We start from the raw sequence: 144,179 nt of genomic DNA, 5'->3' as shown, positions 1-144,179 counted from the left end.
TGTAAATAAATCATTTTTAAAAATTTGCCTCTATTTTTAAATTATTTTCGCATTACTTGCATAGAAATATATTCATAAAGTTATTATGACCTCTAATTTTTCACTTGTATGAATAAATATTAAAGTTTTGGTTATTTTTAATAAAATTATTTTTTTATTTATTCTGTTAATTTAATTTATTATAGAACATCATTAACTTATATACTCAATTATATCCTCACTTTTTTCTTCGTCTAGAAGATAATATTTATTTTTTATAAGAAATTGTTACATGAATTATGAAAATAAAAAACACCATGATTTTAAAGAAGTTAAAAAGAAGACAAAAGTTGATAATCTAAGGGTAAAATAGGCATTTAAAAAAGTCAATTAGGATAAAAGGGGTAGAATGTCCATTATTCAAAGTTGAGGGGGAAGTTTGATTTTTAAAGTATAGTTGGGGGTGTATGATTTTCACCCTTTATATATATATGTGTGTGTGTGTGTCAGTTCTGCTCTGTTTTTCCAAGTATTTAGAAGATTCAACATGATTGAGTCTTATGTTGATTGCCAACCTATTACAAGTTTGGGGCTTTGCATCTTTATAAGTGTTTAGAACCGACTATGTTTAGCAAGGTTCATATTATTGATCTAAAACAGCCAAAAGTTAAATAATATTTTAATAAGAGCACTGAAAAAATAAATATTACTATGATAATATTTTGAATGAATTAATGAATTGGCTTGAATCGTGCTAGATACTACTCTAAAAAACTATTTTACCAATGTGAAATATTTCCAGAATTGCACGAGCTTACCTCTAATTATAGAGGATACAAGAATAATAAAAAGAAGAAGAAGTTAAATTACAGCCCCTGCTCAATTAATATGAAAAAAGAAGTAAGGGAAATTGAGCAATTAATATTTATGAAGAAAAATTAAAAAAGAGAAAGAGGACGTGTGTTGATTATCTCAAGGCAAAGGAGAGCCTCTGTTATAGGCAAAATGAATGGCTTAATCATAATCATGAATAAGTGTCTATCTTTATTGTTTACCCCGGATTCGAATAATCAATTAAATTTATAAGTGAGTATAGGATATGTGCTTTGTTCTTGATGTGTGCTAGACAAAGAAAACAAAATATTTGAAGGTTCCTTGGTAGAACGGCTAATGACGACAGTTGGCTAGCGATGCAAAGGTTTGTGAACAATGTATGATGCTTGATGGATGGAATACAATAATAACAATAACGGGTGACCTTGGCCGAATTAAATGATGAAAGAGTTTGTATATAAGAATTCTTCTACTACAAATGTTCTTGGAAAATAAGAAGAGTCAACCCCCTCCAAGGAGGGGGGTGTGCTCTATTTATAGGGGCACTCCCATGGTTCTCTTACAATATGAGGCAATAAAATAATAATAACAAGGACTGCTCTGAAGGATTTGGTGGGATTAGACTGACGGCGCCGTCTGACACACGCATGGTAGGTAGTTGACCGTGATTTGACGTTACTGGCATGTAGCTTGTCTGCAACGGCCATACGGACAAACGGCCACTCGGGTCACCGCCCGATCGGACCAACGGCTATGAAAGCCCGGGTCCTCGGGCTTGGCCGCTCCAACAATGCAAAAGGCAGATCCGTCGGTCTCTTTGCTTAGCTCCGGCCCAAGCATTGCCCCGGTCAGGGACGAATAGTATCCGGCACGTCCCTACTCCTTACTCCGGTTCCTCGCTCCACCGGTTTGCCTCATATCCGGTTTTTACCGTATACAGATAGCCCCACACTTCCCGGATCTCCGATCTATCGGAGTAACGGGGAGTGGATAACTTTTGAAAACCGGCGGGTCTGTCAGCTCGTCGTTACCTTCTCATTTTGGCGGGAATGGCTGCATAACGCCTCCCCTTTTATCGGCCACGTGTCACACCCCTGGTGGTCTGCTCCTGCCACCCGTCCTTTGTACGTCGTTTCAGGTCGCTTTGCATTAATGACGGGGCACGTGGCGCCGTCTGATTGGTCACCCTCGGTAACTGTTCCTCTCTCATGCCTATATAAGGCCTTCTACCCCTTCACTTTACCATTTTCACGTTTTGCATCCTCCTCAACCCCAATCCAATTCTGCGTTTTTCCTACTTGCTCCACACACAACCAACTTCATATTTGGTCTTCCTATTGATTTGTTGCTTCATATTGTGTGCACAAGAGTCAACCTTGTCACCACTGCTGTCGAGTATCCTTTGTTTGAGCGTTGCTGTTTCGACTTTGCCTTTTATCGAACCATCAGTTCCTTCGTTCTTCTCAAATTTCTCTCTTCGGCCTTCTTTCTTTCATATTTTCAAGATGTCCGAATCAACTTCCCATGATGCCCCACTGGTATCGTCCCCGGGAGCTGAGCCTGCATCCCCGGTTAAATTCGAGCCCACGGCATCGGATATCATGCCGGCCAAATTTAATTTCAACAAAGACCTTGAGGCCGAAAAGCCTTCCTCCGTTTCAGACAGGGGATTCGATGTGAGGAGGTATCCCTCGTCCATCACCGATGAGAGGCTCGACATAGTCCGGGCCGATTGCGGGTGGGACACTCGTCCCGTTCGGGTCCTCTCCCCCGGACCTGATGAATCCGTTACCGACTATCGTGAAGGGTTCTTGTACGTTTACACATACCCCTTTACTCTCAAACTCGACCCTCCGGTGGATCCGTTCATTCTCGATATGTGCCGCACCTACGGCGTTACGCTGGCCCAGATCGGCCCAAATGTTTGGAGGGTCGTGGCGTGTCTCCGGTCATTGGCCAACAACGCCGAGAAGGAGTTCACACTAGCCCATCTGATACGCCTATACTCCCCGAGGCTATTCCGGGGTGGTGTAATGAAACTGGCCAAACGGAGCCGGAATCCGTTCTTTGCGAAAATTGACGAAGACAGAGACCGGGGATGGTTGGAGAGATTCGTCCGGGTGAAAACCGAGGACATAATTCCGGCTGAGCATATGCCTTTCCCGGAGAAGTGGAATAACAAGCGTAAGTCCCAAGCCTCAAATAATTGCTTTGTCAAACTTTGATTCTTCCTTCTCACCGTTTCTTCTTTACTTTTGCCAGCCAATGGGTACGTTCCTCCAGTCATCCAGAATCTGAACGATTGGGTCACCGTGCTCCTCGCCCAGCATCCCTACGAGGACCGGACATGGGCTCACCTGTCCCGTGGCCGATGGGTCGCCCAAAACCACAGTAACCTTATATTTTTATTCTGCTTCATTCCCCTTTACTTTTTTCATCCTTTGATCTTTGCTAACATCTTGTCTTTTTAGGTCTGCCTAAGGGCTTGGTAGATACCGGATCGGAGTCGGGGACCGCCCCTCCGGCAACGGCGCCCGAATTCGACACAGCGGGTTCTTCTTGTGTCCTCTCCGAAGCTGCAAAAAGAAAGCGGCCCTCCGAAAAGATGCAGACGCCGAAAAGGAAGAAAGCAAGGAGTGTTGCTCGCCCTTCGAGGGAAGAGACAGAACCCGACATCATTGTTCGGAGAGTCGGCTCCGTTCCCACCGTGGCTTCAATATCGGAGGGGGCGGTATCCGTTCCGCCCCTTCCTTTCACCGGCGAGGGTCTCTTGATTCCTGCTCCACGCTCAGGTGCGGAAGAAATACTTTCACCAGCTCCTCTTCGGTCGATTGACTTTGTCGACATTTCAGGTGAAACTTCTTCGGAAGACGCTCCCCTGCAAAGAAAGAGGCCCGAGGAAGCGGCTGGAGTTGAAGCCGATAAAGGGGTCGCCTCGGTACCGGAGAGCGATGCCCCCACGGGCTCTCGCCCGTCCCCCCAGTACGAGCCTGCTACAATTGCGGAGCCCTCGGCCTTTGCCAAAAATATTGAAGCTGCTCCAAGTTCACCTACCTCGGTTCTGCGGGTGGATGACTTTGACGATATGTTCTCGAGTACCCCCTTGATACCGGAGAAGCAGCGGGCTTTGGTCATCTGCCTATTCCTCGGGTCACAAGGCCGGCTAGCCGGGTCCCCGATTCAGGGGCCAGGGACAGCTTGGTGAATATCTTCCCGGCTCCGAGCGTGGAACCAAGGAGAACTAGATCGGCCGTAGTCACCGTACCCGAGGACTGCAGCTTTCTGTCGCGCCCGGTGGGCGTAGCGAGCTATCTGCGACCCCTTATCTCTGAATCGGACAAGCGCAAAATGACCGGGCTCACCTGGCAGTGCCTCATTAACGAGGGTATGCATGCAAGCAACCGGGTAAGCCTTTCTGTCATCCTTGTTCAATTTATTCGTGGACTTTATCCTTACTTCGCCTAATCCTTCTAACTTGTTTTACCTGTAGAGTGTGGTGCTGGTTAATGAAGCTTTCATCCGTGCCCAACATGAGATAGATGATCTTCGAGGGCACTTGGACGCCCAAGGCCGAGAAACGGAGAAATATCGGCATCTCCTTCAGGAGAAGGAGGAAGAGTTGAATCGGGCGGCCGTGTTGGCCAACCTTCGTCCCGAGCTCGATGCGGCTAAGGACGAAAACCGTCGTTTGAAGAGTGAGCTGGCCGCTATGACCGACTATAACCGGAGCTTCGAGGCTGAAAAGATCGGCCTTAGCTGGGATAAAGCCCAGTTTTCTTCCAGGCTAGATGAATTGGAGACCACGATTTCTCGACTCCGGGGGGAGCTGGACTCGGTGAATGCTGATGCAACAACCCTGACCGAGAGAAACCGACGGCTCGAGTCCGAGGCCGCTTTGTCCGACGAGCGCAGGAGGGTGTTCGAAGAGAAAGCCGAGGAGCGATCTCGGATGTGCCAAGGCCTAAGAACCGAGCTCGAGGAAGCGGTTATCGCCAATGATGCCCTTAAGGACGAGCTGGATGCTGCCACTGGTAGGATAAGTGTCCTTGAAGGGGACCAGACTGATCTGGAAGCGAAACTGGCCAAGGCTGAGGCCGACTTGGAAGAAATATGGAGAAGCGTTGAGGCGGCCGAGGTTCACACTGCTATCGTTGCCGAGTATGAGAAGTGGAAGTTGTCACGACCCAACCCCGTGGGCCGCGACCAGTGCCCGAGCTGGGCACCTATACGTACCCGATACCCCAAATTAGCATATTAACAGAATAATAATATAATAATAATATTAGTGGTCGCTACAGAATTTAGCAGAAAAGCAGACTTGTCACACATAGGCCGATAAGGCCATCACAGAACAGAATATCCCAAACATATATACAGAACCCACACAGATGTATCCACAGACCTCTACAGAACATATCATAATCATAAGACGGGACAGGGCCCCGTCATACCCTGAACAAAGTACATATCCAGATAGCAGTGACAGACTGTACCAAAAGATGGGCTCTGTAGAAGAGAGCGCCCCAAATAGCAGAAATAGGATCCTAAACGTGTGGATCAGCGAACCTGTCGTCAGTACCTGCGCGGCATGAAAACGCAGCCCCCGAAGAAAGGGGGTCAGTACGAAATATGTACTGAATATGTAAAGCGGAATCACAGAAGTCAAATCATAATGGTTACAGAAAATGAGTACAGAATCCAGAGTGTCAAATGCATATTTCCAAAATAGACAGAATGCGTACAGAAACATATGTCATATCATATCATATCCGGTCCCTGACACGGGACTCGGCAGACAGAATGTGGCCACCCTCCCGACGCTGGTGCCACTATACAGAGGAATCAGAAAAAGGGGTGTGGCCCCGTATCATATAATGTCATATCAAAATGGCCATACAGATCAGATCAGAATAGGCGGACATGGCACATCATACTCCACAGACCCATGTACGCGTATACCTGCCCCCTCACATCGGGACGCGGCGAACAATGCAGAGAATTACGCTTGACAACATATCCTGGCCCGGGCTCAGTGTGGGAAACATTGGGACATCCACGAATGGAGTAGTGAGAGACTAATGCAATTTAAAAATGTAATAAATGTTTTCAAAGACTCGATGAAGCGTATCAAAGACAAAAAATCCAATGGGGTCGGACGGAATCATAATAAATGTATTTCGGATATCATAATAAATTACAGAAGCATAACTTTCCCGAAGTCATTCCGAGTGTCAAAATAATTTATAATATTTAACAGAATATTTAAAATAATATTCGTTAAGCGATTAGTAGGGTAATTAAAACATTTCTTTCAAAAATCGCTTAAAAAGGAAGCTTTAACACATTAGGGGCAAAACCGTAAATAGCGGGCCCACCTTGGGACAAACAAGGCGGCGGGCTCAAATTGTGCCCTCTAAGCATATAGTATCACCTAAAAAGGTTATACAAACATTCTATGACTTTCTGAATAATTTAGAGCAAAATTGCATAATTTCAGAAAAAGCGTATCAAAATGGTTCAATTCTACTGAAGGAAAAACTGAAATTTTGTCTTGCGGATTCCGAGGGCCAAGAGGTCCTTCGAGGCCCGGATCCGACCCTAACACACTAGGGGCATGCCAAGGGAAGAATTGGGGTTGCTTTACATACCTTTCGCGCTCCTTAAGCCTTTCCAAACTCACTTCCCGTTTCGTCGAAAAACTGCAATTGGTCAAGTTTACCAATTGTGAATTATTAATGCCATTATTTCAACTTTAAGCATATTTGGCTACCGAAATTTCGGCAGCACTTCCCCTATACATATGACACCCCGAGAATTCAACTCGGCTATAAATCATCAACAACAACCCAAATGACAACAACAATATCAACAATGAACATTAAAAACACAAATATCCTTCAACTAGTCATTTTTCTCACAAGTTGACATAATCTTCAATTCAACCCAACTTTCAACTAAGATCAATAATTTCATATTCAACAACCATCATGATCATCACCATATAGTTCTAGAAACATTTCATATCGTTTTCCTTAAGATATACACTCGATATACATGATATACAATCTTCCGCCAAAATCATAACTTATGCAAAACATCAAATCTTTGGCATACAACTTCATAACAAGTTTCCAACTTCCAAATTCATCAATGGTCATCACAACTAACAACCAAACAACTTCATTTCCTTAATGTCGGAAAAACCATACTAAAACGACATAAGTTTCTACATTCCAATTCAATACAAACATATATCATTCTAACTTCATTTACATATCAAGCATTACAACAACACTCCAATACTCTAAACAAACTTAATCCATTTCATTCCCAAGTCAAATATACCACACGGCCATATGCTATTTTTCTCCATTCAATCAAATTTATTCCACTTTCATTCTCAACATAAATTCCATCACATTCACAACTAGAATACAACATGAATTCTATACATTTTTGGCTATACAATATACAAATACACATGGCTACACATATATACCACACACCCACTTTGCAAACTTCCATTTCTCCATACAATCAACACATTTCTATATACTACAACCCAAACAAAACTCCATAACACAAGAATAAAGGATAAATTCTTACCTTTTCCTCTAGTCTTCTTTACTTGAATTTGTGATCACTTTGGTGAACCAAGGCCTCCTTTCTCCAAACCAACTACACCAAGTTGAAGAGGGGACTCAACTTAGTAAGGAAACCACAAAATACAAATTTTTAACACAAGATTTTTGGTGGTGAATTTTCCACACCAAACCCGAAATGCCTTCTTTTTTTTGCTCTTGTTTTGCTCTTCTTTCTCTTCTAAGTCTCTTGAACCTTCTAAGGGATAGTGATCCCTTTATAATTAATTAGCACATGGAAATATTCATTAAAGCCATGGGTTGGGCCTCACTTGGCCGGCCACCCCTTAAACATTGGGCCTAAATTTTTATTTTATTTTTTTGGGCCAACTCGGTTGGTCCCGAGTTGGGCCTAGCCCACTGACCTTTCGACCTTAAAACGTTCATAACTCCTTGTACCGACGTCACCTGGGAACCCACGACCTATGGATTGAAAGCTAATTCAATTATCTACAACTTCTATTTCAAGGTATTTTCGAAATTCCAAACTTACAATACAGTTTTTGCCCCCCAAAGTCAGGTCACCCGAAAAAGTTTTCTTAAAAATATTCGTTTGGAGGGTTTCCACTTTGATTTGGTCCAAAGGTACTTCATGAGTTGTGTTTAACTTTACATATGTGATTCATATGACTTTTCAGATGTTCCAAAAAAAAATCTCAGTATGTGGGCCCCACCCCAGCAGATGCTCCGAGGTTCAAAAATACGGGATATAACAGAAGTCTCGGCGAATCACCCTTGAGCAAGCCGAACATGGTCTCTCGGATCTTCCGGCCCTGTTACTCGAGGCCAAGAGGATGGAGGAAGAGGACAATCGTGCCCTCGGGTCCAAGTCAGATGACTCCGAGCGAACTGTGTCCGAGCACTCATCCACCTCCAGTCACGCCGGATAGTATGGGGCTTATGCCTTGCTTTTCGTTTTTGTTTTTTTGCCCTCGAAGTTGCCCTTATAGGACTTCGTTTTTCTTTTGATTTAAGGGACATCCATTGTATAAATGAAAAGTGCATCTTTCTTGCTTCTTCGTTTGAATGTTTGCTTACTGCTTTTGCTATAGCTGTTGATCCGTTCTAGGACCGGTCGACTCATAGTTGTTAATTCATTGTGCCCGCCGGTTTTATCCGATATTTTATGGCCGGTGGCTTATCAAATTTTGGCTTGGATCATGATGATCTCGTTGCCTTTGTCGAATTTCGACCAAGGTACCCGGCGTAGGGTATGCGAATGGGGCAGGGTCGAGATACGACGGTTATCGATTGGGCATAGTATATTTAACAGAGAGCTGTTTTCCCAACTTGTGTTTGCAAAATGTTTGTACACATGAGAATTTTAACTCTTTCTGGTTTAGCCGTAGCAAATGTAAAATGGGACACGATTCATTATGATTGTTTGGTCCTTACATCGGGGACTATGGCCGGTGGCCGGGCCCTAGTTTTGCCGTAGCAAATGTTGAATGGGACACGATTCGTTATGATCATTTGGTCCTTACATCGGGGACTATGGCCGGTGGCCGGGCCCTAGTTTTGCCGTAGCAAATGTTGAGCTTCTTCGTTTGTTTTAATCGGTGTCATCTTTGGTGTAGCATAGTACTCCCCTAGCACTGATCCGATCTTCAAGGTCAGGTGAGTGTTATTATGTCCCCCATCGGAGGGTGCGACACCGGTTATTCGGGTACTTGCCCTTCATATTCGTCAAGTAACACGTTGTACTCGTTGCCTCGTTAAAAACCTTGTCGGAAAACCCATTTTGGGACAAAACCGGACTAAGGAAAAGAGTGCAACACGTGTTTTCAGATCTGGGTTCTAATTTTGTCCCACTCTTGTCTTCCTGCAAAAAAGAGAAAAGTTAATAAGAGAATTCGGGGGGATCATACCTCAGCAGTAGTATCTCTTTAGGTGGGCCACGTTCCAGTTATTACGCAGACGTTGCCCGTCCATGGACTCCAATTGATACGACCCTTTGCCCGTTATACCGGTTATCTTGTACGAGCCTTTCCAGTTCGGACCCAGCTTTCCCTTGTTGGGGTTCTTGGTGTGCAAGGTAATTTTTCGAAGTATTAAATCCCCCACTTGGAAATGCCGGAAGTTGGCTCTTCGGTTGTAATATCTTTCCATCCTCTGTTTTTGGGCCGCTATGCGGACCGACGCTCCTTCGCGTAGCTCATCCGCGAGGTCGAGCTTCACGGCCATAGCCTCCCCGTTTGATTCTTCGGTGGCATATCTGAAACGGAGGGTCGGTTCGCCAACCTCCACGGGGATGAGGGCTTCGGCTCCGTAAACCAATGAGAATGGGGTTTCCCCCGTGCTCGATTTGGATGTGGTTCTGTAAGCCCAGAGCACCTACGGGAGTATTTTGTTCGTTGATTCTGCCTGCCCGTTTGCACACGGGTGATACGGGGTTGACACGATTTTCTTGATCTTCAACCCCTCGAGGAAACTGTTGACCTTGCCACCCACGAACTGGGGGCCATTATCACAGGTTATCTCAGAGGGGATGCCGAAGCGGCAGACGATGTGGTCCCATATGAAGTCGATGACTTCCTTTTCTTTTATCTTTTCGAAGGCCTGCGCTTCAACCCACTTAGAAAAATACTCAGTCATAAACAAAATGAAACGGGCCTTACCTGATGCCCGAGGTAACGGACCAACAATGTCCATTCCCCATTTCATGAAAGGCCAAGGTGAGATGACCGAATGCAGCAACTCCCCGGGCTGGTGAATCATCGGAGCATGCTTCTGACACCCGTCACATTTTTGGACAAAACTTTTCGTGTCCTCGTCCATCCGGTTTGCCTCATATCCGGTTTTTACCGTATACATATATGTCCAAAACTTGCTTCGTAAATGGACATTCATCCATTTATTTTCATGATTAATTGACAACATTGCATACATGACACATGGACTAATAATTTGCCAATCAACACTTTGAAATACTACCGCATATGAATCCTTTGTCTCGGTTCTGTCCTATTTTTTCAGAGTATTTTGAGGATTCAGCGTGATTTAAGAATTTTGTTGGCTGTTAATCTATCACAAGTTTGTAACTTTGCATTTTTATCTTGGTATGGAACCGACAATATTTAACAAAACTTATATGATTGGTCTAAAACAACCTAAAGATACTCGTGACATGATGTGATATCGTCCTTTTAGACAAAACCTACACTTTATCAACTTTTATTACTTTTCAAATACCAATATCGTATTTTGTTCACACAGCCAACACATATATTATAAATCTCCAATTAAACATCTACTAACTTCCAATCTAATATGTTGGTGTAGAAGCAATAAATGAAAGGAAGAAAACAATATTATTGAAAGACTAAAAACATGCAAGTAACCACGACTAGCGCAATTTCCACATGGAAAACCGACCCTACTGGACCTGGATACCATCTTTTTCAGTGGTAGATAGAATACTAAGATTATTCTCGTACATTACATAGTCAATTAGCATAACTTATGGTCTTTGTTGAGTCACATGTTGTTTTCATGCATATTTCACCATTCGTTTTCAAATCTAGGATATTATTGACCTCTACAGGGTAAGATATCTCTCTCTCCCCCTCTCTCTCTCTCTCTCTCTCTCTCTCTCTCTCTCTCTATATATATATATATATATATATATATATATATATATATATCATTTTCACCTCCAACTTTACTTTAAAAATCAAGCTCCTTCCTCAACTTTGAACAATAGACATTCTCCCCCCTTTTATCAAGGGTGAAATACACTTAATAAAACATAAAAGAGTAAACATCAATAAAATAAAAATCAAACTCCCTCCTCAACTTCATACTCGTCCCGCCAAACCATTGACTCTGATACTAGTTGTTGGGCTAAACGGCCCAAAGATACTCTTAACATGATGTGATATTGTCCACTTTGGGCCAAGGCCGCACGGTTTTCCTCAAAAGGCCTCACATCATTAAGAGTATTTAACTCCTTATAAATAACTCATTTTCTTTTTTAACTATTAATGTCGTATTTTGTTCGCACACTCAATAATTTCCTCATCAATGAGAGATGCCATGTGACGGATCTAGTGCCCTGCTTTATATTATTATATAGATATATATAGATTTCTCCTAACCGACATTCTACTAATATATACTCATACCACTATAAATATATGTATAGAACAAGTTTTCTTGATCATAAAGCCAGTGATTAGTTAAACGAATATTTTTTGAACGTTTACTCTATATGGATTATTATTATACCACTCTTCTAGCTCTCTTGCTAGCCTGGACTTTGATCCAAGGCTTCACTTTATTACTAGCATTATTACCAACAAATAGAAGCAGAAAGCTTCCTCCAGGACCCTTCCCATTACCCATAATTGGAAACCTCCACTTGCTAGGCAATCAGCCGCATGAATCATTTGCCAGGCTCGCAAATTTTCATGGCCCAATTATGCGTCTGAAGTTGGGCCAAATAACAACTGTGGTCATTTCTTCTTCAGACATAGCCAGACAAGTGTTCCAAAAGCAAGACTTAGTCTTCTCTAGTAGATCAATTCCTGATATGGTTCAAACGGACAATTTTCACATGTTCTCCGTTTCTTGGCTTCCCTCTGTTTCCCCTCAATGGAGAAATCTCCGAAAAGTCTTGAATGCTTACATCTTCTCCGTTAACAAGCTTGATGCCAGCCAGCACCTTAGGTACGTTACGTTAATGTTACCGTGTGTGACCACATCATCTAAAAGTTTAAATCGTTAAAGAATTCAGGCTCTATTTATTTAATTATGTTTTTCAGTACGCCCTCTCATGTGCGTGCTTAAAATTGTTTCATGGGCTATAAGCACGCAAAAAGATATTTTTGATAAGGAATGGCGGTGAGTCGACCCATAACCTCTGCATGCTCTAATATCAAGTTAATTATGTGATTACCTCATCAAAAATCTTAAACGGTTAGCGAATACACACTTTTATTTACTGAACCATGTTTTCAATAAGGTACAAGAAGATCCAAGAACTTGTTGTTTATTGTCAAAGGAGTAGCCAAATTGGCGAGGCGGTAGATATTGGTGGAGCAATTTTCAGGACCTTGTTGAATTTACTTTCTAACACCCTTTTTTCAAAAGACTTGGCGGATCCGAATGTAAATTCTGGTAAAGAATTTAAGGATCTGGTGGAGGAAATAATGATGGACTTGGGCAAACCAAACTTGGTGGATTACTTCCCACTGCTAAAAATTGTAGATCCTCAAGGGCTGAGGCGATATAATTCTCGTTTCGGAAAGCTACTAAATATATTTAATGGAATGATAAGCGAGAGGCTGGAGCTAAGGAAGTTACAAAATGATCAAAAGACTGATGTTTTAGATGCCTTAATCACAGCCACTGAACAGAGGCCCAAAGAGATTGATCTCAAGCATATAGCAACAATTTGTTTGGTGAGTCATCTTAAATTCTCCTAGCATATATTTAACATATTGTACTTTTGAAATTATGAGTGCAACATTTAAAATTTGGTCGAAATTTAGTAATATATATAACATTAATAAATATAACTTGCATTTTCACCTCAAAGTTCTCGGTGTATCTCAGGACCTATTTGTTGCCGGGACTGATACAAGTTCGAACATAGTGGAATGGGCTATGGCTGAGATTCTTAAAGCTCCAAAAATTATGAAGATAGCCCAAGCTGAGCTCGCAGAAGTCATCGGAGAAGGCAAGGCAATAGACGAAGCTGACGTTGCCCGGCTCCCTTACTTGCAGTGCATTATTAAAGAAGCTTTCAGGCTGCACCCTCCAGCTCCTTTTTTAGTTCCTCGAAAAGTAGAGCAAGATGTTGAGGTGTGTGGCTACACTGTCCCTAAGGGTTCAAAAGTGCTTACTAATGTATGGGCAATTGGCCGAGATCCAACTCTTTGGGAAGACCCTTTGATATTTAATCCTGATAGGTTTAAGGATTCAAAATTGGATGTGCGAGGTCGAGATTTTGAGTTAATTCCATTTGGTGCTGGTCGAAGAATTTGCCCTGGTTTGCCATTGGCAATAAGGATGGTTCCAGTAATGCTTGGCACACTGTTGAATACATTTAAATGGAAAATTGAGGGTGACATTGCACCAAAAGACTTGGACATGCAGGAGAAATTTGGCCTCACTTTGGCCAAACTTCGCCCTCTGCGAGCCATCCCGCTTCACCTTCCAACTCCCAAGGATGGCTTTCTAGAAAAGGCAATGGATTAATATTGTAACTAATATTTCATTTCCAAAAAATGAAAAATAAATGAAGCATTAATTAGTATAAGCATAAATTATGTACTCAATAATTTGCTGTGAAGGAAAGTTTCTTCCTAAGAAAGAGATAGGGAAGATTTATTGGAAAAGTAAGCATACAAGATGTCTAACATCCATGTACTACTTGCATTTGGAATGCTAACTCATATTCGAATTTGATTTACATTTTTCCAAGCTAAATATTTACTACTGGCTGGTAACTCGAAATGTTACCACTATATTGTAAAACTAAATCGTTGTAAAACCAAATTGTATTTTATTTTTATTTAATAGAGAAGTTAACAACATTAGAAGAAAGATTTTGACTGATAATTTCATTTGGTGCTGGTCGAAGAATTTGTCCTGCTTTCTCCACTGGCAATAAGGATGGTCCCAGTAATGCTTGGATAATTGTTGAAAACAACATGGAAAATTGAGGGCCACATTGCACCAATGAATTTGGACATATGCATGCAGGAGAAATTTGGCCAAACTTCGTCCTCTTCAAAGGATGGATTACTAGAAAAGGCCATGCATGAATACTAACCCCTAATATTTCCTTTCCAAACAAAGTGTGTGGATGCATCTGCTGTTTTCTTATATCACTAAACAATGAAAAGGCTATGCATGAATACTAACCATTAATATTTCCTTTCCAAACAAAGTGTGTGGATGCATCTACTGTTTTTTTTATAGGGAAAAGGGTCAAATATACCCCTCTACTTTAGTTTATTGATTAACTTTGCTCTTCGTTAGTCAAAGTAGTCAACCCTCCGTTAGCTAGCTAAAGTATACACATATACCCATTAGTTAGACCGACCATACCCCCCACCCTAAAAAAATAAATTATTCTCTGTCGAAACTAATTTCATCTTCACGTTGAATGTTTTTTCAGTTGCGGATAATTTATCAGTTTTAATCATCGTTTCATTTTTGTAGAATCAATATATATATATATATATATATAGCTTTTATTGATTTACAAGTGTGTGTGTATTCTAATGTTTTAGCATAAATTTGCGATGTCTTATAATAGGAGATTAATTAATCTAGTATCTTTGCAGTTTTACAAGTTAATTTCTATTTTTTTTGTGTGTGTGTGTATATTAGGGTGTGGGGAAGTTATTTTTTGGATCGGGTCGGGTCTAATTTTAGTTAAATGGGTAATTTTGGCTGATTTGAAGATTTCCATCCATTCAAGGGTATATGTATATACTTCGGCTAACGGAGGGTATATTTGACTACTTTAGCTAACGGAAGGCAAAATTAGCCAATAAACTAAAGTAGAGGAGTATATTTAACCCTTTTCCCTTTTTTATATCACTAAACAATGAAATAATCTTTGACTGGATGATCTAATGTGAAAATAGGAAGTTACTTGCTAGACTTGCAACCTTTTGATGGAGGATGTTGAATTGACAATGGAAGTCTTGAAAACGTATTCAGAAACTGAAATTTGATATCATTCACTTGCCGTAGGTTCACTCTTGTGTTTATTACTGTACCACCTACCGAGCAATTTTTTTCAAGCCCTGACGTCACCTCCTTATCCTTTTTACTAGCGAGCATGTTTTAGTCATGACTACAAGAATTTGAGGGTAACACATCTGTGATCATGTCAGTTGAACAGGAGTGATGAGTTGAAAAGTCCCGCATCGAATGAGAAAAAGGAGTGCGGTCTATGCCTGGCAACCGGTTTGGCCTTACCGGTTTTAACCGGTAACCGGACCGGTTAAACCGGAACCGGAACCGGTAGAACCGGTTAACCGGTTCCGGTTAACCGTTTAATGGTTTACCGGTCCGGTTTCAATATTTTGGAAACCGGAACCGGTTAAACCGGTAAAACCGGAACCGGATCGGTTAAACCGGTTTAACCGGTAAAAAATTAAAAAAAAAAAAAAAACTAAAGTATATAAGTAAGTATATATAGTATATAGTACATATATATAAGTATATATAGTATATAATTATATATAGTATATAAATATATATAGTATATATATTAAGTATATATAGTATATATAGTAGATATGTATATATATAGTATATAGTACATATATATAGTATATATATTAAGTTATACATATATTTAGTATATATATTAAGTTATACATATATATAGTATATATAATAAGTTATACATATATATATATAAGTATATATAGTATGTAGTACATATATATAAGTATGTATAGTATATAGTACATATATATAGTATATATATTAAGTTATACATATATATAGTATATATAATAAGTTATACATATATATATATATATAAGTATATATAGTATATAGTACATATATATAAGTATGTATAGTATATAGTACATATATATATATAGTATATAGTACATATATATACATATATATAGTATATATATTAAGTTATACATATATTTAGTATATAGTACATATATATTAAGTATATATAGTAGATATGTATATATAAGTATATATAGTATATATTATATAGTATACATATTAAGTTATACATATATATAAGTATACGTAAGTTATACATATATATGTATACGAAAAGCACTATTCTGTATTGCTGACTTACTGTTAGGCTGTTAGTCAGTAAATATTTAAACTTTAATTATAAAGTTGTATAACATATGAAAATATAGCTACAATATACAAATAAATACTATAATATATATATATAATACAAAAAACAAAAAAAAAATAGATTTTAACCACTCCAAACCGGACCGGTTCTGGTTTGAGGTTTAAAACCGGTAAACCGGAACCGGTTAGGCGGTTCCGGTTTTGGAACCGGAACCGGCCGGTTTCCTAACCGGTTCCATAACCGGTTCCGGTTGGAACCGGTTGCCACCTTTAGTGCGGTCCCATTGTATATTTTGGACAATCCTCTTTTATGTGTTGATTTTTGGGATGAGTTAGGCTCCCAATGTTGATTTTTGGGGATGAGTTAGGCTCCGAATAAGTACCTTCTATATCTCATTTACGGATGTTGAGCACTTATATTAAATTGTGTTTGGAAGGTACACAATTTATTAAAATCGGGGCTCGTCTAACAGTTTATTAAAATCGTTGACCCTCATAATTCTTTAACAAATGAATGATACTAGTTTTTCATCCATAGAAATAAGAAGATTGAATATAACTCAAATAACAAGTTGTACTATTGCATATTTACTATTTGAAAACATCATGAGGGTAAATATCACTTAATATTTCTTTTAAAAATACATAGTTAAATTGTACATTTTCACTTGTCACGGATCTTTTGTCCCATATATCAAAATTATCATATTTAATTATTTTGTTATTTGAAAGTAATTTTTATTCATGTTTTAATTATAATACTTATAAAGTTTATTAACTATTTGCTTATAGGGAGATAAAATGAATAGTATGATAATAATATTGTTTTAAGAAATTATGTTTTTTTCATTATTTGAAAGTTAAGATGTTAGAGTTGATACGCATTTCATAATAGCTTTTATTTCATTGTATTATTTATACTTATAAAATTATGTTATATATAATTACAAGTAGTATGAATTGTTTTGATCAACTTTTGTGAGGATTATATACATACAGTTTTCTTTTGTTTTTATTGTAATTTTACCTATTTAAAATATTTATTGTACTTATATTATTTATGAAATACTAAAAGTGCCTCAGGGCTTACGTCTCACCTTACACTCCGAGCGCCTTTTAAAACACTAGTTAGGTACAAGGTCTATTTTTTTAACAGAATGTCATGTGATCTTTTGAAGTGAATAGAAATACAAATTCATTTAATCATATTGTCCGACCAGGATGATTGAAGTACACACACTGATGGGCAAATAAATGCTTTCCACACGTAATCTTTGCTTCACTGGTCCGGTAGGTTGCCCTGTATGGCTATGTAGCACTATGTATAGCAAAGATATGCATTTGAAATGAATCACAAAATCTGGCCTCGGATTCGGTCCATACACCGAAGCAGTTACATGTATCATTCATGTACGGTTTGTCACTTAACCATGAATAAGTGATATGATTTGACTTGATTTGGTGATGTTTAGCATAGCCAAGTGAATGAAGCTTTGGTGTACCAGTCCACCTATACACAATTCTAAGTTAATTCACTTGAACCACTAGAAATAGATGAACTAGCAAGCTTATGAGCGGGTCATCAACAAATCAAAAAGGAATTGCAGCCTAGAAGCTATGTCTGATCACTTATATTTAACTTAAAAATAAATAAATCAGAAAGGTGTTTATCCCGAATTCGGATAATCAATTAAATTTGTGGGTGAGGTATAGGATATGTGGTTGTGTCTTGAATCTATTTGATGGGGAAAAGAAATATATGAATATACTATGAGAAAGCAACTAATAATCGATGATCTGCTATAGACTTGTATGTTTACTAATAAATGAGTGTTACTTGATTGAAGAAATGAAAGAGATAAACACAACAGATGTGGCCGAAATCAGATATTTAAGAGAGAGATCTTATATAATTTTTGCTATTACAAGAGTTCTTGATATGAGGAAGCCAACCCTCTAAAAGGAGGACAATACCCCTTATTTACAGTATTGCCCCATGGGCTCCATACAACAAGTGTTCCAAAAAATAATGATAAAACTCTGACGTGGAGTAGGTTGGATTAGGTTGATCGTACGGTCTGACACCCGTACGATTGGCAGTTGGATATGGCAGCACGTTACTGACGCGTGACGACCGCGTAACGGATCATACGGACTACCGGCTGTTGTACCCCATTTTAACCGGATTAAAGTAGAAGTACAACATATTGGAAATTCCTATTTTTTGTTTATTTTAAAGAGTCGCCACCTAATTATTTATGGTGAATTAGGACACCTAAAGTTTATTAAAGTTATTTTAAAGTTAACTCTGTTTAAAAAGTCTGCGAAACTTAAGATTCTAGGTAAGGGTTCAATTAATCTAAAGGGAAGGTGTTAGGCACCCTTTAAGACCCATTAACAATGGTTAACCGACCGGATTAAAATTTGATTAGGCTAAGTGTAAATGTAATGTTTAAATGTTTAAGAAAATATCTTATAAGTATTCCTAAAGTTATTTAAAGTAAAAAAAAACTTGTAGAAAATAATAGTTGCATAAAGAATTTAGTTAAAATAAACTAAAAGAAAAAGGACATGTGATGTTTATATGTATTTGAAGAAAAGTGAATTATGCCGACTCACAAATTAAAAGAGTTACTGCAAGATTAATGTTAAATAAATTTTAAAGGTTTCATATAAAGACTAATAGTTTAATATATATATATATATGTAAGGATTGTTTTAACAAACATACATTTGAAGCGTTAAAAAAGAGCTAAAGTGAAAGAGTTATCCGTTAAATTAGTTTGCCTTTTTATTTCTCAAATGAGTTAGCATTAGTGTTAAATATGTAATGTTTTAAATTTCTAAGATAGTAAGAGCGAATCTTGATTCTTTTAACTCAAATAAATATGAATTTGCGCTATTGAAGATCAATTATTCTAAAAGTAAATATTATGGATACCATAAATGATTCTAATAATATAAAAAGAAGAAGATGAAGCTCTGTGGAATTGGTTATTATTAGCTTTCCTTAAATTACTACCCATTATTAAATTAAACTCCACTAATTTGCTAAAGTTTATCTAGATTAATAAACAAAAGTGTTAGTCACACAACACAAATTAAATGCACAAAGATAAAAATAGAAGAGTGAAGAAGTTAAATGGGCTCCAGCCCATTTTTATGACTGCTGTAACTAAGCTACTGTTGGGTTATGGCCCAGTCATTTTGGACTGCTGTGGCTGTGTGTTTGTTGTTGACATTGATTGGGCTTTGGCCCAAATTTTATTTCCTTGTTTGGCTATAGGTTGGCTGACTTGAAAGAGAAATTGCGTTGGGTTTTAGCCCGACACCGAATGCGGGAGATGACGAGTCCTTTGACTCGTATGCGAGATCATCATGCATAAAAAGGAAAAGAAAAGGATTAGTATACAATCAACGAATAAGACTAAACACACAAAATATACACTCAAAACATTAGTAGATTGTGTATATATCGTGTATATTTCGGCATAACTTATATGTTCATAAAGATATATATGCAAGATTATATTGGAAGCTCTAAGGATTTTATGACAGTTCCGAAGGTAAGAAAGGCAACAAACAATACCTAACAGAGAAACAATTCTATGTCAACCTCATCTAGTTTTAGAAAGCAGCAAATATCCTCAAGAAAGTGGTAATGATCTGCTCTAAACTTCCAGCAACAAAAGAAATAATCGATTTAAAGGTAGAAATAATTGGTTCACAGCCTAACATAGTAGCTTAACTTCAGCAACAATGCAGCCGTCATTCCTCTCAAGAAAACACACCAGCTAACCTCTCAAAATGCACCAGTTAATGATTTAATGCATTCTGCCCACTGTTAGAAAATGAAGGAACTTTCAAATGTAATGTTCCATAGATTGTATTATCTCGAAACCCAACTGTAGGAATTCAAACCCAACTGACCAGTCCTAAGCATAAATGACATGCTTGATATCTACTAATCAAACAGAAGCCAAACACATACATAGATTCATGCCAAACTAATTCGACGAGACAAGAATGATGAAATATGACTTCATACTTAAAATTCAACCTAAAACATCAATGAAACATGCAACATATGCTAAAACAAGGACATACAGTAATGACAAACATAGGAAATGTGCTAATATCTAAACCAATCTAACAGTAACAGTAGGCACAAATTTTGAGGGAAATAGTAACAACGAGACATCAAAAACATGATTCCTTTTATATGTTTATACTCCAAATAGTTTTAACAGATTATCAACAATACCAGCAGATTAGTTAAGTCCTCTTTATTGAAGTTCGAAAGTATAAGGCAGGAACAGGGCAGATCTGAGGACAGTGTAATGCAAGCAATGCAGGATCACCCTTTTGGTTCATGATAAACATTTCATTCACCACTATAAAGAAGGCATAAATGGACATAGCTGATCTTCTGTTTATTATCAAAACACATTAGATACATAAAATCGACAGTAGGCCTTAAGGACATTTTCAAACATTAAACATGAAGTGCAAAGTGGACATGGTTCCCATGTGGCGAACTAATACAGATTTCCTATCACTTTCAGTTTCATAAATCCAGTAACCATATACTCAGATTAAGACACAGGTACTTTGATTCAAATAAACAAATATTAGAGCAGAGTCATTATCAAATCCTACAAGGATATGAAAACATACAGACCAATCGGAATGGCTTGAACAAGTCAGTGATAGATTCAGGGGTACAGGAGGACATTACATAATTATACAGACCAACACTAACAAACCCATTGACATTTGCAAGGCTAGACAGGCCCTTATATTCATACTAAGCTTAAGTGAGTTGAGATAAGGAGGATGCTGATATGAAACTGGCTTATAACTTCATCAAAAATACACAAACAAGTTTAAAATCTACATAACCATTCATCCAACTGCACCTAAAGCTAAAAAACTACAGAACTCAACAAGACAAGATTAAGCTAAATTCAACTAACACATAAACCTATAAATGTTATCAACTAATAAACCGAAAGTAAACTGATTAACAGAAACATACATAATACTATTCAACTATTGAACAGAATTTAAACCGAATTAAGACCCGAATGTATAAACATTATTCATTATTAAACCGAAATTAGATTAACTAAAACTTGAACATACATAATACTACTAGGCTGCTAATAAACAGATGACGGAGAGAGATTTACCGACCTTTTGTGGGTGCAGTGAACGGGGCGTTGACGTCTCGAATCTACTCTCGTTATGAACCGATTCGAAACTTGAATAAAAAATTAAAGTAACTCTGCCTAATTAAAATTCTTGTCGAGCTACGACGAAAGTTAATCGTCTTGGCGAGAATTTAATCTTCCATCACAATTCTCATCTTTCGACAAAAAAAAGTGTTTTCCTGATTTTTAAAGTTCAAAAGACCAGAAAAGGCAGCTCAAGACTGTTATGAGAGAAAATCTTCCTCCCCTTTGGGATTTTCGTCTGTTTTGATATGTTTTTGTTCGGTATTACTCCCAAAATCCGATCCCTTCTAAAATGATTTTCCCCCCTTGAAATGTCTCAAGACCCGTCCCATTTATAGGGTTTCGATTCGATTTTTAAGGAAAGAGAGAGAGAGGAGCGTATGAGAGAGGGAGTGGGGGACAGAGCGTGGGGGGCAAGGTGAGTGGAGGTGGCAGAGCACGTGGGGAGCAGGGGTAAGTGGGAGAGAATGAGGAAGGTGGAGGTGCAGAGGAACGTGAGGGAGAGGAAGGAGAGGTGAGTGGCGGCTGAAGTGGAAAAAGAAAGGGAAAGAGAAAGGGATTAGGGTAGAAGAGAATAAAGGGGTGGGTTGGACCGGGTCGGGTAATGGGCTGGTCCGTTTGTTGATCCGAAAATGTGGCCCTTTCTTCCTTCAATTAATTTATTTGGGCTTTTAACTTAATAACCAGTACAAAATATATTATGTGAAGACAAATATTAATTAATATGTAGAAAATAAGGATTTAACAAAATGTTGTCTTGTAATTAATTTTAACGAGTCCACCCGAAAATGAAACGATGACGAATCATTAAAAATTTGTGATAAAGTAATGCTCATAATGTTGAAAATAAAAGCAGTGCAAATAATAGTAGTGAAAATAAAATATTTAGCTTGTCAGTAAATTTAGACGCCCGATTGAATAAAATTAAATAAATGAGGGACAAAATTGGGTGTCAACACCGGCCACGATCAAAACGGACCAACGACCACGATGGAACGGACCAACGACCAACATCGAACCGGCCCTGGGAAAACCGGACCAACCGTTCCCACGATACGGAAAGTAAGTCTTCGTACATGTGCTTGTTTCACTCTTCCCTCGGTCACCGGTCTCACCGGCTCAGCAGATACCCGATTTTTACCGTATACAGATAGTCCCCACACTTTCCGGACCGTAGATTTATCGGTGTAACGGGAAGTGGATGAATCAAGAAATCGGCGACTCCGTTTGTCCGTTGCTATCTTCTCATTTTGGCGGGAACAGTTGCGTCACGTCCCCCTTTCATCGGCCACGTGTCTGATCCCAGATGGTCAACTCTGACAACCGCCGTAACGCACGTCGCTTCAGGTCATTCCTCATTAATTATGGGACACGTGGCTCTCCCCGGTTGTCTAGCATCGGTAACCGTTCCGCTCCCATGCCTATATAAGGCTCTTCATCTCCTCATTTGATCACTTTTATCTCTTCTAATTTACTTCTTCTCTGCTTTGAGCCCTTCACTTGCTAACTTTCAATTCACACTTAGTTCTTGTTGATTTGCTGCTCATAGTGCGTAGAAAAGGGAACGACTCTGCCAACTTCTCTGCTTCATACATTTTTGTTGAATAGGCATGCTTCTTCCTTTCGTTTTCTGCCATTTTTGAATTTTCAATCTGTTCTCTTACCACCCCCTTTTAACTTCTCTTTCGAATTTTGCCTAATCTCTCTTCGTAATCTCCAAATGTCTGAAACCACTTCCCATGATATTCTCTCGGTTTCATCTCAAGGAACCGAACCTGCATCCCCAACTAAAGCAAAGAGCACCTTCGAGCCCACTGCCTCGGACATTATACCGGCCAAACCTAACTTCAACAAAGATTTTGAGGTCGAAAAACCTTCTTCGGTATCCGATAGGGGGTTTGATGTGAGGCAATATCCCTCATCCATTACTGAGGAAAAACTCGGCTTAGTCCGGGCTGATTGCGGGTGGGACACCCGTCCGGTTCAAGTTTTTTCCCCCGGGCAGAGTGAATCAGTCACTGACCACCGGGAAGGTTTTTTATATGTGTATACCTACCCTTTCACTCTCAAGCTCGACCCTCCTATCGATCCGGTCATCTTGGACATGTGCTGGACCTATGACGTGGCCTTGGCACAGATCGGTCCGATTGTTTGGAGGGTCGTGGCATGCCTCCGGTTGTTGGCCAACAATGCCGGGAAGGAGCTCACGCTGGCCCACTTAATACGCTCATATTCCCTGAGGTTGTTCCGGGGTGGCGTAATAAAACTCGCAAAGCGTAGCCAGAATCCATTTTTCTCGAAAATGGACGAAGATAGAGACAGGGGCTGGTTGGAGCGATATGTAAGGGTGAAGACCGTGGACATCATTCCGGATAATTACATGCCTTTTCCGGAAACGTGGAACAACAAGCGTAAGCCTGAACCCTAAGTAATTTCTTTTGTATGTTTTGTCAAACTTCGGTCCCATTTTCTCACCGTTTTTTTTATTTATATTAGCCAACGGATGGATTCCTCCGGTCATCCGGAATCTGAACGAATGGGTTACTGCACTCCTTAGCCAGTATGTTCACGACGACCGAACGTGGGGCCACCTGTCACGCGGTCGATGGGTCGCCCAGAACCACGGTAATACTTTGCTTCTACCCATGTTCACTGCATCTTCTACTACCCGTATTCATTGCGTCTTTGATTTTCAGGTTTTCCCAAGGGCTCGGTGGATCCCAGACTGGAGACGGCAGCCTAACCCACAACGTCGGCACCCGAGTTCGATTCAGCAGGTGCATCTCGTATCCTTACTGCTGCTGCTGCCAAAAGAAAAAGGCCCTCGGACAAAGGGCAGAAAGCAAAGAAAAGGGCGAGGAGCGTCGTTAGGACTTTACGGGACGAAGCAGAGCCCGAGCTCCTTGTCCGGAGTATCAGTGCGGCCCCTGCCGTGGCTCCTGTTCCGGAGGAGGATATCACCGCTTCACCACTTCCTTCAGCCGGTGAAGGACCTTTGGTCCCGGCGTTACCCACAGGTGCGGAAGAAGTTCTTTACCCGACTCCTCTAAGGTCGATTGATTTCGTCGACATTTCAGGTGAAGCTTCTGCCAAAGAAACCCCTCTGCAAAGGGCAAGTAGATCTGGGGGGCGGCTGCTGCCGAAGCTGATCAAAGAGCCGAGCCGGCCCCCGAGAGCGAAGCTCCACCGGTCACTGGCCCGTTTCCCGACTATGAGATTTCTGCAACTACGGAGCCCCCTGTCTCTGCTGAAGCTGCCGAGGACGCTCCAAGTTCTCCAACTTCGGCTCCGAGGCCGGACGAGCTTGAGGACATGTTCTCGAGCACTCCTCCTGCAACCGGCGAAGCCGCGGGTTTCGGGCATCTCTAGATCCCTCGGGCCACGAGGACGACCAGCCGGACCTCCGAATCCGGTGCCAGGGACAGCTTGGTGCGTATCTTTTCGGCACCAAGTGTGGAGCCGAGGAGGACAAGATCGGCTATGGTCACCGTCCCCGAGGATTGCAGCTTTCTTTCTCGCCCGGTGGGCGGGGCAAGCTATCTGAGGCCCCTTGTCTCGGATTCGGACAAGCGAAATATGAACGGGGTCTCTTGGCAGTGCCTCATTAATGAGGGTATGCACGCGAGAAATCAGGTAAGTTTTATCAACTGTCCCTGCATGCTTTTCTTGAGAATTCTTGTCTCGTTTTATGAAAAGTGTCTGACTTGCTTCTTTTTTGCAGAGTGTGGTGCTGGTTAACAAAGCCTTTGTCCGTGCCCAGCAAGAGGTAGACGATCTCAAGGGCCAACTGGATGCCCAGGGCTGGAAAACGGAGAAATATCTGCACGTTCTTCGGGAGAAGAAGGAGGAGTTGAACCGAGCAGTCGCTCTTTCCAACCTCCGACCCAAGCTTGACGCAGCAAAGGCCGAAAATCGTCAGTTAAAGAGTGAGCTGGCCGCGATGGCCGAATACAATCGGAGTCTCGAAGCTGACAAGATCGGCCTTAGCCGAGACAGCGTCCAAATTTCCTCGAGTCTTGGTGAGCTCGAAACTGTCACACCCTAATCTCCCTAGGGTGTGATGGGCACCCGACCCCACATCCGGAGCCGAGTGAACCCACAGACTCTTAATACAGACATAATCTGTTCGGACTCTGAAACCAAATAAAAGTAAAATATGTATTGAGCTTTCAAAATCTTTCCTTTATCGATGTTTTCGAATTAGACAAAATCTATAATTATATAGAGTTTAACACATAATACAGAATGACATATCGGCTGATGGAGCCGCTTACAAAGCTGACATACTATACCCACGACTCTGTCTGCAAAGTCTCTAGCACTGATCAGAAACCATAACACATATACTCTGACTCGGCAGCACTCCAGGAGCAAATGGAGCATGCCAACTCTGTTGGAACCTCTTCTATAGTAACTTCACATCATCTGGGTGTACCTGCGCGGCATGAAACGCAGCCCCCGAAGAAAGGGGGTCAGTACAGAATATGTACTGAGTATGTAAAGCATGAAGTACAGAAAACAGAACCATAGCCGAAACAATTAGTACAAGAGCGAGTACATTATCCAGATTACCAAAGCGCTTATTTTCCAATCACAAATCGTATATGCAGATTTCATATGTCAGAAAGAGTGCAGACCCAGAACATCAGAATGTTTGTATCCCAAACACAAATCATATGTGTCGAAGTCATATATCAGAAGGAGTACGGATCCAGAATATCAGAATGTTTATTTTCCAGACACAGATCATGTATGCCGATATAATATGTTAGAAAAGTACAGAAGGTACAGAATGCCAGAATGCTTACTTTCCAAACACAGACCATGCATGTCAGAGTTATATATCGTATATATGCATATAACAGATCCCGGCCCTTTCGTGAGGGACGCGGTGAATAGAATCATATAATAGATCCCGGCCCTCTAGTAAGGGGCGCGGTAAACAGAATCATATAACAGATATGCATGCAACAGATCCCGGCCCTTTAGTGAGGGACGCGGTGGACAGAATCATCATATGCCAGAATCACATATCAGATATACATGTAACAGATCCCGGCCCTCTATTGCGGGACGCGGTGACAGAATCATCAAATGCCATCCTGACCGCCGCCCCATATCATCATAACATACATATAACAGAACCCGGCCCGCAAGGGAGTGGGACGCGGTGAACAATGCAGAGGAAGATGCACGATAACATAACAGAACCTGGCCCGGGCGCAGTGAATAACATACTGAGGCTTGCACGAACAGAGCAGTGAGAAACCATATGCACACATATCCAGACTCGATAGATACGAATACTCACCGACGACTGACGGCTCAGAAACAAGTTTTGGGTCAATCCGATTTAGTATGAGAAAGTTACAAGCGTTTGAACTACAGAACCTTCTACAAGTGTTTCAGAAGCCGTTTTTGGAAAACCGAAGCAATAATCATATTAGGTACCTCTCGAATATCGTTATGGATCAAAGCAAATATAGCTTTTGGACTCATATGTACATATCAAAATATGTCAAAGACGCAACGGAATAATCGAACGTGCTATCATTTGAAGATCAAACTTTAGTCACATTAATTATCTTTCGAATGTCATTCGGAAACATATCAAACATCATAAGCACATCAAAGAGCCGTAGGGATCATAGTCATATATCAAACCGGTCCGAGACCATATACCCAAGTTAGGGACATTGATACTTACTGAATTCTTTTAGGAACGGAGACTCTTTGAACGCTTTAGAAGCTTTCTTTGGAGAAACAAAACAATAGTCATATCAGGAGCTTTTTGAATCTCATTATAGATCAAATCAGATAGGTCTTTTGGAACCATACATACGTACCAAAACATAGCGGACTGTTTTCAAAAGTCGAGCACACTAATTCTTACAGAACTCTTTTAAGGACATACCAAAAGTGCATACGAAGCATAAACAAGCTCAGAATCACAGAACAGAGTAACCACAATGTGCATATCGACGTCATACCTTACTTGGCTCTAGGACATGCCAAAGAAATAAAGGGTAAGCCTTACATACCTGTGCCACGCCTTATTAGCTACGCTTATTTATCCAAACTTGTTAGTCTACATTCAAGAAAGTTGACATAATCATTAGATTCATCGGCATATACTAGTCTTATTCTTTCAAATGAATTCATTTATATTCTGCCGAAATTTCGGCAGCATTTCCCCTGTAAATACACCATCCCCGAGAATCTAACTCGGTTAATTTCACAACAACAAATCCGAGAATGGAACTCGGCCACATTATCAACAATAATACCAACAATTATATTCAATCCAACTGCATACGATCAAGCCAATATGGTTGCTCACATATTCAAGTATTAATCCAAAACCATTCGAACAATACTCACAAATACTTCAAGCAACTCACACAATATTTTAAACGGCCTAGCCAACTTACAACATAGTCCGAAATCTTCCAACTTCAACAAGGACAACAACACATTTTCCTTATTCTAGATTCATAAACTATATCAAAATTCACATGTTACAATACCGTTCATACAATTATAAGAATTCATGCTAGTGTCGCATTAACCTCTTCAACAATCCTACAACGATTACAACTTCATTTCAAGCCATCAAACTTTCATTCTCATCGTAGAATCCACATCAACAACAACTAGAATATCAAATGAAATCAATTCACCATAACTTACCAAAACAACCCCTTATTTGGCCACAACAACAACATACATATTTTCATGAATTTTCATCTATTTCTATACATTACAACAACAATCTAAATACTAAGTAAAATTAATCCATTCTTTCTACACCACACCATTTCCATTCGGCCAACACATATACACACATATTTCATGAATTTAATCCTTTTCTACACACTTCAACATACATAAATCATCCATAACATATAAAAGGAAATTAATTCTTACCTTTTTCCTTCAACTTCTTCACTTGACCATGGTTATGAACTTGCAAGAATAGATGTTTTTCTTGCTCCAATAGGTACTCCACTTTGCTAGGGACCTTCCAATTAGTAGGAAAATAATTTTTGAACAAATTTTTCTCAAGGTTCTTGTTGGGGTGCACATGGCCGAATGGCCTTCAACTTGGGGCTTCTCCAAGTTTCTTGATTTTTCTTAAGGAAAGAAGATGAGAAATATGTCTTATTTATCCTTCTTTTTCCATCATTTATCCTTATTTATTTTTAAGTCCCTCAAATAAAAGTTATGGACACATGGGTCTTCTCCCCTTTTCTAGAATTTTCTTAAAATAACAAATACATCCACTTGTCTTGTTGCATAAACTTTGGTCCCTTAAGTAAGAACATGGACACATGGCTATGGGTGGGGCCCACTTTTTATGCCACATGGCCAAAGTGACATTTCAAGAATTTTCTTGAACACTTTGTGAAATTTCCATTTTACCCCTAGCCTTTCCACAATATTACCATAAACTCTTTTGTGAATTTTCATTTTTACCCTTAACCTTTCTCAATATTTCCATCCCAATAATACTCATAATAACTTGTATTTTAGAATAACTTTGGAAAATGGTCTTGCCCTTAACTTCTCGCAATTATCTCGAATTATCCGAACGTACAAAATGCAGGATATAACAAAAACCACCTTCTCCCATCTCCGGGGGAGCTGGATTCGGTGATGTCTGATGCTGCGAGCTTGGCCGAGAGGAATCGGCTGCTCGAATCTGAGAGTGCCCGATACAAAGAGCGTGCGAGGAGAAGGCGGAAAAGAGGTCCCAGATATGTGACGATCTGAAAATCGAGCTTAAGGAGACGGTCGGTGTTAATGACGCCCTCAAGGCCGAACTCGAGTCGGCCATCCATATGCAAGATGTCCTCGGAGAGGCTCGGGATGTTCTTGCGGCAAAGTTAGCTCAGGCCGAGGCCGATTTGGAGGAAGCTTTGAAGAGCGTGGAGGCAGCCGAGGCTCGTGCCGCTATCGCTGTTGAGTACGAAAAATGGAAGTCTCGGAGGATCTCCCTTGAGCAAGCCGAGCGTGGCTTTACGGATCTTCCAGCCCTTATTCTCGAAGCTAAAGGAGTCGAGGAAGAGGCTAAGGGTGCCCTCGGGGATGACTCCGACGACTCTGAGCGGACAATGTCCGAACACTCCGGCTCCAGCCATTCCGGATAGACTAAGGCCTGTACTTAGCCTTTTTATTTTTTGCCTATGTAATGATCTCCGATGTAAAATCCTTCGTACAAATAGAACATGTATTTCCTTTGATTCTTTTCTTCGAATGAATGTGTGTTATAGTTTCTGCCCGAATTATCGGTTTCGTTTTTAAGGAGTCATTATTTTTTACTGTGCCTACATATCGGCTTTTCTCCATCTCCGGTATATGTCGTCCGGGAATTTTATGGAGTTTTTGCCCATGGGTCTTACCTTATGCTTTTGTGAATTTGGATGTCTCCGAATCACGACGGGCGTTGTTAGGGTCGGTATTTTCGGCTACTTTTAGGGCCGGTATATTTCGGACACCTGAGTCTCAGCCTTAGCTGGATTTTGATGTAAAAAGTCCCCGTTTGTGGGGTTAACAATTTTGGCTCGATTCGCTATGACCTTGTTGCCTTTGTCGAATTTCGACCGTAGGGCTCGGTATCGGGTATATGAATGAAATAGTGCCGAAATACGACAGTAATCATCGAGGTAAAGTGCTTTACCAGTAAGACATCTCGAGATAATGTTATCCAAGCTTTCGATAACTCTTGCATTGCAAGTATTTATATACATAAGAACGAACTTGACCCTTTTCCTCCTGCCTTTGCCGTAGCAAATACTAAATGGACACGATTCATTCTGATCGTTTGGTCCTTACATCGGAACCTAATGCAGAAGGTCCGGTTCTTTGTTTTGTCGTAGCAAATATTGCGTGGACACGATTCATTTTGATCGTTTGGTCCTTACATCGGAACCTAATGTTTTAGGTCCGGTTTTGTTTGAGTGCTTCTCCGATTTCAGCTAACCGGGGTAAACTTCGGAGTGGGTATTATAGTCCCCTAGCGCTTATCGGAGCTGCGAGATCGGGTGAGTGCTATTAGGTCCCCACTCGCAGGGTGCGACCCCGAGCATCCGGACTTGTCCTTTATCTTCGTCGAGTAACACGTCGTACTCGTTGCCTCATTAAAAACCTTGTTGGAAAATCCATTTCGGGACAAAACCGTACTAAGGAAAAGAGTGCAACACGTGTTTTCAGATTTAGATTCTTTTCTTTGCCTGGTGCTCGACTTCCTGCAAAAAAAAGAGGTCAAAATAGAAAAACATGGAGAGTTCATACCTTAGTAGTAGTATCTTTTCAGATGAGCTACGTTACAGTTATTGCGCAACCGTTGCCCGTCCATGGACTCCAACTGGTATGATCTTTTGCCCGTTACCTCGGTTATCTTGTACGACCCTTCCAGTTCGGACCCAGTTTTCCTTCGTTGGGATTCTTGGTGTTCAAGGTAACTTTTCGAAGCACCAAGTCCCCGACTTGGAATTGACAAAAATTGGCTCTCCGATTGTAGTACCTTTTCACTCTCTGTTTCTGGGCTGCAATACGGACCAACGCGTTTTCGCGAAGTTCATCCGTAAGGTCGAGTTTTACGGCCATGGCCTCCTCGTTTGACTCCTCGGTCGTATATCTGAACCGGAGGGTCGGTTCACTAACTTCCACGGGAATAAGGACTTCCGCCCCATAGACCAACGAGAAAGGAGTTTCCCTCGTGCTTGATTTCGATGTCGATCTGTTAGCCCACAACACCTACGGTAATATCTCCCTCCAGTGATGCTTTAATGCTTCAAGTCTTTTCCTCAGATTTTGAATTATTGTCTTGTTCGTGGATTCCGCCTGTCCGTTTGCACACGGGTGATATGGAGTTGATACAATGTTCTTGATCTTCAACCCTTTGAGGAAATTATTGACTTTGCCACCCACGAACTGAGGCCCGTTATCACAAGTTATCTCAGCAGGGATGCCGAAGCGACAGATGATGTGGTCCCATATGAAGTCAATGACTTCCTTCTCTCTGATTTTTTTGAAGGCCTGCGCTTCAACCCACTTAGAGAAATAATCAGTCGTAAACAGAATAAAACGGGCTTTACCTAGCGCCCATGGTAACGGACCAACAATGTCCATTCCCCACTTTATGAAAGGCCAACGTGAAACCACCGAATGCAGCAACTCCCCGGGCTCGTGAATCATCGGAGCATGTCTCTGACACCTGTCACATTTCCGGATAAAAAATTTTGAATCTTCGTTCATCCGATTCCAATAATAACCGGCCCTGATGATCTTTCGGACCAGAGCTTCAGCACCGGAGTGGTTTCCACAGGTTCCTTCGTGCACCTCTCTCATCACATACTCTGTATCTCCGGGACCCAAACACTTAGCCAGGGGACAGAAGAAAGATCATCGATACAATTGGCCGTCTACCAAGCAGAAACGCGCAACTTTTGGGTCATTCGGAAGCTTCCCATCACGCAAGTAGTCGATGTACTTATTGCGCCAATCCCAAGTGAAACCCATTGTGTTTATTTCGGCATGTCCGTTTTCAATCGCCGTGTTCAACAAGTGCACCGTAGTCCCGGGGTTGATTTCTTCCCCTTCGACCGAGGATCCCAAATTTGCCAATGCATTGGCTTCGCTGTTCTGCTCCCTCGGTATGTGCTGCATGGTCCAATCTTTAAATTGATGTAGTATCACTTTGATTTTTTAAAGATACCTCTGCATCCGTTCGTCCTTGACCTCGAAGACGTCGTTTACCTGGTTTACGACCAAGAGCGAATCGCACTTTGCCTCGATTATCTCGGCCCCAATACTACGGGCTAATTCCAAACCTACAATCATAGCCTCATACTCGACTTCATTGTTAGTCAATTTAACAGTTCTAATAAACTGTCGAACGACGTCCCCGGTCGGGGTTCTAAGGACGATTCCTAATCCGGAAACTTTGAGGTTCGAGGCCCCGTCTGTATGTAACGACCAAATACCCGAGGCTTTCCCCGAGGTCAGCAGAAGTTATTTCTCGACCTCGGGGACCATAGCCGAGGTGAAATCTGCCACGAAATTGGCCAAAATCTGGGACTTGATGGCCGTTTGAGGTTTGTACTCGATCATATCCGTTAATTTCGACGGCCCACTTAGTTAGTCTACCCGATAATTCCGGCTTATGCATGATGTTTTTCAGGGGGTAAGTAGTTACTACACATATTGGATGGCATTGAAAATAGGGCTTGAGCTTTCTAGAAGCACTTACCAATGCCAATGCCAATTTTTCCAAGTGGGGATAACGGGTCTCCGCATCCCCCAAAGTTTTACTTACATAATAGATAGGGAATTGCGTACCTAATTCTTCTCGGACCAAAACGCCACTTACCGCTACCTCGGAGACAGCAAGGTAGAGAAAACGCGGCTCGTCCGCCTTCGGTGTGTGAAACAGCGGGGGGCTAGACAAGTATCTCTTCAATTCTTGTAAAGCTCTTTGGTAATCCGGTGTCCAAACGAAGTCGTTCTTCTTCCTTAGTAAGGAGAAGAAACGATGACTCTTGTCCGAGGACCTCGATATGAAGCGACCCAACGCCGCTATCCTTCCGGTGAGCCTCTACACTCCTTTGACGTTATTCACCACCTCAATATCCTCGATGGCCTTGATCTTGTACGGGTTGATTTCGATCCCTCGGTTTGACACCATGAAACCCAAAAATTTGCCGGACCTTACCCCGAAGGCACATTTTTCCAGGTTGAGCTTCATGTTATACTTGCGGAGCACGTCGAAGGTTTCCAACAAATGTTTTAAATGGTCCTCTGTTTCCAGGGACTTGACTACCATGTCGTCAATATAAAATTCTATTGTTTTCCCTATTTATTCTTTGAACATCTCATTAACTAGGGGTTGGTAAGTTGCACCGGCATTTTGTAATCCAAAAGGCATGACATTATAATAGTAAGTTCCATATCGGGTAATGAAGGATGTTTTCTCTTGATCCTCCGGGTGCATTCGAATTTGGTTATACCCGGAGTAGGCATCGAGAAAACTTAACATCTCATGCCCGGCCGTCGCATCGATTATTCTATCGATGCGAGGTAACGGAAATGAATCCTTCGGGCATGCCTTATTTAAATCCTTGTAATCAACACACATTAGGAATTTATTACTTTTCTTGGGCACTACTACCACGTTAGCTAGCCAGTCCGGGTACTTCACTTCCCAGATAGAACCTATTATTAAAAGCTTTGTTACCTCGTCTTTTACGAAGGCGTGTTTCGCTTCCGCCATGGGCCTTCTCTTCCGCTTCACCGGGGGAAACTTCCCGTCTAAGCTGTGCTTGTGAGTTGCTACTTCCGGTGGTATACCTGTCATATCTATATGGGACCATGCGAAGCAATCTGTATTAGCTCGAAGAAATTCAATTAACTTGCTCCTGAGCTCCGGGGTTAACCCCGTGCCCAGGTATACCTTTCTGTCCGGTAGATATTCGAACAAGATGATCTACTCCAGCTCATTTACTGTCGACTTGGTTGCATCCGAGTCATCCCGCATGACGAATGATCTGGGTACGTCGAAACCATCATCTTCATACTCCGGGTCTAATCCCGAGTGCTTTGATTGCTATTTGGTGTTTAGTCCCTCGGTCGGATCTTCTTCCCTGTGATCCGATTTTTGGGCTTCGGTGTCGCCTCCTCGACCGCGAACATCTTCCTTGCAGCGGGTTGTTCACCTCGGATTGGTTTTATTCCCTCTGGGGTCGGAAATTTCAGCAGCTAGTGTAATGTTGAGGGCACGACCCTCATGCTATGTATCCAGGGTCTACCCAGCAATGCATTGTACTTCATGTCCCCTTCGATTACATAGAACACCGTCTGCTGGATAGTGCCGTCGATGTTCACCGGCAACGAGATCTCCCCCTTTGTGGTTTTGCTCGCCATGTTGAACCCGCTGAGTACTCGGGCTACCGGTAGGATCTGATCGAGCAGCCCTAGCTGTTCGACCACTCTTCACCGGATGATATTGGCCGAGCTACCTGGGTCAATCAAAATGCGTTTAACCTGAGTTTTAAAGATAAGTACAGAAATTACCAGTGCATCATTGTGCGGTTGAATGATGCCTTCGGCATCCTCATTGCTGAAAGAGATAGAACCCTCGGATAAATAATCCCGGCCGCATTTTTCATGAACAACAGAAACCTTGGCCCGTTTCATCACCGGCCCTCGAGGGGTATCGGTACCCCCAACTATCATGTTGATTATATGCTGGGGTTCTACTGGCTCGACCATTTTATGAGTTTCCCTTTCCTTGTAGTAACTTTTGGCTCGTTCACTCAGCAATTCTCGGAGATGACCATTCTTCAGTAACCGGGCTACCTTCTCTCTTAGCTGGCGACAATCCTCGGTTCGGTGACCATGGGTTCCGTGGTATTCACACACCATGCTCGGGTCCCATTGGCCCGGATCCGACCTCAGAGGTCTTGGCCATCTTACATCCGGGACACGGCCGATAGCCGAGACAAGGACCGAGGTACTGACGTTTAAGTTGTACTCTGATATCTTTGGAAAATCCTTGTTACCGGCAGAGCTTCCGGCATCGCTCCTGAATAAGAGACCCCGGCTGTTCGACGGACGCTCAACCCGTTTATTACCCCGACCGGAGAAATGGCTTGGGCTACCTCTTGATTTCTCCGACCTGAAGTGTTAGAACCCGTATTTTTGTACAGTGGAATTATCCGGATTTATTTATGATAAGCTAAGGACAAAAAAAAAATTCGGGATACAAAGTCGGGATTCTTAACCTTCGATTTTATTTTGAGATATAAGTTGTGCATGAATTTATTGGTATGGGACAATTAGGAAAAATTTGGGACCAAAAGGTGATAAATTGGAAGTGGAAAATCATCCACAAATTCCATGTGGGCCGAGCATAGTGGATTGTGGTGCCCACACAATTTGTGTCATCTTTTGAGTGGAACAACTCTTTAATGTGGGCCAAGGGACAATTGTGCAATTCATTAAGTGATAAAAAGATGACCACAATTCATTTACTTCATTCTCCACTTGAACAAAAAAAAAAAAAAAAAAAAAGAAGCTCCCTCAATTGAAGCTCACGGACAAGAAGGCCAAAAATCATCCCCTCTTTTTAGCTCCTCTAAAATTATTCCATTGATGTAAACCCACTATATTGAGGTCCCTAAGTAGCGTGGAAGCATCGTTGGAGCGATCAACCCATTAGTTTCATCTTTTGGAAACCCTAGGCTATTGGAAAGTTGAAGAAGGAAGGTAAGCATTCATTATGTTTTTGTGTTATGAAGGTTATATTCATGTTGTAGTATCTTATAGTGGTTGGAAATCATGAAATATAGTATGATTGGAAGTGGGTTGTGTGATGGGTGTGCTAGCCGTGTAAATGGGTATTGTGATTGGGTTGTTGAATAAATTCCTTGTAGCATGTTAAATTGTTGTAGTGTGTAGGATGACTAAGAATCATCAATATATGTATATGTGTAGTGATAGATGAATATGGGTCATGCTATATGCCAAAGAACACACTAATGTCGCTTAGCGTTTTAATGGTTGTTGTGATGACTTCTAGTTTAGAAATGAAAGTTTAATGTCCCAAAGTGATATGGTGAATTGTTGCGGGCTGTTTTGAGGCTGGTCGTGCATTTGACATGAATTGTACATTTTATGAAAATGACATCGTTATATTGTGGATTGTGACGCAAAAAAAAAATGGAAAAAAATTGCGGGTTGTTGGAATTATTATGTGAATTGTTTAGAATGTTCTTGAATGTTGTTAGTATGGGTTTGGGTTAATAATCAAATGTACGAACGATATTGTGGCTTTAAAGTAAGCCATGGAATTGAATAATTGGGAAGTTGTCGAATGGCGTAAAAGAGAGCTACCATTATTATTTTGCTTTTCGGATTGGTTGTCAATGTTACTAGGTTGGTTATTGTGGTTGTTGTTGTTGATTTTGAGCGAGTTAAATTCTCGGGGTAGCCTATTTACAGGGGAAATGCTGCCCGAATTTCTGTAGAATTAAGGGCGAAATTGGAATTTAATGCCCAAAAAGTCTTTAGCTAATGTTTGGCATTTTATGGCTTGTTTGTAGACCTTGGGCAGCCCGAATCATAGGTTGGTTTTATCTTGAGTTGGATCATATTGGAGAGCGTTTGAGGTATGTAAAGCAACCTTCCTTCTTTTGGCATGCCTTAGTTTCACATAGGCTAGATTAGAGCTTTAAGGGAATTCCAAATTTGAGATCCGAGCATGTTATGATCCATATATATTCTTTGGCACTCTTAGGTATGTTTTTATGAAATATGAACCATGATGTATTTGAAGTAATCGCTTTCCGAAATTCGCATAGAAAATGTTCACTTTAAGGAATTTTGTAATCTCTGAATGCCATATTTTTCGCATAGAGGCTCGGATCGCTCCAATAATTTTTATAGGAGTTTGCTTGAGGTATAATGGGTATGTTTTTCATAGGCGGGCTCAGTTCGGGTCTATACTCGTCCGTGGGTCCCGCGACGCCCTTTATGTAAATTCGACAACTTTGAATCAAAAAGTGATAATTATTATTCCGATTTCGAATATGACTATTCTACTTATCCTTCGGATTTATAATAATGATTTTATGCATATGATTCCTCACTACTCCGCTCGTGCCTACTATGATATTGTTCGCCGGTTCTCGGGCCGGTTCTGTTGTCGTGCGCTTTTTGATACTTTCCGGTGTTATGCTATGTTTATGGTTCACCGTGCTCCTCGCTCGAGGGCCGGGTTCCACTTATGTTTGGTGTTATGCTGTGTTTGGCGTTATGCTGTGTTGTGATGTGTGACGGGGATTCGGAGATTTGAAACTTTCTGGTGTTATGCTGTGTTGTGGCGCCATCGACAGGCGGGCGACCACATTTTCCAGTGCCCTATGCATAATTTATACCTTGGAAATAAACATTTTGATATGTATTATTTTCTATATATCTGATTCGATTATTATTCAGATTTATTTCTGTACCTTCTGCTTTGCATACTCAGTACATATTTCGTACTGACCCCCTTCTCCGGGGGCTGCGTTTCATGCCCGCAGGTACAGACGCACAACCTGGTGATCCACCTGTTTAGGACACCCTTTCTGCTATTCGGAGTGCTCCTCTCTTTCCGGGGCTTATACTTTTGGTATATATATTTATTAGTGCATTTGTATATATTCGTTCATGGGTACGGCGGGGCCCTGTCCCGTCATATGATTCTGTCGGTCTGTTTAGAGGTCTGTGGACATGTTTGTGGGTTAGGGTCTTTCTGTATGGATGTATGTACACGTCGTTTGGGCGATCCCATACGCCGAGGCGGCCGGTCCGCATATGTTGTTTGGGCGATCCTATACGCCGAGGCGGCCGGTCCTCATATGTTTATATATTGCTTGGTTAGCCCTGTGTGGCTTTTGTTGGTATTTTCTGCGTGCAGGGTATATTGGATAGTCCGTAAAACAAAGGAAACTCTGCCGAAATTTTTCTGGAAATTACCTAAATCTGAAATAAAGCCTTGTCGGCTTCCGCCATATACTAGAATGCGTTGATAGAATTTGAGATAATATTTAATAGATGGGTTCGGGTGCCCAGATCGGGCACTAGTCACGGCCTACGGGGTTGGGTCGTGACAGAAGTGGTATCAGAGCGGTTTGTCCTCGGAATGTCTACAGACCGTGTCTAGCAGAGTTTTGTTTATCGGTGTGTTGTGCACCACATCTATAAACAGGAAGCTACAGGACATTTAGGATGTTTCCTTTCTTTGAATCTTAGATCGTGCGATAGAGCTGTGCTATTAGGATTATTCTGTTCTGATCTGTTGTTGTTTTTCTTTCAGTGATGCCTCCGAAAAAGGCGACGGCCGCCCAGAAGAAAAAGGGTGTAGTAGGAGAGACCAGCCGGGCTCAGAAGGGTACTCGGACCCTTGCTCAGATGATGCGTGATATTACGTCCCGGCCAGCCGACTCTGCTACGTCTTCATCGTCAGAGGAGTCTGGAGCAGCTTCACCATTAGCTCCAGGGGCTTCAGCTCCCGCGCCTCCAGCTCCTCAGCCAGGGGCGGAGGACAGGACACTGAGAGAGGCTGTGCAGTTATTGACCACTCTGGTAGCGGGACAGGCTCGCAGACGCGGGCGGAGAGATGATGATGATGACGATAGGCGTGACAGCCTGAGGGTTCGAGAGTTTCTATTATGTGGCCCTCCAGAGTTTTACGGGTCTAAGCCCGACGAGGACCCCCATGACTTTATTCGGGGGATGCGGCGCTCACTAGATTTGGTCAGGGCTTCAGAGACTGAGTCTGTTGAGTTGGCTTCGCATAGACTACGGGATGTCGCTGCTCACTGGTATGAGTCCTGGGAGCTATCTAGGGGTGAGGGTGCTTCCCCAGCTACTTGGGATGAGTTCGTGGATGCTTTTACCCGCCACGTTTTGCCCCCAATGTTACGGCGGGCGCGGGTTGACCGATTTTTACATCTGCAGCAGAAGGGTCGGAGTGTTCGTGAGTATAATATGGAGTTTGATTCTCTGGCCCGGTACGCACCTGCCATAGTAGCAGATATGGCCGATCGGATGCACAGATACGTGATGGGGTTAGACCGCTACTTGATTGATGGTTGTATGGCGGTGGCATTGCAGACAGACATGGATATTGCCCGACTACAGGCTTATGCTCTGGGTATGGAGGACCGACATAGAGCTGATTATTCCAGCAGAGATCGGGACAGGAGGCCGCCCAAGAGGGCCAGATCCGCAGGCTATTCTGGAGATTTCCGAGGCAGACAGCCTCAGCAGCAGCAGCAGAGCAGATATCCTTCTCAGTCATCACGGGGTACACCCCCACAGGTTACCGGCAGGAGATCTGAGGGTGCCGGATATTCAGGGGCAGGCCCGAGCTCCAGGGCTTCAGGTTCACAGTTGGACAAACGTTCCAGCAGTCAGATGAGGCCACCCAGACCCTTGTGTTCCTACTGTGGGAGACAGCACCCGGGAGAGTGTTTCCGAGCTACGGGTGCATGCTTTGTTTGCGGCCGTCAGGGCCATCAGATGAGAGACTGTCCAGCTAGAGGTGGTACAGGCAGTTCAGCTCAGTCTACCGGGTCAGCCGGTGGTTCATCTTTAGCCTCGGTGGCGATGCGCCCTGCGGGGCGAGGTACTCCAGCACCAGCAGGCCGCGGCAGGGGTTGTGGCGGAGCTTCGGGTTCTAGCGGTCCTTCGAACCGCATTTATGCCTTAGCCAGCAGACAGGACCAGGAGGCTTCGCCTAATGTCGTCACAGGTATATTACTGGTTTTCTCTCGTGATGTGTATGCATTGATTGATTCTGGTTCTACATTATCATTTATATCTCCACTCGTTGCTGATAAAATTGGGATAGAATCCGAACCGATAGAGCCTTTTGAGGTAACTACACCAGTAGGGGATTCTGTTATAGCCAGTCAGATTTATAGAGATTGTTCCGTGATTATCTGTGGCCGCTGCACTAAGGCGAATTTGGTAGAGTTAGATATGATCGAGTTTAACGTGATTATGGGTATGGATTGGCTAGCTTCTTGCTATGCTAATGTTGATTGTCAAAGGAAGATAGTCCGATTCCAATTCCCAGGAGAGCCAGTTGTAGAGTGGGTAGGCAATATAGTATCGCCGAGGGGTAAGTTTATTTCATACCTCAAGGCTGAGAAAATGATCAGAAAGGGGTATATTTATCATCTGGTCCGTGTTCATGATTTAGAGGCAGAGGCACCGACTCTTCAGTCAGTCCCAGTGGTTAATGAATTTGTAGATGTATTCCCAGATGAGCTTCCAGGTCTTCCTCCCGAACGGGAGATAGAGTTTGCTATTGATCTGTTGCCAGACACTCAGCCTATCTCTATTCCTCCGTACAGAATGGCACCTGCAGAATTGAAAGAATTGAAAAAACAGCTGAGAGATTTATTGGAGAAGGGTTTCATTCGGCCTAGTGCGTCACCCTGGGGAGCTCCGGTATTATTTGTGAGGAAGAAAGACGGCTCGCTGCGGATGTGCATTGATTATCGGTAGTTGAATAAGGTAACCATCAAGAATAAATATCCCCTCCCCAGGATTGATGATTTGTTTGATCAGTTGCAGGGTGCCAGGTACTTCTCGAAGATAGACCTACGATCGGGTTACCATCAGGTACGGGTACGAGAGGCTGATATTCCCAAGACAGCATTCAGGACCCGATATGGGCACTATGAGTTCAGAGTTATGTCTTTTGGGCTGACAAAGCCCCAGCAGTATTTATGGACCTGATGAATCGGGTATTCAGACCGTTCTTGGATATGTTTGTGATCGTATTTATCGATGATATTCTGGTTTATTCTCGGTCAGAGGCAGAGCATGCGGACCATTTGAGGACGGTACTTGGCACACTTCGGCACCAGGAATTATATGCTAAATTTTCTCAGTGTGAATTCTGGTTATCTTCAGTGGCATTTCTGGGACATATTATTGGGGCTGATGCGTCCGGGTGGATACCCAGAAGATCGAGGCCGTAAAGAATTGGCCTAGACATACGACGCCGACAGAGGTGCGTAGCTTTCTGGGATTGGCTGGTTATTATCGGAGATTCGTGGAGAAGTTTGCTTCCATTTCAGCGCCTTTGACAAGGCTGACTCAGAAGCGAGCTAAGTTTCAGTGGTCAGATGCTTGCGAGCGTAGCTTCCAGTTGCTGAAAGAGAAGTTGACTACGGCTCCAGTCCTGACTCTTCCAGAGGGTCCAGATGGGTATGTGATTTATTGTGATGCCTCTGGTATTAGTTTGGGATGTATGTTGATGCAGCACGGTAGGGTGATAGCTTATGCTTCCCGGCAGCTCAGAAAACATGAAAAGAATTATCCTACTCACGATTTGGAGCTGGCCGCGGTCATTCATGCTTTGAAGATGTGGAGACATTATTTATATGGGGTTCACGTTGACATTTATACAGATCATAAGAACCTTCAGTACATCTTTAGGCAAAAGGAGCTGAACTTGCGGCAGCGGAGGTAGTTAGAGTTGCTGAAAGATTATGATGTTGACATTCTCTACCATCCTGGGAAAGCTAATGTTGTGGCGGATGCACTCAGCCGCAAGTCTATGGGCAGCCTAGCAGACGTGCCATCAGAGAGTAAAGAAATGGTTCGCGATATTCATCAGTTGGCTAGTCTTGGAGTTCGCTTGGCTGATTCTGGAGATCTTGGAGTTTCTGTTCGAGGTATTGCTGAGTCCTCTATTACAGAAGATATTAAGCGACATCAGTATGAGGATCCTATTCTGGCACAGTACAGAGACACAGCTCTGGCACAGGAGAAGACTCCGTTTGAGATTTCACCTGATGGAGTGTTATTTCACAGAGGCAGATTGTGTGTACCTGACGTTGCAGGGTTGCGGCGACAGGTTAGGGGCGAGGCACATTACGCCCGATATTCTATTCACCTAGGGTCGACGAAGATGTACCATGATATCAGATGCCTATATTGGTGGGACGGTATGAAAAGAGATATAGCAGAGTTCGTTGCTCAGTGTCCAAATTGCCAGCAGGTTAAGATTGAGCACCAGAAGCCCGGTGGGCTATTGCAGGAGATGGAGATACCGACGTGGAAGTGGGAGATCATTAATATGGACTTTATTACAGGTCTACCTCGCACTCCACGGAGGTATGATTCTATTTGGGTTATTGTTGATCGGCTGACGAAATCAGCCCATTTTCTTTCGGTTCGGACCACCTATTCAGTTGAGGATTATGCCACGCTCTATGTTAGGGAGATTGTACGACTTCATGGAGTTACTGTGTCTGTTATTTCCGATAGAGGTGCCCAGTTTACAGCTAAGTTTTGGAGATCGTTTCGGGAGGGATTGGGGACCCAGGTGAGCCTGAGTACAGCCTTCCATCCCCAGTCCGACGGACAGGCCGAGCGCACTATTCAGACATTGGAAGATATGTTGCGTGCCTGTGTTATTGATTTCAGGGGTATCTGGGATGACCATTTACCGCTTGTTGAGTTTGCGTATAATAACAGCTACCACTCCAGTATTCAGATGGCACCATATGAGGCTTTGTATGGCAGGAAGTGTAGATCACCGATCGGTTGGTTTGATGTCGGGGAGACTGAGTTGATTGGCCCAGATGTGGTCCAGCAGGCCGTGAATAAGGTGAAACTTATTCGAGAAAGATTGTTGGCAGCCCAGAGCCGACAGAAATCTTATGCCGAAAGCGACGTCGACCGTTAGAGTTTCAGATTGGCGATTGGGTGTTCCTGAAAGTGTCACCGATGAAAGGTGTTATGCGATTTGGCAAGAAAGGAAAGTTCAGTCCGAGATATATTGGGCCCTATCTGATTATTCGCAAAATAGGCAAGGTGGCCTACGAATTGGATTTGCCAGCTGACTTGGGAGCGGTACACCCGGTATTTCATGTTTCTATGCTTCGTAAGTGTATTGGTGACCCTTCCAGAGTCTTTCCTGTAGATGATATTCAGGTCACCGAGGAGCTATCTTATGAGGAGCAGCCTATAGCCATATTGGATCGCCAGGTAAAAAGGTTGCGGAACAAAGATATGGCTTCTGTTAAAGTGCTGTGGCGGAACAATAACCGAGAGGAAATGACCTAGGAAGCTGAGGAGCATATGAAGAAGAAGTATCCTCATTTATTTTCAGAGCCTACAGGTAATCCAATTCTCTATTTGACTATGTTGTTTGATAAATGAATCGTTGATCAATGATTGTATTGTTGTCATAGTTAGTAAGGAAACTCCCCCAAATTGTTGTATGACCGGTAAGGTTAATCTGACATTCGAGGACGAATGTTCTAAAGGGGGGGAGGATGTTAGAACCCGTATTTTTGTACAGTGGAATAATCCGGATTTATTTATGATAAGCTAAGGACAAAAAAAAAATTTCAGGATACAAAGTCGGGATTCTTAACCTTCGATTTTATTTTGAGATATAAGTTGTGCATGAATTTATTAGTATGGGACAATTAGGAAAAATTTGGGACCAAAAGGTGATAAATTGGAAGTGGAAAATCATCCACAAATTCCATGTGGGCCGAGCATAGTGGATTGTGGTGCCCACACAATTTGTGTCATCTTTTGAGTGGAACAACTCTTTAATGTGGGCCAAGGGACAATTGTGCAATTCATTAAGTGATAAAAAGATGACCACAATTTATTTACTTCATTCTCCACTTGAACAAAAAAAAAAAAAAAGAGAAAGAAGCTCCCTCCATTGAAGCGCACGAACAAGAAGGCCAAAAACCATCCCCTCTTTTTAGCTCCTCTAAAATTATTCCATTGATGTAAACCCACTATATTGAGGTCCCTAAGTAGCGTGGAAGCATCGTTGGAGCGATCAACCAATTATTTTCATCTTTTGGAAACCCTAGGCTATTGGAAAGTTGAAGAAGGAAGGTAAGCATTCATTATGTTTTTGTGTTATGAAGGTTATATTCATGTTGTAGTATCTTATAGTGGTTGGAAATCATGAAATATAGTATGATTGGAAGTGGGTTGTGTGATGGGTGTGCTAGCCGTGTAAATGGGTATTGTGATTGGGTTGTTGAATAAATTCCTTATAGCATGTTAAATTGTTGTAGTGTGTAGGATGGCTAAGAATCATCAATATATGTATATGTGTAGTGATAGATGAATATGGGTCATGCTATATGCCAAAGAACACACTAATGTCGCTTAGCGTTTTAATGGTTGTTGTGATGACTTCTAATTTAGAAATGAAAGTTTAATGTCCCAAAGTGATATGGTGAATTGTTGCGGGCTGTTTTGAGGCTGGTCGTGCATTTGACATGAATTGTACATTTTATGAAAATGACATCGTTATATTGTGGATTGTGACGCAAAAAAAAATGGAAAAAAAATTGTGGGTTGTTGGAATTATTATGTGAATTGTTTAGAATGTTCTTGAATGTTGTTAGTATGGGTTTGGGTTAATAATCAAATGTACGAACGATATTGTGGCTTTAAAGTAAGCCATGGAATTGAATAATTGGGAAGTTGTCGAATGGCGTAAAAGAGAGCTACCATTATTATTTTGCTTTTCGGATTGGTTGTCAATGTTACTAGGTTGGTTATTGTGGTTGTTGTTGTTGATTTTGAGCGAGTTAAATTCTCGGGGTAGCCTATTTACAGGGGAAATGTTGCCCGAATTTCTGTAGAATTAAGGGCGAAATTGGAATTTAATGCCCAAAAAGTCTTTAGCTAATGTTTGGCATTTTATGGCTTGTTTGTAGACCTTGGGCAGCCCGAATCATAGGTTGGTTTTATCTTGAGTTGGATTATATTGGAGAGCGTTTGAGGTATGTAAAGCAACCTTCCTTCTTTTGGCATGCCTTAGTTTCACATAGGCTAGATTAGAGCTTTAAGGGAATTCCAAATTTGAGATCCGAGCATGTTATGATTCATATATATTCTTTGGCACTCTTAGGTATGTTTTTATGAAATATGAACCATGATGTATTTGAAGTAATCGCTTTCCGAAATTCGCATAGAAAATGTTCACTTTAAGGAATTTTGTAATCTCTGAATGCCATATTTTTCGCATAGAGGCTCGGATCGCTCCAATAATTTTTATAGGAGTTTGCTTGAGGTATAATGGGTATGTTTTTCATAGGCGGGCTCAGTTCGGGTCTATACTCGTCCGTGGGTCCCGCGACGCCCTTTATGTAAATTCGACAACTTTGAATCAAAAAGTGATAATTATTATTCCGATTTCGAATATGACTATTCTACTTATCCTTCGGATTTATAATAATGATTTTATGCATATGATTCCTCACTACTCCGCTCGTGCCTACTATGATATCGTTCGCCGGTTCCCGGGCCGGTTCTGTTGTCGTGCACTTTTTGATACATTCCGGTGTTATGCTGTGTTTATGGTTCACCGTGCTCCTCGCTCGAGGGCCGGGTTCCACTTATGTTTGGCGTTATGCTGTGTTTGGCGTTATGCTGTGTTGTGATGTGTGACGGGGATTCGGAGATTTGAAACTTTCTGGTGTTATGCTGTATTGTGGCGCCATCGACAGGCGGGCGACCACATTTTCCAGTGTCCTATGCATAATTTATACCTTGGAAATAAACATTTTGATATGTATTATTTTCTATATATCTGATTCGATTATTATTCAGATTTATTTCTGTACCTTCTGCTTTGCATACTCAGTACATATTTCGTACTGACCCCCTTCTCCGGGGGCTGCGTTTCATGCCCGCAGATACAGACGCACAGCCTGGTGATCCACCTGTTTAGGACACCCTTTCTGCTATTCGGAGTGCTCCTCTCTTTCCGGGGCTTATACTTTTGGTATATATATTTATTAGTGCATTTGTATATATTCGTTCATGGGTACGGCGGGGCCCTGTCCCGTCATATGATTCTGTCGGTCTGTTTAGAGGTCTGTGGACATGTTTGTGGGTTAGGGTCTTTCTGTATGGATGTATGTACATGTCGTTTGGGCGATCCCATACGCCGAGGCGGCCGGTCCGCATATGTTGTATGGGCGATCCTATACGCCGAGGCGGCCGGTCCGCATATGTTTATATATTGCTTGGTTAGCCCTGTGTGGCTTTTTTTGGTATTTTCTGCGTGCAGGGTATATTGGATAGTCCGTAAAACAAAGGAAACTATGCCGAAAGTTTTCTGAAAATTACCTAAATCTGAAATAAAGCCTTGTCGGCTTCCGCCATATACTAGAATGAGTTGATAGAATTTGAGATAATATTTGATAGATGGGTTCGGGTGCCCAGATCGGGCACTAGTCACGGCCTACGGGGTTGGGTCGTGACATGAAACTTGGCTTCTCCGAATGGGAGTATGGCCGATACCTTTCCCTCGACGATTCGGCCTTCGTTTCGTAACCCTTCCTTGGTCTCTCAAAACTTTTATTCACATTTATTGGCCCCGGGGGAAGCTCGAATTGATCATCCTCCACCCGAATCTTCGACTCGTATCGGTTATGGACATAAGCCCATGTCACAGCCTGGTACTCCAACAAGCTTTCCCTTAATTTGAACGAAGCTGTTGAGCTCTGAACATTGAGCCCCATTGTGAAAGCTTGTACAGCCCATTCTTCTGGAACCGGGGGGGAGGGGGTTGTCACGACCCAACCCCGTAGGCCGTGACAAGTGCCCGATCTGGGCACCCGAACCCATCTATCAAATATTATCTCAAATTCTATCAACTCATTCTAGTATATGGCGGAAGCCGACAAGGCTTTATTTCAAATTTAGGTAATTTCCAGAAAAATTTCGGCAGAGTTTCCTTTGTTTTACGGACTATCCAATATACCCTGCACGCAGAAAATACCAACAAAAGCCACACAGGGCTAACCAAGCAATATATAAACATATGCGGACCGGCCGCCTCGGCGTATGGGATCGCCCAAACGACATGTGCATACATCCATACAGAAAGACCCTAACCTACAAACATGTCCACAGACCTCTAAACAGAACGACAGAATCATATGACGGGACAGGGCCCCGCCGTACCCATGAACGAATATATACAAATGCACTAATAAATATATATACCAAAAGTATAAGCTCTGGAAAGAGAGGAGCACTCCGAATAGCAGAAAGGGTGTCCTAAACAGGTGGATCACCAGGCTATGCGTCTGTACCTGCGGGCATGAAACGCAGCCCCCGGAGAAGGGGGTCAGTACGAAATATGTACTGAGTATGCAAAGCAGAAGGTACAGAAATAAATCTGAATAATAATCGAATCAGATATATAGAAAATAATACATATCAAAATTTTTATTTCCAAAGTATAAATTATGCATAGGGCACTGGAAAATGTGGTCGCCCGCCTGTCGATGGCGCCACAACACAGCATAACACCAGAAAGTTTCAAATCTCCGAATCCCCGTCACACATCACAACACAGCATAACGCCAAACACAGCATAACGCCAAACATAAGTGGAACCCGGCCCTCGAGCGAGGAGCACGGTGAACCATAAACACAGCATAACACCGGAATGTATCAAAAAGCGCACGACAACAGAACCGGCCCGGGAACCGGCGAACGATATCATAGTAGGCACGAGCGGAGTAGTGAGGAATCATATGCATAAAATCATTATTTTAAATCCGAAGGATAAGTACAATAGTCATATTCGAAATCGGAATAATAATTATCACTTTTTGATTCAAAGTTGTCGAATTTACATAAAGGGCGTCGCGGGACCCACGGACGAGTATAGACCCGAACTGAGCCCGCCTATGAAAAATATACCCATTATACATCAAGCAAACTCCTATAAAAATTATTGGAGCGATCCGAGCCTCTATGCGAAAAATATGGCATTCAGAGATTACAAAATTCCTTAAAGTGAACATTTTCTATGCGAATTTCGGAAAGCGATTACTTCAAATACATCATGGTTCATATTTCATAAAAACATACATAAGAGTGCCAAAGAATATATATATATGGATCATAACATGTTCGGATCTCGAATTTGGAATTCCCTTAAAGCTCTAATCTAGCCTATGTGAAACTAAGGCATGCCAAAAGAAGGAAGGTTGCTTTACATACCTCGTACGCACTTCCAAAATAGCCAATCTAAAGTAAATTTCCAATCTACGCCTCGGGCTCCCCAAGGTCTACAAATACGCCAACGAATACTAAACATTAGTTAAGGGCACTTGAGCCATTCTTTCCAACTAATCATTAAATTCTACAGAAAATTCGGCAGCACTTCCCCTATAAATAGGCCATCCCGAGAATTTATCTCGCTCAAAATCAACAACAACAACCACAATAACCAACCTAGAAACATCAATAATCAATTCGAAAGGCAAAACAACATTAATAGCTCTCTTTTACATCTTTCAACAACTTTCCAAATATTCGTTTCAACGGCTTACTTTCAAGCCACAATATCGTTCGTACATTCGATTATTAACCCAAATCCATACTAACAACTTTCAAGAACATTCTAAACAATTCACATAATTTTTTCCAACAAGCCAAGAATTTTTCTCTATGTTGCCCGAAAACAGTCCCCTTAGCCGAGCAACCCCTTTTTTTTTTTTCACTTTCCTCATTTTCAAGTCATGTTTTGTATCACAATCCACAATAGAACGATATGATTTTCATAAAATATACAACTTACGTCAAGCGCACAACTAACCTCAAAACAGCCCACAAATTCTCAACATCAATCTTGAGTTATTAATTGCTCATTTCCAACTAAAATTCATAACAACGACAACTAAAACGTTAAGCGATACTAATGCGATCTTCGACATATTATACGACCCACATTCGTCCACACTACACATACATATATATTAATGGTTCTCATATATAAGGATTGCATTCAATGCACAAAGTTCTCCAAATCAGTCCGCACATTTACCATATCAATTTCGGGGTATTTAACTCTCATTTCCAACACAAAAGTCATCACAACAACCATTTCGACGCTAAGCGATATTAATTCATTCTTTGCTACAAATTGGAGGCCATATACACGGCTACATACCCACCTATATACATACATCGATAGTTCTCATTCATTTCTTCACCCTACAACAATCAACATACTAAATAGAGTTAATTCTTCACTTAGTCACAACACCCATTTACACAACTTCACATACCATGCACGACCCAACTTCCAACATACTACATTTCATGATTTTTCATCCATATTGACATACTATAATATGCATACAACATTTATAACTCAAAAACAAGATTAGATCTCACCTTTCTTCTTCAATCCACCAATAGGCTAGGGTTTGCAAATCTCTTAAATGAAAGACTTGATCACTCCAACAATGCTTCCAAGTTACTTAGGGACCTCTAATTAGTTGATTTGTACCCAAGAAATATTTTTAGAGGGGCTTGATTTGGATTTGGTTTTCCATGGTCTTGGCCGTGAGCCATGGTTTTGGTTCCTCAACTTCTTGCTTTATTTTCTAAGTGTGGGAATGTGAAATGAGAGAAAGATGACTAAGTGGTCATCTTTTAAGTCCCCTTAAAATATCTCTTATTGTCTTTGGGCCCACACATGTGTTGGACCAATTAAAATTGGCCACAACAATGTGTGGGGACCACTTCAATCCACACATCTTCTTTTTTTTTTTTTTTTTTATGCAAGAGTTTTAATTTCCAAATTTATGAATTATGGTCCCAATTTTTCCTAAGTGTTCAAGCTAACAATTTCATACACAACTTATGTCTCAAAATAAAATCAAAGGTCAAAAGTCCCGACTTCAAATCCCGGAATAGTCTTGGCCTTAATTTATCATAGTTAATCCGGGTTGTCCCAATGTATAAAAATACGGGACGTAACAGGGGTTCCATCCGTTCCCTTTGGAATCGGTTGACGAATTCACGCAGTAACTCGTCGTCTCTTTGGGTTATACGAAAAATGTCGGCCTTACGAGCCTGCACCTTTTTGACACCGGCGCGAGCTTTGATGAAGGCATCGGTGAGCATTTCGAAAGAGGTGATCGAATGCTCGGGTAGATGGTCGTACCATGTCAATGCTCCTTTTGACAAAGTTTCCCCGAACTATTTCAGCAATACCGATTCAATTTCGTCCTCCTCCATATCATTGCCTTTTATGGCACATGTGTATGAGGTCACGTGTTCGTGTGGGTCCGTTGTGCCGTTATATTTCTGGATATCCGGCATTTTAAACCTCTTCGGGATTAATTTCGGGGCTGCACTCGGAGGAAAAGGCCTTTGGATGTACCTCTTCGAATCCAGCCCCTTCATTAAAGGCGGAGCCCCCGGGATCTTATCCACCCGAGAGTTGTATGTTTCGACCCTCTTTTCGGTCGAGTCTACCCGCTTTGCCAAAGTTTCGAGCATTTTTAGAACCTCGGTGGAGGAGCCAGCTCCGGATCCATTGCTCTCAATAACCCGTGCCTCATCCCTTCTGGGTTCAGCAACACCGCTCGTCTTCTCCGGGGTCGTTGTATCCCCTCGGGTTTGCAACTGGGCAATTGCGATCCCTTGTTCGGCAATCGCTGCTCTCTGTTCCTGCAACATTTCAAAGATTAAACGTAAGTCAATATTGTCATTAAGTGTATTCGGTTCTTTCCGGCCCTGTGCCCGGGACAAAGTAACAGAATTGTGGGTATTTAGAGGATCAGTGGCCGGTAAGGTGGCATTCTCCTGGTCCACGGTGTTTTGACGGTTGAGGCCCTCCCTCGAATTAACGGGGTTAGGGTCAGCAGGGTTTGGCAATCCTCGTGGCCCGCTGCCTTTATTTTCGGTACGATCTCGTTGTTGTTGACGTGACCAGATTGCCCACTGTCAGCCATTTAGTCTGTTTTTTCAGAGACGAACAGAAGGTGTTTTTTATTTTGATGGGTAAGGTAGAGATCAAGATAAAAGACCACTATTATCCTAGCCCCACTGTAGGCGTCAAACTATTTACCCCGAATTCGGATAATCAATTAAATTTGTGGGTGAGGTATAGGATATGTGGTTGTGTCTTGAATCTATTTGATGGGGAAAAGAAATATATGAATATACTATGAGGAAGCAACTGATAATCGATGATCTGCTATAGACTTGTAAGTTTACTAATAAATGAGTGTTACTTGATTGAAGAAATGAAAGAGATAAACACAACAGATGTGGCCGAAATCAGATATTTAAGAGAGAGATCTTATATAATTTTTGCTATTACAAGAGTTCTTGATATGAGGAAGCCAACCCTCTAAAAGGAGGACAATGCCCCTTATTTATAGTATTGCCCCATGGGCTCCATAAAACAAGTGTTCCAAAAAATAATGATAAAACTCTGACGTGGAGTAGGTTGGATTAGGTTGATCGTACGGTCTGACACCCGTACGATTGGCAGTTGGATATGGCAACACGTTACTGACGCGTGGCGACCGCGTAACAGATCATACGGACTACCGGCCACGATCAAAACGGACCAACGGCCACGATGGAACGGACCAACGGCCAACATCGAACCGGCCCTGGGAAAACCAGACCAACCGTTCCCCCGATACAGAAAGTAAGTCTTCGTACATGTGCTTGTTTCACTCTTCCCTCGGTCACCGGTCTCACCGGCTCAGCAGATACCCGGTTTTTACCGTATACAAAAGGCTTTCCAGTAAAGTGGCTTTCTATCTAACTGCTACAGAACATTTCACAATCAGAGCATTTTTCAGTCGCAAGCACCACAAATGCATGTCACACTCTTATCAAAAAGGAGCCCCTCCTAAGAGTGTCTCGCATGGTAAAAGAGGAAATGCATTCCGTGACAAATGGAAGATCAGAATCAGATAACCTCATAGGATGCCAAATTTGTCTCCAAACAAGTAAGGCCCAAAGCTATTTGATACTAGCAATAAAACGGGTAAAATAACTAAAATAGTTGCAGAATCCACCTATCTCGGGCTGTCGGTCATTGAGAGGCCTCTAGAACTAGCCCAGAGAGGTCAGATTCATTTCAAGAATTTAGGTTAAAAACTAATGACTTTCGACAGGTCCACTGCGAGAAGCTCTAAATGACCATAATGAACTTCATTATACTGGACTCAAAAGGCAATTTATGGATTAGAAGTTCAGGAGTGTAACTCGGAACATACCAGCGAGGCTCTTCCATATTAGTTAATAACATGCATGAAAGATCCACAACATCAGACAATAACCAAACACAAACAATGGACGAAAGGTAGAGGAGGCCATGTCCATTTTACACTTCGACCACAGGGCATTTATAATAGGAAAAACAAACAATTAATAAAATAAAAAAATTAAGACAACAAGAAACACTAGGAAAGAAGAGAAAGTATTTCACTGCATTAACGAAATGTGATTGAAGTTTGATCATGTGATGATTTATTTACTCCATAGCTGATCTGAGAGCAAGTACATATAGCGAAATGGCAGGTAACACGAGAAAGGAGCACAATTGTAGTTTTGACAAGTATGGTTTGTACATATGGTTTTCATTTCACTCTGCTGTGATAGTCGTCGGCCAGAAGCCTCCCCGTTTACAGCTAGTATTCACATTTTCAGACATCAGATGACAACAATTTTACCTCACCAACTAAGAATAAAGAGAATTGCTTCCCTTTAGAGCACTGCAAGTCAGCTGAGCATGGTTGGATGCCCTGTCTGGAGCATTTTCTTGAGCAATTCCATCCCAAAAGCAGAATCTGATGAACTAAAATAAGGGAATACATAACTTACTTGGATCAATACCATCTTTGAAATTCTTTAAAAAGAAAGCTTTGTGTTTATGTATCTGCTTCAATTGAACTTGATTTTTCCACTAGTTTATCACCAGCACACGAATTGCATCTAGCATCCAAAAGTACTTTTGACTTCCCATTAGTAGCTTAAATCAGTGTCTTGATAAGATGTCACATTTTCATTATATTTTTAACCAAGGCGTTCTTCTAATTTATATTTTTCACCAACATTAACGTGGACTGAGGACAATAAGACTTCTTGATTATAATTGATGACATTAGCAGGAGATAATAACATACACTACAGTTTCATCAACCAGATAAGTTGATTCTGTAATTGTGGCAAACACGAAGTTAAGAATTGTTTCAATATGCATATAAACATGAGGTAACACCATATCATACTATTCACAGAATTAAGTTAACCCAGAGTTCTAGGTGCCTTGTTTGGAACCTTATAGTCATTGAACGCTAATTCCAAAATGTTTGGTAAAGTAATTTGTGATCAAACTTTAGATTCAGTTAAAAATACCAAAAGGAAGAAGTCTCTAAAATATATGGGTCCCCACAAAAATAAAAATAATGTGGCAAGAGGAAATAAGTCAACAAAAAGTATTAAGTAGAAGGAAGAAAACTGAACCCTGGATGTGTTTGTTTCGCACAAGGCATCATATCAGGTATTACAGCTATGACCTAAAGCCTGAATGTTTTATATCGTATCAGAATTTATCTTTATATACACTAAAGGTTCTAGAGAATACAATTGTTAACAAAGTGTAGCACGGTTGCAGGCCTTCAGATGCATAGGTGGATGAACAAAATTGAGCACAGTTGCATATCTTAAGATGTACAGACGAGAACATATGCAAAACATAATATCCTCAACTGTAGAAGGTAAATCTTGAATGCCTAAAAATGGTCATGCCATTTACTTTAATGAGCCTCATCTAAGAAGTGACATGATATATATTCAAGGTCAAACTAGGAGAAGAGGAACATAGAGATTACACAGAATGAAAGAGAAAGATAATATCAACCAAGCTGATATCTCCACTTATTTTCCTCGCTATGGGGGGCAAGGGGGAACTGATATTGAACATATAAAGCCTAATAGCTTGCACTGTTTAACTTAGCAAACCATTTTCACTGACAAGAATAATTAAAACAAATTTTTAACATGTTGATAACTTAGACAAAGGAGGGAAATTGCCTTGAAATAGTGATCTCAAAGGGAAATGAGGCGCCCTCAAGATTTAGTATCGAGGGAATATGGTCCTTTTTCTCATTTCCAAATTTGATTATCTGAAACGGAACTTCACGAAGAGATAATTCCAGTCCCGAGCGCCGAACATCCCTCTCCTCAGATGCATTCTCTGTGATAATTGATAGACAAAAAAGGCATACCTCTTCAAAGATGTAAAAACTGGAGCATTTGTGAAACTAGAAAGCAAAGAAAGACAGACAAGTTAGTACCTCCGGGGTTAACAACTTTGGAGTGATGAGACTTGCCAGAATCTGCTTTTGGATCTTGAGCGACATTCAAATTTACGTACCAGTGTTCCCAGTAGTGACGTTCAACTTTGTTTGTGAACCATGAGGCTTGTTTTGTTTTTGACTTCATAGAAGGACAAGCAGATCTGCATCATTTTAACGTTCCATTTGGAAGTTCCGTTAGCAACTACTAATTCCAAAAACAGAGATCATTTCCCAAGTTGAAGGTATAACAGAGATCATTTCCTAAGTAATACACAGACTCTTTTGGAAGTAAATTGCAAGAAATAAAAGACTCCAAGATATCATGAGAAGATCTCAGGAGGAATATGCACATTTAAAGAAAAACAGAAGTACAGAAAACAGAAGTAGTAAGAGAAGTTAAAAAATCTGCGAAGAATATTAAGCAAATATACTAAATGGCCAAACAGACAAGTTCAGATCACGAACCTGGTGTTTCCGGTTGGGGTGCTTCTTCACCTTATCAATGAATTGGTTAATCTTCTCATCAATTTTCCTCTCAACTTCAACATCACCGCACTGCACCTGTTTAATTTAACATGAAAAAAGGAAGAAGCTAAAATTCACGTCTGTAACTATTGGCAACATCTTGGAATAGACTCACCAGAAAAAGCAAACCCCGTCCCACCAAGTTAAAGAAATGGAGGCTCAAAATCTGAAAAAATCACTTATCACACTGATCTCACCTCAGATTGACATCATTTAAGAACGCCACTCAAGTTCTGAATATACAACAACTCCTTATCTTAGTTTAATTGACATTGTCCATATTTTCCTGTAGTTAGTTTAACTTCACTTTAAGTTTGTATCATCTTTGATCTTATCCAGTCTTTGTTAACTTCTGCTTTCTTTAGAATCTTATTTACATTTGGTTTCAATTAATTATAGTCGGCACACAGTTATAAATCTTATATTTGCAAATAAGATTCTAATGAATAAGTGAACTAACAAAACTGGATCAACATTTCTTAGTTCTGTTGATTCTTGTCTATATCAGATTTTACGAGAATAGAGTAGTATTCAATATGACATTTTTTCAGCATCAAAAGATTAACTTAGAAAACAGCAGTAGTTCAATGATTTTCTTTGGTACTCCGTTCAAATGAAATATTTTAGGGCGGAAAATTACATAACATTTCAAACAAGCATTTTCAGAAAATAATAATAAGGAACGAAGACAGAAATAAAAATGCAGAATTTGTTAATAGATGGCACGTCCTTTGATTATGATGAAACGAGACTGGTTAGTCCTGTCCTAGTTAAGCATCACCCAAACTTCACTTCTTGCAGTGGAGATGCTTACAACATTTTTCCATTTGATTCTACAATAAGATTATAATAACGGGAATTTCAGGGGTAGAGAACAGTAAAGCTTTTATCGAGAATACAACTGGAAAGGGAATTGCACTGATTCAAGTATCAGTATCATAAAGAAACATTATAGAAATAACCTACTGTAAGAAGCATAGAAGTGGTCTAAACCCTTTCAAAGTACGTTACTTCATTTGGCACATCTTTGAATCTATCTAGACTCCAATAACACATCTTCCAGATTCTCTGTTACTACCAAAAATTGATTCATAAAGCATAGTAAGGGAGAAGGAGAGAGAAAAGGCGGGGGTGACAGACAGAGATGAATACATTATCAACCTAAAACTTTGAAAGTTCAGAAGTTACGTACATATGTTATGTCAAAAAGTTCCAAATCAATATCCTATGGCCACACCAGACCTAGTGCTCTATGGAACATGATTGTATGAAAAATGCCTGCAGCCATTTTCACCTTTCTGTGTTAGGATATGTCCACAAGGTTATTTTGTAGAATGATGAACTATACAAAATTGTACATACTCTCTTTGGTCATATGCTAAAGTTACACATCAAATTAAGCAAAAAGCCTAATGCATTTTAGTCTGGATTTAGTACTGTGAAAGATCTTATGTAAGGAAACATGCTGTACAGATTCTAATGTATCCATTTCGGCCTCCAGACAAGAACTCTTTCAAAGTACTCTCATTATCTACTAGGCTGGTCTAGGAAACCAAAATATTGGAGTTCATACGTTTATGATTTCCTCCCAAGCTATGGCTTAATGGCCATGTTAAGAGAATTAATGCGGTTACTCCGTTTGTTTCAATTTGTTTGTCTTACCTTCCTTTTTAGTCTATTTAAAAAAGAATGTCTTCTTTTTAATTTGGCAACTCTTTGATTTCAACATTCCACATGATATGTTTAAGACTACAAAATTAAAGAGCATTTTGGTAGATTATGCATATCTTTAGTTTAAAACCACAAGATTCAAAAATCTTCTTTATTTTCTTAAACTCCGCGTCGAGTCAAATTAAGACAAACAAATTGAAACGGAGGGAGTATATGCTACTAAATGCTCTAGACTTATACAGTATGTAACATTTTCCTAATTTGTCACAAGATGAATTATCTAATAACTTCTCTTTGAGTTTAATCATCAAGAGGACGGAGTAGTTTTCTCTCTCCTGTGCTCTCTTTCACAGCCACAATGAACTACTAACATCAACGGAAACTATCATAGCGATTGGCGTGATTCAAGAATATTTCTAGGTCTAGAGACTCGGTTATTTAATTCATCAGTATACATACAGTAAAACTAAATAATGCAGAACATATATAGTCAAACATGCCAATGACCTGACGTTACATCAAATTTAGGCATACTAGTTCCCTAATTACAAAGGTAAATCACTCAATTACGGATAAATTGAAGTAAAATCAAAAGTAATCAGAACGATTACAAATTAAAGTAGACGACTCACATTGGAGAACTTCTCGTATCTCAAATTGTTCCACATCCTTGAGTAAAAACATAAAATTACATTGAAGCTCAAAAGATTGAAATTCGGTACATAATAACAATGTCATAGAGATGCTTACAAGTTGTTTCAAGTGGAAAATTTCAGCGTTGATGATTCTACTCATAGTATTTCGTGAGTTTGAAGACGATCGATTTCGCAACGTCGAATTCTATTAAGGAGATGAGCAAGTTGTAACCGCAGTGCATGTTATTGTTGCTTGGCAGCTGCAACTTAGTATCATTCTGTTTTATAATCAATCCACTATTGGCTGTTTTATCGATTAACTCATAATTTCACTCAAGCACTTGCTGGATTGTACTGGCAACGCCTGAATCATCACATTCCCTACTTTCCCTTGCTGCATTCACTTGCTAATTATACCAGGATTATAATGTAAAATTATTTATACAAGGGAATTTTTATGTCATAAATAATACTATAATGAAAGAATTATTATACATAAATTATTTAAGTTAGAAGGATAATTTTATCTTTAAATAATTTAATTTACAATGGAATTGTTATGTCATAAATAATAATAATGAAAGAATTATTATACATAAATTATTTAAGTTAATAGGCTAATTTTATCTTTAAATAATTTAATTTACTCATTGTAAATTTATGTATTATTATTTAATATTTTATTTCGGATAAAATAATATAGAAATTTGCGCCTAATTTAGTAAGGATATCATTTGATAACGCAAACCAAGTGTTGCATTAGCTGTGCGAAGATTGATTTTTTTTTTATTTTTTTTTTGCGACCAACTAACTTATATTATATTATGCAGGATTTAATGCTGCGAACAATTAGTAGACTCAATATTGAGTTTTGATAGATCATTTAAATTAGTTTTGATAGATCATAATCCTAGATTAAGATTTAGAATAAGGGAAAATTAAGTTAATGATTTTAATAATTAAATTAAATTAAACCAACAATAAATACTACAATATCAAATTTGTCATTACAAGCAAACATGTGTTAGTAGAATCAGTATCGAGTTGAAAATTTCCTTTATCATTTACTGGCCGATATCTTTCGTTGGAGTAGGACTTTGCGGAATATGAATTTCTTTTCTGAAATCATTTCTAATTTTTCAAATATCTAAGTGAAGTTATAGACAGTGATTTTTAAACAGTAGGAGGTAGTACTACGAATTATAAAAAGAAGTTAGGTTGGTTACGTTGTTAATTATGAAAACTCATACTAGTAGTGGGCACAATTCATATGTCTTTGCTTAGTTGCAATACTTGGCTTTATCCTTTAGTTAAGTGCATTATCTCAAAAATATCAGTTCTGAGGATCTGAAAGTATGATAAATGTGTTAATTTCCACCCTATTTTATTCAAGCATAGCGATAATTCTGGAAATCACAACTAGTCTTGTTTAGTTAGATCCTGTAGTCAAACCAATATTGGAAGAGTCAATAGCGGGCATCTGGTCATCTTGTCTGTAATCGACATGGGACCCATTTATCATACTTTTTTTTGTGTGTGAAAGGGATCTATGGTAGCTTACCACCACTAAGTTTTGTCCATCCAATTGATTGATATTCATCATGCTACAGAGCCATGACCTGTGTTGATCAAGAATCCGTTCAGTATCACAGAAGACTACCTTTTTTTCCCACTACCAACGACCAGTTTGCTAATTTCCAGACGAGTCAAGAGAGCTATGAATCCATTGTGGACAGTGTACTGACGAAATTTCATTTCATTCTCTAAGGTTTGTGATTGGGATAGATTTAATGGTTGGAACAGTTAAAAGCAGATTGAGGAAGACGCATTGGAATGGAAGCATTATTTGTAGTAGATTCATTGCGCGGGCCAGATAATCATTTATATTCCTAATTTTACTAAGTCTCAACCAGTTGGATCAGTTTATTGGATCAAAACACTTTAAACACAAATTACTACTACTACTATAACCAAATCTAATCTAGAAAACAGCAAATTGGATAGCACTAAGTGGAACATTGTAGCTTCCTAGGGATATGTCGGCACGAAATTCTCTTTGGCAAGCCTTGTCATTTTTTCAACATTCTCCAGAAACGTGGTCTGTTGTATTCCTGCCTATAAGACCTTGTCATTGCATTGGGATCCCAATCATAGGTTAATCTGCTCAAGTGGAATTGGGACCCCTCAATATGCAGAACCTTAATTGAGCTTTACAGTTGTTCTATATTGTAGGGTCTAAAGGACCAGTCGATAGTAGTTTTTATTAGTGTGATTCGTTGAGTTCAATTGTAACCCTCGTAACTTTCATTAATGGTGTAGACTACATCATATAACTTTCTGCGTAACGATAAAAAAATGTATCCAATATGTACCTTCTTATGCCTTGAATTATGCACCCATAATTGACACTTGAACAATTGAAAGTGCAAAGTGAAGATTTTCGCCAGCAAAAACTAATAAAATTTTGAAATAAAAATTATAGTGACAACCGCATTTACAACTTTATTAGAGTGTTTAATTTCCTCAGACACAAGCGAACTTAATAACTTTGATTTAGATCATGCACATGTATTAAAGATCCTGTAAATTAGTAGTATAAGAATATACCTTAAACCCAGTAAATTAAGTAGATTATGATAGAATTTCTAATTCGAACCTATAAAGTTCCATTGTTGGATTCATCTCAGACAAAATCTGGTCGAAACAGAGGTATCGTTTCAGTGGGAGTGTTTATTGGTTAATACAGAATCATTGCGCGGACTTTAAAGACAATACTCCCTCCGTTTCATAATAAGTGTCACTTAGTCAAAAAAATTTATTCCATAATCAGTGTTATCTTAGAAAATCAAGACATAAATTGGCTAGCTTTTTTCATTTTTACATTTAGAAAAAAATTGACAAGTTAAAATAACATCTAAATGAGGATTGAAAAAGCCACATAGAAACTTGGTATTGTTGGATTCTCAATATCAAAAGATTTAATACTTATGCATGCTCTAATCAAGAAGAAAAAATAATTTATTTTTATTATATAGGGATAATTTGATAAACTTCACATTGCATTATTAATTTTTTAACGTGCGTGTTTTTGGATAAAGTGATACTTATTTTGGGATGAAAGGAGTATAATGTAACGTCACTGAGAATCGTCAGAAAAATGGAATGGGTGACAATTACATTTTGTGGTCCTTGAGAATGGAGTGACGCAAAAGTGAGAAACAGACAAGTGAATTATTGGCGGAATAGTTGAACTGGGGAGCGCGTAAAACATGTCGTAGACTTTCATGGATTTGAAAGGAAAGGATAGTGGGATGGCCCACCGAAAAGTGAAGTGTCGGATAATCGGGTGGCATTTGTCGGGACCCAAATATAAAGCAGGATTCCATAGACTTTGAACGACACATTTTCCTCTATATTTCGCAGCTTGCGTGGCTTCTCCTATCTAATAAAGCATGCATGATGTAAAGCTTTGTTTTGGAATAAAAACTTCTTTTGAAAATGTTTGCAAACGATTATTACTTCTGTTCTTAAAAAGGATTTTGAGAAAATAAAACAAAAGGCGTTTTTGGGTTAAAAAAAGAAAGTATTATTGTGAGTTGTGACTTCTCTAAAACAACTATCCAAATGCAATACGCATGGTGCTTTAATTTGAGAGAAAAATCAGAACCAAGTACAGTAATGTGCTGAATACTGGAGCAAAGTTCTTAGAAATTAATAAGACTAATAAATATGCTGAGGCCTTTTCCATTCTTTTGGCCTTAAAGTGTGGTCATATTGAAATGGTTAAGGAGGTTAGGTTAGAAATGGATTTTTTGCTATCTATATTACTTGAGACTTGTCATGTTCCAAATTTTCCCAATAGGCTAATACATAAGGATCCTATGTACTTGTCCGAATTTCTAGAGGAACACTTAAATTTTACGGGGTTCTTTAACCCTCTTATATTTGTTCAAATTAGTGTTAAAAAAAAAACACGGAAGGGGTAACTATCAAGGAATATGGTTTGGTAGTTGAGGTCCTTCCACCCTACCTAATGCAAATCCAGATTAGCTAGATGAGTAGGTTTCAAATAATGGATTGGCAATTAAACCAAATAAACCAAAAAGGAAAGAAAATGAAATTTAAACTCAAGAAAGAGGAGTCTACTCGTGTTGGGTATGTAGTGATCTGGATTCATAAGACGTCCTTTTCGAATATATATGTAGTGACTGCTGTCCTTGCAGCACATCAATAGATTAGAGCAATAATGGATGTTCTTTTTTGTTAGGAGAGGACACACTGAATTCGCTGCCGTTCCGGACGGCACGCGCGGTCAGGCCAAGACTACGTCAAGTACACATCTCCCTTGCTACTTTCTGTCATTCTCACCTCTTACGTTAATATTCCTTCATTCTTTTTTATTCATCAAGAACTCTCCCTTCTTATTTTGCAACTATCGAAACATGGAATATTGTACTAATCCTCATGCAGGGTTACTCTATCTATTTAGGGTCCAATTCCCCTAAAGTCCCAAACCCGATAAACTTTGAGCAGTGACAACGCCTAGTGTAGTAAAGGCAAGCTGAAACAAACCGTTTCTAGTTTTCTTTTTCCAAAACCATTGTGGCATATTTGCCTTTTGTGACGTTTCTGAAAAGCATCAAAAAATTCTCGAAACGTTAAATTTATCAACTAAATTTACTAAACCGTCTCTCAATCATTATCTAATTTCACTAAAAGTGCAGTTCGACGCACAAAATATCTCATGTTAGCTTGGTCTGGAGAAGGGCCAAGAGGTGTGATGTAGACACCTACCCTAATGCAAGCCAAGACAGTGATAGAATCAGAATTTTTCACTTATTATGAAATTTAAAAGTATTCACCATATAGTATGTTATATACAATAAAAATAACGTATCCACGTAATGTAACTTTTCGATGAAAAAGAACCATGGTAACTCTGCCCTTGAGACGAGACACTTTTAGGTAAAAGAAAAAGACTTGGAAGATGGCGGAGAGACCGTTAGTCTTCTTCTTTTTTTAATGTTTTTAAAGGTAGGAATTATTAGATGGGTGGACAAACACTCATGAGACTGACGTTTTAGCTAACATAACAAGCTTTCAAATCGAGTAACAGGGTCTTGTTAGTTTCATATGTAGCTTTTGTGGAGAGACGCGAAGCTTCTAGTGGTTTTCACATCAGATGTGAACTCAACTTTTTATGATTAATACCATGAAATCCTAGCAAGTATCATGACTTAATTCCAGTTAAACTTACCGATACTTCATTATTATCTTTTCCAGAGATATAGTAGAAGTTTAAACGTAAGCAGTAATATTGAAAAGTAATGAAATATACATTTCTAGCAATATGCATAATCCTTTGATCACGACTTAGATCTTTGAAATCACCATTTTGCTTCGACATATGTGGAAGATAAATTGAATGTTTTCAAGTGGTTATTGCATCGGTTCATAAAATTAACATATGTTCAAGCAACCTTTCTCTTTCTCGTTCATATGGAACTAATTTTACCACGCAATTAAGGGTGTGATCAAATTTCAGGCAGAAGCAAAAATTGTTTAGTGATTTTAAATTCATATAAGTTACTTTATATCTACAATAGCGAGAAGCCGAGAAGTAACAATACTCGAGAAAATAGTATAAGTGCACAAACCGACTTAATATCATCGTAGTGAAAAAAGTAACAATTTTACCACATCAATCATTATTAGTAGGGCGGTCAATCAAGAGCAAATAAACCAGAATATAATTTCAAACAGGTTATGCCAGTATCAAATGTATATTAATTGGGGTAAAAACTTATCTACACCCGATATCAAAGTATATTAATTTACCATGATCAAAAAATTTAATGAAATAAAATATATATTTTTAATCATAAGTAATTAAGTGAGAAAAGTAGTGCAAATACACGTTATGGTATAAACTTCGGTTGCAGTTAAGTGTTTAAAGTTGCCGTAGTAATGCCTTAGATGATATGATAGCATGATGCTCACCCGTGAGTCAAGCGTGTGAACGTGTGGCATAACAATCATCTAAGCTTAATTAATTAATCATCTCCCTACAAAGAACAAAAAGGTCTTTTGGCCACACTATTTTAGCCACAATGATCTAAATGGAATAAATTCATATGATTATTTAGGTCAAATTTAATAATTTATACTTACTTAATGTCATTTCTATCTTCTTTTTTTTAAAATTTATCCTAATTTAAAATTATATAATAAAGATTATGATAATTTTTATATAAGTATGATCAAATTTAAATCAAATTGACATGACAATTTAGCAACTCTGTACGAAGAATATGTTTAGATGGAGTATTGGGGCAAAATTGATGCCCAAAGTTTTGGGGGTCACTCCAAATTGTATTGGCTGGCTAGGCATCCACTTTACACATATTTCAAGGCAATAAGTGCTTTGAACTTGTAATGATGATTGTTTATAAATAATTGCATATCTTGTAGGCTGTAATAAAGCACAAAGTCATAAATAAGGTTGTTTTCTTTTAGAAAACTTGATTGCTATCATCATTCTAAATTTTGGCTCTTCCGGAATTCCCACTTTAATTTCACATTCTGCAATAAATTGAAACCATAATACCTGTGCATAATGAAGATGGATTAAGGTGCTAAGCTTAGTTATACTTGAAGATCTTTTGACATTCCTTCATTACCCCAACTAGGCAACTACCAAACATAATACTCCTCCTGTTTCAATTTGGTTGATCCTATATCAATTTTAGTCCGTGACAAAATAAATGATTTTTTTTTTAAATTGGAAATAAATTCACTTTATGAATGATTTACAGTCACACAAATTTTCAAGGCTTATTTTGAACCACAAGTTTCAAAAGTCTTCCCTCTTTCTTAAATGTCGTGTCCAGTCAAATGGGTTCATATAAATTGAAACGGAGGGAGTACGATTTTTTACATGTGTAGCTAACATATAGGAATTATTTAAGTAAATAACTATCCTTTAATTTTATTACAAACTGTAACTATAAAGTATTTGTATTTATAGCTCGTAGCTATAGAGGTACATGTATTTGACTCACTGTATTTTTGGACAAACATATGTATTTTGACTGTATGTGTTGTTTGACCGATCTATATGCATATGTATTTGGTTGTCTGTATTTTGGAACTGTGTCTTTAAATACACCCGAATACACGCGAAACAGGCAAAACATAGTTACAACTTATAATTACAAAAACAGTAGTTACGATTGGTTAGAAGGTTAGAAACTATAGTTGTTTATGTAAGTTACCCAACATAATATATCTATGAAGTAGTTAAACTTATTCTTGCCATCTTGGTATAAAGGTTTTAATTCTTCTACTCAACATAAATTTGAATTAATGGAGTCACGAATGAACTTCATATATATGATAATTAAATCCACAAAACAAATGCTACACCTCTGAAATTATACCTTATTTGAAATTATAACTTATTCTTAAAAATGTCTTCTTGTATCGTAAAGAAAAGATTTTGGATGTAATCCAATCCAAAAGCTAGCTCATGAGAAAAGAATTGTCTAAATCCACATATGTGGAACTTTTTCACTCTTCAACGTATATGAATCACATTGCAAGGTGAAGATCACTAGTTAGATTGTTAAATATATTTGATATATAGAATAATCAATTTTCTGTTAGCTTTTTTCCAAAGAACGATCATTCAAGAAAGGTCCATTTTATCACTTCTTCAAAACGCACTACCGCGCTACATTACAAAATCTAAAAAATCACAAGTTGTTTTCAAGTAGTGACTCCTCTCTTTATCGAGTCCCTATATATATATCATTCCATTCTCCATCCTTTCGCACCATCAAAAAAATACTTATTCCTCTTTTAATATAAATCTCTCTTTCACATTTGATCGATCACAACAATATTCTAGCTTTCCCACTTCGAAAAGAGCAAAAGATTATATCTAATTTGCTTTTCTTCTTTTCCCTTGTTCTTTCAAAAAGCAAAAAAAGATGATTCAAGAGCTCTTTGCAGGAAATACTACACTTATAGGAGGAGGAGATAATATTTCAAAGCAATTCAATACTACTCCTTCCTCATCTCCTCTTTCTTGTACTACTACTTCTAACTCCAATATTACCCCTGCAGCAGCAACTGCAAGTCCATCCTCGAACTCAGAAAATATTAGATGCCCACGTTGTGATTCTCCCAACACTAAGTTCTGTTACTACAACAACTACAACTTAACTCAGCCTCGTCATTTCTGCAAGACTTGTCGTCGTTATTGGACTAAAGGGGGTGCGTTACGTAACGTTCCTATTGGTGGTGGCTGCAGAAAAAACAAGACCACTACTGGCCTCACCACAGCAAAATCAAGTGCTGCAAAATTGAAAAATTCACTTCCGTTTGAGTTTATTGGAAAATCAGGCATTTTTGGAGGGTTCGAACAGGAAATAACACCTTCCAACAATAACCCTTTTCTTTTTTCCTCACCTCATCAAAATCATAATCCTCTTATTTCCTTACTTAGAGGAAATCATCAAAATCTTAATTTGCAAAATTGTGGTGTTGTTAAGGAAGAACAGAAATCAATTGGAGTGAATTCGTATAATCAGCTTCCTCCTAACGGATTTTCCAGTTTGTGGAAAAATAATTATGGGGAAAATGGTACTATAGTTGGTCAAGTTCAAAGTACAGGATTTCAAGAACTATATCAAAGGCTTAAAGCGTCAACAAGTAGGTGCTACCCTGATCATGCACCATCATCATCAATGATTTTGGAGTCGGCTCCAGTGGCTGGAGGAGAATTGGGATTTTGGAACCCTAGCTTTTCATCATGGTCTGATTTGCCCACAGCAAGTGGTTCATATCTTTAAGGGACAAAAAATTAATTACTACTACTAGTTTTCTTATTTTTATTAGTACTACTTTAGGGTCAAGGTTTTCTATATTAATGGGGCATCTTCTGGTATACTAGCATATAGTCTCGGGATAATTGGACATGGTTGTGGGTTAGATTTTTTTTCTTTTCCTTTGGTTGTTTTATGTTTGCGTGTGATGTGGCGTGTTTCATCTCTGAGGATCAATGTACTAAAATCCAAGAGCTAGCTTCTAGCACATGCTGATATAATTTAGCTTTGGGTTTTTTCCGTTTTCCGTTGCATGAGTTAATTGGCCTTACATTTTTTAGCCTTCCTTTCTTACAACAGGCAGAAATGATTTTTTGATCTTTTACAAAAAAAAATTTTAGTTTAATGATCCTTTTGCAAGATATCTTCATTTTTTACACATAAGAAATTGTTATTTTCTTCTATTCAAATTGTAAGAGGCCAAGAGATTTTATTTCCTCTTTACAACAAACAGAGTGCTAGCATTAATTGGACATGATTTGGTTGTAGTTTAATATAAGCAAAAGTATTTAAATTAGTTGTAGCTCAAAAAGGTATTTGAAAGTAAATGAATTTCACTTGGAAATAAAAAGCTAGAAACTTCTTGAGTGAAAATTTGAAATACTTGTTAAATTTGTTTTCAAACTCTGATTTTTTTTATTTTTAAATTTAAAGTAGAAATAATGAACCAAAACACACTTATTTAAGATTATTTTTAAATATATTAAAAAATGAAATCTATTGTAGATTTTTCGACTTGTCAAGAACTGTGAATTTTAGTGTTTATGATCCAACTCTTTAACTATTTACTCCCTCTATTCCAAAATGAATGAGTTTTTGGTGTGACACACCCCTTATCAAAGTTAATTGATGATATTAATTAAAGGATAATTTATTAATATAGGATAATTTATTAATATTACCATTTTACTTTCCTCAAATTTCCTTAAAATTAGAAATAGTCCAATATTGGAGTTGAAAACTCATAAGAGGGAACATTATTGTGGAAAAAAATTAATACATTTTTGATATTTATAAAATTTATTTATAGAAACATAAAAAGAGTACTAAAAATTCATTTACTTTGTGATTGAGAGAGTAATGCACTGTCGAATTTAGTACTCCTCCGGATCAAAAAACGTCTCCACTTAGCCTTTTTTTCTTGAGCCAAAAAAAGTATCCACTTATCAAATTAATAAAGAATTAATTTTATTTTTTCAGATTTGCGCCTATTAAGTGTTACGTGATCAAATTCAATACCTATTTAATTAGGGGCAGTTTAATCAAATCACCTCTTTTTGTGTAGGAGTTAGTATGTTCTTAAAGAGTATGCAAATGGCTAAGTGGACACCCTTTTTTATCCGGACGGAGTAAGTTGAGATGAAAATTAAGGAAAAATATATTTGACACAACCACAAATGACACAACTTGGCACAACTCCACCTTTTTAGGGATATTAATGGAATTCCACATGGCCTTTGAGGGTGTACCACTAAATTCCTCTTTTTTCTATTTCATGAATACTAAAAGTTAGAGGGAAAAGTCAAAATTATTCAAATTTTACTCTCTTTTTCTTCAAGACCATAATTATTATTTTCTTCCCAAAACATTCAACAAGAAAAAACATGCAATGCACCTATTCCAAGTACATATTTGCATGCCTATATTTTTTTTTAAAATACGACTCCAAAAATATCTTCATTGGATAAATCAGATAATTATCATATGCAACATATTGTTGACATGTTGAAAAAATTCAAGCTCAATCCAATGGCTAAGGAATTTTTTCTTCCTTCTTATAATAATCGTGGTGGTGATCAGATGTTTCTCACTAACTTTGTACCGGCTAATAAGACTTATGGTTTTCAATATAACAAAAGGGTATAGATTTCGTTTTTTTTTTTTATTCTGATTAAAATTCTTTGTTATTTTTTTTTTTTTTTTTTTGGAAATTGATGTTTTTGCCTGTTTTCTTTTATGGGTCGATTCAAAATTGAATTAGTGCAAATTAACTAAGATTATATTAGGATTGAGTAAAAAAAAAATTGCTAAGTGTTGATTTAATTTCGTCAATTTAAAAAAAATATATGTAACAAGTAGTCAACACTATGATTGGGATGAAAAAATGAATCAACTAGAAAATAATCTAATCTAAAACCTAACGTTCTCTTCTCTCTCTACACGGAGGCCTGAGGGCATAGCCATTGCTGCCACAGCTAGTTGACTTTAACTAATGTTGACACCCAATTTTGTCCCGCCTCTCCTCCAAAATACCTATTTACGCTTCTAATATTTTTAGAAAATTAAAAAAATATATATTTATTTTTTACTAAATTATTAGCCTCTTATCAATACCGGCACTTCATTATTCTATTACGATTACTATCATTATTATTATTATTATTATTATTATTATTATTATTATTATTATTATTAGTACTATAATTCACAAATTTTTTTTATCATTTCGACATTTTACCAGCTTACGCACACACATCGCATTTATCTTTGCATAATTAAATAATAGTATTTATTTTACTGTGGATTTTCGAAATATTATTGTACGGCTATTACAACGCCATTTTTTATTTGAGCACTAATAATTGCATATTTTATATTAAGTAATATTTTAACACAAGTTATTTAAATAGGTATTTTATTTAAATGTAGTAGCCCAATCAACTCATATTATTTTCGGATCAATTCACAATACCAGTCCACATTTTAATTTACCTGGTATCATTGTAATTTACCAGCCCAACTTAATTCACCCCAGCCCAAATAATTAACCAACACTTCGGACCAATCCACATTTTAATACCCAGTCCATTAACCCACGACCCGGCCCAATTCTCATTATAACAAAAATGAAACCCCTAAGGGTTTCATCTCTTTCTCATCCACGCCGCTTCCCCCTCCCCGATCCCTTTCTCCTTCATCATCTTCATCCCCACCACGCCGCCGCTCCTCTCTTGTCATCATCCCCACCACGCCGTTCCCTTTCCCTACCCCCGCTCCTTTCTTTCCCTTTCATCATCATCATCGTCGTACCCCGCTACCCCACTCTCCACTCACCGCCGCCCCTGCTTCCCTCTTTCATCATCACCTCCGCTCCCTCCGCTCCTCTTTTTCCTTACTCTATAAAGGGGTGGGAATCGCAGGAAATGAGGGAAGAATCACAGTTCCTTGAACCCCCAAAACCCCTTAAAGCAAGAAACAAGTTTATTTTTCAGTGGCAAAATCACCGGTAATACTAGTTCATTAACCGCCTCAAAATCTCCGTAAAAAAACCAGTTTCTTTAGTAAATCATAGTCTCAAACTATCTAGTCAAAATTCTAGAACATTTGTTTTGTTTTCTGCTTTTATTTGCTTTGTGTTGTTGCAAATCCGAGCATACGCAAGTTCGAATTTCAAAGTGTTCGAGTGTAGATCGAAGATTCGCTCCACTTCGCTGCACCCGAAGAAGGTGAATCCCCTTTCTGCAAGTTTCTTTAATAATCGTCTGTGTATTTTGAACTATTCTGTCGACTTGTTTGCGTAGTCGTATTTTAATTGCGTTTGTAGTTTATTCTGGTCGAATTAAACATGTTCGGTCCTGCTTAGTTTAATTCTGGAAGTATATTAGCCTTATATGCAAGTCTAGATTCATCTGATGCTTATATTTGTTGGTTAGTATGTCATTAGATTAATTGTGTGTAGGTTCAGATTAGGAGACCTGTTAATCGTGGTTATGTGCAGTAGTTTTTTTTTTTTTTTTTTTTTTATGATTAGTTAGACTCTATCTCATCCAGTTAAGATCTAATAAGGACCATTATAATGCCTATTATGTTTGCTCTCACATACTGTTCAGAAGAGTAGTGATAATCCTTGCATGTCCTCTAAAATCTGGGGTTGTCGTTTCACTATTATGACATCTAATGAGTTCTGTGTTCATTTATGATCTAGAGGCCTACCCATCCTGCTAATATGGTTTTAATTTTGCTAAGCCTGTCGATTGATTATATCAGACCTGGATTATCGGGTGAGGGATTTGATCAGTTTATTTGAATACCTGTGAGATAATACATAAGCTTCCCTGCTTGGCATCATGATTAGCACACTCAACCCTTTGTCTGTTTTCTTTTGATTAATGTACAGCTGATTTGGAATGTCCGAGATGTGTCCATATCTGTTAAGTTAAGTTCCAGATCATTTGTGACCTCTGTGTTTGATATACCGAATGTTCTTTCGTGGTGTGTTGCTTCATAGTCTGCAAACTTGTACCAATGCCTTATTAAGTCCTGTAATACTGTTTAAAGCCCTTTGTGGACAAAACTATTAGTTGTGTACTATATGATCATCTCTATTTAAATTTGTACCTGATCAGGCTCATTTAACCATGTTTGTTTTAACATTGAATCTGTAGTTTACTGGATAAGCTCAACTAGTTGTGGGTTGCCTAATTATGTACATGCCCAATCTTAATCACACCCGATGTAAACTGTGCATGTTCATCCTAGTTGCCTACTGTTCATCTTATCTATGTTTAGTCTTATATCATTTGGTAAACTTTCTGACAGAATTAATTTCTCTGTGTTTAGTTGAACTTAGATTAACCTCTGAAAATGATCTGCTATCTGCCTAAGTCATCTTCAAAGATCATATTTGCGTAATTGAATGGCTTAATCTTGCAGGTCTAAGGCTTACAATTTGCATCATTAGTCATATATGAATCATTAAGTTACGCCACTTATGAACTGATTGATATCACTAGCAAGAGTTTATGTGCTTTCTCCCACTGTCATAAAAGGGTATCAGATGTTCACTAAAAACCTATGAGTTAGTGTATGCTTCAGCATAAGGTTCAATTGGCTTAAAGATTTGCTGTTTTCTTTTTCTTTCTTGACAAAATGTGCAATGTTTGGTTTTTCCTCGGCTTTGCTTTAAGTTGTTGAAGTTTGATTTTCTTTTTCTTTAAAGCTTTGCTCATGTCTCTGTGTTTTAGAAACTGAACTAAGGCGAATGTGCAGCTAAATACTTGTTGCCCAGTTTATTTTCTTTTCTTTCCTTTTGAATGTTACTAAAGATAACTTCTTAAATCAGTAATTTTCCACTTGCAGAACTGCTTCCTAATCTTCAAATGCATATATGTTAGTTCTACATCCCTGTCCTCATTCCCCTGTCCCTTTCTTACTTTCATCATCTGGCTATGAACTCCCTAAATGGGTTACGACATGGTAGAACTTCCTTGTTTCGTGAAACATTGGCTTTATGGATGATTCATCCCTCCAAATTCTGCCCGTGACCAAACTGAAAGTATGAGACTCGAGTATTATCATAAGTTGAATGTATAAAGCATGTCCTGGCCAAAATCTATTAGACAGTAACATATCTTATCTCAATTCTGTCCATGCCAAAACTGTTTATTCCCTGTATGAGTGAATTGGCTCTGAGGTTATACTCCTTTTTTTTCTTCCTCATTGTTGGACTGAATGATTCAAACAACCAGTTCCTATTTATTAAAGATGTTTTAAGTTCAGATGGTTTCCCTCAGCTGTATTATATTTAGCCTGATTCAGTTTTAATGAAGAAAACATACATCATTTGAATTGGTTGTTGAAACTAGTCTGAGCTGGAAATGACATGTCGAGCTTGGGAATCATTCTTTTTTTTTCTAGAATGGTTTCAGGGCCCTCACATTCTGAAATTTGTGGATGATGTTTTAGGTTTAAATGGTCATCCAGATGTTCCTTTAAATGTGCTTTAAGTGTATGACCACCTTAGTATGCAGTCACTTAGTTCAAATTTGTTAAGTATGATTCTATAATTAATCTTTGCTTATTGATTGGCTAGCTGTAAATAAAGCGAAATCTGTCTAAGTATTCCCTTTCCTTTATGTATTATGAAACTTGAAATGGGCCAAATATGATAGGAGGATTCTGTGTTTGCCACCTTATTCGAATATGTGTATCTTAGCAATGATTCAAGATAAAAAGGGATTATGAGTAAACTATATCCATAAGTGTGATTCTGATGTTTGTATTATCATTGTCCAATCTCTCAAATTCTAAAAGTTCAACAAAAAGCAATATGTTAGTCAATCCTATGGTTTGTCGTAAAGAGGAGACCACTGGAGGGGATTACTGTTTAGGTGATTATTAGTGTGCCTTAGTTTCACAGCCTTTGATTAAGCCGAAGCCAATTGTTTTTCCTTTTTTTTTTTTTTTTTTTTTTTTTTTTTTTTTTTTTTTGGAAAAATGCTAGTGATAGATTAATAATGGTATGAGTATAGTTTGCTTCAAGTGTTTGGTGATTCTATTCTATCTTTGCATTATACACAGTTTGGATTGGTCTTATGGTAGAACTGAAACAAGGCTCTAGATCGGTCTTTGTTGGAGCCTTAGGGATGTTTAACAAAATATATGACCTTTGGTACATCTTGTTGGTTCCTTTTTGTGTTGTTTATATTCTTCGAAACCATAATCAACTGATATAGATTGGCCAGGATAAGCCTTCTTGTGGGTTTAGATGTTGTCATACACTCATACCTAAATAACTGCAAAGCTGATTCCTCTGAATGCGTTTGAGTATCGGCAGTCTTCCTAATACATGTTGTTTGATTAGAGATTAAAAGCTGATATTGATTTCCTTTGAAATCATTCCCCTCCAGTTAAAAGAATGCTATTTTGCTATAATTCTAATATCGTAAGCCACTGGCAGTGATGATATTTTGCTGTAAATATTGGTGCCTTGCCTTGTCAACAGTGTAGATTATGAATTAAAATGGGCCTACATGCTATAAAATCCCTTCTGAATCTAGTAGATACCTGCACATCATGTTCAGACATAGTATGCATCACGAATTGGCAGCATAACCTTTTAAAAACTATGCATGAGTAACATACAAAATGTCTTATTTAAATTCTTCAAATTGTTGTATGTTGCCAGTATACTTGGTCTATGTTATTAACATCTTCGTATGATTTAACGAGTATTAGCAAGTCACGCGTATAGTTTGTTTTGTCCAAATTTTGTGCGTTTATCGCAAGTATATTTCAGTTGAAACCTGTATATAAATGCATATCGAAGTATGTTCGTGAAATATACTTGGATATACATAATCTATATAATCGACGGAGTTGTTTTTTTTTGAATTTATATTTTTATATGCTTAACCTTATTGATCATATACTAATCTTTTTCTTTTGTTTTATGCATGACCATCGCATACGAGTCCGCGTCTTCTTCCGCATTCAACGATGGGTTAAAGCCCAACGTACTTCTCTCGAGTCGACCTTGTCAGCCTTTATCCGCAGCAAAACAAAAGGGAACAGAAATTCTGGGCCAAGGCCCAATAGAATGAACAGTTCTCAGCGGTCTAAAGTGGGCTGCGCTACTGTTCACAGCAGCCCCAAAAGGGGCTAAGCCCATCTCATTACATTTTTTTCTTTTACGCATTTGTTTTATGTTGTTGCATTTAACTTGTATTATGTGACTAACTTTTATTTTTGTTTTATTTTCTTAATTTAGGTGAACCTTAGCGAATTTAGTGGGTTATCTTTAGTATAATAGATTTTAAATTTAAGAGAGAAACTCAATTAATATCATAAGTTTCATTTTATTCTTTAAAATTAGTTCTAATATCTCAATATCTACTTTCAGAACAATTGGTTTTTTAAATAGTATATTTTGAATCAAAGGAATTATGTTTACTTATTACTATCTTAAAAAATTAAAACGCCCCTTAAATAAGTAAATATTAAGTCAAGTATGTTTTATAGATAATCTTTCAAGTTTGAATCAATCATGCATATTTTTAGTTGAATATAATTAATAAGATGTAACGAAAAAGAAAGAAAACTTATTTCCTTTCGAATCTTATTTATAAGTCTAGATTCTTCTACATAGTCACATTCATCCCAAAGTTCAAAATTGCTAAATCTTTTTTCTCAAAAGCTATTATCTATGGGCTGAATCATTAGATTTCCTACAAATCTTATCTTCAACAGCATTTACTGTATTTCATATAAGGTCTTAGCATCATTTTAAGCTTTCTTTTAGATAGCATTTAAAATCCTCTTTTATGCAAACTACTTTTTATAAGTTCTATTTCTAAACAATATTCTATCTAAAGCCTTAGTGATATTTATAAGTTTTATTTGAAATAGAATCCAAAGTCCTCTTTTATACAAATTCTCACCTTCATTAATTAACTTAAGTTTGGTCGGATAACCGTAAGTTAACGGATTCTAAAGGATGCCCAACCCCTTCCCTTTAGAATAATATAGAGCCCTTACCTAGAATCACACTGGTTAAGCAGACTATTAATTGAGGTTTAGTTTTAACTTTACCTTAGTTAACCTCTAGGTGTCCTAATTCACCGTTAAATTAATTAGGTGGCGACTCCTTAAAACAAAGAAATAGGAATCACCAATACGTCGTATCCCTAAATTGACTCCGGTTAAAATGGGGTGTGACAACTAAAACATTAAATTATCTCAATTTAACTAAGATTAGATATAATTGAGTAATAATTAGCAAGTTTTGATTTAATTCAATAACTCCTTTTTTAAAAAAAAAAATAGCGGATGTAACAAGTGTTCAACACTATGGTTGACTTTAATTGAAATATAGGATTGATTCAATTTAGCTAAGTATTATATAAGATTACGTAAAACAAGTTGATAGCTATTGATTCAATTTCATCAATTTATAAAAAAAAAAAAAATGTAGATGTAAGAATTTGTCAACACTATGATTGACTTTAATTGAAACATTGAATTATCTCAACTTAGCTAAGTATTAGATAGAATTAAGTAGCAATTAGTAAATTTAGATCTAATTTAATCAATAAAACAGTGGATGTAACAAGTACTCAACACTATGATTGACTTTGATTGAAACATTAAATTGCTTCAACTCACCTAAGTATTATATAAGATTGAGTAGCGATTGAGTAGCAATTAGCAGGTTTTGAGTCAATTCTATCAATTTTAAAAGAAAAAAGTATATGTAATTAGTAGTCAGTACTATAGTTGACTTTAACTGAAACATTGAATTATCTCGATTAGTTAAGTATTAAATGGAAAAAAGTAACAATGAGCAACTTTAGATCTAATTAAATCAATTTTTGTTTTAAAAGAGTGGATGTAACAAGTAGTCAACATTACGGTTGATTTTAATTGAAATAATGAATTATCTCAATTTAGCTGAGTACTAGATAGAATTAAGTAGCAATTAGTAAGTTTATAGCTAATTCAATCAATAAAACAGTAGATGTAACAAGTAGTCAATATTATGATTAACTTTAATTGAAATATTGAATTGCTTCAATTTAGTTAAGTATTATATAGGATTGAATAACAATTAGCCACTTTTGATTTAATTCAATCATTTTTTTAAAAGTAGATGTAACAAGTAGTCAATACTATGGTTGACTTTAATTGAAACATAGAATTATCTCAATTAGTTAAGTATTAAATAGAATTGAGTAACAATTAGCAAGTTTATATCTAATTTAATCAATTTAAACAAAAATAAAGGATGTAACAAGTAGTCAACACTATAGTCGACTTTCATTGAAACATTGAATTCCTTCAATTTCGCTAAGTACTATATAGGATTGAATAACAATTTGCAACTTCTGATTTAATTCAACCAAATTTTTTTTTAAGGTAGATGTAACAAATAGTCAATACTATAGTTGACTTTAATTGGAACATTGAATTATCTCAATTAGATAAGTATAAAATATAATTGAGTAGCAATGACCAAGTTTATATCTAATTCAATCAATTTAAACAAAAAATGTAGATGTAACAAGTAGTCAACACTATGGTTGATTTTAATTGAAATATTGAATTGCTTCAATTTAGCTAAACATTATATAGGATTGAGTAACAATTAGCAACTCTTGATTTAATTCAATCATTTTTTTAATAAAAAAAAGTAGACGCAGCAAGTAGTCAATATATGGTTGGCTTTAATTGAAAAATTGAATGATCTCAATTAGTCAAGTATTAAATAAAATTGAGTAACAATTGGCAAGTATTGATCTAATTTAATCAATCTAAACAAAAATAATGAATGTAACAAGTAGTCAACACTATGATTAACTTTAATTAAAACATAAAAATTATCTCAATTTAACTAAGTATTAGATAGAATGGAGTAGCAATTAGTCAGTTTAGATCTAATTTAGTCAATAAAATAGTGGATGTAACAAGTACTCAACACTATGATTGATTTTACTTGAAACATTGAATTGCTTCAATTTAGCTAAGTATAGGATTGAGTAACAATTAGCAACTTTTGATTTAATTCAATCAATTAAAAAAAAATAGATGTAACAAGTAGTCAATACTATCATTGACTTTAATTGAAATATGAATTATCTCAATTAGTTAATTATTAAATAGAATTGAGTGACAATTAGCAAGTTCATATCTAATTCATTCAATTTAAACAAAATTAGCGGATGTTACGAGTAGTTAACACTGTGATAATGATTGACTTTGATTGGAATATTTAATTATCTCAATTTAGGAAAGTATTAGATATGATTGAGTAACAATTAACAAGTTTTGATTTAAGTCAATTATTTTTTTAAAATATGGTTGTAACAAGTAGTCAACACTATGGTTGACTTTAATTACAATATTAAATTATCTCAATTTAGTTAAGCATTAGATATGATTGAATAATAATTAGCAAGTTTTGATTTAACTCAATTTTTTTAAAAAAATAGACGATGTAACAAGTAGCGTATCTTCATAGACATTCGATAAAATTGAAACGATACAAAAAGACGTAACAAGTAGTCAACACTATGGTTGACTTTGATTGAAGTTGAATTATCTCAATTTAGCTAAGCATCAGCCATTATTAAATAAAAGATTTTCCAAGTGTTGATTCAATTCAATTTTTTTAAAAAATAAGTGGATATAACAAGTAGTCAACACTATGATTGACTTTAATTAAAATGTTGAATTATCTTAGTTTTTCTAAGAGTTAGATAAATTTGAGTACCAATTAGCAAGTTTTGATTTAATTCCATCATTATTTTTTTTAAAAGGATGTAACAAGCGGCCAACACTATGATTGACTCTAATTGAAATATTAAATTATCTCAAATTAGCTAAGTATTAGATATGATTGAGTAACAATTATCAACTTTTAATTTAATTCAATTAACTTTTAAAACAAATAATGGATTTAACAAGTAGTTGACATTGTGATTGACTTTAATTAAAACATTTAATTATTTCGATTTGTTAAGCATTAGATAGGATTAGATCGAGTAAATATTTTGTAAGTGTTGATTTAATTCAATCAATTTAATGGAAACATTGAATTATCTCAATTTAGCTAAGTATTAGATAGAATTGAATAACAATTAGCAAATTTCAATTTACTTTAATCATTTTTTTTAAATAGCGGGTTTAACAAGTAGTCACACGATTGTTGACTTTGAATTAAAGATTTATTCTAGCAAGAATTTAGATAAGTATTAGATATAATTGAGGAACAATTAGAAAGTTTTGATTTAATTCAATCAATTTAAAAAAAAAATGACAAAAACTGGATGAAACAAGCAATCAACACTATGATTGACTGTAATTGAAATGTTGAATTACTTCAATTTAGCTAAATATTATATAGGATTGCGTAAATATTTTTACTAAGTTTTGATTCAATTTAATCATTTTTTATATAAAATAAATGCAACAACCCAGTGCAATCCCACGTCGTGGGGTCTGGGGAGGGTAGAGTGTACGCAGACCTTACTCCTACCAAGGTAGGACGGATGTTTCCGAAAGACCCTCGGCTCAATAAAAGCATAAAAAGAAGTCAGATAAAAGGTTAAAAGATTCGGATAAGAGATTCAAAGCGATATGAAAATGAAATAATGCAAGCGACACAGATAACACAGGATAATCAAAGCACAGGAAATAACAGATAATAGCAGAAATCGGAGCAGATAACACAGGATAATCAAAGCATAGGAAATAACAGATAATAACAGAAATCGGATCACAAGAAATTATATTGCAATAATACGACTACTAATAAGAACGGATAACGAGACTATCTACTAGCCTTCTACCCTAATTTAGGTCCTCCAAACCCTCCTATCTAAGGTCATGTCCTCGGTAAGCTGTAGTTGCGCCATGTCGTGTCTAATTACCTCTCCCCAATACTTCTTCGGCCTACCCCTACCTCGTCTGAAACCATCCATGGCCAACCTCTCACACCTCCGCACTGGGGTATCTGTGCCTCTCCTCTTCACATGCCCAAACCATCTCAATCTCGCTTCTCGCATCTTGTCTTCCACCGAGGCCACCCCTACCTTATCCCGAATATCCTCATTCCTAATTCTGTCCCTCCTGGTGTGGCCACACATCCATCTCAACATTTTCATCTCGGCAACTTTCATCTTTTGAACGTGAGAGATCTTAACTGGCCAACACTCCGCCCCATACAGCATAGTCGGTCTAACCACCACTTTGTAGAAAATAAAATAATAAAAAAAATATTTAGACAATTTTTATATGTAATTTAGGATTTTTTTTTTCTATTGTTTAAAAGATATTTATAAGGTACATTAACTTATAGTTTGTATTGATAGACCGTATTTATAGGTTGACCAAATAACTAAATTAAGTGTATGTATAAATTATAGAAAAATATTAGAGGGGAAAAAATTGAAGTGAATCTTTATCCAAGATAAATTTATGAGTTTTAAGTGTTGGAAGAATGAAAAACTTAAGCATATTATGTGTAATAATTATTTTATCTTGAACGAAAAAAAATAAAAAAAAATACCACCTATTGAAGTCAAATCTTCGTCAAGAATAATTGAGACTGTTAAATAAGATTGTGTCATGTTGTGTCAAATAGCAGCACCAGAAAATTAAAGGCGAGAAGGAGAAATAACTCTTAAAGATGTTTCGGGAGAATGAATGAGTTAGTGGGAAGAATATATCTTCTCGATTGACTCAAAAGTGTCTTTTGTGGACTGCATGTGTCGAGAGTGGTCGAGACAGATTGATGAGTATCTGTGAAGATTCTAATTTCCTTTGAATGATAAGTGATCCAAGAGACTCCTCAAAATAGCAATTTGAATACCAAAAGGATTCCACATGCAGCTTTTATCACTTTATGTAAGACAGTGCCATTGCCTACCAGCCTACCTACCTAGACAACCATGTTTATTACGATCTACCATCCCACCTCATGTCATCAAATTATTTTTGGCCTTTACAGGTTACAATTTTTTTTGTTTTTTGAAAATAAAATTTGGGCATTCATAAATTTGAATATTGTAAATAAAAGGCAAAAGGGTAAAACATACCTCGAATTATTCAAAATAGGTCAAATTTATCATACGTTATGTTTTTAGCTTGAAAATGACCTCATTACGTTTTTGGCTAAAAAATGCCCTACAAATTTATCATACGTTACGTTTTTAGCTTGAAAATGACCTCATTACGTTCTTGGCTAAAAAAATGCCCTACAAATAGCCAAATAGCTCAAAACTACCCTTCCTACTAACGGTTGCTCTAAAATAAGGGAAATGAAACAATTTTACCATTGAACTATACGAAATGGAGTATTTTTGTCCTCCATTTAAAGCTCAGGATAAGTGCTCTTGCTTGTAAAGACTTGAGCAAAAACTTATATTGGAGATTATGAGATTACTTTGATTATTTTAAATTACAAATTTTATACAATGTCAATTTATATTTTTTAATCTAAGTGTCAATTTTATTTTTTATATAAAGTTTAATTAGCAACATTAATTATTCAATTAGATACTTACTCTATTGTTTTCTTTCAACTATTATATCGGCCCTCGACTAAACATAATTGAGATGACTTAGAGTTACAATACGCATTATAGCGTACCAAAATTTAATTTAATTTGATTTCTCTTATCATATTATTTGTAGAGTTTGTAAAATAAAACCATTATTATTAATGTAGTGAAATCAATCTTTAAATAGTCACTTAAGAAAAGATACATGATATCACGTGCCGAGATAATAACTCATACCTAATGCTTAAGAAAGAAAATAGTATATTTCATCGTTGTTCATTTGTTAAAATAGAAAGTTTTTATACTACTTAGTTTCTTGACTCATTTTCTCTTGTTTTTGATTTTGATCAACCGTTAGTAGGAATGATATTGTTGAGTTATTTGGCTAATTAAAGGAAATTTTTACCCAAAACATAATGGAGGCTAAAATTAATCTATTTTAAATAGTTTAAGGGTATTTTTATCCTCTTCCCTAAATAAAACCGTAAATCATAGCATTGCTTAAAAAGAAGTCTTTAGTTCCATTCTGGCAAGATTAAGGAGTCACAAAAATCAAAATAACAAATTTGTTCATCTCATTTTATAGGACACATTTAATTCAAAGTTTAAGAAGTTAAAGTCACCTTAGATCGGTGGGAAAAAAATAAAAGAAGTAAAAAGTTAATTGACAGAAAAAATAGCATAAGTGGTATTAAGCATTTTGGTACGTTTCAAACTAGAAAGAGTATCATATGGACAGATAAAGTAATTTCTATTGTTAACAATATTGCTAACAATTACTATTATGGCACACATGTATCATAAATTTATAAAGTGAAGTGCTGTCTGAAACCAAGTTTGTAATATATCCATTTAGGAAATCAAACATTTACATACTAGTTTCAATTCACATGGGAGTTCATTTAGGAAATTAATAATTAAAAGGAAATATAAATAACTTTAGTAGCTTTCAGAAACAAGAATTATATCGCATTAGTCCTGAGGATATACTAATTTTATCACAGGCAATTAATCCACCATGCTGGTCTCGTGTCCTTCATTATTCCATCCACTAAATCCTTGAAGTATCTATCATAATTTACATAGTTCTGCCGCCAGGTCATGTGGAAAGTAAATTCAATGTGATTTTAAAATTTTCATTATTTTGGTTGCAAAGAATTCTTCTGTATGAGGAAAAGATATGATTAATCTGTCTTAGCTCAGCGGTAGAGCGCGTGGCTTTTAACCACACGGTAGTGGGTTTGATCCCCACGGACGGCGTCTAAAATCTATCAAGAATCATGTTTTTAACGGTTTAAGGTTAAGTCATTAGAGCATCTATTTTAGGCCTCCAATAGTCAAATCCCTCCAAAAAAATTCTATTGTTTTACAACTAGTTATTAGTACATGTTTATAGTTTATAATTATGTATGCAAAAAAATCAATATTGCCCATCTTATTTTCGTGGTCGTAATTTTTTTAGCTATAGTATTCTCATAAAAGATAAAATCTCTAGTTTCACAACATGCATCTCTTCGTAATATTTTATATTGGGAAAGGTTTTTCAAGTAAATAAAATATTAGTCATTTGTTGTAATATAATACCTTAGTTCTTGTTGTAAAATATCTTATTGATAGATATGACGATTTAAATAATTTAGTTCCAAGTTTTAAAATAGTAGGCAAAGTTTTAGAGAAAACTTAAAACATTTAATTAAAAATGAAAGCTTGGAAAGGAGATTTACTACAATATTCCTAATGTCATGATCTTACAAGGAAATGATGAACCTTTCCAAATATTAATTATAAGTTTTTGCCACATAAAGTAATTTTCTAGTGGTTGTAAAAAGGTTTGGTGAAGAATTAAAATTAGTTAGGGAAAATACATAAAAACCCCCCAACGTATACTCGAATTAATTATGACGCACCCAACCTTTGCGGGCGACCTATTACCCCCTGACCTCATTTTTCCTGTATTTTTTGGCTGACGTGGGCACCAAAAAAAATTGCTTAAAAGAAAATAGTTACATTACTTCGAGAGGGATCATATCATAAGAGGATTACTTATTTGGCCCGTTTAGACTCATTTAAGTTTGGGATAACTACATGGCATAACTAACTCTACTACATATTTATATTTAGTAGCTATAATTTAAAATAAATACATTTCATAGCTAATTATAATATGTTAAATACAACTTATAGCTACATATATATATATATAAAGTAGAATACCCATATCACATTATTCACTTTCAACCTACCTCTCTCATCTCTCTTTCTCTTTCTCTTTCTCACTTTCACTGCTCTCTTCCCTCTTTTCTCTCCTTCTCTCTCGCCCATCTCTTTTCTCCCTCAATTTTCTCTCCTTTTTCCCCTCTTCTCCCTTCTGCCATTGGAAAAGGGTAATTGAAGTAATTAATGTTCTTCCACGGACTCATATAACCCCCAACTGGTTGCTAAGTGATACAAATAAGGCAAGTAGAATGATGATGGAGTTAGAAGGGATTCTAGGCTTTAATAAAGCATGAAAAGCAGAGCAACCAAAATCCATTGATGACCAAGATTGCAGCTTGGCACTCAATTCTTCGAGATATGTATTAACCAAAATGGATGTTGAAATTTAAATATGGTAGCCTTAAAGAGAGCCTCTAGATCTGGCCCCCGACCACTAGTGTTGCTTCCACTGAATCCGGCTCCGTCCGCCAACCACGGTGGCGCATAAGGGTTGTAGTTGTTGTTATGAAATTTCAGGCAGATCTGGCCGGAAATCGTCTCCAGATCTGTTCGGAACTAGTGATTGTATTCATAAATACGGCGATTGTATTCACATTTTTGAGTTTTTTTGTTAAATTTTTTTTTGTATTCATTTTTTTAGTGGTGTATTTGTTAATTATTGATGTATCTATATTTTTATGTATTCAGTTTTACTTGTTGTATTCATTAATACAGCGAGCTCGTTTATGAATACAGATACTCATTTCAGGAATACAGTGAAAAAAATCATCATATTCATGAATACAGCGAAAACAAAAATTGAATACAGCGAAAAAAAAATGAATACAGCAAACATAAAAATAGCTACGAGCTGTAAATCAGCAAAATGTAGCTATGCCAGATTTTTAACCCTCAAAATATAGTCATTTATGAAATTTTCCCTTTAAGTTTTAACTAAACCAACACAATTGCTTAAAAGAAAATAGTTACATTACTTAAAAGAGAGAAGAATACAACAATGATAAACTATAGTGTACATGTGGGACATTCATTATTAATTCATCACTGAGGTGCACGGAGCATCAAGAGTCAAGACACCCCAATTCCAAAGTTTTGGATACTGTCTAGTGTCTGGTCACTAATAAAATAGTGTTATTACATGGTCAATTTGGAGCTGGCATTTACAGTGGAACAGGGACAACTTTTAAAGGACGCAATCTCGCAAGTGTACATCCAAATCCTCTAGTGCAATATCCTCTTCAGCTTTCCAATCAAATGAATTCAACAATGAACCCAACATTACGGAAACTGTTCTGGCTGCCAAAGGTAACCCCGGGCAAATTCTTCGACCGGCACCAAATGGAATGAGTTCAAAATCTTGGCCACGAACATCCATATTTGAACCCCCAAAATCTCTCAGGCTTAAAGGTGAGTGGATCCTCCCATATAGCTGGATCACGGCCTATTGACCATACATACACTAACACTTGAGAGTCTTTTGGAACAAAATAGCCACACGCCTCAACATCTTGGTCTACCTTTCGAATCAAAAAGGTACTGGTGGGTGTATCCGCAAGGTTTCTTTCACTATGCACTGCAAATATGGGAGACAAGCAGCGTCGACCTCTTCTATTGCCTTGCCTTTGCCAATAACTTCTGCAAGCTCAGCTTTAGCTTTTCTCATTATGTATGGTTTTCTCATGACCTCTACCATTGCCCATTCTAATGTATTAGAAGTTGTGTCAGTTCCCGCAACGAAAAGGTCCTGCAATATAACTAAATCTAATCGATGCCAAAATTGATAAATTGAAAATTTGTACTTACTATGGAATATATCATTGTGACATTCTCGTATAAATTGATGCTTATCATAACTCTTTTCCTTACAAACTAGCTAGCTCTTATAAGGTAGCAAGTACATAATGGATCCTTTTACAATTAGGCAGTAAATAGCTATATAATGTGTATTCTTATCAACATAAACAGAAAAATGTGCAGGGTATACGACTATAGCTCTTCCCCTAATATCCGTTACACTAAACGTGTGTTCGGTATGGAGGAAAACATTTTATGGAAAACTTTTTGCAATTTTTCATGTTGGGTTGATCAAAAATTTTCGAAAATATTCTTACTAGCAAAATAAGTTCCATAAAAATGAGGAAAACAACTCCACTAGTAGAAGTAAGGAAAACAATTACCACAAGTGACATTTCACATGAATTGTATACACCTCACCCTCCAACACACCTCATCTTCACCCCCATCCCCACCACCCATACCTCCCACATCCCATTGTATTTCTCTAGATTATATACAGATGCTTTTAGGATAATATTTTTTGCTTACGTATTGAACACAAAAAATATATACTCCAACTCACTTATTTTCCCTGGAAAACATTTTCCTTCATACCGAACACACCCCAAATGTGATGAATATATCTCCGCAATTTGACCAAAGAGCAAGGCTAAATTGAGTCCAATAACATACACTAATAAAGCTTAAACGCAGATCATAAAGGAAAGAAGGAGAATGTACCAAAAAAAAAAAAAAAAAAAAAAAAAGGAAAGAAGTTGAATGTACCAAGCATAACCGTTCGATGTGATTTCTGTCGATTGCCTGTGGGTCTTCATTGCTGGTATTTAACAAAACATCGAGAACGTCAGTGCTACTGCTAGTTGCAAATCTCCTTCTTTGCTCGAATCGTTCATCTATCAGTCCCTCAATTTGTTGAAGCAACTTACCAAAAAGCTTGCCCATTCGTCGCCTTATTCCTTGAGGATCTATCATTTTCAAGACCGGGAAATAATCCGCCAAATTGGGCTTATTAGCTTCTTCTGTGATGTTCGACACAACGTCCTTGAATTCTTTACCTGAATTTGCATAAGGGTCCACTACATCCTTGGAAAAAATAGTATTCGAAAGTAAATTCATAGAGAGGTCTCAAAAGTAGCTTGGCCTATATTCACTGCCTCACCAGTTTGGCTACACCTATCGCAATAAGCAATAAGATCTTGGATCTTTCGGGACCTGAGGATATATAGAAGCAACAAAATCAACTTCTTTTAGTAACCTTGAAATGACTCAATATATTGGGTGAAAATAGTGTAACCGGATGGGTCAAAATGCAACTCAAACATACAAAATCAACTTTGAAGATTGAAAATTATATAAATTTGACTCAAGCCAACTTAATTTGGGTGAGGTCAGATCATGAAATGTGTGTTGATTTGACTCGTCCAAGTTTGACTTAACCGACTCATTTGCCAAGTTACCTGAGATGTTGATTTGCATCAAGCCTGCTGCCAGAGAAGATATTAGAATTCAAGATTTTCCTTAGGCTTCTCCATCGATTAGCGACTGGTAGCCATACCACAGAGAATTGGCAGTGATTTAGTGCATATATTGCATCTGGAATTGTTCTACTTGAAAAGGCCAAATCTTTCTTTTGTAAGACTTCTTTGGCCACGGCTGATGAAGATATAAACACTGTCGTTATTCGTCCGAAGCTGAGGCTAATTATTGGGCCATATTTGTCGGCAAGCTTTGCAATGGACTGGTGAGGTTGACCACCAAGAAGAATGTTGTGAAGATTTCCAATTAAGGGTAGGGGAACTGGCCCTGGTGGGTGTTTTCTGTTACATCTGTTGCTTATAGCTAGCCAACGAATGCACTGAAGCAAAGTCCAGGCAAGTAGTAATCCACCTACAATGGCTACATAATCCATTGTTTACTTCTGTTTTCTTGGCTGAACAAGTTATGGGGTGCCTTACATTATCTAATGGTCACTTATGCATTGAAGGTCTTTTTTTTTATTTTTTATTTTTAGCTTTATGCATTCATTTATCGAAACTCAGCTGCTCGACTAATAATCATTCAATAATTGATGCGTATCTGTCTTCTGCTGACTCTGACAGATAAAAAAAATTCGGGGATAATATATCAAGCAATTCAACACCAATGCTTGTGCCATGTGAGCCGCCATCATTATTCATATATTCAATTTTCTTATTAATGGGGACAGGAGCTCTTGAAATTTAGGATTATAATAGTACTATTTTTAACACGGTTTCAAAATATTACTACAACTTTTACTTTCCTGTTTCATTTCCTTTTAACAAATCTTCATTAATATATGTAGCAAATAACAAAATTCACTGCAAATGAGTGCACTTAGTACACTTTTAGTTTGAGCAATTGTATAAAGGTCCCGTACTTTGCTTTTTGGTTTTGCTCCCGGTGTTGGTGCAGTTTTGAGGACCGCGATTAATTCTGATTCACATCGAAAATCCTACTAACGGCTAAAATCCTACAAATGATATCGGCTGCATAAATGGATCTTAACAACTGTAAATTTTCTGCATTTAGCAGAAGATGTCATCCGCAGAATTGCACGTGTTCAATACTTACGCCTCGTGGGACAACTCTATTCTGCATTTAATAATCCCCATGTTCAATTATCACATCTTGTTCGCGCATTCAGAAATTAAAGGGCTGGAGCCTTTTTTTGTAACTGTCCAATTTATTTAATGATTATAAGATGGTTTAGACTTCTGATACCATGATAATGTAAGCTCGTGTCATTTATTTATAGAAGAGTATACAAATGCAAAACACAATTAATTATACCCTTTCTTAAACAGCGAAGAATATAACAAATCATTAGTAATATGGTAAACTAAATATTGGGAAGAATACAACAAATCATTAGCTAATATGGTAAACTAAATATATACTCTATACTAACATGTGGAACATTATTAATTCGTGACCGAGGTGCACGAACATCAAGACTCCCAATTCCTAAGTTTTAAGTATTGTCTCCTCACTAATAATGTTGTTACATGGTCAATCTAGACCCGATATTTATAGCGGAATAGCGACAGCACGTAAAGGACGTGATCTCGCTAGTGTAATCCCAAACTTTTCTTCCACATCCAAATCCTCAGGAGCAATACCACCTTCAACTTTCCAATCAAATGAATTCAATAATGAAGCCAACATTACAGATAATTTCGCGGTCGCCAAAAGCAATCCCGGGCAAATTCTTCTGCCAAAACCAAATGGAATGAGGTCAAAATCTTGGCCGCGGACGTCCATTTTCGAACCCCAAAATCTCTCAGGCTTAAATGCCAGAGGATCCTCCCATATGGCCGGGTCACGGCCTATTGACCATACGTGCACTAAAACTTGAGAATCTTTCGGAATAAAATAGCCACACGCCTCGATGTCTTGATCGACCTTGCGAATCAAAAAGGGAACTGGTGGGTGCATTCGCAAGGTTTCTTTCACTAGGCACTGCAAATAAGGGAGGCGGGTGATGTCGTACTCTTCAATTATCTTGCCTTTGCCAATAACATCTGCAAGCTCGCTTTTAGCTTTCTTCATTATGTATGGTTTTCTCATGACCTCTACCATTGCCCATTCTAATGTACTTGAAGTTGTATCCGTTCCCGCAACGAAAAGGTCCTGCAATATAACTAACTTTAAGAGATGCCAACATTAATAAACTAGAAGGTTCACACTTACTGTTCCGTGATAAATCATCGTGACATTCTTGTGTAAATTAAATTAGGAGGATATGATTTTGATTTCATGTACTACTGAAATTATGGGTCCATAATTAACATTTGCTGATCTTTTTTACTAGTTTTGCGGGTCGAAAATAACTGTTAAAAAGCTCTATACGGCTTTGCAAATAAGGAACTTAATGAAAATAAAAGAGGTTCAAATTACCAGGCACAAGTGTTTTATATGATTTCTGTTGATTGCCTGTGCATCCTCTTGACTGGTATTCAACAAAGCATCAAGAAAATCAGTGCTACTGTTATTTGGCAATTTACTCCTTTGCTGCAATCGTTCGTTGATCAGTTCCTCAATCAGCTGAAGCAACTTATCAATATGCTTGCCTATTCGTCGCCTTATCCCTTGAGGATCAATCGTTTTCAACAGGGGGAAATAATCAGCAAAATTGGGCCTACCAGCTTCTTCCATAATTTTCCATACCACTTCCTTGAATTCTTTTCCTGAATTTGCATAAGGGTCCGCTGCATCCTTGGAAAAAATGGTATTAGAAACTAAATTTATCATTACCTCGAAAGCAGCTTGGCCTATATTCACTGCCTCTCCACTTTGGCTACACTTGCGGCAGTAATCAATTAAATCTTGGATCTTTTGGGACCTGACATTAGAAGTGACAAATCAATATTTTAGTAACCGCCAAAGCCAAAAACTGTCCAAGTTTATACACATGTTGGTTATCACCACTTACTGATTTGACCCAGTTAAACACGAAATGATCCATCAAATTATTGGGTCAAAATAGTATAACATGACAGATCAAAATGCAATCTAAGTCCAAACAGATAAAATTAAATTTGGAGATATTATATTAATATGGAAGAACTTAACATGATAAAAAAGGCATTAGTTTTCATATTTTCCGAGTTATTGACTCGTGACGCACCACAAAAGAAAAACATGAATTAGCTATGAAATTCATTCCTAATATGTCGTTAAACTAGTTTAGCGATGGGAATATGTCGTTTAGCACAGAATCCATCACATACTAATTCCTTTTTTTTAAAAAAATTAATTTGACAGTCCAAGTTTATATTACTGAACCCACCCATTTCCAACCTTTACCTGAGATGTTGACTTGCGTCAAACCTGTTGCTGGAGAAGATATGAAAATTCAAAACTTTCCTTAGGCTTCTCCACTGAGAGCAAACTGGTAGAAACACCACAGAGAATTGAGAGTGATTATGCGCATGAAGTGCATCTGGGATTGTTCTGCTGGAGAAGGCCAAATCTTGCTTTTGTAGGACTTCTTTGGCAACTGCTGATGAAGATATAACCACTGTCGTTAGTTGGCCCATTCTGAGGCTGATCATTGGGCCATACTTCTCGGCAAGCCTGGCAAGGGACTGATGAGGTTGATCACCAAGAATGTTATGCAAATTTCCAATCAATGGCAGGGGAACTGGCCCTGGTGGAATATTTTTGTTGCGTCTTTTGCTTATTGCTACGCAACGAATGCATTGAAGCAAAGTCCAGGCAAGTAGTAATCCACCTATAATGGCTACATACTCCATTTCTAATAATCAATTCAGAGTACCTAGGCGCCTTGCATTAGCTACATTATCTAGTGCTTATATATACTGCATCATCATCCATCCTAAATGTAAAAAGTGTTAATCAGACAAAACCTCTACAGGGTTGGATCTTTTTCAAAGTTTGATGGTGCAAGGAACACATGGTAGTAATTTTCACATGGCTTAAAATTAGGAAAAGGGTCAAAAATACCCCTCTACTTTGGGAAAAGGGCTAAAAATATCCTTCAAATTAATTTTGGGTCAGAAATACCCCTCACATCATCAAAGTTTTCACATATACCCCTATCGTAACGAAAATTCCCAAATCCGTGAAGATAATCCGGTTTTATTTTTTAAACTCGCTCCATTATTTAAATCCGACCCAACTATATAAAAACCTATGATCCTACGATCACATTTTTTCACCCTGGCCTACATGTTTAAAGGGGATTGTAGGATCGTAGGTTTTTATTTAGTTGGGTCGGGTTTAAATAATGAAACGGGTTTAAAAAATGAAACCAAATTATCTTCACGGATTTGAGAATTTTCGTTAAGACAGGGGTATATGTGAAAACTTTGATGATGCGAGGGGTATTTTTGATCTAAAATTAGTTTGGAGGATATTTTTAGCCTTTTCCCAAAGTAGAAGGATATTTTTTGCCCTTTTCTCTTAAAATTATGGTGCAGGGAACACATGGTACTACTTTTCGCGTGGTTTCAAATAGTTACAACTTTTGCTTTTTTGTTTCATTTCTGTTTAACAAATCTTTATAAAAAATAAAAAAATAAAAAGCAAATAAGTGTACTTACACTTTCTATACATTTTTTTAGCAAATTTTTTTATCCTTTTTGTTTTACTACAAAGGCATGTAGTTATCATACTAAAAGTGAGAAGCATCTAAGATTAAAATTGGATTACGAAAATATTCCGCAATCAAACTCAGTTACCTGTCAGTATTATGCTCTTCAGAAAATAATATATAATTCAATTTACGGCAAATAATCTACCCGTTTTCTTTACCTACAAAATGCCCCACTCATTATTAATGGCCCACATCTCCATCAATTAAAGAAATTAATACCCAAATTGCCTGTTTGCTTCCGCTTTTGCTTTTTTATTTTCCTCATAGTATGATTCTTCTCCCCTTACCTATCAATGCTTACTTATTGCTATGATAAAGGAGACTGAAGAGTTGCAAGGGTAATTAATTAAGAAAACCTGTAGTAGATGAGTATAAGAAAGAGACAAATCGGTGGTGCATTTGCAAAAATGGTTGTTAAAGCAAATTTTCAATTTTCTGTTAGATGTCAGAGATCTATGTGAATGAATATGATTTTTTCACTTTTAGCTGATAACCGGGTATAGTTCATATATTCTTTTGTTATTTATAATAGAAAATGTGTATAAATAACGGAACTTGCAATGAAGGAAAGGATGCTGAAATCTTCCCGGAGGTTGAAATCGATCTTTTCACAAAGTTGACCTTTTAGCAGCTTAATTAGCCTATGATTCGTTCTCATGTTCTGAGAAACTGTTATTTTAATGTTTATGTCTAGGCAATTGCTAGAGGGTTTCAAAGCAGCATTATCACTAATTACATGCTCAGAGTAAGTGCGACGAAGACCCTGCTACTACTTCATTCTTTCTTTCTTTATTTTTTCACTTAATTCTGTTACGTGAGCTGGCCATTTAGAGAGGTGTCATGTTAATTTTTTCTTCGTTAGAGTTTAACTTCCATGTTACATAGATTATACCTCGATCCTGGAAGAAAATTGTTATAGATAATTATGGTAAATTATGTCTAAATTTTCTGATGTGTTCCTCCTTATCTTATTGCATTCGCACTGTGATTATGAACTCTATTCCCTGATTGTACTTGGTCTTTTTAACCTTTTCAATTTGAACTCTAAATATTTGAGTGTCAATATCTTAATTTCCTTGTTCTATTTGCTCATATATAACAAAAGGTTGGTTTTCAGATAATATCCAAAAACTAGTTATTTAATTAAAGTGGAGCAAAAATTAGATACTTCTACATAACAATAGAGGAAAAGGAGGAATTAATTGAGATCTAGGAGGCCCTGATGGAGTATAAAGGTTTTAAAAAATCAATAAAAATGTTAATGTTTATGCCTTAGCCTGAGCAAGAAAATGATTTCATTTTAAACAAAGATAGGAGAGCAACATTAAGAAGATAAAGTGAAAAAATAATTAGAGGACATAAAATTAAACTATGATTTTTTAATAAACAATTATTATCATATTAAAAATATAAAACAAAATTTTGATAGTTTAACCCTCATATTATGCTACTACAACTTAATGTTGGATCTTAGTACATTTTATTATATACTCCATTTTCCTCGAGCGTTATATTCATTCTAATCTTATCTCATTAATAATAACATAAACTATTTCAAAGATCGAGGAAGAATTAAGTAGATCAAGAATCCCCAATTTCTTAGTTTATTACATTGCCTATTTGGAGTCGACATTTATAGCAGAATAGGAGCAGCTCTTAAAGGACGTGATCTCGCAAGTGTAATCCCAAACTTTTCTTCCACATCCAAGTCTTCTGGCGCGGTATTACCTTCAGCTTTTCAATCAAATGAATTCAACAATGAACCCGACATTGCAGAAAGTGTCCTTGTTGCCAAAGGTAGCCCCGGACAAATTCTTCGACCAGTACCAAATGGAATGATTTCAAAATCTTGGCCACGAACGTCCATTTTCGAACCCCAAAATCTCTCTAGCTTAAATGCCCGGGGATCCTCCCATGTAGTTGGATCACGACCTATTGACCATACGTGCACTAAAACTTGAAGAGTCTTTCGGAATAAAATAGCCACACGCCTCGATGTCTTGATCGACCTTGCGAATCAAAAAGGGAACTGGTGGGTGCATTCGCAAGGTTTCTTTCACTAGGCACTGCAAATAAGGGAGGCGGGTGATGTCGTACTCTTCGATTATCTTGCCTTTGCCAATAACATCTGCAAGCTCGCTTTTAGCTTTCTTCATTATGTATGGTTTTCTCATGACCTCTACCATTGCCCATTCTAATGTACTTGAAGTTGTATCCGTTCCCGCAACGAAAAGGTCCTGCAATATAACTAACTTTAAGAGATGCCAACATTAATAAACTAGAAGGTTCATACTTACTGTTCCGTGATAAATTATCGTGACATTCTTGTGTAAATTAAATTAGGAGGATATGATTTTGATTTCATGTACTACTGAAATTATGGGTCCATAATTAACATTTGCTGATCTTTTTTACTAGTTTTGTGGGTCGAAAATAATTGTTAAAAAGCTCTATACGGCTTTGCAAATAAGGAACTTAATGAAAATAAAAAGAGGTTCAAATTACCAGGCACAAGTAATAAAAAGCGGTTCAAATTACCAGGCACAAGTGTTTTATATGATTTCTGTCGATTGCCTGTGCATCCTCTTGGCTGGTATTTAACAAAGCATCAAGAAAATCAGTGCTACTGTTATTTGCCAATTTACTCCTTTGCTGCAATCTGTCATCGATCAATTCCTCAATCAGCTGAAGCAACTTATCAGTATGCTTGCCTATTCGTCGCCTTACCCCTTGAGGATCAATCATTTTCAACAGGGGGAAATAATCAGGAAAATTGGGCCTACAGCTTCTTCCATAATTTTCCATACCACTTCCTTGAATTCTTTTCCTGAATTTGCATAAGGGTCCACTACATGCTTGGAAAAAATGGTATTAGAAACTAAATCTATCATTGCCTCGAAAGCAGCTTGGCCTATATTCACTGCCTCTTCACTTTGGCTACACTTGCTGCAGTAATCGATAAAATCTTGGATCTTTTGGGACCTGACATTAGAAGTGACAAATCAATATTTTAGTAACCGCCAAAGCCAAAAACTGTCCAAGTTTATACACATGTTGGTTATCACCACTTACTGATTTGACCCAGTTAAACACGAAATGATCCATCAATTTATTGGGTCAAAATAGTATAACATGACAGATCAAAATGCAATCTAAGTCCAAACAGATAAAATTAAATTTGGAGATATTATATTAATATGGAAGAACTTAACATGATAAAAAAGGCATTAGTTTTCATATTTTCCTTTTTATTAAAAAACATAGCAAGATACTAAAAAAGATGAAAAGTTGGGTCATATGCTGGGTTACAACAACCTATTTGACCCATCTTGATCCAACTTATGTTTACTCAAGTAAAGTTTGGATGAGTTATTGACCGGTGACGCACCACAAAAGAAAAGCATGAATTAGCTATGAAATTCATTCCTAATATGTCATTAAACTAGTTTAGCGATGGGAATATGTTGTTTAGCACAGAATCCATCACATACTAAATCCTTTTAAAAAAAAAAAAAAAAAATTGACCGTCCAAGTAGGGCTGTGCATATTAACGGTTAAACCAATAACCCGAACCAATTAATGGGTTATTGGGTTAATGGTTCGGGTTAATGGATTACTGGTTCGGGTATCGGGTGGTGCCCTGTGGTTATTGGCTTATTGGGTCGGGTCACGGTTTGATCATTTTTGTTAACGGGTGAACCGATAACCCGATAACCATTTATTAATTATAATTCTACCGTTCCATATATAAAGTCACTTGACTAAATTTTGGGTTCACTTGATTTCCACTTCATAAACTCAGTCTCTCAAGCGGCGTATCACAACAGAAACCCTTCTCCTCCAACTCGCAAGACGCAAGCCCGACTTGAAAACGTAAACTTACTAAACTATTTTTTACTTCTTCTACATTGCTTTCAATTCTCACTCTTGTTTATGTGTTTTTGTATTTCTCTGTTTTGGGGTGTTTGTTGGGGTTGGGAAATTAGGGAAATCACTTTCTAGCAGAAAAAGTTCTTCGTTCTTGAATTTTTTTTGTTCGGCATAGTCTTAGGAGATGAAGCGACTTTCAGTTTTGAAGATGGGTTCCTTGTTCTTGAATATTTTTTGTGTGAAATCTTAACGGTTAAACCGATAACTGAACCGATAACAAACAACAACCGATTAACCGATAACTTTGAAACCCGAACCGAACCGACCGATATGCAGCCCTACGTCCAAGTTTATATTACTGAACCCACCCATTTCCAACCTTTACCTGAGATGTTGACTTGCGTCAAACCTGTTGCTGGAGAAGATATGAAAATTCAAAATTTTCCTTAGGCTTCTCCACTGAGAGCAAACTGGTAGAAACACCACAGAGTATTAAGAGTGATTATGCGCATGAAGTGCATCTGGGATTGTTCGGCTGGAGCTTATTGCTACGCAACGAATGCATAGAAGCAAAGTCCAGGCAAGTAGTAATCCACCTATAATGGCTACATACTCCATTTCTCATAATTTCTAATAATCAATTCAGAGTACTATGCGCCTTACGTTAGCTACATTATCTAGTGCTTATTTACATTTACATTTACACTATATAGAAGAGCCGGTTGGGGCTCATGTTTTCGTCGGCCGTTCAAAAAAATTGTGGGCCCCATCTCTTCTATATAGTGTAAAATTAATATTTAAAAAAAATTGTGGGCTCCATAATTTTAATTCTCTTACAAAAAAATTTGTGAGCTTCATATATATTAAACAACAACTAATATTAAAAAAATAGTGCAAATTAATAATGTCAAAAAAAAGTACACCCCGTATTAAAAAATCAAACAATATTCATGTAATTTCCAAAGTATCTCATTAAGTCAATAATGATGGATTCATTGCCACGTGCGTATTCGTAGCAAACACTAATATAATAAATTTTTAAATACGGAGCACAAACTACAATGTTATATTAATCGTGTTTTGAACAGAGTATCCCGTATTGACAAAATCAAGCAATATATATATATAAAAAAAAAGTGAATCCCGTATTAAAAAAACAAACAATGTCAAAAAACATTGTGGGCCCCAACAACAACTAATATTAAAAAAAATATATTGGGCACCATATTAAATATCAACCAGTATTAAAAAAAAAAAAAAAAAAAAAAAAAAGTGGAACCCACCACATCCAAACTTACGGGAAAACAAAAACTCGATCCCATATTAACAAAATCAAGCAATATTAAAAAAAAAAAAAAAAGGTGAATCCCATATTAAAAAAAATATATTAAAAATTGTGGGCCCCCATATATATTAAACAGCAACTAATATTAAAAAAAAATATTGGGCACCATATTAAACACCAACCAGTATTAAAAAAAAGAAAAAAGAAAAAAAGTGGAATCCACCACATCCAAACTCACGGGAAAAAAAAAGTGGAATAAAATTTAATTACTTTTTCATTTTTTCCTTACTCTAATAAATGTGAAAAGATATTAATGTCATAAAAAAATATTAAATGGAGATCAAATAATTAATAAGGTACATTAGTGAAATTATAATTCTAATTGACGTTTCCTTAAAAAACCATGTAAAAAACAACATGACAACTAAAATGAGTTAAACAAATATTTATTAAAAATTAAAAAATAGAAGTTCTTCATGGCCCCATATTAAACATCAACCAGTATTAAAAAAAAATTGTGGGCCCCATATTAAACACCAACCAGTATTTAAAAAAAAAAAAAGTGGAACCCACCACGTTCAAACTCACGGGAAAAAAAAAGTGAACCCCATATTAACAAAATTAAGCAATATTAAAAAAAAAAAAAAAAAGTGAATCCCATATTCAAAAAACAAATAATGTTAAAAAAAAGTGTTTAGAAAATCAAACAATTAAATCAATAATGATGGATTCATTGCCACATGCGTATCAACTCATTAGTGGGAGCAAATGAAATTATTGTACAGCAACATACTTAAAATACTTATATATTAAAATAAGATAGAATTTAATTACTTTTTCATTTATTTCCTTACTCTAATAAATGAGAAAAGAAAAAATAAGATAGAATTTAATTACTTTTTCATTTTTTCCTTACTCTAATAAATGAGATTAATGTCTTAAAATAAAAAATAATATTAAATGGAGATCAAATAATTAATAAGGTAAATTAGTGAAATTCTAATTCTAATTAACGTTTCCTTAAAAAACTGTGTAAAAAATAACATGACAAGTAAAATGAGTTAAATAAAAAATATTTACTAAAAATTAAAAAATAGAAGTTCTTCATTTAGAAAATCAAATTTCTACTTTGTTTCATTTTAAACATGTAAAATTAATATAATAATTTTAATTAAAATTATCCAAATCAAAATTTGATAAAAAAAATTATATGTATTATTTTACTATCACTACTATATAGAAGAGCCGGTTTATAGAGACAAGATCATCGTCCGTGTTCGGTCCTACTTTTTTATTTAAGAGCAAAAACATCCTTTGTGGTCCCACCCACTTTTTTATTTAAGGGCAAAAAAATGACGGTTTATACTTTATATTACCAACTCTTCTAAAAAGTAGATAGAAATACTTTATTATACTTCTATTTTTCTACAAGTAAAATGAGCTAAACCGAGAATATTTACCAAAATTTAAAAAATAGCATTTTTTCGTTTAAATAGAAAATTAATTTATACTTTGTTTCGTTTTAAACATGTAAAATTAATTTAATAATTTGAATTAGAATATCCAAATCAAAATTTGATAAAAAATAATAAGTATTTTACACTTTTAAATTAATCGAATTAAAATTGAAAGTATCAACTGATGCTTAAATATTGCTATTATTTTATCTCAAAGAGAGGAAAATAATTTTCTTTTAAACAAGTTTTCTCTTTTAAAAAGTATTAATAAATTTTCATAGCAAACACGAATATAATAAAGTTTTAGATATGGAGCACAAACTACAATGTTGTATTAATCGTATTTTAAACATAGTATATATATATATATATATATATATATATATATATATATATATATATATATATATATTATCACTATCTAAACACAATTACATATACATAGATACACTATAATCCGAAGTGTTAGGCCCGTGCAGCCATCAAGTATTATATATATATATATTGCATCATCATCCATCCTAAATGGAGAAAGTGTTAATCAGACAAAACCTCTACAGGGTTGGGTCTTTTCCAACGTTTGATGCTGCAACACATGGTAGTAATTTTCACATGGTTGAAAATTATGGTGCAGGGAACACATGGTACTACTTTTCGCATGGTTTCAAATAGTTTTTAACAACTTTTGCTTTCTTGTTTCATTTCTGTTTAACAAATCTTTATTAAAAAAAAATAGTAATAATAATACAGATAAAAAATAAAAAAATAAAAAGCAAATAAGTGTACTTACACTTTCTCTATATTTTTTAGCAAATTTATTTATCCTTTTTGTTTTACTACATAGGCTTGTAGTTATGTACTATAAAAACAAAGATTAGTCAGATTTACTTCTCACCAATTACACGACCAATTTCATTTCCCATTCAGGCTAGCTAGCAAAACTCAATAAAAATACATAGTATAACATTTATAGATTCCTGGTTTAATGTTAACATGCAAAATATGAAATTACTTATAGACACGAGGGATTATGTCTAAATAGCTGCCATCTCGCAAAGATTCGTAAAGCAAAAAGTTAACATTAGTGATTAACTTTTTGATCAATTAATTACCGGAATTTTTAATACCTAATAATGATTATATAAATCCCCAAGGTTACGAGTTGGTTAAGCGAGTGGTTTCCCACATGGGAGACCTAGAGGCACTTTGACGAGAAATTGTAAGAATATTCATCCATTCAGTCCAGAAATGTATTGCACATTCCAACGTTGAAGTCAGAGAACTCGCCTCAAAAGTCAAGAATGCTAATACTGGATTTATATCCAAACTGCATTTTGCTATAATGAGTCCAGAGAAAACTCCCCTTTCAAGTTGCAGTCATTCATCCTTCAATTAGCTGATTCAAGTTAGCATTGAGGAGTACGATTAAACACGGATTTCAAGGCGATAGAACAACGGAGTGTTTCTATGGTTCGTCATCTCCACAGAGCTCCTGAAATTGCGTCAAACTGCAATGAAGAGAAAAAGTATCTTTTTCTTTAACCAACAACCAATAGACGAACCATGAATACTATCAAGATCATTTACACATGATCAGGAGCCAAAATGTGTTCAAACTTCAGAAAAAGCATGAATAAAGAACATCTAACGAACACAAACATGACGAATGAGCTAGTAATCCTCGTAAAATTGGCTTGAATATTAGTAGGACGGCAACACAACTTCCTGCCTCAAAGTTTAGAAATATCCTCACCATTTTTTTAAATACTTATTAAAATGCACAAAATCAAAAGACAATTAGAGTCATGAAAGAATCCCATAGTCCAATTGAGGTGATTAGTGATTGAAAAAACACAAGTCAAATAAGGTAATATGTATGAACTCTTGCAATAAAAAAAATCAAGAGAAGAAATTTATCATTTGCCTTGAGATGATGTAGAAGGGTAAAGTCCGGTAGACTAACAAAAATGTTCAAAGCAAACCATATGTTAACTAAAACATCAAAATCAATAAGAAAGTGAATGCAAAATGAATTCCTGACAATTTGGAAAGTGTTTGTTTGAAAAGTACTGAGTGTGAAAATTCTTTTCTTTGAGTTGTTCTTGGAAAAAAAAAGTTGATTCTCTTTTTCCTTTTTCATTTTTTAGTTTTTGGAAAAAAGATATCAAAAACCAAGCAAAAAAGTTGTTTTCTTTCACAAAAACAAATCAAACAAAAAGAGTTTGCAAAAACTCAAAGTTCTCTCGCAAAAGTAATTGCCAATATAAGCTTAACTATCAAGTAAGAATTGCTTAACCTAACTGTGAAGAACATCCAATGAACCACCAATCTAACAGCAAGCAAACACTTGCTTACTTTAAACAAATAGCTGTAAGAACTCCTATTACAAGGGAAACTTCGGGTAGAAATAATAAATATAATACAGAGTTCCATAGTGTGAAGATAGCAATCTCAATAATACAATAGAATCTATTGAGGAAGTCCAGAAGTGTGTCAAACAAACATACCGACGTAGTAGCACTTGTGGATTATAAGGAAACAGCTTCTTTTGGTGAAGGCTTTCAATAGATGCTTTAAGTGAAAAAAGGCAGTTCCTTGCACACTCAAATGGTGATATCTGAGTTACATAGTCCTCATCGCGACATCCATAGGCTTTCTTGCTTTTGCTTTCAAGTGGTACAATAACTCCACTAACAGAACTTGGCAAAACGGATATCTCTCCCCTAGAGTTATAATCATCCGTTGAAATCTTCTTTCTCTTTCTGCTTCGAGATTTTCCGCTCCATGAAAATTCGACAAATATGTTCCATGAATCACATACCATACGCAGACACCTATGAGGGTGCAGGTATAAATTAAATGGCAACATCAGACATGGATGAAGTCAACCTATTTTGTTTAGGAGAGGCTAATGTTGTTCCTTTTCTCTGAAACTGAATATGCTACTTAAATTTGGCACAATTATCAGAGAAATAGATATGCAGTGCTTAGTGTAGTGTAAATGGAAGAACATGTGGTTACTTTTTTGTTTTTTAGGAATATATTAGGAAAAGACAAATTAATTCACTAGAGGATTTGTGGAACTCTTGTAGGATCAAAAAGATATACCCCCTCTATCCCAATTTATGTGGCACACTTTCCTTTTTAGTCCATCCCAAAAGAATGACACCTTTCTATAAACAATTTTAACCTTAAAATTTTCATTTTACCTTCAATGAGATGAAGACTACAGAAAACAAAGTCTGGTACATACCTCAAAAGATATTCAGCAGAACTAGCTCCTGTGTCTTTTGAAATAAGATAATCAAGAAGAACTTGATGATCATAGTGTATCTGTAAGCAAGGTAACATGGCAAAACTACTCAGCATGGGTAAATATTCAGTATTTCGTCTTGACATCAGAAGGAGAGAAAACAATGAAGTGCACAAGGGAATGTTTCGTACTTACTCCAGCCAGGAAGAGGTGAAAGAAATGTATTGGGTGAAAAAGGTGTGAGATCAGAGAAAACTGTCTCAGTTCATCATCTGACAAAGTCACTTCAGCAGTAAACCTACATACAGCACGAAGCACTAAAAGAACTGCCATATAGAATTTCACATTATCCATAAAATTAACCAATATACCCGTAACTCACTTTTCAGAGTAAAATGGCAAGCAAAGCATTTGCAAGAGCATTTCAAACAGAATATCATCCTACAATTTAACTTAGGAAAAGAAAGTCAGAAAAGTGAAGACGGTTGGAACAGTAAAAATTTAGTAGTAAGACCCCATGGGTATTTCATCATAGAGGACAGCCAGCGAGTTTCGTGTCACAAACAACTTCTGAAATGCAACATATCAGACAAATCAAATCAACCGAATATGAAGCTTTACCAGAGGTCTATGTCCTGGACACCATAATATAGTAGGAAGTATACCAAAACCTAGAAACAAGCCAGAAACCATTTTTTAAGCTTTTGTAAGATATAGGCAATTCTCAATCTTCTTTCTTTATTGTTGTTGAAAAAATAATAACAATTTAATGGATAAAGCTCAGAAGCCAACCGTAGGCAATTCTCAATCATTGGAAGTCCAAAGATACAGTTGAATCTCTAATGCTTATTGCTTAGACAACAAACTATGTGAAAATGATGGATTTGGGTCAGGATAATCAACAACAACAATAACAACATACCCAGTGTGATCCCACAAGTGGGGTTTGGGAAGGGTGGGGTATATGCAGACCTTACCCCTACCTTGTGTGAGGTAGAGAAGCTGTTTCAGATAGACTTGGGTCAGGCGAATTGACAAGGAAAGAGTTAACAGAAGGGGAAGGGGGGGGGAGGGGGGGGGGGGATGCAGACTACTAAAGCAACTGCATATACAAAGTTTTGCCACGTCATTCTTGGTCAATCACAGTACCATAGGGCGAATGTATTCTATGAGTTTCTTAGTAACTAAGACTAAAATATTCCCGCTTCTCCTCTTACTGTTGCCCAACTTATCTCATACTGACAGTCACTTCCAAAACTTATCAAACCTTGAAGATCAGCGATTAAAAAAAAGAAGAATGAATTTATAAAAGCTAATTCAAACAATTTATTTAGAGGTCCCGAAACAAATGAACAAGTTAAAACAAAAGTCATTGTGAGCAAGAGCACAAACCTCTTGCATATAGAGCTGCAACAAGGATGAGACAAAGTCCATGCATTCCTCAGAGTTCATATCATGGTCAATAAAACTATCACCAGGGAGAAGCTCTCTGAGCCATTCGTGGAGCTCTCGCAAAGCTTTCCTTCTACTGCATAACTTAGGATTCAGGTCAAAGCTTGAGCAAGACTTAAGATCTTTACACGCATAATGTTGATCAATCGTCTCTTTCATGTTCAGCAAACTAGAGGAACATTTGAGGAAGAGGAAAATGGACAGCCTTTGTAAATGCTTTGATGAAATCCCTTTTTTCCCCATATCAAATGTCATTACACCAAATGGAGAACCTTCAAGATATTTATCTAGACCAAAGTCCTGCCTATCCATAGGTTGCAACAGTACATCTTGAAAGTACGTGTGGATAAGCCCCAACCATGAAATCACAACTGAGTAGTTCAAATGGATTTGGTTACTAAGTCGAATCATGAGTATCTGCAAAATGGACAGTTGTTGCAACCACAAGCTCACTCAGTTAAACGATCTCCACTCAGTTCAAATAAAATTTTATAAATTTACCTATCATATCACTGTAAATAACATAAGGAGCATATATCTGTGCAGAATAGAAGAGATGATTATCAGAGAAAAGGCAAAAAGCAAGAACCCTTCATCACATCCACCTAGTTGTAATACTTCAGATTGAACTGTAGCATTTAGCATATTAAACTTTTTCCATCCGACTTCTTTTTTCCTTTGATAGATCACATATTGTTGCATTCAGGGAACCAAGGGGGTGCTATGCATGTACAAATGCAACATCTAAGAAGGGTAAATACCTCATAAAACTAAATAAAGCACAAGTAGATTTGAGATTTAGAGAACCCCCTATTTATTCTTTAATTTACCTCAAAAGTCAAATTATTTAGTATTAGAAAGAAATGGACTTGAATTGAGCGGAACGGTTATATAGGATTCATATAGACCTCAATCTAACTTAAGATAGAGGAATAGTATTGATATACATAGATGCCTAATACTTTTTTACACCAAAATTGTTGTTTTTTAATTTTAGAAAAAGAGCAACTTTTTGACCTTTTTTAGTGTCCTTTCTTATCACCTTCCAACAAAAGAAGTTCAACACAGGTGCCATCGTCAACTCCCTACACTGCCAACATTAATGAAACATTGGTGAGGAAACCATCAACTCACAATATGCCTTCACTGTCCCCATAAGAACATTGAGATTCCATTGAAAGTTTGTGCTTATTGGATAAGAGTAAACCATAGTTACTATAAAGCAGAAAGAACAATAGCACAATGAAAAAGCGAAGTCAGTACCCAAACCACGTATCAACTGGTCGGAGAAAAGCAATGATAAGCTCAAACAGAAAGCATAAAAAGAAATGTGGGAGGGCAGTCGGGGATAAACGTAATGACTAACTATCCAGGCCTATGGAGGGAGCAAATTAATCTGTTTTTATGAGAAGTTCCTTTCAATTAAATGTTTGAGAGCAATATCAGACATCAAATTAGATATATTATCATGCAAAGTACCAACGAATTTCTAGTGAAAGTCCCCAGGTTTTACCTGTTTTTTCTTAGCAGCAGGAAGCATTTAATAAAAGATTCTAATTAATGAGAGTGAGCTGAAAAGAAATTCATACCAACATCTTATGTTTATGATATTGAGAGATCGCAACATTATCAGAGCGCTGTCCATTACTAAGGCATGATGACAGAAGTCTTGGAAGCAGGTTTTTTATTTCAAAAATAAATGGATGCTCCGCTGAAGAGCTGACAGCAATGTCTGTCCAACCACTTTTAACCAATGAACAGAATAATCGGAGAAGATATCCCTGAAACATTAGTATTGACTTCGGTTTTGCTTCTAGCGTTTGAAGCAAATCTGGATTGGAGACCCCTTGAGCATGGTAAACCTCTGAAAGCAAATCCCAAGGCATATTTGAGATAAAAGAAGTGGTAGCCTCCAAGAAAATGTTGAAAATTTGATCAACAACATCCCGATTCAACTGTTTCAGTATATTGTGTAGAACTCTCGTGATAACAGCTGCCGTCGACCAACTTCCACTTTTCAGACTGAGCTTCAATAAAGGAGAAGGTGTTGGATCCCCACTCAAGTCTTTGACCTCCATTGTATGTCCCATGGAAGAAGGATCATTAGAAATTGAAATTTTCACGCAAAGATACAGCAAATTGATATATTCACCCCAACAGCTTTCCTGCAAGATAGAACTAGTAAAGAAACACAAAACATCGAAACGAAAAGCTGCCTATGTAGTGATTTCGAAGTCACCGTCTTATCACATACAGATTCAAGCAAAAAATCAGAAACAGCCACCAAGATATTGCCAACTAGGTGATGGATATATGGATTCTCCTTTGCAACCACAACCATCTGCAGATAAGAAATCATAAGAGAGTTGTAAGGTTGAATAAGAAGTAATTCCAAAACAAAACAACAAATGCACCATTGTAAGAGGGTAAACTGGACTTGAAACTGATCAAAATGAGATGAAAATTTCCGTTTACTAGAACCTGAGCAACTGGGCTCCATATCATATCATTTTTCATTAGAATCGTAGCAATATTCCAGCACTGTTTAAATGAACTTAAATTCTTGATCTTAATTAGTGTCCAGAAAGTAAACTCCAAATTGGTCAGGACTCAGAAAATCTAACAACATCAGGATGCTAATTGAAAAAACATCACAATGCAGGGACCAACATGTTAACAATTCAGAGTGGTATTTGATACACATATGACATAACTGTACTACAGAATATGGTGTCGAAATGCATCCAATTACAGCTTGTGAATCAGCCAAAAAGTCATAAAAAGATTGAAACCCAATGTGCCATATCTCATAACGAGTATTCGAATTGAAAAAACTTACCAAGACCTCAATAACATTAGTTAAACAATGATGATTATCAGCATGTAACTGAGTCATTCTTCGACCTCCACCAACAGAATTTCCCGCCATATCCTGCTAATAAATTTACACCAAAAAAACAATGTACCCTAAGATAATCCCAAGCAAAACCATATTACCACAACCAAGAGATACACAACAGAAAGATTCTTACAAAGCTGTCATCAGACTCATATTCCTTAATCCACTGCTTAACTTCTGTATAAACCTAAAAGTTGGGAATTTTAAATCAATCAACTCTGCCTAAATTCAAATTAGTTGTGGTTGGCTATATGAAAAAAAAATAAAAAAATCCCAGACTTCTGAAATAGGAACAAACCTGTGAAAGAGCAATTAAAAGTTGTTTCTCCAGTTCTTTGGTTAATGAAGCAGACCCATTTTCCTGCAAAGAAGTAGAGTTTCATTTTTCTGTAAAATGAGGTGAAAAGTAAAAAAAAAAAAACACAAAGCAAGTAGGAATAAGTGGGGGCAAAAGGGTAGAGTGAGCTTACAGTATAAGGACGGAGGTAACGGTTAATTAGACAACACAAGCGTGACTGTTCCTTCGCCATAATTAACTTGCTTTTCAGCAAATGCAGATTCACCTTTTAAATTTATCAGTAAATCAAAATGAACAACCTCCCTAGTCCATGGAGGGAGAAAATGGTAAAAATGGTCTCTTATCTTTGTTAGTAGATTCAAAATAGTATTTGATCCTTTAAATCGTCATAAGTGAGCACTTTTGATCCCCATCAAATATTTACCGAACTTTAATTATTTTCTTTGTCCCGATTTATGTGATACAAGTCGAATTTTGAGAGTCAAACTTCTTTATTTTAATCGTGAATTCGGATATACAATCTTAAAATTTTTAAAATAATAATTTACGTGTTTAGAAACTAGATCAAAAATACTATAAGTCGCAATTATTAGCAATTTAAAATATTTAAAGAGCAAACTAATAAATAGCGGTCAAAGATTTTCTTGTTTGACTTTTGAAATCTGAAATGTATTACATAAATCAAGATGGAGTGTTAAATTTAACTGGAACTGTGCTAGAAAAAATTTAGGCAAAAGCACCGGAAATATCGATCAAAATTTCAAAAACCATAACATAAAAATACACTAGACATTTTAAAAAAAAAAAGTTGCACCAACTCTTGAAATAGACCAAAAATGATATAAAGTACAAAATCCCGTATAATATTTCCTATTTTCACAACAAATTAATAATCAGAGTTTGATAAATACATGAGACGATCAAAAGTGCCCACTTTTAGCGAATTTAAAGGACTAAAAATGCTCAAATAATACTTAAGGGACAATTTTTGTCATTTTTAAACAATAACGGCACCAGGAAATGTTGGATACTTGGATAGTTCAATAGAGTAAGGAGAGATACCAACTTATGCCACCATTGAATGAAGCCTCTTCCATAGCAGCACTTCTCCTCAATAAGTGCACCTCCATAACCTCAGTTTGCAAAGCACGCCAACTCCATGCCCTTATCCTCACTTCCATACCTGCCACCACAAAATCTCCTTATGTATTCAACAACATTCTCTCCATGTATGCCCGATGTGGGTCTATCCAAGACTCACATAACCTGTTTGACAAAATGCCTGACAGAAACATCGTCTCTTTCAACGCCCTCATTTCCGCCTATTCTCGACACCACCACGTTTCCCATTGGGGTTTCCATTTATTTGCTGAATTGCAAAGTGAAAGCCTAAGACCTAATGGGTTGACTTTTACTAGCCTTTTACATGCATGTTCAGGCATGAAGAATCAGGTATTAGGCTCTATGATTCATTCCCAATGTATAAAGTTTGGATTTTTGTACGATGTTTGCGTTCAAACGTCTGTTCTTGGGATGTATTCAAATTGTGGAGTCTTGGATTGTGCAGAGAAAGTTTTTTGCTCTATGCATGATAAAGATTGTGTGGCTTGGAATACTTTATTTTTCGGATATTTGGAAAATGGTAAGACCATGGAAGGGCTTCAGCTGTTTGGCACCATGTTGAGGACCGGAGTTGTTCCTACGAACTTCACTTATACAACTTTGGTGAGTGCTTGTAGCAGGATAAGAGACCATCTTGCTGGGGAATTAACTCACTCTAAAGTAATTGTTTCGGGGACTGCACTAGATTTGCCCCTTTACAATGCCCTGTTGGACATGTACTCTACTTGTGGTGATAATGTAACAGCTTTGAAAATCTTCAGAAAAATCAAGAAGCCAGATTTGGTTTCTTGGAATTCAATGATATCGGGGTATGCAAACAATGGAGATGGAGAGATGGCAATGACTATGTTTCTCCAATTCCGAAAGTCTTCTGTTCTCACTGCTGACGAATATACATTTGCAGCTGTTATTTCTGCTATAGGAGCATTTGCAGCAGCTGATTATGGGAAACCACTCCACGGTCAAGTTGAGAAGGTGGGGTTCGGCCAAAGTGTATACATTGCAAGCACATTAATGTCAATGTACTTTTGCAATGGGGAAGTTGAGTCTGCTCAAAAGATTTTCATTAGCGGCCCAGATAAAGATGTTGTCCTTTGGACTGAGATGATTGCTGGACATTGTAGGATTGGTAATGCTGCGAACTCTATAAGGTTTTTCCATGGAATGTTAAGGGAAGGCCACAAAGCTGATGAATTTACTCTTACCAGTGCCTTAAGTGTGTGCGCTGAAGTGGCAACTATGAGGCAAGGTGAGATGATTCATTCCCTGGTTGTCAAAACTGGTTATATTGCTGAGATGACCGTTTGTGGGAGTCTGGTTGATATGTATGCTAAAATTGGAAACCTTGGAGCAGCAGAGCTTACGTTTTCCAATGTAACCATGCCTAATCTAAAATGCTGGAACTCGATGCTTGGAGCATATGGTTACCACGGGAAGGCAGAAGAGGCATTTAGTGTTTTCAATGATATATTACAACATGGCCTAAAACCAGATCATGTGACATTTATCTCTCTGCTTGCGGCATGTAGCCATGGTGGTTTGGTCGACCAGGGTATGTTCTTCTGGAATTACATGAAAGAAAATGGTTTAGAACCAAGCATGAAGCATTATTCTTGCATGATCACTTTGTTGAGTCGAGCTGGATTGCTAGAGGAGGCTGAGAATTTTATAATGGAATCACCTTTTGGGGATGAATGTCTTCAACTATGGAAAATCTTACTGAGCTCCTGTGTAAGTAAAGGAAACCGCATAATAGGAATGCGTGCTGCTGAGCTGGTCTTGGGAATGGCTGCAGAAGACAGTGCAACAAATGTACTGCTTTCGAATTTTTTTGCTTCAACTGATAAGTGGGGTGGTGTTTCAGAAATTAGGAGAAAGATAAGGGGATTTAAGTTGGAAAAAGATCCTGGTTTAAGCTGGTTAGAGGTTATGAACAGTACACATGTGTTCTCTTCTAGTGATTATTCACATCCACAATCTGATGAAATAAGAGCTGAGTTGCATAGATTACAAGGAAACTTGACACAGTCAGAAGCAAATCAATTCATGCTAGACGCAGAGGCTGTAGAAGTAGGATGTGGCCTCCATTTGTTAGAATCAGCCTCCATTAAAAACTTTTATAGGCCATGGAGCTTAAGATTCAGCCAATTTCGTCTCCAACTTGATTCCTAGAATATCTCTCCGTCTAACAGCTCGTTAGCAACAACATACCCAGTATAATCCCACAAGTGAGGATCTAACAGATCGTAAGCATTTGTTTCAAATGGTAATAAGATAATTTAAACAAAGTAGGTTTTGTTACTTTTATTAACAAATACTAAATTGATGTGTATTTACTACTTAATACAGAATAGTGTTGAATATATGTAAAAGAAGGAATAATGAATTAATGTAATAACAAAAGTTTGCTTGTATATAGCGTTTTATCACGTTCTAAACTAAATCCACCATCTGCAGCCTAATAAAAACCAGTTGGATTACATATAATTTCAGTGTTTTCCAGCCTTCAGGCATCAACCACAATTTTCTACATATATTTACAAAACATGAAAAACTAATTCTTTCACGTGGTATTTATCATTTAACAGGATATTACTGCTGCCCTATTTCTTCTACTTCGTGTGTCCTGAAACATTCTTTTCTTATTTGAAACGGCAAAATAACTAATTGGAAGCCCCAAAAACATAAAGATATCCAAAGGCATGTAAAACCGTAAGAAGAGGGCTTATAAATTGAGGGGGAAATGCGTCTACCACAAATGAGATCTCAAGTGTTTACACAATCTTCCTCTGTCAAGGAAATGATGCCAGCTGGAAGTTAGATCCCGACGATTACAAATATAACCTGTTTCATTTCTACAAAGGGCAACGGAAATCTAGAAGACTAGAGTACAAAATCAAACTTGATACACTAAGTCAGGAGAATTAGGGAAATGAAAATAGTATAACATAGCCGTAACATCCCTATGATAGTACATCTCTGCAGAAATAGCGGTCCACAATAATGAAACAGGCCAATGGAACTGGAGGTAGGTAAACTGCGTCATTTCATGATTTGTCAAATTGCTTGAGCTTGCAAGGCTACTGTGACAGGTAATAAGTGTGCTGCAGCAAAGAGATTTGCATCCATTAAAAATCTCAGATTAATGACAGTCGATGTCTGAATTACCAAACATATTCTCTAGCGTCTGCCTGTACGACTTTTAGCTCTAGCCTTCTGCAAAATAGAATGACACGTAACAAAGATATCAGGTATAAGCACAGTGATGGTTTTAGGCAGCAAAGATCATCGGGTATAAGCATAGTAAGCATGGAAAGTTTGAATAGCAATAGTCATCCAAACTAGGAGCATTTTGACAACAAAGTAATAAGCAACTACCTTGTTATGGTTTTATTAAACAATACCATAATGAAGCAGGTGCTAACTGATGATTTTGTTCTACAATACTGCTACAATTTTTCTTTAAACAAAAACTGTCGTTCTTGCTATGATTCTTTTTTTCGCAAAAACTGCCATTCTTGCAATGAAATAGAAACTATAATAGACCTCAGCCACACAAACATCAAACACAAAACCAGCAGCAATCATCTGTCATGATAGAGCAGGTAGCAACCCCTTATAGGCCCGTGATAAAATAAAATAGATCTTTCTTGTCATGAAATATTATAAAAGAAACAACCTCCTATTATATTTACAGACATTATCTGAGAATATACATCTATCCTTGCCAAAGTGTTGGTGCAACATATACCAGACCAATGATGAAACAATTTGAACCAAAGGTTTGTAAACCTATATCAGCAACCATGAGGCAGTACCAAAAATATCTATGCCCATTATGACTGCATTATTTCTCTCAGAGCTGCGATGTCCTCATCAGATTAAACTTTTGTTTATTTATAGAGATCCAAACAATTTGCTGTGTATGTTTTTTCCTCCTTTTATAAAAATCAACTCAAGAGTTAATGAACCATGGATTCTGAAGGAAAAAAACTGTCAGACACTACAATATTGAAGAAGCAAATGTATCCAGTAACTAGTTCAGGACAGTATTTGGATTTTATTAGCACTTTAATTCTTTATTGAGACATTGTATTTGGGGCAAACAATGTTCATCTATATTTTTTTGTTCTTTTGTAATTAGCATCCTCTTAACTATGCATCTACTTGATGCCCTTTTTTTTCATTACCTCATCAAAAAAAGGATCGAAGCAGCAAGATTTTTTGAAAAAGCATCCTAACATTCAACAAAGTAATATTTCGGGATTGGATAGCCACAAAGCTGGTAATAAACAAGCTAGCCCAAAAACATCTATGTATATATATTTTTTTATTTATTTGTTTTGGGGGGGGGGGGGGGGGGTTAGTGTGTGCTGAGGGAGATAGGCATAGACAAGAAACAGCCCAATACAGAAGAATATGTATACTCACAGATTGTGTCCCAAAGCTTGCCCCTGATGCTAGTGCAGCACCTACAAAAACATAAGAACAACACTCAGGTACATTCATCAAACAAAATTTGAAGGAAGCCTTCTGGGGATAGAAGAAAAACAGGATGAAAAAAAAAAAAAAAAAAAAAGAATCCCTTCCATTTGGAAAATAGTGCAGTATCAAGAATATCTCATTAATCAAAATATTCAAAAGATTCTGAAAATTCTAATATCAAATAAACTAACTTCGGATAGAAGGAATTTTGAATCATATATTAACAAATTCTTTAGAAAAATATAGTATGTGTTATAACAAATCAGCAAAAGCACAAGCATGTAACATTACCATTCTCGAAAAAGAAAAAAAAAGCACAAGCATGTAATGGAAATTTTCCAAAAAGGAAAAGCTTGGCCTACTTGATGTAACTTCCTCAGGAAAAAACATTAAGCAACTTTTTCCCATGACAGTTACACTTTGAATCATTAGGCTTTTCCTCAAAAGAAAAAGAGAATCTTAAACAAACTGCATTAGCCGCAAACCTAAAATCACCAACAAAACCCATGGTTATATATCAGTATTTAGTATATCAAAATCCATCTGGTTTATCTCATATGATGGTATTTGACTAGACATTAAGTCGATATAAATTTTACTTGTGTATTATATTTTTTTTGATGAAGTAAATAAATTGCATTAGAAAGGCATCAAGAAGATGCAGAGTTACAAAACATCTAACTGTTAGCTTCAGGACATAACTACATGAAGCTGAAACTAAGCAAAAACCTGTAGAAAACAATAAAATAATGGTTCAAAAGTTAGTTTAATAAAGCAAACATTTCATCAAAGTTTACCATTTGCCTTTATGCTGCTACAATACAAAATTGTGGAGGCGTAATAATCAAAAGATATTCAGTTTTTCTTATAAAGGGGTTGAACAGAAATTTAACATTTGTAAAAACTATCTAAAAGATAAAGATATACAAAACAAATAAAGATACACAAAACAAACAGCTAACTACATGTCGTTATTGGGTTTCCAATAAACATACCTGAAGCAAAAGGTGTTGAAAAACTAGGAACTCCAGAAGCGGGGGTAGAACCAAATAATGGAGTACTAGAGGCAGGAGTTGAAGTAGACAAGGACCCAAAGAGTGAAGTTTGAGGGGAAGCACCAGATGTTCCGAACAAAGAGGAAACGGGAGCTGTTGGAGTAGTAAACAGGGAAGAAGATGAAGAAGCAACGGATGGGGTAGCAAAGAGTGAGGATCCACTTCCAGCTGAGGCAGAAGGAACTGCAGATGACGTTTGTGGTGTGCTGGATACCCCAGATGCTGCTGAGCTAGAAATCAATCCTGCTACTTGAGTTGATGGTTGTGGAATTGCAGGCAAATGCAATGTTGGATGTACCCTTTTAGCAGCTGCCTCCTGTTTAGCTGTTTCCCGCCGATCAGCCTCAAGAAAAGGATCGCTCCCATCCCCTCGACGGCGCTGATCAGCCAGGTATGCTGTTTTCATTGATTCAATGTACTGATGAATGCTCTCTACCTGATTTACCAAAAGTATACAAAATATTTTCCCTCAAAATCACATTAACCAAAAATAAAGGCATAAGCTAGAAATTATGAAGATAAGATACACAAAACATTTCACATGCAACTCTACCAAAATGCTACAACAAATGGTAATCGCATGCAGTGTTATCATTTTTCCTGCCTCAAAAGTATATCAGAATTCAACTAATACTCTGATGCTCTCTGATACTAACTATAAGTGGCACAAAACTAAATTAATGAGGAACTTCAACTGTGCCAGAATCTACAAGTCATAAATATATTATCCTGTTCTATAAAGTAATAGAAACGCCATAGTGGCTAGAAAACACACATAACAAAGAACACAAAGTAATCCTAGTCATTTTTACTCTTTTACTCCCTTCTGACTAAGCATGATACTTTCATCAATCTTAAGAAGCCCTCACCATTACAAAAAGTTCCACTTCCCATTACCTTTGCAGCAACATGAACAAAAAAGCCATGCACATCTGACATGACTTTTGGAAGAGACTGCAACAAAGACGAACTGGAGTTCGTAGAATTGCTGTCAGAATCTAAGACCATCAACTGCTCCAATTCTTCAACCCATTGCCTGCATTCTACAAGATATTTCTCAAATCTTGCTACTGTGTGCTGCAAAAAGGGAGAGGGCTTTTTTGGTATTCCACTGTAAAAATCAAAAACTGGCACACTGGGGTTAGACTGCACTTGACTAGACGCTGTTGGAGCTACAGTTGCGCCTGATGCCTGTGATGGAGCAGTAGCACTTGCAACAGCAGGTGCACTTTGATGAAGAAACCTTGGTCGTAACATCATAAAAGAACGCACCGCAACCTCTGTATTGCGCAGCATATCTTTAACAACGGTCATTAACTCTTGCAAGATAGCCTTTTGCCTTTCCATTGATGTACTAACTCCACCAAGTTCCTGAAAAAGCAAGTTAACATTAACACATGCAACAAAGTGAAACATGAAGTTTAGAAACATTAATTAGAAAGAAAAGGAAGAGAACTTGTTCAGACTCTAAAATGTTTACTATAGGTGGAAAATATTATCCTCGATTAGAATAAGAAATACAGGAACCTTCAGTCTGATCAACAGAGGATATGACGAACAGTGTTAAATGGTGTGAAAATCTAAATAATGCAGAGAACAGCTCTAGACAATACCGGTAAACCATCACTAGTCCGTGCTAAGCACAAATAGACACATGGAACTACACATAGAATGCCTGTTAGAGGAATAAATCAGCTTTACAAGAGGTACAGACATTGATAGAAAGAGAATGGTTTTCGTACACTTGCTATATTATTTTCCCACAAAGAAACAGGTCTGCAACCCAGAATGCGACTATACTAGTCCAACTCTGTGCATGGACAACATTACCATGTTCATTCTTGTGAATTAGAAAGCGCCTATAAACCCAGTACATAAGAACATCCACATGATTCAACCATGAAAAAAGCCCTTCCTTTTGGTAATTGATCCGAGATTTTTACTGAAGAGTTACATTCTAGTGGAGGAATAGTGCTTAAAAGAAAACCTGAATGCTGCGACTTGCATCCAATTCAAAACCATCATTGGAGACTGATGAATCAAAAAGTCGGCTACACTGGTCAAGCCTTTGGCTTTCATCCCTGTATTCCAGTACTCTCTCCCTACATCCACAAGAATAGAAATATCAATTAGGAAACTTCTCCAACAAAAAAGAAAGAAGAAAACTTCAATGTTGTTTATATGAAATTAACGCACTCAATTTGCAACAGGACTTTCTGTGAGTCAGGATGGAGGTCTGCCCATTTGGTACTGTAGGTGGCAGGCGTCTTATCGTTGGTGAAAAGGTACAATTGATGTTGCTGCTGTGAGTGCTGTTGCTGCAGCAATTGTTGTTGTTGCTGCTGCAATTGCAGTTGCTGTTGTTGTTGCTGCTGCTGTTGAAATTGAAATTGCTGTTGTTGTTGTTGTTGCGAAAAGGGAGTGATCTGCGAGAATGGCGACGATTGTTGCTGCCCCGGAGTTTGGAATGGCGAAGACTGTTGTTGGCCAGGAGTTTGGAATAGTGACGGCTGTTGTTGTGCCTGTGGAGTGAAAGAGAACGCCATTGGCTAATGCAATGCTTCGCTCATCTGAAATTTCCACTATATTTGAATTAGGGCAAGTCCAAGAATGCTCAAAAGCACTCAACTCCTGAAATAGTTACTATTCGAAAACCCTAGAATATGAATTGGAGGAATAATGAAAAAGGCGCCATCTAACTGTTTCGTTGTGAAAATAAAGAATGCTCCAAAAATTGTAGACCTATTTTCCGTTTGTGTCCAAATTCCAGCCCGCTACAGGCCCACCTGATTTTGCCCGACATATTCCCCCCATTTTTCTCATTAAATTATTACTCCCTAGTTTATTGATTTTTTTTTTCTTTTAGGAAGAAGACCAAAAATAGTTAAATACAAATTACGAACTCATCGGGTGCTTTTGTCAGCTTACGTTATTTGGTTTTCTTGGAGCATCTGGACCGCCTGGGAGACTAAAGCTGGGGTGGTGCTGTTTTGGCGTATCTTTACAGATGTCTGTGTCGAGCGTCTGTTGGTGTTGTCAGAGATGTGTATGGATTTTTCGCTCTTCTCCAGGTAATATTTTAAGTGTGCCTTCCTTTAATGTAGACAAACCTCTTGAAATGACGACTTAAAAATCGTATTTTCTAATATCGCTTACAGTTATGGACGTGGGAGAGGATGTTGCCTTTTCAGCCCGTACCTAGGCATCACCTCGAGATTGACATGCCTTATGCGAGGAGGTGGACAGCGGGTTTTGACCGGGATGTGGATACTCACCACAGTATTCTTCCATTCCGGGACCAACTTGATCACATGATGGACGATGCGGTAAAACTATTTAAATTTACATTAATAATTTAATTAAACGTCTTTTCTACTTGGCGATCACTGATTTGTATTTATATGTTATGCAGCTATTTATATGGATGTTGTACGCTGCTATATTAGATGGTTTGCCGCCCTTCTTTAGGGCAGGTCAGGGGGTTTGGAGGTCGCGGTGTCCATTGATACACCTGGACATCGTAGAGGATCACATGCCCGAGCGTGTCTTACGACAGTTTGGGCATACACAAAGTATACCCCCTGACGTCCGTCATGAGCTCCGACACTACCAGCGGGACGATCGGGTTGCCGTTGATGATGATTTTCTGGCTTTCATTGATGTCCAGCTCCACCGTTGGGAGAACAAGTTGGGCACTTTAGCGGTGGTCGGTCATTTGACTCTCATTGAGCATTACATGCGCTGGTATCATCAGATCACACGTCGATTGATCGGCAACCCAGCTTTGTGTCCCCCTAGGAATGTAGGATACTCAACACTCGCGGGGCAGTACGAGGCATTGGTAAGTTTATTGTATTTAGATTTATTTAATTGCATTAATTGTTACGTTTTAAAAATAAACTTTTTTTTTTTCTGTTGAACACAAATGCAGCTGGTGGTCGTACAACGTTTACGCATCTTGGGGTTAGAGCATATGCCTTACCCTGGCCTTGCGGGGCTTGCCGTGGAGATGGTACGGATATCCGAGGATGGTATCCGGTAGGCAGGCGAGATTAGGCGCAGGGAGGAGCCTGTTCCGGAGGCTGAGTATCAGGCAGCGCCATGAGGAGGACCGGGTGCTCCCATAGGAGGAGGTCGTACTGATAGAGGACGCCGTGCTGTCAGAGGACGCCGTGCGCGTAGAGGACGCGGCGCTGCTGCTAGAGGACCTGGTGGTGGAGGACACCATCTGGTAGATGAAGCGGACGAGGCCGATCCCATTCCAGAGGGCGTTCACGGTCTAGTCCATCCGCAGCCATTCCAGGCCGGTGGCAGCACACCTGGGGACTCACCTACGTTTACGCCGGCGCTCTTACTTGCTGAGATACCCGGGTCTTCATCACAGCCGAGCCAGAATGCATACATAAAGGAGCGTGATAACGTTGATTGGGCGGCGTTACGCGCTTCAATAGCCGATGAGCGGCCTGTGAGGAATTTAGAGGGAGCCAGAATTCTTGACTTCGATGAGTTTTTGATCCCGGTTAGTATTTAAAATACTTATTCGTTTCTTTAAAATTATTTATTTTAAATATATATATATATATATATATATATATATATATATATATATGTTACTCATTATTTAGTAATATTTTTTATTTTAGGATTCGGTTCCAGCGGGTCCGCCAGGGCCACCCACTCAAGCGTGTTCTCATGGGTCTGCCGAGCCAGCGGTGTCTTCCCATATGACTACCGAGCCACAGGTAAGCTTTTTATTAAAATTTGTTTTATTCAATATAAGGTCAATATTTAATATGCATATTTGATTATTTAAAGTACTTATTTTAAATATGTATGTTACTTATTATTTCGTTTTTTTCATATTTTAGGATTCGGCGCTAGTGGGTCCATAGGAGCTACCCGTTCAGGAGTATTCTCATCAGCTTGCCGAGGTAGAGGTGTCTTCTCATGAGACTACTGAGGCGCATGCAAGTTTTTTACTTAAAACTAATTTTATTCAATATAAGGTAAATATTTATTTAATTTTTATAACCTTTACTTGGACTTCGAACAGCATCTCGTCCAGGAGACTACCTCATATTCACCACCACACCCATCTGAGGAGCCTACAGACCCATCTCAGGCGCCCGTTGACACACAGGTTTGATTAAATAAATAACGTTAATGTATTCAATATAAATAAGAAATGGTACTAATTATTATATATTTTTTAGGTTCATCCTTCGGCGCCCGCGGTGGCGACTCCTGACGAGAAAGAGGTCAAGTTTCCAGACCTAGCTCAGCCTGAGGTTCTGAGCGTGCCAGCGGGACTAGATCCCAAGAAGAAACACATTCTAGTTTAGGGCGCAAGGGCTAGGGGAAGAGGAGATGATCATGACTTGGAGCGCCCGATTATTAAGAGGAAAAAGGGCGATGGAGACGATGGCGAGGGCGGTGGGGATGGTATGAGCCTTAGGCCTAGAGATAGTCTCCGGCATACTACATGTGGGACCCATCCTCGATAGTATATATACATTAGTGTTGTACAATTTATCGTAAATATTATATATTTTTTGCATATTTATAAATATTATCTTAGTCTTTATTATTGTTTATAGTTTCACATCCTAAATTGATAATAAAAAAAAACGTGACACATTCGAAATAAAGTTAAGCATTAATTTTAAAATAAGACGAAACCCTAAAAGATAAATAACTTAAAGCTAATGACTAAAGTCTTCAAACAAAAAAGGACTTCGAGCACTTTTCAACCACTAAAACGACAATCCAAAGTATTGCGTATTCTTGATGTGTTGAGCCTATTTTATTAATTGTACAAATATAACTAGAGTTCTATATAAAATATTGAAGTTCCGGAATCTCAAAGCATATTTAATATACGGCTAAACTACGCAGAAAAGATAAACTACATAAAAAGGAGTGAAAATGTAATGTTTTGGAAAATGGCGGAGTCCTATAGCGCAGTATTTTACTGCGTTATAGGTGAAAGAAAGATTTCTATAGCGCAGTAAAATACTGCCCTATAGTACTTAACGACTCCGTCTCCATGAAGTACTATAGCGCAGTATTTTACTGCGCTAAAGGTACTTTTGTAACATTTTTTTTGTTGGGGGTATTTTAATTCAAAATGATTTTTTTTGGGGCATTTTGATTCCGGCGTCCTTTGTGCTGCGCGATCACACATCCCCTTATATCTTACTTCTTAGATTTAATTTTAGTTGAGTAGATTTTGGATGAATTAGACTTTTGAGGTCTAGAAATCTTTGGAATTCTTGAAACACGTGGGATAATTATCGGTGTTGATTAGCTCTTATGGTAATTCTTTTTTACAGCAGTATCTTTTGTATATATGGTTTTTAGTTTGGGATAGCAGTACTAAAGATATGGTTAACCTGATATAAACCAACCGGTCAATGCTCCAAAGATTTGAATTATGAATATGCCGACTAGCCAAGCACGGGATGTACCAACGCTAGGTTGCCATAGTTACACACCTCATGTCGACCATTAGGTGCGGGGATAGAAGCTCCAATGTCGATTCGATTGAAAACAATAATTATTAAATAATATTATTGTGAAAAAACTCATTGAATATGTTCACATATTAAGGCCCCGTTTGTCCATAGATATTAAAAAAAAAAAAAAGTTCACTTTTTTTTGGATTTTGAAGTTGAAGTTGTGTTCGGCCATAATTTTTGAAATAGTAGTTTTTGGTGAAATGTAGTTGTAAAAAAGTGAAAAAAAAATTAAAAAACAAGTTTTTTGAGTTTTTGGTATGTCCGAAATTTTTATGGCCAAACGCTGATTCCGTAAAAAAGTGAAAAAAAAATTCGAAAAAAAATGAATAATTTTTATGGCCAAACGGTACCTAAATTTAAAACTCAGTTATTAATACTTGAAATGATTGATTTGAAATTAAGAATTTTTAAGATAAAAATACTAGCTCCGTCTCAACCAAACGTTAATGGGTTTTTAGTAAAATCACACTTCATTAGATAGAGCCAAAAAATGCGTGCATATTCAAATCACGATAAGTAGAAAACAAGAAGAGGCAGAACGGTAAACAGGGACATTTTTGTAGCAACAAACAAAATACAACCATTTCAAAGGCTTTCTCCATCAAATTACAACTGATGATCGAGGAACTGCTGTCCTAAATTCTAAGACCAACACTTCAGATGCCAAGAAGGTGCAAAAGGAAAACCAAAAATATACAAAAGTTTTGATTTTTTTCTGGGATTTGGCATTTTCTTTGATATAGCTAAGGTCATATAAACTCTAAAAAAACATCAAGTACCCCCTAAAGTAACAAAATCCATTTGTAATTCCCTAAACAATCTAATCACTTCATACCATTTCCATGAGCAGAAATAGCAAGATCTGGGAAATTAAAAATTTCTCCTCCAGCACCAACGAATCCTCCTTCTCCACTAGCAAGCTGCCACGTGCTTCCCAACATACTAGCTCCAGCACCATTACTGTTTCCATCAACACTGGTATGTGTAACTCCAGGAAATGGCCAAATGGGCCTTCCAAGCCCAAAGCCCATATCTTCAATTCCAGACCCAACTCCAAGCCCAAACCCACCAAGTGCTAAAAGACCACCAGGCCCTTGAGTACTGCTCAACAACGAAGTGAAACTCCCACACATGTTCACCCCGCCATGATGATCGGTTGTTAGAGGAACCAAAAACGGAGACACGTGTGATGGTGTAGGCGCGTGATGGTAGTCGCGAGGAGAGAGCGTGGATGACAAACAGCTACTGCCGTCACTGGAGTTAGTGGTGATTGTACGTGACCTTTTAGCATTTTTGCGACTACCTCCACCAACGGGGATGTCACGAAGAGTGCCGCCGTGTGTCCAATAACGGCGACAAGATTTGCAAAAGTGACGTGGCTGAGAGAAGTTGTAGTTGTTGTAGTAACAGAATTTGGTGTTGGTTGAATCGCAACGTGGGCAAGGAAGATGCTCCGGTTCGGGTGCCGGTGCACCTCCTTGTTGTTGTTTGGTAACTCTTCTTTCACTCACATCAGAAGGCATTTTCGCTTAACTGTTTTTGTTGTTGGAACTTAGAAGTGAGAAGGACAGAGTTTTCCTTTTGCTAAATAAGGTTTAATGAAGTGAAAAGAGAGATGTGGGGTTTTATGGAAACATGTGGTGGGGGTTTATATGGGAGATTTCAGGTACTTAGTAGAGAGAGAGAGAATCTGAGTTCTGGTCAGTGGAACAAGGTACTGAGGAATTCTGAGGGTTATGTGCTAAAGAACAGAGAGCAGCTTTAACAGGGGCTATTTTTTTTTTTTTTTTTTTCCTATGCTAGCTATGGATATATTCAGACGGCTCGAAAACGGCTTTTGTTTTGGGTTGGCTCATAAATGGAGGGTTTTGCTGGCCAATTCCTATACATGTACATACAAAACCATACAGGATTCTGCTTGTTAATTAAGCACGATTTTATTAGATTCAATTACAGTTATGCATTTACTTTGTTGTCTAATTATAATTACGCTGCGCTCAGTACAACTCACGAGGGAGTAATAGATACGGCTATGACATTATACTACCCACCTATTTGCTACTCTTAACTCCATTATGTGCAAGTGTAATTTTCTTTTAGAAGTATTATAACTAGAGGTGAGGCTCTTTGTAGGTTGTGACTAGCAACATTATTTTACTATTATGCCTCAACTTGCACTCCATTTTTTAATTTAGTATGGTAAAAATAAAAATGAACGTGTCTAATTCACTCAATAAATTCATTAATAAAGACCAAATCTATCATTGAGGAGGGTCGGCGCTGATAATAGTTTATTCTTCACTTCCATTAATTTAGAGATGCATTTACAACATTATTTAATTATTCGAAGTTGATGACAGTATATATTATCGACACAATTAATTGCTGGTATAATAAGTATAAGCCTCCACATAGTTACATGACAAATGATATAAAGATGTTGCAAGTGCTGAATTACTATATTGTTATTCTGACTGTTGTTTAGATAAATATATAGTATCTTCTTTCACATAATCATATCCTAGTAGTATCTTCTTTCACATAATCACATCCTAGTTAAACCAAACTAAAAAACTGAATATCTATACTTTATACCAACGAACTGTATTAATTTAACAAAATCATTGGCAAGTGCAACAGCGAACAGCATTTACTTTTTCCTTTTCATTCGGACAAAGAAGAGTGAGTTCTACAACAAGCTACAAGAATCGGATGTTCATAAATACTCCATCCGTCCCAAGTTAATCGCCATGTTGCGTTTCTCGATGGCCAAATTACGTGAACTTTGACCAACATTTTAAAATGCATTCTTTCATCATACTGACATGAGAAGAAATGCAATTTGTAGTACTTTTCATATAATTTTAAAATATTTTAATCTTAATTTAAAATAATTGAGTTAATCTAATTCAATTTAACTTGAAAATTTAGTCAAATTGACTCTCAAAAACTAAAATATAACTATGAATATGAGACAGGAATAGTATAGTAGTAATACGTTAAAAATCGGTTGAAATGTGAAAAAAAACCGAAGTATAAATTGAGTCAAAGTTGAATGAAACAAGTGAAATTTATAACAAAATTTACCAAATGAAGCAATAATGTAAATGGGGACAAAAGGGAAAAAGAAACCAAAATTTTGAAAGACCTGAGCGGGACGCTAAAAAACATTATTTTCAAAGGCAGGGAGTGTAGGAACAGGAAAAAGATTTGAGGAGAAAACGTGGACTGGTAGATGCATTGATTTAGTACCGACAATATTATGAAATGTCGGATTAGCGTGGCTATTCAATTATTGAACTGTTCCCAACTCCCCCCACCCCTCTCACTCTCAAGTCTCAAACCAAACTTTGATCTCAAGGACTCCCTCAATTCATTTCATTCACATGAATTTATTTGATTGACCAGAACGTTTATGAAATAGAATGTTATTTTTATTATTTAGTACTGTTTGTGTCTCAATTTATGTATTGTATTTTGACTAAATATCAAATTTATGGTCTAAAATAAGTTATAAATATCTCTATTATTATACTAAGATTAAGATGTAAGTTTAGAATTAGCTTTTCTAAAATATATAAAAATGTCATTACTTTTTCAAAAATATTAAGCTAGCGTTTGGCCATAGATTTTGGATGAGATTTTAAAAAATTATCTTCCAATATCTGTTTGGCCATAGATTTTGGACAGATTTTCAAAATCTGTTTTCAAAAAAAGTTCAAGATCCAAAAACTAGTCCAGACTAATTTTTGGATTTTTGGGACTTCCACTCAAAATTTCAAATTTTTTTCAAGTAAAATGTCTGTCTAAACACAATATTAAGTCCCAAAAATCACAACTTTAAAATCTCAAATTTTCAAGTTTCAACTTCAAAATCTATGGTCAAATGGGAGCTAAAAAAAAAATACATCACATAAATTGAGACAAGAAGAGCATGTAATACTAACATTTGTGTATGATCACAAAACTTCTGAAACTTTTAACCTTAAACGTGTCTTAATATTGGTATTGTTATAAAATTATCAAAGAAAAATAATAAGAACACATAATTAGTGGGAAGGGAGTATTATTTTCGATAAACCACCCTTCTTTTAGGGTGTGTTTGGTATTCAATTTTTTCTATATTTGGCTGGTCAAAATATTTTTTTTATAAAAATAATTTTTCTAATAGAAGTAGAAAAAACAAGTTTTCATCGTAAGATCATTGTCTCATCTCCATGCCTACACCCCTAAACTCCATCCCCTGACCACCCCACCCTTGCCAACGGCCCACCACCAACCCTTCCATAATTGTTTTCTAAATACATAAAATAATTTTAGAATAATATTTTTTTCACTTATTTATCCAAACACTAAATACTTAATAAGTAAGAAAGTGACTTCTTTTCCTAAAAAACGTAATCCAAAAAATATTTTTCTTCCTACCATACAGACCCTTGTCGTTTTCTTCAGATTCCCGCATCCTGCTAATAGTGTTGATTTGCTTCTCATCCGTACCCCTATATTCTCTGCCGGATTTCTCGCTCCACTGTGACTGTGTCTATTGACCACCTCTCAAATCACGCAGCATTGCATCGTGCTTTAATCCCACGGTAACTTCCATTTTCCCCTGCAACACTAGGGTTTAAAATAGGTTTGTTAGATGATATTTAGGTTTTGGACAGACTACAATAGAGATTCAATAGCCTGTCATCTTTATGTCTAAAGTTTGTTTAGGTTTAATTGTTGAAGTTGACATGACTAAACACATAGCATAATACTTCAAATTCTAAACCACTTCATTTAACTTTTTCTAAATGGAACTATACAATTGAGATTGATATATGTTTTTTCAATTATTCTCCCTCCACCTACAAAAATTATTGGCTATTCCGATTCGTCCCTTATTTTCACTACGGGTGGACAACTAGGAATATTAAAGTATTAATTAAGTACTATGTGTTAACCCAAAATTTTTTATATGGATTAATTCATATTATAGCTAAATTAATGGATAAATATAGTAGACTCCCCTCATTTAATTTTATAAGATACTATTTAATTTGTTAAAAGGGATAGATACTTATCACACGTTATTTATAGTATAAACTCGTACAAATTTATCATGGTTAAGTGATTTAACAGCTTGTTTGGCTGGTTGTTACTTATTGTATTGTATCGTATTATTACTTTAAGTATAACGTTTTCATTGTGGTGTACCGTTAAATTTATCTTTATATAACGACGAAAGTCCTAGTTTATGTAATGACCGATTTGGTGTGATCGCTTCGTTAACCTTTTTTCTCAATTTGCCTTTACTTATAATTTTATCTTTTATCCTTCCTTTTTTATAATAATTCCACCCATTTCCCTACTTTTCTTAATCATATTATAAGTTTATTCTTAAATGCCCATGTGCAACATTATATTATGCAATGATATGAAAGATGATAAAAATCTATTCAATTATTTTATTCATCAAAGCAATACGATGTACGTATTATAATACGATTCATTATGAAACGATATGTAACAATTAACGATCCAACCAAGCCGGATCAGTGATAAAAAAAAGTATGTTATATTATGTGTCATGCATTCATAGAGATGGTGTGTAAATATGGAGTACTAAGTTGGAATAATTACACCTACTGAGCTACATGTAACCACACCGCCAGATAGCAATATTCCTGATAGACTATGTAATAGTCTATGTAAATATTGTAAATATTCTCTTCCTTATGTATCGTAATTAGGTCCTATAATTTAGCCTAGTATCATTCTGATAGGGAGATACCTACTTTGTATATAATGACTTTCATACATCAATACAAATCACGGATTGATTTCCTACATGGTATCAGACTAGGCTTCTCCTAAAAACCCTAGCTTCCTAAACCCTAGCCGTCCACCTCCCTCTTCTCTCCTAACCCTAAACGTAGCCGCCACCCCTTCCTCCTCCCTCTTCTCTCTTCAATGGCTGCCAACAAAAATTTTCATTCTGCTTTAACCGTCACGAATGTGAAATCTTTAATCCCAATCACTCTAGACATGGAAACCGGCCATTATCACGAATGGGCGACACTATTCAAAGTTCTAGCCCGCGTCCACTCCGTACTTGAACACATCATACCACCAACTGACACCACTGAACTCACCGCGTACAACGCAACAAAGGCGGCTAACCTTCCGCTCTAGAAACAGTTAGATGCGGCGGTCCTTCAATGGATATACGCCACCGTATCTCATGATATTCTTAGCTCTATTCTCGTGAAGGATGATGTTGCAGAGAAGGCTTGGAATCGAGTTGCTCAACTTTTCCAAGATAACAAGCACTCAAGGGCAGCGTACCTTGAAACTGAATTCACCACCACAAAAATGGCCGACTTCGGCTCGGTTATGGCCTATTACAATAGGCTCAAGTCTCTCGCGGATCAGCTTGCCAACGTGGGGTCGCCGGTGTTCGACCAACGTATGGTCTTACGCCTCCTTGCAGGCTTACCGGAGACATATGCACACTTTGTCACCACCATCCAGCAAAATGATGTGCTGCCCTCTTTCTCTGAAGTGTGCTCCAGACTCAAGCTCGAAGACGCAGCAGCCAAGGAACGTGCCCGCGATTCCAGTCCGGCGGCTCTACTTGTTGATAATAATACTCTCTCCCCGCCACCTGGCGGCAACAATAATTCAACTAACCGTCGTGAAAATAATCGTGGCAGGAATTTTAACAGGAACAAGGGAAAGGGGAACAACAACAACAACAACAACCGCGGGAAATCCGGCCGCGGCGGACAGACCAGCAACGGCCAATGGCCGACGGGACAGCCACCGGCAGGGGGCTACTACTGGCCTGCCTGGCCGCCCCAGCAGTGGCCAACGCCCCCCTGCCCGTATCCGACGAGACAGTGGCAGCAGCGTCCCACCACACCGCGGCCCGGCAGCGGCATTCTCGGTGCGGGTCCACAACCTTAGCAGGCCTATTCCATGCATGGTCCGACCTATTCTGGGTACACTCCGACAGACGTGGAGGCAGCCATGCACACTCTGTCCATGCATCAACCGGATGATAATTGGTACATGGACACCGGAGCGACTTCCCACATGACTGCCAACTCAGGTACTCTCACGTCTTATTTTAATTTGAGCAATAATTCTGGAATCCTTGTTAGTAATGGTAGCACTATTCCAATTCGAGGCTATGGTCATACATCCCTACCCCCACCTAATCCTCAATTACGTCTCCGAATTGTCTTGCATGCTCCAAAACTCATCAAAAACCTTATTTCCGTACGTAAATCCACTAAGGACAATAATGTTTCTGTTGAGTTTGATCCTCTTGGGTTTTCTGTGAAGGATTTACCGACGGGGAGCCGCCTAATGAGATGTGAGAGCACCGGGGAATTGTATCCTATCATTGCCACAAAATGGACCACTCCACCATCCACCTTCATTGTTGCATCACCTAGCTTGTGGCATTCCCGACTCGGCCATTCGGGAAATGCTTGTTATATCCCGTACTTTTGAACGTCAGATTATTTGCTGAGGTGGGGCCCACACATCGAGATTTTTTTGGGACATCTGAAAAGTCATATGAATCACATATGTGAAGTTAAACACAACTCAAGAAGGACCCTTGGGCCAAATCAAAGTGGAAGTCTTCCAAACGAATATTTTTAAGAAAACGTTTTCGGGTGATCTGACTTCTAGGGGCAAAAACGGTATTATAAGTTTGGAATTTGGAAAAATACCAAGAAATAAAAGTTGTAGATAATTGAATTAGCTTTCCAACCATAGGTCGTGGGTTCCCAGGTGACGTCGGTTCAAGGAGATATGGAGGTTTTAAGGTCGAAATGTCAGTGGGCTAGGCCCAACTCGGAACCAACCGAGTTGGCCCAAAAAAATCAAAAAAAAAATAATAAGGCCCAAATGAGAGAGGGGTGGCCGGCCAACAATGGCCCAAGCCCATGGACTTTATTAATTTCCATGTGCTAATTAATATAAGGGTCATATATGAGTCATAAACTCATAGAACATTCAAGAAATTAGAAAGGGGAGAAAAACAAAAGAGAGGGAGAAACCTAAGGGCCATTTTCGGCCAAGCTCAAGACCAAAAAAAAAAAGAAAAAAAAAATTTCAAAAATCATTTTCTACCAATTAAAGGGTCCTTAGCAAGGTGGAGTAGTCATTGGAGCAAGAAATCACATATTTTTGTGAGTTACAAGTCCTAGCCAAGAAGGAAGAAAAGAGAGAAAGGTAAGAATTAATTCCTTTTTATTATGTTATGAAGGTTGGTTTATGTTGTAATATGTAGAAATGAGTAGAATTTATGGAAATATGGAAGTTTACAAAGTGGGTGTGCATATATGTAAGTGGACATATATGTATATTGTTGTATAAATAATATGAGTTGAATTTTATGTTGTATTCTAGTTGTGGTTATGGTGAAATTTATATTGGAAATGAAAGTTGAATAAATTTGGTGGAAGTTGGAAATATGGAATGTAGAAGATTATGTCACTTTAGAATGATTTTGTGATATTATGGAAATGAAGTTGTTAAGATGTGAATTATGATTATGGTTGATGAAATTGGAAGGTGGAAATATGTTATGAATATGTATGTTGAAGATTAGAAGTTTTGGATCGATTATGGTTTGGTGGAAAATTTGTATATTTTGTATATTTTGTGAATATTTTGTAAAATGATATGAAATGTTCCGAATTGTATTGGAGTGATCTTGATTAGTAAATGAATATGAGAATGTTGGTATTGAATTGAAAATGTGAAGTTGGAATGAAAACTATTACACTATGTTGGAAAGGAGACTAGTTATGCTATATTGTGTTTTGTGATGATTATTGATATTGTTGTTGGTATGGTTGTTGATATTTGAGCCGAGTTAAATCTAGGGGATGTTGTATGTATAGGGGAGATGCTGCCCAAAATTTTGTAGACAAGTATTGGTTAAGATTGAAATCTTAAAGCCTTACAATTAACATTTGGTAATTGTGACCAAATTGTAGATTTTGGCGAATTTGAAACTTGATTTTGGAGACGTGTATGAAGCGGAAAAGGTATGTAAGGATTCACCCTTCCTTCTTTGGCATGTCTTAGACATAATAGGGTGGATACGAGCCTCGGGGACAATCCTATTCCTAGAAATCCGAGTTTGAAGTTGACCCTTTTTCATTCAGTAGAATTGAATTAAATATTGTATGAAATGTTAAAAAATTGCCTAAACATCTAGAACTTGCACAAATAGGACCCGACTACCTTAAAACTCTCACAAGTGACGACATGAAATGTAACGTATGTAAATCGTGTACACCACCTCATTTGACTCGAGGTGGGCCCGTTATTCCCGGATTTTCTTAATTGTTTCGTTTATCGAACGATAAGTATTGTAACTATTCTAATGAGAATATTTTTGTGATGATTATGACGAACATGATTTCATAGTTGAAAATCTCGAATTATGGACTCAATATGAACATGAGAAAATAGAGTTAGTTCCTAATCCTCAATCTTATTTCTTTGAACATGATTCTACTTTCTAAAGACTTCAAGAATACAAGTTGACACCTTATGAGGTTTGTGATCTTATTATATGTCTTCTCTTAATACTACTCTTTATTTATAGTCTTGCCTAATAGTACTAGTTCCTCCAAGGCGAGACAAAGTGACCATGGTTATTCCATAAGATAATCGCAGGCTACCGACCTTATGTCACTCCGATACGGACATGATTTCCTTTGGGCTCTAATGCATGCTGCTTATATGTTATAAGTATACGTACATGTATATGGGGAAGATTGGGAAAGAGAAGGCGCTATAGACGCATAGCCACCTGATCAGTTGGAGTATGGTACATGATATCGTCCCGGACGCGGGATATATGGTTAAATGGATCGGAGCCGACGCCTCGGCAATATGATATGTTCTATGTTATATATATATATGAAAAGAAATGTTTTCCAAGAAAGCAAAGTATTATATGTATATGGATCGGGCTGCACGTGCCGCAGCAATACGTTATAGTATACGCATATATGGATCGGGCTGCACGTTCCGCAGCGCTAAGCATGCATGGTATCCGCCAACGTGCACTTATATGTACAGGTTATGTTTCTACTTCATGACATGCGCTATATCTCTTTTATGTCATTATTCATGTTCTATATTTTCTGTATGTTATTATTCATGCCTTACATACTCGGTACATTACTCGTACTGACGTCCCTTCTTGTGGACGCTGCGTTTCATGCCGCGCAGGTCAACAGGTAGACAGATTTGACTCTTAGAAGCTCCATCAGCAGTACTGTGGCAGCGCTCCAGTTGTTCCGGAGCCTCAGTTTCTTGGTACTACTTTTGTGTACATATTCGGGCACGGTAGAACCGGTCCTTCTTGTATATGTAGATGTACTTTGTTTAGAGGCTCGTAGACAGATATGTACAGTCAGATGTTTTGTACTTTTGTGGTCCTCGTCGTTGTATAATGTGCTAGCAAAGTTTATAAGTCCATGTCTACAATTATGACATTAATGTTAGCGTTAAGCAGCAGAAAAAAAAAATACGGTATAGTCTATACGGCCCACCTAGTAGTAAAAGTACGATACGAGATAAGGGGTGCTCGGTACAAGTATCGGGTACCCGTCGCGGCCCCTAGTTGGGTCGTGACAATGCTATCCTTAGTTCTCTTCGTAGTAATCCCTTAATTGAATGTAATAGGGCCCGAACTTATTTTTATACCTTTTGTCCTTTGGGGAAACATGTTAAATTGCCATTTTATAATTCATTGTCATTTACTACTATGCCGTTTGATATCATTCATAGTAATTTATGGACATCTCCTGTTTTAAGTTCTAATGGGCACCGCTATTATGTTTTATTTCTTGATGATTATAGTAATTTTCTTTGGACTTTTCCAATCTCTAACAAGTCCCAAGTCTATTCCACTTTTCTATATTTTAAGGCATTAATACGGACTCAATTCGAAAGAGACATTAAAAACATTCAATGTGATAATGGGCGGGAGTTCGCCAATGGGCATTTTCAATCTTTTTGCTCCTCAAATGGTTTAAATTTCCAATTTTCTTGCCCCCATACCTCGTCTCAAAACGGCAAAGCAGAAAGAAAAATTAAATCCATTAACAACATAGTGCGCACTCTTCTTGTCCACTCTTCCACGCCCCCTTCTTTTTGGCATCATGCTCTCCAAATGGCCACATACCTCCTTAATGTACTTCCCACCAAAGTCCTTGGGTATAAATCACCAACGCAAGTTCTCTATCAACGAACTCCCTCCTATTCTCATCTCCGGGTTTTTGGGTGTCTATGCTATCCACTTTTCCTATCTACAACTATTCATAAGTTACAAGCAAGATCCACCCCGTGTGTATTTTTGGGCTATCCGTTGAATCATAGAGGATATAAATGTTATGATTTATCCATCAACAAAATCATCATCTCAAGACATGTCAACTTTGAGGAAACTCAATTTCCCTTCTCCAAATTGCACTCACCAACCCCAACTTATTATGATTTTTTGGACCATGGAATTTCTCCATATACCCTGCATTTTCTGTCATAGCCTCCTCTACCCGTCGTTCCCTCGGTCCAGCCCCTCCCCCCCACTGCCGAGCAGCCCCTCCCCCCCGCTGCTCCACCCGTGACTGCCCATCAGCCCTCCCCCCCCCCCATTGCCCAGCAGTCCAACCCCACGGTCATTGCCCCTACCCCCCACTGCCCCACCCGTGACTGCCCAGCAGCCCACCCGCATGGTCTCTAGAAGCCAACATGGGATTTTTAAGCCCAAACAACCGTTCAACTTAAATACTTCTAGCACTCCCTCCATCTCGCCTATCCCACGAAATCCTGTCAGTGCTCTAAATGACCACAATTGGAACTCGTCGATCCACATCAGGTTACTGTGTCTTCCTTGGCGATAATCTCCTCTCATGGTCATCCAAATGACAACCTACTATGTCTAAGTCGAGTGTCGAGGTCGAATATCGTGGCGTCGCTAATGTCGTCTCTGAGTCCTGTTGGTTTCGCAACCTTCTTTTGGAGCTCCGTTGTCCCATCCGGACAACTACATTGGTTTATTGTGATAATGTTAGTGCCATATACCTATCAGGTAATCCAGTTCAGCACCAACGCACTAAATATATTGAGATGGACATACATTTCGTGCGTGAGAAAGTTGCCCGTGGAGAAGTTCGTGTTCTTCACGTCCCGTCCTGTTACCAGATCGCAGATATCTTCACTAAAGGTCTTCTGCGCGTGCTCTTTGATGATTTCAGGGATAAAGAATGTCGTCTCTGAGTCCTGTTGGTTTCGCAACCTTCTTTTTTTTTTTTAATAAAGAATAATTTATGGATGGGAAGAGTAAATTAAGAAAAGTTGAATCCTACTTATACTCTATCCATAACTAGTTTCCTAATTTTACTACTCCAGTAACCAAATTATTTCCTTCTTCAAGTTGTTTACTATTTTGACGTTATTCCTATCAAGATTATTGATGAAGTAATTCGTCAACCCTTCAAACATTGTGAAATTTGTAACAAAGTAATACTGCAAACACAATATATATTCTGAACTTTGGCGAGGTCTTGTGTAACACAGTAATTCTTTAAAGGTCTAATATATTCCATCTAAAGGATTACTGTTTCGGTTGAAGCTTTAGGTATTAAAATCTGATTAATATTGAATATTTTAGAAATGAAAAGCTTTGAATAAATATATCACTTTTCAATAGCTATTTGTAAAGCTTGCTACTTTAGTTATATATGAATTATTAAATTAGAAGAGGGTTTGAAGAAACAACAGAAGCTTATGACGGTAGAATTAGCAAATAGAAAAAACCTAAATTCTATGATTTGAGAGATGCAGACATTGGCAGATTCAGGATTTTTTTATGATAAGGGAACCCGCAACCGTTATCTTTCGGGTGCGTAGAGGGTAAACCCTGCTCTTGTGTAATAGCCCGCAAGCCACAAAGAAGAGATAACCCGCACTTGGCAAGCCTGGTGCGACGAGCTTGACCCAAAAGACAAATCCCTTTCTGCTGTAGGAGGGGGATTTGAACCTGAGAGCTCCATTATGAAAGCCTTATGCTCAACCAACTGAGCCACCCTTGCAGGTGATCCAGGATTTTTCACTCAAGGGGTTCGGAAAAAATAACAAAAGCTAATTATAAAAAATAATATTTTCCCTGAGAATCAGACCTAGGATGCTCTTTGCAATGATATGAAAGATGATAAAAATCTATTCAATTATTTTATTCATCAAAGCAACACGATGTACGTATTATAATACGATTCATTATGAAACGATATGTAACAATTAACGATCCAACCAAGCCGGACCAGTGATAAAAATGTATGTTATATTATGTGTCATGCATTCATAGAGATGGTGTGTAAATATGGAGTACTAAGTTGGAATGATTACACCTACTGAGCTACATGTAACAACACCGCCAGATAGCAATATTCCAAATCCTAGAAGATCAAAGGGTAAAGAAAGAAAGGACAAATAGGAGAAGGCAGACAAGTGTGAGGATGAGAAGAGACAATAAGGTCAGTAAGGGTCGGAGATATGTTGGGGATTCTTAAGAGGCATGCGCGCGGCGTCATTCCCTCAGCTGTAGCTATCGCCAAATGCATTCCTACGAAGACTGTTGTACTCTATGACTCATTTGTTGCACTCTTTTCATCTCTAGTCGTTTTCCACAGCAGATTAGTACACACACGCGACCCGTGTTTGTCTTCCTACTGAGTTTTGTTGATTGGGCTTTTGCCAATAATAGGTCGACCAATCTCCCACATCATGTAGATCTCTTCTGTTTTTACCCAGCCTCTTCTTTTTGGCATTTTCTTGTGAGAATATGATTCTTTTCTCATATCCTGTTTCATCAGCTTTCTTTTCAACATATTATGTACGAATATTAGTATTAAAAAAAGACTGAGGACTTAGACCAGCTCAATTCTACTCGTATTATTTATCTGTCCAACGTACTGGAGTAAATCCCTTCTAAGGAAAAGACAAAATGAAATTATCTTGGTAGTCCTCTTAAGGCAATCTGTTCATTTACTGGTGCTGTCCCATGTAGATTGAAAGAATCATAAATTCCAATGCGACGTGTAGGCCCTTGTAAAGCAATACTTTCTCCGTTTTAGTTTAATTAATTTATGTGTCTTGACTCTTTGCACAAAGTTTTAAAAAAAATTGACCTTGTTGTCTTAAGCTAAAAGTGCATGTAGTTAATTTAATCAAAATGTCATTGGAATCACGTGGCCTTAACAAATAATGTGAGATATCAAAATTACAAAGTTAGTAAAATACTAAATATAAAACATTTTTTTTTTTAAACAGACTAAAAGAATGAAGCACATAAATCAAAACAGATGGATTGATAAATAACATTGGACCAATTTCAATCACGAAAGCTAATTCGTGTTCATGTGACAATAAGACATTCAACAATTGTATGCTATTAATTCCAAGACCCTCCGTACGCCTAGATTTGGAAACTGAAGCATAGACAATATAACATGTCAATTCAAAATTTGAATAAACTAAGAATGAGTCTTCTTCTGGTATTATATTATGTAAAGAAAATTGATTCTGAACCTAATTTAGTCACAAAAACTAGGTCAAGTGAGAATTACTCTAAGATAATGTGAAAAACAACCACCTATTATTTCAATCAATGTGGAACATTCTAACCGTTCGTAAATGAATTTCTATCATGGATATTAATTTTTACAAATTGGATAGAACATTAGGGACGAAGAGCCGAAGAGGAAACGTGTGTGGGGAAAAAAGTTTGTCTATGTGGTGTGAATGGCTAGATTCCCCTCCTCTTTTTTCTTTTGGCTGTATTACAATGGGTCGGCCACAATCTGCCAATTATGTTGACTACTTGACTAGTTCATCCACAGTCATTCTAACTACCACAATAGCAGATTTTCTGTATAAACACGGAGCCTATTTTGTTGTGGGACAACGCTTAAAAAGCTTTATCTTCTAAAGAGTTTAAGTGTTCACTCTGAGTGTACAGATTTGTTTACATTAATTTTGAAGGTAAATACAGTTACTTTTTTAAGTAAATATGTTTACTTTTTTTTTTTTTAATAAAGAATAATTTATGGATGGGAAGAGTAAGAGCCCGTTTGGATGGGCTTATAAGTTGGTCAAACCAACTTATAAGCCCTTTTTAGCTTATTGTAGTGTTTGGCTACCAACTTAAAATGTCAAATTTAAGCCAAAAAGTGCTTAAAGTCACCCAAAAATAAAAAGTTGGGAATTCTAACTTTTTTTTTTGGATGGCTTAAAGCCATTTGTGTTGACCATGAAAATTACTTTTATATCCCTGATATTTTATTTTAATTCCTAAACTACCCTCTCAGCTAAAGCCCTAAAATTCACATTTCTTCTACACGCAGCCTCCACCATCGCTGTGTGCAACAACCAGCCTCCAAAACGGGCTCTTTCTTCACTCCCTCACTCACTCTCTTTCTCTCTCTAACATAAATCTACAACATTGCCGCTAAAAAAGCATCATCTGATTACTTTGCTTGGGCTGCTAAACAGACTTTCAATCTTGGTGACTGTTTGAGTAAGTTTTTTGAGCACCCTTTTTGGTCTTTGTTAGTTCTTGATTGATGGGTCTAGCCAAATCTGTATGGAACTTCCATTATTTGATGGGTCTAGCCAAATCTTGATTGATGAGCAGTTTTAGGGAGAGAGAGATAGGAGGCTGATTTTTTTTTTTTTTTTTTTTTGAATAAAGATTGCTCCTTTTTGGATTATTATGAATGGTGGAGCTGAATCTGCTTTTGATTTTTTTTTTTTTTGTTTTGAAATCAAGATTACTCCCTTTTTGATTATTATGATTGAAGGAGTTGAGTTTTGCTTGTGCATTTTGTGGAGATAGACTTGTTAATAAAACTTATAATCTTGATATAAATGTTACATGATACTTTGCTGAATTCATGTCCTTGCAATTTCAGTAGTAGAACTAGAATGTACAAAAGGGATTTCAATTCGGGAAATCCAAGCAGTTTTTGAGTAGAGACTTTTTATTAAAAGCATTATGAAACAGGGGGTTGTGAAATTATTAAAAGAAGATGCAGCTTCATATAATCTTGTGCAGGTTTAATACTCTAACTAGATTGAAGTTTCACTAGTTGGAATTTGGCAAGGCAATGAGTAATATGAAAATTCATAAGAGTTGTTTCTCTGTCATTTTGGTATGGCAGACACACGCCTGAACCCTAGCCTCTTACTAGTAATCGTAAGTGCAGTCGAAGCTCCTTCTATCCTATAATATACTGCTAAGGCTTATAATCCTGTGTATTACTTCCCTATCTTGCTATAGTTCTATGTAAAGGTTAGAAAGGAAACTGAGATTTTGCTTTTCAAACTCTGTACATATTTCAGAATCTTCTTAATACTATTCAGTAATATGTTTTACTTACTTATTGAAAGAAAAATCTGACATATCACTCCACCATCCCACAGATAATCAAGTGATTGAAGTCAGTTGATTACCAACGTTAAGCCATATACTTCCTCTTAACATTATTATTTATTATATATACTTAACATGACTACTTGCAGAGATTATAGAATTCTTGTTTCTGTTTGCTCATAAGATTAGACTTTCACCTAAATTGGAACCTGAGACCAATTCAACAATGCAAATTTTCTTCTTCTGTTCATTTAATAACTAGTAGTAATAGATGAAGGGAGTTCCCAAAATGCACTTCCTACCGTTGCTCTCAACTTATATTCCGCGGAAGCAACTGCTGGGAAGGCAACACCAGTTCCATGTGCAGACAATAGCTTCAGGAGATCTTGTTCGAGCGCACTAAGGTCAACTGATCCTGATAGACCAAACAGAACCTGTCACATAAAAAGTTGTTAAGAAACACTGATAACAAATATCTTCCTTCTCCTCCCCTACTGCTGGCCATGCCTCATCCAGTAGAGATTACTTACAATAAGGGGTTGTTTGGTATGAGGTAATAGAGAAAACAATACTGGTATTAGCTTGGTATTTTTTAATCCCTTGTTTGGTAGTGTTTTCAACCTATATATAACTAATACATTTATTCAGTACTATTCTACACAGTATCTTATCTTGGCTCTAGTGAAACTAACAACTAACAAGTGGAGTAGGCACATGACCAAAGAATATAAAATTACAAAAAACAATTAAATTTTAATATAATAAAGATGAAAGGCTTAAATCAAGAATGGCCCAAAGTTTGGAGTATGGATATAACTGCTGCGGCTGCGGCTTAGATATACTTATATACGTATACTTAATGTACATTGATAAAAATCATGTTATAAAATTTGTTTAAGATATACACAAACTGATCAATTTTTCTTACGAATCTTTTCTTTCTTTGTATGCTAGCTAGAAAAAAGAAAAAAACAACACAGTTTATACCTGCTGCTGCTGCTGCTGCGACTGCGGCTGTTGCTGCGGCTGCGGCTGCTGCTTCCACACTGGCTGCTGCTGCTGCGGCTGCTGCTTCCACACTGGCTGCTGCTGCGGCTGCTGCTTCCACACTCCCTAACTTCAGTCACTTTAGCCACACTTTTGCTTGATTTGTGTACTCAACGTACCCGAGTGTATGAAATCTCTGGCTAGGTGCACAGAGTTGCGGTTTCTTTTGGTATCCATGATTGTTGTTGTTGTGTTGTTTATTGCTCATGGAACTTGTGCAGTGACACCAGTTGGGTGATGTAAAAATTTAGCTAGGTGCACAGCTGCGGCTGCTGCTTCCACACTCCCTAACTTCAGTCACTTTAGCCACACTTTTGCTTGATTTGTGTACTCAACGTACCCGAGTGTATGAAATCTCTGGCTAGGTGCGCAGAGTTGCGGTTTCTTTTGGTATCCATGATTGCTGTTGTTGTGTTGTTGATTGCTCATGGCACTTGTGCAGTGACACCAGTTGGGTGATGTAAAAATTTAGCTAGGTGCACAGCTGCGGCTGCTGCTTCCACTTCTTCTCTTGATGTTGCAGAGTTCATGAACGCATTGAGAAATTTAACTATTTACATTCTTCTTGTAGAAATGTAGTAGAGCGCACATTTGGCGTTTGGAAAGCAAGATGGTCTATTTTGAGAGACATGTCATACTATCACATTGACACACAAAGGGACATCGTACTTGCTACTATGGCCATTCACAATTATATTAGAAAGAAATGCAATGTGGATGATGCATTCCAAACAGCCGAGAATGAGAGCTATATTCCATCGGTTGATTCTAATGATATTGGCACAACTTCAAGAGCTAACAATGTAGATGTCGAAGATGTAGGAGAACAAAATGATGTCTATTGGATGGGGTTTCGTGATATGATTGCTAGTGATATTTCTAATGCTTGATGCTTGTATTATATGAATATTTTCCACTTCTTGTATTTATAGTGGAGTGCTTTCGGTTGTATTAGCACTTTTTATTTTGTGTCAAATTCTCCATCTTTGACACCCGTGCTTTTTAAAACACTGCTTGAAACAAGGAAAACTAAGGCTCTATTTGTTTTTAAAATTGACTAATATAAAGTGCAAAGTATTAACATTTCGATGTACTCCACCACTAGAGTAAATTCCTTATTCAAGGGACTATTTGAAAAAGAAAACTCAACAATGAATGTGATAAAGAGGTTCAATTGAGTATGAAATAATTAGTTCTACAGAATTGGTAAAAGAGGTTGTGACATGTGACTCAGAAGAAGAGAACACGTAAAATAAGTTAATTAAAGTGTAAAGTATTTATTGTGTATCTCTCCAAAAAGTCACGTCTATATTTAAAATATAATAATGATTATTAAGATGTTGTACAATGAAGGTTGGTGATCGATGTATGGTGATTAGTTGTGGATATGATTGGCAGTGGATGTGAATAAGTGTTGGTAGAGGCCAACTTACGGTGGTGGCAGTGGTGGAAATGCCAAGTAGTGGGGGTAATTGGTAGTTGTGTGGTGATAGTGAATAACATAGTGGTAAAAATTTGCCTTCACAAGAATTTATATATGAACATTTTTTAAAGACTATACACGAGAAGGACTTTCCAGGAACAATATAGTAGCCAAAAACACGCTCTATAGAGAAGAACTCAACATTTATTATTAGTGCCAAAGCGTATCATTAAATCTTGTAAAATCCACTCTTCACCGTTAACATAGGATATATCTGTTGGAGGAAGAAGAATGGTTTAATTAATATTCTCATAATTAATACACAACTCTTCATTCCAAAATAAGTGTCTCTTTTAGCTCATGCACCCCCTTAAGTAACATGTATTTATAAAAAATTAACTTTTAAATAAACATTTTATAGTGGAAGTGATTTTACAATATAAATTACTTTTGATTTGAATCAACTTTAGAGTTTAAAAATCTTTTAAATCAACTTATTATAGTGTTAACAGCTTTAAGGGTATTTCAGTCATTTTGACAGAAAATAAGTGCTTAAAAGCACTTATTTGCCAAACACATCAACAACTTATTTTCAGCATAAGCACTTTTATCCAAACACTCAACTGCTTATTTATAAAAATAACTTTCAGCACTTAAAAGTTCTAAAAACACTTCTTACATAAAAGTCACTTTTTTTAAGCCCATCCAAACGGGCTCTAAATTAAGAAAAGTTGAATCCTACTTATACTCTATCCATAACTAGTTTCCTAATTTTACTACTCCAGTAACCAAATTATTTCCTTCTTCAAGTTGTTTACTATTTTGACGTTATTCCTATCAAGATTATTGATGAAGTAATTCGTCAACCCTTCAAACATTGTGAAATTTGTAACAAAGTAATACTGCAAACACAATATATATTCTGAACTTTGGCGAGGTCTTGTTTAACAAAGTAATTCTTTAAAGGTCTAATATATTCCATCTAAAGGATTACTGTTTCGGTTGAAGCTTTAGGTATTAAAATCTGATTAATATTGAATATTTTAGAAATGAAAAGCTCTGAATAAATATATCACTTTTCAATAACTATTTGTAAAGCTTCCTACTTTAGTTATATATGAATTATTAAATTAGAAGAGGGTTTGAAGAAACAACAGAAGCTTATGGCGGTAGAATTAGCAAATAGAAAAAACCTAAAGCTTATGATTTGAGAGATGCAAACATTGGCAGATCCAGGTTTTTTTTATGATAAGGGAACCCACAACCTTTATCTTTCAGGTGCGCAGAGGGTAAATCCTGCTCTTGTGTAATAGCCCGCAAGCCACAAAGAAGAGATAACCGCACTTGGCAAGCCTGGTGCGACGAGCTTGACCCAAAAGACAAATCCCTTTCTGCTGTAGGAGGGGGATTTGAAACTGAGAGCTCCATTATGAAAGCCTCATGCTCAACCAACTGAGCCACCCTTGCAGGTGATCCAGGATTTTCACTCAAAGGATTCGGAAAAAATAACAAAAGCTAAATATAAAAAATAATATTGTCCTTGAGAATCAGACCTAGGACGCTAGTGACAATTTTGAATACCCTGAACTACTTGAGCTAACCTTTAGCATTTGTTCAAGGTATTCAAAGGTTAATATATGTACATAACATAGAAAATCTACCCTATATATACACTGTAATGTTTTACCGAGGGTATACCAAGCGAACGCCCTCGGCACCCTCTAATCCACCCCTGAATGCATGCGGAAGTTTTGAAAGAGCAGAGAGATAAAAGGGATAAAGAAAAAACCAGATGGAGGATTTGAAGGGAAAGTAAGAGAGATAATAAAGTAAAATATAAGTGTGTAAATTTTAGAAGAAAAAATTTTTAGAAAAAAAATAATAATTAAGAGTTTGTAACCTAATCTAGCAAATTAATAGTACTTGATGGTGTAAAAAAAATGATAAATTGAAAAACTTAAACTCTTAGCTAAATATCTGGCAACTTTAATTTTGTCTACACTAAATCTTTGGGCACTTTAGCAGTCACCTACTTTATTCCTTCTAATTGGAAATTTACGCTATATACACGGTTTAAAGCGTCTGAATTAGTTAATTTTTCTTTGTCGGACTCTTAAGAGGAAATATGGGTAGACATGGGTTAATACATTAATCCCTGTTTAGTTAACCACATGCACGAATTTTGAGTGCCACGTCACATTTCAGGCAGTAATTTTAAAAAATTCGACCAGACTTACTTTTATGTTAACTGGAACATCGTATGATGACTTTTATAACACAAAAAATAAAATAACTTTTGTGTAGTAACATCAATTTGAATGACCACATATGAAAAGTTTCCCACTTATGACTCAATCTTAAGTAAATTGGAGTTGGTCATGCATAATTGATTTACATAATTAACTCGTTTGAGGTAACAATTCGCTATAAGTGTTACAAATAATTTCTTTTTAAAAGAGAAAAATGTTTGTTGTGATTAAAATTCCAATCCATGCTTCATCTTCTGAATTTATTGGAGTAGTGTTTCGTGGTTAGGAGTTTGCGCCAACTCAAATTCTAAGTTGTTGTTTGGTAGTTAAGAGTTTACGCCGACTCAAATTCTAAGTTGTTAACCTAAAAACTTACTTGTTAGATCAAGGTCAAACCTAGTTAACAATAATTTTCCTTCTTTGTCACATTCAAAATTCCACAAGCCCAAATACTGGAGTTTAGAGTATGAGAGTTCAATTCAATATTTTTTTCATACGTATACAATTGGAAGACAGAAATTTTCCGTCACTTCTCTTTCACAATACATTTAGTTAATCAAAGAAACTTGTTACAGTAAAACAATCATGTAAACAAAAGAAACAAGGATAATTTGACACAATACAAGACATTAATGTGTGATAGGAAAAAAAAACATTTAGAGATCTCGAAGTTGTTTAAGATTCATGGGAGAGATATATTTGGGGTCACCCTCCACCAATTGTTTGGCAATTATAATGTTAGCAGCTTCACTTGGATGATAAGGATCCCAGAATACATGTTTGTCACGATCTGAGCACATACTAGACGTTGGCCCACATGGAATTATCCCAGCAAATTGCCCTCCATTTCCACAACAAGCTTTTGTCGCTGTTACAAATCCTAAACATATGAAAAGTATTAGATTTTTTTTTTTATTATTATTTTTTTAAAAAAAAGATAAGATCTTAAGTTGAAACAATATGTGCGTTAGTATTCACTTACCATATTTGTCATAATTGGTGATGACTTCCATGACAAGATCGTAGACATTTGCATGTACAAAAGTTGCTCCCTCTAGATTTTTGTTCATTTCAGCCAGCATATCTTTCAATCGAGCGTTGTATTGAAGTGCTAACTTGTTTGCTAGTTCCACACATTCGTTCTCCTTCAACTGGTTAATTGTCTTTTGGTAAGGGATGCAGCCAATTGGTCCAACATTACCAATTATAAATTTCCTCGCATCCAGTTTGTACAATCTCTGCCATACAACAATTCAATCAGTCACCAAAAATGGTCAAAATATTCAATTTTTGTCATGCTCAGTGCGGGTATAGATTTTTTATACTATCAGATTAAGTTAGATCTAAAATAACGTGCAAGTGTTATTACCGTAAGTTGTTCCTTTAAATGACTGAGAAGATCATCAATGAAGGCATCAGGGGATTCGTTTATTCTTGTACCGATAGAGAGTACGGGAAGAAGGTAATTGTTGAGAAAATCGTTGGACCCGACCGTGATTGAGAAAATGGACTTTTTACTGATATAATCCCTGGCTTTAGATTCACCCAACAATTTGTCGATCTCTTTTCTTGTAATGTTGAAATAATCAACTTGGATGTCCATTGAAAGCCTGTTTACCTGCACGGTAATACCAAATGTGACACGTGAATTGTTACTCTAGGACTATGTTTTATATATACTGTTACTCTAGGACTATGTTTTATATACTTGTCCTAATCTGGTCTATCAATTTATGTATACTTTAAAAGGTTAAAGTGGTGACTTACAAATATTCGTCCCGTGCCATTCATAATTCCACCTCCTCCTGACGCATAATTTACTCCGTATAATATAGTTCTTCCTGTGCAATTTGGAGCTAGATATGGTGTCGCATAACGGGTTTGTCCCAATTCCTCTCCTGATTAATTCATAAGAATAAATTGAATAATCAATGCTAAGAACACCAAAATTTTAAAAATTGATGAATGTAAAAGTATTAACGTAAATAAATTCAAAAATATTGAGAAAATTGTAATTAATTCGTCTTACCGACAATGTCGCCTATGGTTCTTCCATTAGTGTAGCGGCCAGTAGGGTTGCCTCCAGAAGCTTTAAAATCTATGCCATTAGGTACAATGTCAGCCTTTGATAAGGTCCGTAAATAGTTATTATTTCCCGCATCTACTAAAGAATCTCCAAAAATATAGGACGCCCCAAATTCCAAATCATCATCAATAGCACAATTTGATAAAGCCATAAGGTTAATGACCAAAAGTAGCACGGCCAAAACATAATAAGTTGTCATGGCCATGGCTTTGAGTTACTACAATCAAATATTTCCTGTTAGCTTGAGAAATGAATGAATGGAAGGAGGCTATAAGAAGCACAAAGATGAAGTGCTGAGATTAAAAATGGCGTAGAAAAAGAAGAACTAGTTAGGAAACTTGTTATGGAATTATCCAAATGGAGACGTGAGTTGGTATGACTCTATTGATTTGTGAAAGATGGAAAGACGAAATGTATATAAATGGTGATGGTAGCTAAAATTTTCAAGAATTAGGTGGACTACATATAACATATGTATGCAATCTCAAAACCGTGCATGGACCTCATGCAATTACTTTTATTTCAAGCAAGACAGTCAAATATTGGCAATAAACTTAGGTACGTGTGTTTATTTTTAAGGGGGCAGCAGAATTTTCTGGCTGCTATAAACTTAGGTGTGTGTTTGGTTAGGGGTTGAAACCCACCCCAGAAAGTTGTGCACCATGGCGCTCAATTCTACGGGGCTCTGTTTGGTGTTAAGGTATAGGAGAGAATAATTTATGTATAAAACTTTGGTCACTAGTCTGACGTTATTGGTCACCATCTAAAAGTGGAATTCAAGATATAATTATTTTGTTTCCTACTTAGAATCCTTTATAATTTTAAAGGGATCGGAGTGACGATTGAATATGAAAATAAACAACCATTGCATATGCATATGAAATAAACTATCCATTCATATTAAGAATAAAATGTGACTATATATTAATACGATCATAGTATTAAAAATTATTTGGATCTTTATATAACCATCTAAATAATATCTTCAAGTATTTAGAAAAGAATATAATCGAAATGTATGAAACATAGAAAATGTTTCGAGAAAATTAGAAATATATATGATTCAGAAATGAAATTACTTTCTGAGATATATATTAGTGATGAACATTCATCATACATACTAATATTATTACTTATATTATTCAGTGATATCAAATGTAACTTTAAGGAATCGTTTGGTATGTGAGATGGGATAAACGAGAATATCTCATGGATTGGTAATCCCACAATATTAGTACAAATGGTAGGTTAAAATAATCCCGGGACTGATTAATACTCATTACCGCACGGGGGATAAAATGATCCCGCAACTTATCTAGGGATTATTATTTTTATCCCATCAACCAAATGACCCGTTAGCCTTTAAGTAATTTTTAAAATTTGATTTCCCAAAATAGACCCAAGAAAATACCAGTCCTACTTATCGCACGAACTTATACCAGTAGCCCACTGGGCTTAAGAATGGACATATGGTGGAAATTTTTGAATTGAAAAGGGGTTCTTCCTTTAGAGTCAGATTTAGAAATTTCGGCCCGTCTATCAAAAAAAAAAAAAAAAGGGCAATTTGCAGGATTGCCATTCGCTGGGGGTGGTCTTTAATTTTTGTCCCTCAAAATGGTATTCTTTAACTTTTGCCCTTCAGGCAGAATTTCACATGGCCAGAAAAGGCAAAATTTGGGCCTTAGAATTTGGGTCTTAAAAGCAGAATTTTGCAAATCTGTCCATGCAGGCAGAATTTGGGCCTTAAGGCATAATTTTGCAAATGGCCAGAAAAGGCAGAATTTGAGCCTTAAAGACAGAATTTTGCCTTACGGCCCAAATTCTGCCTGCATGGACAGAGTTGCAAAATTCTGCCTCGTGGTTTTCTTTTTTTTCATTAAGCTGGAGTTCGAACCCACAACCTCGGGGTATTAGGTGAAGGGCAAAACTTAAAGACTGCCAATTTGAAGGACAAAATTAAAGACCACCCCAAATGAAGGGCAATCCCCGCAAAAAAAAAAAAAAAAGACCTGCTTGGCCTAATGAAACCAAACTTCATTACCATTTTTTTGCGCGGATTGTCCTTCTTTTGGGGTGGTCTTTAATTTTTGTCCCTCAAATTGTTGGTCTTTAATTATTATCCTCCGCTTAAAAAGGTGGCTGAAAACACTTTGAGGTTTTGGGTTCGAACCCCCGCTCAGTAAAAAAAAAAAAAAAAAAAAAAAAAACAAGGTAAGGCTTTTGCATAAAGTCTGCCTTAAGGCATAATAAAAGTCTATCTTATAATGCAAAGTTTGCCTTACAAGGTAAAGTCTGTCGTCTCCGGTAGGGGCGGACCCACGTACTGATTTTCGATGCTCGAGCACCCATCGACCCGGACAGAAACTATATTTATTTATGTAGAAACTTCTTGAAAAATGGATATATAAATTGAGTAGCACCCATAAACCAAAAGTTGTAGTGGGTGCTTTGGTTGAGAGCATGAATTAGAAAGGCATGACGGGTTTGGCAGTGGATCGCGACTCCCAGGTGACGCAATATTTTAGAGTTTTCCGTCTTTTCTTTTTACTTGACTTTTCCTTCTTTTTCTCCCATCCAGCTTGTCCTTCCTTTATTGGTTTTTAGTTTACTGAGTTTTTCTTTTACTCTGTTTTCTAACTTAGAAATCCTTTAAGTTTCTTAGTTGTACCCCTGACTTCTTATTTTTCTCCAATAGATCCTTCTTCTTTTACCCCTTTTTTTTACTTTCTTTGTTCACCTTTTCATCCATATTTTTTTGACGTTTTTCATTATTGTAATCAAATAATTCTGTGTTTATACTTTACCATCGATAGCAACTTACACTTTACTTTAAAGGGAGGTCAACACCGATGAACTTAAAATCCTAGGTCCACCACTGGTCTCGGGCATAGGTTCTATGTAACTTCACCCCAATAGGCATAGGTTTGCGAAATTATTATTATTATTTTCAGCTTTCTAGGTTTTGAACCCACAAGGCCAGAATCCCCAGGTATTTTCGGCCACCTTTGTAAGTGACGGGCAAAAATTAAAGACCAGCGAATTGAAGGGCAAAAATTAAAGACCAGTTCATATGAAGGGCAGTCGTTCAAATTGACCCTTCATTTCTATGAAAGACTAGACTCAGGGGTCGTTTGGTACACGTACTAATTATCCCCGGATTATAATTCCGGGACTAATTTATCCCATTTAGGAGATCATGATAAAATAATCCCAAGGTTATTGGGATAAGGTAGGATATCCCATCATTAAGATTATACTTCATTTTATACTTTGTTCGGTAGAAGTATAAATTTTATCCTAGGATAATTTTATACCTTCTACCAAACATGGTGCAAATTTAATACCAAAATTAGTGATGGGATGTCCCGGCTTATACCATGTACCA

General features: G+C 37.3%; 8 protein-coding genes, 1 long non-coding RNA gene and 3 pseudogenes across 15 annotated transcripts; 4 read left to right on the top strand and 8 right to left on the bottom strand.

Moving 5' to 3' along the window:
• Positions 1-11,579: 11,579 nt before the first annotated feature.
• Positions 11,580-13,869, top strand: LOC132623009 (geraniol 8-hydroxylase-like). Its single transcript, XM_060337709.1, has 3 exons — positions 11,580-12,122; positions 12,418-12,856; positions 13,011-13,869. Exons 1-3 carry the CDS (start codon positions 11,665-11,667, stop codon positions 13,653-13,655), a joined length of 1,542 nt encoding a protein of 513 aa, XP_060193692.1. The 5' UTR covers positions 11,580-11,664; the 3' UTR covers positions 13,656-13,869.
• Positions 13,870-51,828: 37,959 nt separating this feature from the next.
• Positions 51,829-57,411, bottom strand: LOC132625086 (autophagy-related protein 101-like; annotated as a pseudogene).
• Positions 57,412-64,840: 7,429 nt separating this feature from the next.
• LOC132623449 (dof zinc finger protein DOF2.5-like) lies at positions 64,841-66,155 on the top strand. Its single transcript, XM_060338204.1, has one exon. The coding sequence runs from the start codon at positions 65,012-65,014 to the stop codon at positions 65,873-65,875; it is 864 nt and encodes a 287-aa protein (XP_060194187.1). The 5' UTR covers positions 64,841-65,011; the 3' UTR covers positions 65,876-66,155.
• Positions 66,156-82,181: 16,026 nt separating this feature from the next.
• Positions 82,182-85,857, bottom strand: LOC132624963 (geraniol 8-hydroxylase-like; annotated as a pseudogene).
• A 684-nt stretch (positions 85,858-86,541) lies between these two features.
• LOC132622300 (geraniol 8-hydroxylase-like) lies at positions 86,542-89,060 on the bottom strand. Its single transcript, XM_060336885.1, has 3 exons — positions 88,528-89,060; positions 87,619-88,063; positions 86,542-87,351 (listed from the first exon to the last, which is right to left on the bottom strand). The coding sequence occupies exons 1-3, from the start codon at positions 88,974-88,976 to the stop codon at positions 86,749-86,751; spliced, it is 1,497 nt and encodes a 498-aa protein (XP_060192868.1). The 5' UTR covers positions 88,977-89,060; the 3' UTR covers positions 86,542-86,748.
• A 2,266-nt stretch (positions 89,061-91,326) lies between these two features.
• On the bottom strand, positions 91,327-94,459 carry LOC132622771 (geraniol 8-hydroxylase-like; annotated as a pseudogene).
• Positions 94,460-97,668: 3,209 nt separating this feature from the next.
• On the bottom strand, positions 97,669-104,689 carry LOC132622379 (uncharacterized). 6 transcript variants are annotated; one of them, XM_060336989.1, is made up of 12 exons: positions 104,526-104,689; positions 104,354-104,416; positions 104,189-104,242; positions 104,002-104,091; positions 103,411-103,497; positions 102,746-103,228; positions 101,097-101,573; positions 100,087-100,145; positions 99,900-100,002; positions 99,705-99,784; positions 98,959-99,285; positions 97,669-97,959 (listed from the first exon to the last, which is right to left on the bottom strand). In XM_060336989.1, the coding sequence occupies exons 1-12, from the start codon at positions 104,583-104,585 to the stop codon at positions 97,917-97,919; spliced, it is 1,926 nt and encodes a 641-aa protein (XP_060192972.1). In that variant the 5' UTR covers positions 104,586-104,689; the 3' UTR covers positions 97,669-97,916. The 6 variants fall into 6 exon arrangements, with proteins under 6 accessions (XP_060192972.1, XP_060192971.1, XP_060192969.1 ...); XM_060336988.1 differs by having other exon boundaries at positions 103,996-104,091; positions 104,526-104,688; XM_060336986.1 differs by having other exon boundaries at positions 102,746-103,321; positions 104,526-104,687.
• Positions 104,690-105,280: 591 nt separating this feature from the next.
• Positions 105,281-107,889, top strand: LOC132623844 (pentatricopeptide repeat-containing protein At3g50420). 2 transcript variants are annotated; one of them, XM_060338656.1, is made up of 2 exons: positions 105,643-105,805; positions 105,921-107,889. In XM_060338656.1, exons 1-2 carry the CDS (start codon positions 105,784-105,786, stop codon positions 107,645-107,647), a joined length of 1,749 nt encoding a protein of 582 aa, XP_060194639.1. In that variant the 5' UTR covers positions 105,643-105,783; the 3' UTR covers positions 107,648-107,889. The 2 variants fall into 2 exon arrangements, with proteins under 2 accessions (XP_060194638.1, XP_060194639.1); XM_060338655.1 differs by having other exon boundaries at positions 105,281-107,889.
• A 289-nt stretch (positions 107,890-108,178) lies between these two features.
• On the bottom strand, positions 108,179-113,817 carry LOC132621504 (nuclear pore complex protein NUP58). The gene is made up of 6 exons (XM_060335799.1): positions 113,212-113,817; positions 113,003-113,117; positions 111,913-112,386; positions 110,956-111,451; positions 109,907-109,947; positions 108,179-108,691 (listed from the first exon to the last, which is right to left on the bottom strand). Exons 1-6 carry the CDS (start codon positions 113,559-113,561, stop codon positions 108,656-108,658), a joined length of 1,512 nt encoding a protein of 503 aa, XP_060191782.1. The 5' UTR covers positions 113,562-113,817; the 3' UTR covers positions 108,179-108,655.
• A 4,270-nt stretch (positions 113,818-118,087) lies between these two features.
• On the bottom strand, positions 118,088-119,524 carry LOC132621505 (dof zinc finger protein DOF3.4). Its single transcript, XM_060335800.1, has one exon. The coding sequence runs from the start codon at positions 119,054-119,056 to the stop codon at positions 118,358-118,360; it is 699 nt and encodes a 232-aa protein (XP_060191783.1). The 5' UTR covers positions 119,057-119,524; the 3' UTR covers positions 118,088-118,357.
• Positions 119,525-132,412: 12,888 nt separating this feature from the next.
• Positions 132,413-135,853, top strand: LOC132622387 (uncharacterized). Its single transcript, XR_009575883.1, has 2 exons — positions 132,413-133,134; positions 135,608-135,853. It is a non-coding gene; the product is annotated as an uncharacterized LOC132622387 (long non-coding RNA).
• A 3,313-nt stretch (positions 135,854-139,166) lies between these two features.
• On the bottom strand, positions 139,167-141,171 carry LOC132624945 (GDSL esterase/lipase At2g23540-like). Its single transcript, XM_060339711.1, has 5 exons — positions 140,738-141,171; positions 140,476-140,606; positions 140,078-140,326; positions 139,691-139,946; positions 139,167-139,588 (listed from the first exon to the last, which is right to left on the bottom strand). The coding sequence occupies exons 1-5, from the start codon at positions 140,997-140,999 to the stop codon at positions 139,365-139,367; spliced, it is 1,122 nt and encodes a 373-aa protein (XP_060195694.1). The 5' UTR covers positions 141,000-141,171; the 3' UTR covers positions 139,167-139,364.
• Positions 141,172-144,179: the final 3,008 nt, after the last annotated feature.

Source organism: Lycium barbarum, chromosome 12, assembly GCF_019175385.1.
Source record: "Lycium barbarum isolate Lr01 chromosome 12, ASM1917538v2, whole genome shotgun sequence".
NCBI lineage: Eukaryota > Viridiplantae > Streptophyta > Magnoliopsida > Solanales > Solanaceae > Lycium > Lycium barbarum.
Note: the sequence above shows the minus strand (reverse complement) of the source record. Positions and strands in the feature narration are given on the sequence as shown.

Bases quoted from the DNA above. Each gene is read 5' to 3' on its own strand.
- LOC132623449 (XM_060338204.1), top strand. From the start codon at position 65,012: ATGATTCAAGAGCTCTTTGCAGGAAATACTACACTTATAGGAGGAGGA.
- LOC132623009 (XM_060337709.1), top strand. From the start codon at position 11,665: ATGGATTATTATTATACCACTCTTCTAGCTCTCTTGCTAGCCTGGACT. The intron at 12,123-12,417 runs GTACGTTACGTT...GTTTTCAATAAG, and splicing joins GATGCCAGCCAGCACCTTAG to GTACAAGAAGATCCAAGAAC. The intron at 12,857-13,010 runs GTGAGTCATCTT...GGTGTATCTCAG, and splicing joins ATATAGCAACAATTTGTTTG to GACCTATTTGTTGCCGGGAC.
- LOC132622300 (XM_060336885.1), bottom strand. From the start codon at position 88,976: ATGGAGTATGTAGCCATTATAGGTGGATTACTACTTGCCTGGACTTTG. The intron at 88,064-88,527 runs GTAAAGGTTGGA...TTCTAATGTCAG, and splicing joins GACGCAAGTCAACATCTCAG to GTCCCAAAAGATCCAAGATT. The intron at 87,352-87,618 runs GTAATTTGAACC...GTTATATTGCAG, and splicing joins ATATAAAACACTTGTGCCTG to GACCTTTTCGTTGCGGGAAC.
- LOC132624945 (XM_060339711.1), bottom strand. From the start codon at position 140,999: ATGGCCATGACAACTTATTATGTTTTGGCCGTGCTACTTTTGGTCATT. The intron at 140,607-140,737 runs GTAAGACGAATT...TGAATTAATCAG, and splicing joins AACCATAGGCGACATTGTCG to GAGAGGAATTGGGACAAACC. The intron at 139,589-139,690 runs GTAAGTGAATAC...TCATATGTTTAG, and splicing joins CACCAATTATGACAAATATG to GATTTGTAACAGCGACAAAA.
- LOC132623844 (XM_060338655.1), top strand. From the start codon at position 105,422: ATGCCACCATTGAATGAAGCCTCTTCCATAGCAGCACTTCTCCTCAAT.
- LOC132622379 (XM_060336984.1), bottom strand. From the start codon at position 104,585: ATGGCGAAGGAACAGTCACGCTTGTGTTGTCTAATTAACCGTTACCTC. The intron at 104,092-104,188 runs GTAAGAATCTTT...TAAATTTATTAG, and splicing joins ATGAGTCTGATGACAGCTTT to CAGGATATGGCGGGAAATTC. The intron at 103,322-103,410 runs GTATGTGATAAG...TCTATCTTGCAG, and splicing joins CTGATTTTTTGCTTGAATCT to GAAAGCTGTTGGGGTGAATA.
- LOC132621504 (XM_060335799.1), bottom strand. From the start codon at position 113,561: ATGGCGTTCTCTTTCACTCCACAGGCACAACAACAGCCGTCACTATTC. The intron at 112,387-113,002 runs GTTTTCTTTTAA...TTGCTTTTTCAG, and splicing joins ATGCAAGTCGCAGCATTCAG to GAACTTGGTGGAGTTAGTAC. The intron at 111,452-111,912 runs GTAATGGGAAGT...TTGGTAAATCAG, and splicing joins TTGTTCATGTTGCTGCAAAG to GTAGAGAGCATTCATCAGTA.
- LOC132621505 (XM_060335800.1), bottom strand. From the start codon at position 119,056: ATGCCTTCTGATGTGAGTGAAAGAAGAGTTACCAAACAACAACAAGGA.